General features: G+C 42.6%; 2 protein-coding genes across 7 annotated transcripts in view; both read left to right on the top strand.

Annotated features, from left to right (window-relative positions):
* Positions 1-27,562: 27,562 nt before the first annotated feature.
* FHOD1 (formin homology 2 domain containing 1) lies at positions 27,563-112,579 on the top strand. Of its 6 annotated transcripts, XM_072117137.1 has the most exons (26): positions 27,563-27,848; positions 56,908-57,014; positions 80,974-81,038; positions 81,342-81,409; positions 81,710-81,815; positions 81,903-81,997; positions 82,211-82,322; positions 82,695-82,789; positions 85,912-85,935; positions 86,082-86,225; positions 89,400-89,764; positions 90,297-90,407; positions 91,759-91,782; positions 93,071-93,124; positions 94,276-94,460; positions 95,260-95,403; positions 96,673-97,544; positions 98,566-98,721; positions 98,807-98,989; positions 103,554-103,673; positions 104,996-105,157; positions 108,228-108,418; positions 108,618-108,810; positions 108,894-109,062; positions 109,281-109,457; positions 110,556-112,579. In XM_072117137.1, the coding sequence occupies exons 1-26, from the start codon at positions 27,684-27,686 to the stop codon at positions 110,636-110,638; spliced, it is 4,170 nt and encodes a 1,389-aa protein (XP_071973238.1). In that variant the 5' UTR covers positions 27,563-27,683; the 3' UTR covers positions 110,639-112,579. The 6 variants fall into 6 exon arrangements, with proteins under 6 accessions (XP_071973238.1, XP_071973242.1, XP_071973239.1 ...); XM_072117141.1 differs by lacking the exon at positions 95,260-95,403; XM_072117138.1 differs by lacking the exon at positions 85,912-85,935 and having other exon boundaries at positions 27,564-27,848.
* A 29,793-nt stretch (positions 112,580-142,372) lies between these two features.
* PLLP (plasmolipin) overlaps positions 142,373-144,179 on the top strand; it is a 12,673-nt gene continuing 10,866 nt past the window's right edge. The window contains exon 1 of the mRNA XM_072117136.1: positions 142,373-142,676. Coding sequence (XP_071973237.1) covers positions 142,542-142,676 — 135 coding nt within the window. The 5' untranslated portion in view covers positions 142,373-142,541. The remainder of the gene's footprint in view (positions 142,677-144,179) is intronic.

Genomic DNA, 144,179 nt, shown 5'->3' with positions numbered 1-144,179 from the left:
ATGAGCCTGTGGCTTATTGTAATGCATGTGCAGAAACCATGTATCCTCGGGTCAAACAAAGACCCGAGGCTACCATGGCAACCGATCGCCGCCCCCGATGACGTTCGGGGGAGCGGCGATCGGAGGTAAGATGGCGGCGCCCATGCGCCGCCAAATTTAAAGTGCCGCCGGCGACTTTGCCGGCGGCAAAGAAAAGGTTAACACCCACGATCGGTGCAAGCACCGACCACGGGTGATAGCGATGGGTCTTTGCTGCGATATGCAGCAAAGCCCATCTCTGTATGAAGAAGGCTCAGCCCGTGAGCCTACAACCTTCACAGCTCCATGGCGGATATATCCGTCACGGAGCGTGAAGGGGTTAAATGTGTCCTAAGAATATGCAGGTAATATTTCCATGTAGCAGTAGGTGGACCCCCAGAATCAATTTCACTGGTGGGCCCTAAGCCCTCCAGTCTGACCCTGGATATATAGACATATGATCTTGAAAAATGAATAGGGATTTTCTATTGGCTATGGTCATCTTTACATCCAGGTTCATAGAGACAAGTACAGCTTAATTATGACTTCCTGACGTCTCTCCCACAGAGCGCAGGAAAACATTTCCTGTTAATTATCACTCAGAAGAATGCCTTTGGCTTTATTATTGCAAATTAAAGTATCTTTTCAGCTGTTCCTTCCTTTGTTTATCATCTTGACAGGAAACAGGGTTAGGGATGGAATGAGCACACATAAGAGATCATTAACCCTGTGCATCTTAGATGTTGAGAGCAGTGCAAAGGGCATTTTACCAGGATGCCCCACAGATCGCTGTCAGAAATACATCAGTGTTTACCCAACAAAATATTCAATTTACTATTTATGTTGTATATTAAATATTTTCTCTGTCCTTACAGTTCTAGTGCAGCAACCTGCTGATTTCTGTGTCAAATTCATATCTTCTACTTATGTATCAATTTACTCCAAATATATCAGCCTGAAGTCCTGCCTGTTTGAAAGGTTTACCTGGTCCCTTACATATTTTTGATTCTGGTTAATTATCTGCAGGCTGATTTATCTGTATAAGTTAGGTGGTTGTCTGAAACCCGTACTCTTCACCAATGCAGTTTAGTACCCCACTGCTGCATCTACACAGTGCACAGCTCTTTGCTCCCACCTGGGTCTCTTTTATAGCAAATCGTATCAAAACAGGAAACATATAGGGGCAGATTTATCAAGCAGTCTGAAAGTCAGAATATTTCCAGTTGCCCATGGCAACCAATCACAGCTCAGCTTTCATTTCACCAGTGCTCATGAATATTTTAAAGGGGAGCTGTGATTGGTTGCCATGGGCAATTGGAAATATTCTGACTTTCAGACTGCTTGATAAATCTGCCCCATAGACTCCTTACTTTGCCACCTGAGCAGAGTTGTGCATTGGGAGGGAGGACATTAATAATTGTGATTGAAGCTCCTTATATGATTGCTTACTCACATGTCTATGCGGGATAAATTATTGTGCTCACATAAGCCACCAGAACAGTGCCACTAGAAATTTTTATAATCTCTGAGCTGCGCCAACATAAATAGAGTGACATAGCTACATAAGGATAGCAGAATAGAGGCAGAGTACAGGAGGTTAGCAGAATAGAGGCCAAATACAGGGGGATAGCAAAACGTATGTTGTGGTATGTAGTACCACAAGATATAAAAATAAAACAGAGAGATAGCAGAATAAAGGCACATTTGAAGTGCAACATGGGGTGGTAGTCCCCATGTCAGGAGCTTTTAGTGAGATTGATCACCTCTCTAGCAAGTTTCTAGAATTGGGATATTGTGTAATTGAAGCTGTAGTAACACAATTGAGGTTTCAGTAACACAAGCTGGAGGATGATTGGAGAGCTAACACCTGACCAGGGGAGTATATAAGCCCCTGCTGGGCAGAAGCACATGGTTTGTTCAGTCAGAGTGAGAGACTCCGTCTTGGAGTCAGTCTCTTGCTAGAGGCTGCAGACAGAACTAGCGTCCTAACTTCAGGAACTTCTAGTGCCTCAGTGCCACCTGCACCAGCCCAGCCTGCATCTACTATCAAGCTGCGTGTAACCTTCATGTGGACCAGCTTTCCATGACTCCTCCAGCTTGAGGATCTGCTTTTTTTATCGCTTTGGCCATTGCCTGCCGTTCAATAAAGAACTGTAAGTTGATTTGCACAACGTTGCCTCCATCTGATCCCTGGATCCAGGCTGCTTACTACCACGGGCTTCCCCATCCATCACCCAGAGATTCATCCTACAGACACCTCAGGGGTTGCCCCAGGGAGAAACCATTGCATCAGCCTCTCCCTCCATATTTTTTCCAAACACCACCTGCTGGAGACCTGCCAGGCTGTAGATCAACCCTCTGGTCCCCATACCAAGCACCCTGACATCTGTGCGCCCTAGGCCGCACTAGCCAACCACTCTGGTATTCTGGGCACCGGCTGCCTCCAGGCCACCAAGAAAAAGGCTAGGCCCTGGTGGGGGATGTTGCAGAAGGCACCCAAGAACATTGCTATCCACATAAAAATGGTGTGCTTTACTTGGTCACCTCTCTTACTAATGCATATGCTGTTACTAATGCATATGCTCACAGGCTGAGCCCTCTTCATACAAAGATGGGCTTTGCTGCATATCGCAGCCTACCACTACTGCAGCCTCCCTAGGACTGATATAAAACATAATAAACAGTAAAAATCAGAGACACATTAGGTATCGCCGCGTCCCAAAATGCCCGATCTATCAAAATATAAAAACAGTTATGGCCGGCGGTGACCTCCGGAAAGGCAAATGGCGCCCAAATGTCCGAAACAGGACTTTTACACCTTTTTACATGACATAAAAAATGTAATAAAAAATTATCAAAATATCGCACAGTCCTCAAAATGATAGCAATGAAAATGTCGGCTCATTTCGCAAAACATGACACCTCCCCCAGCTCCGTACACCAAAGTATGAAACAATTATTAACGTCAGAAGATGGCAAAAAAAAATTCTTTTATGTATACATTCGTTTAATTTTTGAAAATGTATTTAACGCAATAAAACCTATATAAATTTGGAATCACCGCGATCATACCAAACCAAAGAATAAAGTAGAGGCGTTATTTGGAGTGTAGAGTGAAAGTCGTAAAAACTGAAAATTTTTCCACATTTGGAATCTTTTTCCGGCTTCCCACTACATGGCAGGGAGTAATAAATAACATCACGGAAAAGTAAAATTTATTACACACAAAATAAGTCCTCACACAGCTCTGTACACGGAAAAATGAAAAAGTTATGGATTTTAAAAGATGGAGAGCGATAAATGAGCGAAAATACCCTGTGTCCTTAAGGGGTTAAGTAATGGATAATATCATAGTTTATATACTAGATATCCCTCTCCAGTGCCCATATGGGCTCTGTTTTTATTACAGTCACATTATGGAGAAACATACACATACAAAGTCTGGTGGAGGTCCCCACTTAATGTGACATATACATCCTCCTGCTCACTATCGACTATCCCCAGTACCACATCCACATACACTTCAGTCCGCACAAAACACGCAGTCCCATGTAACATACACCTCATCCACCCCCAGACACACAGCCCCATGTAACATACACCTCATCCACTCCCAGACACACAGCCCCATGTAACATACACTTCATTCACCCCCAAGACACACAACCCCATGTAACATACACCTCATCCACTCCCAGACACACAGCCCCATGTAACATACACCTCATTCACCCACAAGACACACAGCCCCATGTAACATACACCTAATTCACCCCCAGACACACAGCCCCATGTAACATACACCTCATTCACCCCCAGACACACAGCCCCATGTAACATACACCTCATTCACCCCCATACACACAGTCCCATGCAACATACACCTTATTCACCCCCAGACACACAGCCCCATGTAACATACACCTCATTCACCCCCAGACACACAGCCCCATGTAACATACACCTCATTCACCCCCATACACACAGCCCCATGCAACATACACCTTATTCACCCCCAGACACACAGCCCCATGTAACATACACCTCATCCACCCCCAGACACACAGCCCCATGTAACATACACCTCAGCCACCCCCAGACACACTGCCCCATGTAACATACACCGCATGCACCCCCAGACACGCAGTCCCATATAACATACACCTCATCCACCCCCAGACACACAGCCCCATGTAATATACACCTCAGCCACCCCCAGACACGCAGCCCCATGTAATATACACCTCAGCCACCCCAGACATGCAGATCCATGTAATATACACCTCATTCACCCCCAGACACACAGCCCCCTCACTGCAAGCCCCTCCCTACTCCCTCAGAACGATGTGCTGTGGCACCGCCCCACTATCCCATATCACTAACAGCGCACGGCGCACTTCAAGTATACATATGTCTGATTGACAGTGTCAGTCATTGTCATCTGGTGGGGGCCCCTCTGGGAGCAAGATGGTGGGGGCCCCGGGGCTCGAGCCCCAGGAGCCCGCCTTTAATCCGGCCCTGGTTGTGACCCTGGTTCCATTCCTGACTACGGCCCTTGGCTGCCTGCCCTAACCTCCTGCTTTGCTTATTGATTCTGTGCTGCCTGTCTCGACCTCCTGCCTCGACTCTGTACTTCGCCTTGGCCACCACCGCAGACAAAGTCGTGGCTGTGGAGCGACCTGGTGGTACATGTGCTCCTTACATATCGAACTGATGCCTTCAAAGTTCGCCACAGAATGGGGTAAGGTGGCTTTCGTGATCACCCTTCTTTTTAGGAAAGCCATTGCGTGGGCTACCCCACTGGGACAGGAACGGTGTTGTCACAGCTACTCTCACCATGTTCCTCACTGATTTCCGGTCCGTCTTTGAGGAACCTGCCCAGGTGTCTTCTTCTGAGACCACACTGCTGAACTTGCGTCAAGGGGACTCATCTGTCGGTGACTATGTGGTTTAGTTCCATACCATGACTTCTGAGCGAGCTTGGAATGAGCTTGGAATGGTCGCAACCTTTAAAAAGGGACTTTCAAGACAGATTACAGACACACTGGGGCACATTTACTTACCCGCTCCTGCGCATTCCCTGATCTGGAATGTCTGCCGGAATGCACATCTGCCGCGATTCAAGAAGATCGTGCGCCCGATTTCCTGCTTGTGTCGCTTCCTCGATCAGGTCCACGGGAGTTTACCATCTTCCACCCGGTGTATGTAAGTGCATTGGATGTGACACAAATTTAAATGTTAAATGCTTAGTCCGAATCCGTCAGACTTCATCTGACTACTCAAGAGCTTTCCAGATGAAGACAAGAGAGCCTCTGCCTCTATTGTGCCAGCTCGGAGCACTTTCTTGAGACTTGTCCAGTCCGTCTACAGCTTCCGGGAAACGCACGCACCTTGGGAGAAGGGTCCCTAGGTGAGAGCAAAGCTTCTTCACGTTTAAATATTTCCGTTCTGCTCAGCTCTGGGACAGGTAGCCAGTTCCAGACTTCTGCCTTCTTGGATTCTAGCTCTGCAGGAAACTTTGTGGATGCTGCCCTGGTCTCCCAGCATCATCTGCCTGTGGGCCATCTCGAGAAGCCGCTGGTCATCTCCGTCAGTGGACAAATACTCTGCAGTCCGGTACCGCACCAAGCCTTTTTTCTGGCATGTTTCAGGGCATTGCACAAGTAGAGACTGTCTTTTTATGTGCTACCCCGATCCATGTTGTCTATCCTGTTGGGTCTTCCATGGTTGCAACGCCACGCACCCTTGCTCAACTGGCAGACAGGGGAGGTTCTTTGCTGAGAACTGGAGTGCCAGTGGTGGTGGTTCCTCAGCCACTGGTGGGTCTCTCTGCTTCATACAAAGACTTGATGATGTCTTTTCAGAAAAGCAAGCAAAGACTCACACTGACACTATGACTGCCCAATAGACTTGATGCCGGGCACATCTCCTCCACAGGGTCGAGTGTATCCCCTATCTGTTCCTGAAACCACGGTCATGTTGGCCAATCTAACGGAGAACCTGCAGAAGGGCTTTATACGCAAGTCTTCTTCTCCTGACGGTGCTGGATTTTTCTTTGTGGCCAAGAAGGATGGTTCCCTCCGTCCATGCATCGATTACCACAGTCTCAATAAAATTATGGTGAACCGGTACCCACTGCCTCTGTTCACAGAACTTTTTGATCGTCTTCAACTCTACATGCTAAGGTTTTAACCAAGCTGAATCTGTGGGGGGCATATAACCTCATCCAGATCTGTGAAGGGGATGAATTGAAGACTGCCTTCAATACTCGAGATGGGCACTTTGAGTACCTTGCTATGCTTTTTGGACTATGTAACACACTAGCGGTGTTCCAGAAGTTTGTCAATGATATTTTCAGAGACTTACTTTATACCTGTGTCGTATCTAGACAATATCCTGGTGTTCTCCACGGACATAGAGTCCCATCAGGCCCATGTACGGCAAGTTTTCAGGCGCCCAAGGGCCAATTGCCTATATGCCAAGCTCAAGAAGTGCCAATTTCATCAGAAGAGTCTCCCATTCCTAGGACATCTCTCTCTGACAAGAGACTACAGATGGATCCTGCAAAGTTGTCTGCAGTACTTCAGTGGCCGTGTCCACTTGGACTTCATGCTATCCAGAGATTCCTGGGCTTTGTCAATTAATACCGTCAGTTTATACCACATTTCTCCTCCCTGGCATCTCCCATTGTGGCTTTGACCAAGAAGAATGCCAATCCTAGGCTCTGGCCTCTGGCGGGTGAAGAAACTTTCACTGAGCTGAGTCTGCTTTTCCTTCTGTTTCCCATCCTGATACTGAGAAATAATTCCTGCTAGATGACGCCTCATCCCTTGGTGCTGGAGTTGTTGATCGGGAGCTTCTGGAATTTAACTTGCTTCAGGAAGAATGGCGTTATCTTCTGGAAGGTGCTCGTCATCCAGTCAGTATCTATACTTATCACAAAAACCTCCTGTACCTCTAGACTGCCCAGGGTCTCAATTCAAGACAGGCTCGTTGGTCTCTCTTCTTCATCGGCTTCAACTTCCTGATACAATTCCATCCTGCAGAGAAGAATGTTAAGACCGATGCTCTCTCTCATTCCTCAGATTTAATTGGGAAAGATGGTTATCCCCGACATATTCTTGCACCTGAATGCCTAGTTCTTGCTGTTCCTGGCAAGACCTACATCCGACCTGCTCTGCGAAGAAGGGGCTGTGGTTGGACACCATGAAATGCAATGCTTTGTTGCCCTCATTTCCCGTTTCTACTGGTGGCAAGATCTGGGCAAGGATGTTTGGGATTTTGTGGGCTCCTGCACTTCCTGTGCTTGAAACAAGCCTTCTCGACTCAAACCAGCTGGTCTTCTGCTGTTACCGATACCCAGCTGCCCTTGGACTCACGTGGCTATGGACTTTATCATGGATCTTCCACCTTCCTCTGGGAATACAGACATCTGGGTGGTAACTGACCAGTTCTCCAAGATGTCCCACTTTGTTCCTCTGCCAGGACTGCCATCAGCTCCACGCCTTGCCAGCCTGTTCTTCCTGCATATCTTCCTGCTTCATGGACTTTCTCAGCACATCGTCTCATACTGTGGTGTCCAGTTTGTTTACAATTCTGGCCTTCATTGTGTAGTCAACTAAAAGTACCTTTGGCACTTTGTCTCTGGTCCTCTCTGCTAACATGGGCAGAGTTTTCCTACAATTGCTTGGACTCTGCTCCTTTCTTTATCATCTATGGACAACACTCACATCCACCTCTTCCTTTTTCAGTCCCTTCTGATGTCCCTGCCATGGAAGAAGTTGGTCCAAGATCTCAAGTCTATCTGGGAGCAGACTCGACCCTTGCTACAGGGTTCTGCTTCAACCAAGACCCAGGCCGACAAAAGACGCAGGCCTCCTCCAATCTTCTATCCGGTTGACAAGGTGTGGCTGTCCTCCAAGTATGCGTTGCTGAAGATCTTCAGCTACAAACTTGGCCCTCATTTCATGGATCCTTTTGAGGTGCTGTGGCCAATCCTGTGGCCTATAAGCTCTACCAACCTCCCACCATGCGCACCCCAAACTACTTCCATGTCTCTCTCCTGAAGCCAGTCATCCTGAAATGCTTCTCCCAGCAAGTTCCTCCTCCTGCTCCCGTGGCTGATTCCACCAACGTCTTTGAGGTCAAAGTGGTCCTAGACATGAAGATGGTGAGAGGGAAGCGGTTCTTCCATGTTGACTGGAAGGGGTTCAGGCCTGAGGAGAGGTCTGGGGAGCCTGTGGACAATGTCTTGGACTGGGACCTCCTGCAAAGGTACCTTAACCCGTGTGCCTCCATGTACCCCCTCAGCATTGCCGCGGGCTCACTCACCTGTCCAGGGCTGGCTCCTGTAATCCGTTGTGCGCTTCCCCGCCTTCTAGGGCACCAGCTTCTTGCAATTTAAATGGCCAGCGCAATGCTATTTGGCGCTGGCAATCTAATTTATAGCAAGCCTCTTCCCTCATGCCTCGCGGGGTCCCTGGTTCCGGAGACCCTGGTTCCGTCCCTGTCAACGCCCCTTTGCTGCCTGCCCTGACTTCCTGCTTTGTCTTTGACATTGATCCTGTGCTGCCTGTCCCGACCTCCAGCTGTCCCTGACCAAGGTTCTGCCTGACGACTCTGCACCTCACCTTGGCCACCACCGTGGACCAGGTCGTGCCTGTGGAGCAACATGGTGGTACCACACCGCAGCAAGTCCAACCCGCTTTGCGGTGGGCTCTGGTGAGAACCAGGTGTCAGCTTACGTCATCGACGACTTGACATCACCAATAAGCTTCTGTTTATTGGTTTCTGCTATTACATAAGAATTGTAAGTCGGGAGTTGAATTTTGAGTGGTATACACAATGGAGGACTATAATCCAGAATATCTGGAAAAAAAACCATTGATAACATTAATAGTGTAAAGACAGGAATGTATAGCAAGAAGGAAGTGCTGTATGAAAGGAGACCATGCCAAGTAGGAGAGGGGTGTCCTACTTACATTTATGGTGGGGTTCTGTATAGCAGGGGGCAGTATATAAATTTATGGGGGCACTGTATAGTGGAGGGTTGCAGCATAGAGGGAGGTTGTTTATGAATAAATGAGGGGGGCACTCTAGAGGTGCTGTATATTAAATTAATAGTTATACAGTGTGTATATGGTATATACAGTATCTAGGGTACATTTACTGAAACAATAAGACACTGCAAAAGTCATGGAGAAGTGTCCAATGTATGATGGAGAAAAGTCATCACAAAACTCCAAAAATGTCCACAACACAGGGAGTTCTATAAGATATAGCTATAATATTGTGCAGCACAAAGAAACTCCACCAGAAAACCATTCCTGTGAATAAAATGTATATAGCCCCCTCCATTCACAATCAAACCCCCCCCCCCATGTATATAAAATGTGTTGCCACTTTTAAAATTATAAATCTAACTCTTACCTGCAGTGACGATATACTGGCCACTCATCAGTGCAATTGATCACTTCTTCTCTAGGGTCTCCTCCAGCAGTGTCTCATGTCATCTCTGTGATGACATGAGACACTGCTGGAGGAGACCCTAGAGAAGAAGCAAACAAGTTGCGTCTCTCTGTCCATCAATTGCGTATATTTCTTAAAGACACAGTTTCAATTAATTTTTTTGATGGGCGGTTCTGGCAACCTTGGGCACCCGAATCACCCATGTTTTAACATGTCAACATGCCGCCCCTCACAGGGCTCTAACATCTGCCGCCTGAGGCTTCTTATCTCTCCTCATGGCAGATGTGGAGCTGGGTACAATTATTCAGTCATCATGCAGTGGTAATTGTAATAGCAATAGTATGGGAGTATGCTTCTGTTTTTTATGAGGTAGAAAGTGTCGTCAAAGTGTTGCAGTAATATCTTGGGCTTGTAAAGCTGTTTCATTTATTATTTGTCAATATTTGTAAAGCTGTTTCATTTATTATTTGTCAATATTTGTCCTTGTATAGTAAACAGTCCGATTGTGGAGCAGCACAGCGAGCACAATAGATCTAGTCCAAAGGTGGGTGCACACCTCCAACAAACCCGATCCGCAGGTTTGTATGATCAGATACCCAAAAAATGCGATAAGGCAGCACTCCGATAGATATAAAGGTGGTCTTCTATTTACCCACATCAATATAAGGTGAAACGTTACAGCTCATCTATAGAGCCATTATCAAACATAAAATATATATCCACTCAGGTAGATATAAAGGTGGTCTTTATTTACCCATAGCAATATAAGGTGCAACGTTTCAGCTCATCTATATTGGGATATATATCTTATTCAGGATTTTTAGTTTAAAAATATATACTGGCAATGGCGGTACAATATTGAAATTAATATAGAGAGAAATAAGTCCTTAGTACCACACAGTGGTAGATCTGGGTTTATTGATAAAAACAGTTGCAATGGGGCACATTTAATTACCCGGCCGCTGGAGTTCATCCAAAGTACATTGTCTGACGATAATGCACTCTACAGCGACTAAGATTGTGCGCCCGCTATCCTGAATGTGTTGCTTCTCTGCTCAGGTCCGCCTGAGTTCACCTTCATCTTCCTGGTGCATGTAAGTGCATTGTCTTGCGATACAAATTGAAAGTTAAATCCCACGCTCAGTCCGAATCATTCGGATCATCCGAAGACACACTCCTCGATTTCTGTTGCATGAAAGCCAGTGCAGATGGGCCAAAATCTGATCGCTTGTGACACAATCCCCTACTAAATACCTGTCAAAGCTGCACAAATCCTGAAAACCATGAACAGTCCGATGATCCGCGCCCCTTAGTAAATAAGCCCCAATGTACTTTCATTTTTTTGGGGGGGGGGGGGGGGGCGGGGTGAGGGGCCTTAACCTGACCAATGGCACTGGTTTACTCTACACCTTATTGTTCCAGGCAGTAACCCAAAAAGGACATATTATACTCATATTATAGGTAGCTACTCTCATCAACTTAAACACAGATCGACTGCTGCTGTAATGACTGAGGCTAGCAGCATCATAGATCTGATTCTATGTGTGGCTTAAAGGGAACCTGCCATACAAGTTAACTTATCCAAAATAAAAACAAAAAATAAATGATTAGAATGCATTGACCTTATTCTTATTTCTTTCCATGGCTGCAATGTTAAAAAATCAGTTTGTAAACTTATATGTAACTCACCTTTTGTGAGTCAAATGATATTAACAGTGACCTACATATGCAGTGTTCACTACACTGCCCTGCCTCCCTAGTCCTGATTGACAATTCCCACCATGACCATTACCACCATAGCTCTGTTACATAATTTCATGTTGTGTGACCAGGGTTATGTCATCTAACCTCCTGACAGGGTTATGTCCTTAACCTCCTAACATTTGCTAAATTTACCCTATGTATATATCTGATCACATGAAATCACAGAATGCCTCCGTGGAGAGGGAGAACCAAAAGTCCATGGAGGCTTTCGGTGATTTCATGTGATCACATACATACATCAGGTTGATTTAGCAAATGTTAGGGGTAAAGAACATTAGATGACATCACCCTGGTCACCTGATAAGAAGTGCTGAATGATGAGATGAGGCATAAGGCATGAGGAGGAGCTGCTGTACTGGGTCGTGGATGCCATGCCCCCTATTACTCGCAGCTGTATGCTAGGTAAGAGTTGATTTTATGGGGATGTGAGAGAAACAATTTTTAGCTAAAATAAGGCTGGCATGTTAATAGGGGGAATATGGGAACCTGTCAATAGCAGTATTTGTTAAAAATGTGATGACAGGTTCCCTTTAACTACAATACATAATGCATAACTCATACAGTCATACATCATTTACACTGTCTGTTCCTTCCTACTAGTCTACTTGTATTTCAGTCTTTACTACAGTTCAGAAATTCTCTTCATAAATGAGGTGGTCAGCATGAAAGTACTGAACAGTTATTTTAGGATGAAATTCTACTGCAGCTTTATTACAGTCTTGGCCTTGAAGATTCTTATTGGTTGTATGGAGTTGCTGCTCTTTTTGGCTACAGGCAGATGACAGTTCTCTGAAATCACCCTACACGGGGACAGGTTTGTGTTTCCCCAGCAAATTACCGTAGTGGGAACGAAGGTTTTTTTTCCCAGTTTTTTTAGCTAAATAGCCGCGAGCACAACGTGTTACATGGGGCAGAGAACTCTGGGAAGGAGAACGGAACACCCTCGATGACCTGCAGACCTGTAAGCCAATCAGTGACCGGCAGGCTTATGTGATGTCACACAGCCCTATAAATACTGTCAGCCATTTGCAATCTCAGCATTTCACACTGCATGTGCTGTCTGTAGTGTCCAGCTGCTTCTACTGTACTGTGCTGTAGCAATTTCTGCTCCAATCTCAGGGTTTGCGTTTAGGGGGATCTTTATACCCCAAATAGCAGTTCTTTTATGTTACTGAAGCCACTACGAAGAAATCTGTTTCATATCCACACAGCTGCTATAGTGATTTCTGCCCCTCTCCCATGGTGTGCATTTAGGGGGATTTGTATACCCCAAATAGCAGTTCTTTTTTGTTACTGAAGCCACTAGGAGGATATCTGTGTCATATCTGCACAGCTGCTGTAGTGATTTTAAGCAGCGGAGCAGGCAGCAAGTCAATACTGTGGCCGTGAGTCAGCAGTGCGAGGACAGGATCCGAACTGACGTGGGGTACAAACCCCGCTTAAGCAGTGATACAGGGGGTCAGCGAGGCAGTGGAGTTAGTAGTCACTCAGTGCAGAGTATTGGCAGTAAAATCACACCCTCGGCGGGGTGCCAGTTTTTGTTAAAACACCTTTCCAAGTCGTGGACTCTGCACCCTTCAGAGAACCATAGTGGACAGTTCCAAGCCGCAATTTTTTTTCCAAAAAGGCAGTGCCAGCCCTTCACAAATATGTAGAACAGAAAGTAGGCCAGTCCTGGAGCTTATCGGTTTCTTCGAAGGTGCTCAGCAGCGCGGACGGAGCTGTAACAACGATCAGGGTCAGTACATGTCCTTTACGGCGCACTGTGTAAATGAGCTTCCCGCCCAGCCACACCAACAACTTGAATAAGAGACGCTTTCTCCTCCACGTTGTCAAACTGCTGCTCGTGCACCAGTGTCCGCCTCCTCCTTCTTCACCACCACCTCAGCCTCCATAAGTGTAAGTGCTGCTCTCTCATACCATATGTGCAGGGCACAGCGGTGTCACGCAGTTCTACACCTGGTTTGCCTGGGTGAACACAGGGGAGGAACTGCTCCACATCATGCAACAAGAAATCAATGTGTGGATTTCTCTGTGACAACTGGAAATTGGAAACCATGGTGACAGACAACGGGAGGAACATGGTGTTTGTGCTGCACCAAGGAGGGATAGCCCATGCATGGCGCACATGTTCAATCTGGTTGTCAACAGGTTCCTCAAGTCTTCTACCCATCTGCAAGACATTCTAAAAATGGCAAAGGCCATTCTTACAAAGCCAAGCACACCCTCCTCGAGTTGCAGCGTCACAACGGCCTCCCCCAACATAGTCTGATATGCGATGTTTCCACCCGTTGGAATTCCAGCCTCCATATGTTCTGTTAGACCACCTGTATGAACAGAGAAAAGCCATTAATGATTTTTTGATGATGCAAGAGGACCGGAGTACTCCCCTGTGTAACTTTGATGTCAGCCACGGGAAGCTCATGCATGACACCTGCCGTTTGCTCAGGCCCCTTGAAGAGGCCACGTTATTTGTCAGTCGCCAGGACTGTGGGATGAATAACGTCATTCCACTGCTTCATGTTCTGGAACTCATGCTACAAAATCTGTCTGGTCAGGGCACTGGAGAAGTGGAGACTACATCTCATGGCCACATGAGTCTGGTGGGGGCTGAACTGGAGGAGGAGGACATTGGAACACAAGCAGAGTCTGGTGAAATCAGTGGTTTTTCAACTCAGGTGACAAGAGAGGAGGAGCAGGAGCATCCGGAGGAGGTAGAAGACGAGGCAGATGACCCAGAAGCACAGTGGCAGTATACAGTGGAGATGGAGACTGGGAGTCCCTCAGAGTCACTTGCGCAGATGGCCTGCAGCATGCTGCTTTGCCAAACTAGTGACAGCCGAATAGTCATCATCCGGCATAGGGATGACTTTTGGCTCTCCACCCTCTTGAACCCTTGCTACCGGTCAAAAATGGGTGACTTTTTTCCAGCTGCCGAGAGGGAGAAACAACTGGCATACTATAGAGAAATACTAAAAAGACAGTTGGCTGCTGCCTTTGTGCACCATTGTCCATCCTCTGTTAGGTCTGACCCAGGGAATCCTGGTAGTGATCGCTCACATACTACTGCCATGGCTGCTGTGGGGAGATGGGGGGGGGGGGGGTAGAAGCAGTAGCATCTCCATCAGCAGCAGCTTAAGTCTGGAGTCCTTAATGAGCAACTTCCTTCACCCGCCTAGTGAGATGGGTAGCCGCCACCAGCAGCAGCAGGAGATGGAGCAGACCCTGTACCAGCAGGTGGTGGCCTTTTTGGACAGCACTTTACCACCCCAGGTAGAGGATCCCCTGGACTACTGGGCAGCCAAACTTGATGCGTGGCCGCAACTTGCGTGGCTTGCAGTAGAGAAGCTGACCTGCCCGGCCAGTAGTGTGGCATCACAGCGGGTGTGCAGGGAGTCTGGATTCTAACTGCCTCAGCCACTATTCTGATAATGCCACCCACCTGATGCCACACATCTGCTGTCAGTTGCTCCATCTGCCCCTACCATCTTTACCAGGGACTGGAATTGTCCGCCACCTACACAAACTGTAATTGTGCCACTCTGTGGCTTTCCATGTTGCTGCCACCTCTACACTCTATCATTGTGCCACTCTGTGGGCTCCTGCTGCTGCTGCCACCTTCACACTCTGTCATTGTGCCACTCTGTGGCTTACCAGGTTGCCGCCACCTCCACATTCTATCACTGTGCCACTCTGCGGGCTCCTGCTGCTGCCACCTCCACACTCTGTCATTGTGCCACTCTGTGGCTTACCAGATTGCTGCCACCTCCACATTCTATCACTGTGCCACTTTGTGGCTTTCCATGTTGCTGCGACCTGTGGGCTCCTGCTGCAGCTTCTGCTGCTGCCACCTGCACACTCTACCATTGTTCCACTCTGTGGGCTCCTTCTGCTGCTGACGCCACCTCCACACTCGATCATTGTGCCACTTTGTGGCTTACCAGGTTGCCGCCACCTCCACACTGTCATTGTGCCACTCTGAGGCCTACTGATGCTGCTGCCAACTGACTGCTGTCTCCACAGAACACCCTGTGATTTCCTTAACGCTGTTTTCACCCTCCACCGCTCTATGACATTGCCACTATGTTTAGTTTTCCCCTTCAATTCAACTCTCAGAAGGAATGAAGAGCCTCAGGTTTTTGATGTTTTTGATGTCTTTGATGTTATAGTGGGATCTTGGCCCTCAGCTCAGACCTTTCGAGCTGGCACAGACGTTACCTTTGTCAGGCTGTGTTCTCATTTTGCCTATTTGGTGAAGTTGGCCTCTGTAAGTGCACATGGAAGTGAAGAGTGAAGAGATTCTAAGTGCGGCGGCTGTCATTTGCATGTCATACTAAAACACAGCATTGTTTGAAGACCAAACCATCCTCCCTATGCATATTTAAGCATGGCACAACGTTCTACAACATCCTACAGGCTCTCTGCAGCCAGGAAATACCTGTTTTTTTTATATATATATAATTCATCAAGATTTGATTCGGGCCGAATCAAATTTTTTCAAAAAATTATGTGAATTTCAACAAATTCGTCCATCTCTAACAATAACCAACTAATTAAGAAACATGGCAATTATTCTAATGAATCAATAGGCAAATATTTCTTCTTGTTATCAGATATTGATAATAACAACAAGTTAGAACTTGTCTGCAGAATGTTCTGTTTTTACCATCCCTACAAGTTTTGCAATCTGTTATCCTGCAACCAACACGGGAAGCGACATTTAGTGAAGTCTCCTCATGGCACCTCACTAGGAGGCATTTGCCTACATATTCACCTTAACACATTATGATTGACCCTCTACCATTTTTTCTCAGAGTTAGAGTCTGTTTATTTTAAGCAGGTATACTTTTACTATTGTGCTAGTAACTTTGAAAGTTTGGCTGACGTGTAATTAGAAGCTGACATGTGTAATTAGAAATTTAGTTATGACAGTTACCAAGTCTATCGTTACATATGTATTGTTGAAACAATGTACTTCAATTGTTAGTAAAGCTGTCAAGCCTCAGGGCAATGCCTGATCTTATCTCTCTAAAAGATTTTTTTTGTTTGCAGTAGTAATAGAGAGAGAGTGAAAAATAAGGGTCCATTTACATGGGCAAATTTTCTGCCCGGTAACAATTGCCTATCGATTGTAAACACCACGGCAATCAGCAGTTGTTTATCCCATAGTGCAGTGATGGCAAACCTTTTAGAGACCAAGTGCCGCAAAGACCCGCTTATTTATCGCAAAGTGCCAACATAAATTTAATTTGTGATTTAAACTCCCTTCTCTGTCACAGTTTTCATTGATACCAGCACCCTGAGGACATCAATAAAGCAGAAAATAGTCCCAGGTACAGCTGTCACTTTAAAATACCTCTGTGCACAGCAAGTCCTGGGCTGTCTGGGACTGCAGGAAGATACATGGAGTCCTCTGTGGTGATGGCCTGGGTGCCCACAGAAAGGGCTCTGAGTGCCACCTCTGGCACCCGTGCCATAGGTTCGCCACCACTGCCATAGTGGATGCACCTAGTTTTGGCTTTCAGGATGAAGCCACTTTTACCTTTTTCATCCAATTGAATTCTAAAAGCCATAATTTTTTTAAAATTTTCCCATGTATGTTACTGGTTGGGGGCTTGGTTTTTATTCAAATAAGTTGCACTTTTTGACACTCTTTATTTTGATTGAATTTTATCACGGAAAAAGGATGAAAAAATCCCAAATGATTTTGGAGTTTAAAGCACTAAGTAGGTTAAATAATGGATTATTTTTCTGGGCGTTAAATATGCAGTGATATAAAATTTTTGTAAAGTTTTAATTCTGGTAAATGGTTACAATGGAATAAAGGGTTATTTGTTCTTTTATATCTTAGTTTTATATTTTTAACCAATTTTTAACTTTTTCGAAAAACGCAATTCTACTATTCCAACACAACACCTGAATGCTGTCTTAGTCATCAAACAAGTGGCTGTTTTCTTCTTTGTTAGATGATAGTGAACATATTAACATAGGAGAAGTGAGAGTATGTTGACACGTGCTAGTAACTAATGTGTTTTCAAATGCATCAGAACAATTGAGAATGAGGAGATTTTCCTGATTACATATCTTTTAACATTGTGTTTACAAAACGCATGTTTTAAAGCATGAGATTTGTAAACGCAAGTTTAACAGCCATGTAATCAGGAAAATCTCCTCTTCTCAGCCCTAGGGTACAGGGGCGGGCCTTGGCCTGAACCTGTATGCGTTTCTATGGAAACGCAAGTGATCAGTAACCAGAACCAGTTGTTTTGCATTGTTTTAATGCAAGGCACAGAGTTCTGGTTACTGATCGAAATGCGTACACAATGGAGTCAAGGCCCGTCCCTGTACACAAGCGCTGTGTTTGTAAACAAACAACTAGCGTTACATGTGACCGCACCCTTATAGACATGACCTGGGTAAATTCTCCTTATGGAGATCTTACGGTGTAGGCGTGTGGAGACTTATAGCCACGGACGTCCGATTAGGGAATTCTGAGAAAATGTGCAAATAAGTTTTCCAGGATGGGATAAGGAAAACCACACCTCTTTTAGCTACCTTGTAACCAGATGCCTTGACATCAAGCATGACCTACAAGAGCCCTATACCGCAGCCTTAATTGGCAGTCTCTGTAAGGAGAACTCTTACTTCCTGACCTTAGTCACAAGCCTCTCACTCAACCAAACCAGTTCTCTATGCTGTGCTGAGACCCAATCAGGTCAAAACAGTGCTGTCTATAGTGGGGAGTCTATTCCTTCTGTATTAGATATACCGGTTTGGTTTTAAATGGTTTGCCCGAGACTGTAAAAAAGAAACCTTGGTGGCTGGGTAGGAGCTGCTTAAAAAAACAAACATTTGCTTACCTTCCGGCGCCTTCCTGCAGTGCCATCTCTCCGGTCTGTGCCCCTGTTTGCAAATAATTCTTCCAGCTGGCCATGCCCACATGTCCCGCATATACAGCGCTGGAATAGGGATAGGTGGCACTAGTACATTTATAATTTATGATTGCAAAGTACAAAAAAGATAAAAAAAACTGACCCCATGAAATAATTTCTGTATTTTTATGGTCTATAGTCTTCCTTATCTATCACACTTTTGTTCTAACTTCTCCTAAAAGTATTCATAGTGTCATGGGTGCTCCTGCGACCCATGTTCCAGGTCACTGGCCCACCCGTGTGCCTCCCCGCTCCCTGGAGCCCACAGCAGCGCTTACCATCCCTCGTTCTGGCGGCGGTCTCCTCGCTCCGGCACACACATCCCCACAATCTAGGGCGCATGCGCATTCTGAGATTTAAAGGGCCAGCACACCGATGATTGGCGCTGGCCGCCCGCCTTGCCTGTTGAATTCCCAGCCTCTTCCTGTGTCCCCTGCCAAATCTTTGTGCTCTATTGAGAAAGAGTTCCTACTCTGCCTGTTGGATTCCCGTTGTGACCTTCCGCTACATCCCCTACTTTGATCCTGTGCTACCTGTCCTGACCTCCTGCCTGTCCACGACCATGTTTGTGCTCTACGATTCTGTACTTTGCCTTGGCCCTCACCGTAAGCATAGTCTCACCTGAGGAGCGACCTAGTGGGAACCCAGGTGTTGAGTCATCGCTCTCAGTGGTACACATCCTGACACATTACTGCCTGTCACAGTTTTCTTTGAATTTAAAGAATAAGTATTGTTGTAAAAGATATTTGTGGGGGACTAGAATGTTCAGTCCATAAGGTTGTATTACACACTGCCTTTTTGTTATTATAGTGGGTGGAGAATGACAGAACTCATGTAAACAATAATAAAAAGTGGCTGTGTCGATTAGGATAGTCCAATCTGTAACTAGTAGGGCCAACATTGGCACTGTATGCAGATTTACTATTCTTTGTAAATCTTCTAACAATAAAACTCAGGCGAAGGACAGCTTTTAGTTTTGCATCTTGGACAGTGGGCACATACATGGGGCTATGAAAACCACAGTCATGTATATGAGCCCATAAAACAACATAGGGACGTACGCAAGCAACAAAAAAAAAGACGCCAACATATGTCTTGCAAAAATATTTCTGTGCAAGGGGTCTATAATGAAAGTAAGACCAGAGATAAGTTGATGTTTTCTTCTGACCCCTTTCAGGGAGACCTGACTTTAGACAGCCTTCCTGCATGGACATGCTAATAATAGGCTTCACATGGCTATTTCTCAACATTGCTGGTCGTCAAGGTGAGGCTGTTGTGACAGGACCTGCATTCTTCAGTAGAACTTTGTTCTGTTTGTATGATTTCTTTAAGTATGTGAGAATCTGACAGGAATCTGACATTTTAAAATGATGATTTTGTGCCCTAAGGAATTGTCAAAAGCTCCTGCCCAAAAATTAGGAAATTTGTAGCTTTGAACTGTTCCTGATTACTTCACATCCCCCTCCTCACCCAGATGGGAGTCATTTAGTATTAGTAAAATTGGTAACATGGCAAGAGGTCGTAGTTAAAAGGTCCAAAAGAATGTAAAACCATTGAGAGGGATATCCAGACACTTGAAAAAAGATGAGCATTTTTTTTTATTGCAGTTTCTTTTTTCAGTTTTCCAGATGTATTTATAAGGAGATTCGGGTAAAGATGTGATATCTTGGAAGACAATGGGCAAAGGGGCGGGGGAGGGAGTGCAGTAAATTTTTCCATTCTTTATGTTATCTTATACCCTGCTGCAGGCAGTATATTATATGAGCGATTAGACCCACACAGATACAAACAATAAAAAAACTAAATTATAAGGTTAATAGAAATATAAAAATTGTACTCACTTCCCTTTCCCTAGAACCCACCTAAAACCAGTGAATACTATAATTGTTAAAAATATCATATATAAAAAAAAATCAATATCATTTTTGCAGTTTTTCCACCTATAAAAATTTGAATCAAAGATAATGAAAAGGTTATACATTTCTTATAGCATCAATGAAAACAACAGCTCGTCCAGCTAAAAAAAAATAAACCCTTACACAGACCTGTACACAGAAGTATATATAAAAAATATGAGGTGGCTGTGCATTGCCTAAGAATAAAGGAGATGTGTCGTTGACCGCATATTGAAAACCATAAAACATAGTCCTTATAAGGATGTGGTCACATCTTGGGCCTTCCTTAGTCTGTTCTTGATGCATTTTTTTAAATGCACTGAAAACGCATGCGTTTTTGCTTGTTTACTATGTGTTTGGCTGGTTTAAAATGTTAATACAGCTGCTTACACTTCCAGAAATGAAGACAAACTTATTCAAACCAGCCAAACGCATGGTTTTCAGAGCATTTAAAAACGCACCAAGAACGGCCCAAGAACGCACCACATGATTGCATCCTAAGGCTACATTCAGACACACATGTGCCCTCCGTACCGTAGTATGACGGGCACACGTCGGCGCCAGGTACAGGAGGAGGAGGTGAGTGCTGATCACCCTGCCCCTCTCCATAGGGATATATGGCCCACGATGCCGTATGCTGAGAAAAGATAGTCCAACTAACAAGTCCAACTGTTAATGGTTTACAGAAAAAAAAGATTCACACTTCACAGTTTCTTTACTTTTGTCAACCCAGTTTGCTGCAGGTAGACAGGTATACCAAAAGGAATTCCACTTTAAAAAAGGGGAGAATTTTTGCATATGACACATTACAATCACCTCCCTGCTACCATCTCTGTTGGATATTATGTTACGCTGAACTGCAGCAGAGAGGTCTGAGGTTAAGAAGTGGATTTGCTTGACATCAGCAGGCATGTGATAATTGAAACCAAAAATATGCAGTGACGTCTCCTAAAGAAAGAATGGACTGTAGGGGTGATAAAGGCAAAATAGGACAGTTAGAAGACAGGTGTGAATGCAAACATAAATATATGAAGATAGCAACGTTCATAATGAAGGTCATGTATTATTAAAGCGCTGTCATTCAACTTGCCTTAAAACCATAACATTACTTAAAGGAAATTTACCACTTTGAAAAATCAGTTTGAAGCTGAGCTCACATACCGATAATCTTTTCACGCTAATACCTGTAGAATAGAAGAGAAAAATGCTTTATAAAAATTCAAATGAGGCTCTGGCATGTAACTAATATCCTGCTCGGTTCTCCAGCTATAGATAATTATTTACAACTCTTTCTATAATTATGCCCATCTTCCTCCCCTGGCTGAGAGGCACTGATGTTAGCCACATTGGGGGTCATTTACTAAGGGCCCGATTCGCGTTTTCCCGACGTGTTACCCGAATATTTCCGATTTGCGCCGATTGTACCTGAATTGCCCTGGGTTTTTGGCGCACGCGATCGGATTGTGGTGCATCGGCGCCGGCATGCGCGCGACGGAAATCGGGGAGCGTGGCCGAACGAAAACCTGACGTATTCGGAAAAACCGCCGCATTTAAAAACCCGAAAAGTGTCGCTTGCGAAGCGCTTACCTTCACCTGGTCCGAGGTGGTGCATTCCGGCGCGTTCAGAAGATTTTCAGCGCAGCAGCGCCACCTGGTGGACGGCGGAGGAACTGCCTTCATAAATCCCGGCCGGACCCGAATCCACCGCAGAGAACGCGCCGCTGGATCGCGAATGGGCCGGGTAAGTAAATGTGCCCCAATGACTTGCACAGCCCCACAATGCAATGAGCCTCACTGTGCAGCTGCAAGAGTCTATGCCGAGAGCCAGTTGATGTCAGTGGCTATCAACCAGGGGAGGAGCACATAATCATAGCAAGAGGTGTGAATAATTATCTATAGTCACAGGGCTGAGCCAGATAGCATTTGTGCCCCAGAGCGTCAGACACTCATTTGAATATTTTAGAAAGTATTTTTCTCTTTTATTCTACAGGTTTCAAGCAAAATAAATGCGAGTATCAGCATGGAAAAGACAGTCAGTAAGCTCAGCTCCAAACTGATTTTACAAAGTATTAGATTTCTTTTAAAGGACATCTACCATCAGAATCACTTATGGTGGATGATTAGTACTCAACTCCCTGTCCGGTCCCCCTGTGCAGTTATCTCCTTTTCTTGTTAGCCAGAACAGATGCATTATTAAGAAAATCAATTTTGTATAATATGGTGTGAGGCTGAGGTGCTCTGCACAGCACCCCTCCACGCTGACATCATTGATGTCCTGCCTACAGTGGTTGCAGAGAACCGGTGACTTCACCAGCTCTCCTTCAAATCTTGCATGCATTGCTACTCAGCCTTATTAGCCAGCTGTAGCAACGCGCAAGTGTATAGTGGCGCTCCAGTTGGTTTTGAAGCCAAAGCTACGGCGCATGTGTAGAGCTCCAATAGAACCGGTGTGATTAGCTCGCCATGAACGCGCAGGTTGTTGGAATCATAGAAGTTACTGGGACGTGGAGTGGCTTTTGGTCCCACTTCCGGAGATGCTACTCCACATCCCTGTAGTCTCTCTGGGAAAATTTGCCTATTATGTAGATAAAGTTTAGCCTAGCTTAGAAAGCATTATAAGATTAGGTAAAGATAGATTAGGGTTTAGTAGATTAATAGGAAACTACCATCAGATCTTACATAAAGGGGTTCTCCCGTCGTAGAAAGTGATGACCGGAGCAGCTGATCGCACATGCACAGGCTGCCCGTTCATCTCTATGCAGCTGACGGAGATTGACGAGTTTGGAGCACGGCAACCTCAGTCAGCTCCAAAGAGGTGAATGGGGCTGACTGCACATACGTGACCAGCTTTTCTGGTCATGTTGCGTTGTAACACGGGTACATCAGACCCTTGTTCTCGTGCTCCGTGGGGGTGCCATCACGAAGACCCCACAGATCAGAAAGTTAGGCCTTATACTGTAGATAGGGCCTAACTTGCTACGACGGGAAAATTTGGTAACATTGGATAGCGTTTACAAAAATATTGTCAGATTATCGATCTGATGTGTATATATCGAAATATATCCCTGTTTTCACACATTTCAATTTTTGAATAAGACCTCAGACCTCAAATCAATGTAATTTTTCCAGGGGAATCCGAATATGCAATGAAAATTGTTTGAATAATGAAAAGTTATCCAATTTTCTAATATACTTTCTGTATCAATTCCTCAGAGATATCTAGATCTCTGCTTGCTTCATTCTATGTTTATTTCCAGTGGATAGAAATCTGTCCGTGGTCACACAGATGCACGGCTTGTTAGAACCCACAGCTCTGTTTGCTCTCTGTGCCTGTAACAATCTATGCACCTGTATGACCATGGTCAGATTTCTGTCCATTGGTAGTAAGCAGAAACTTTCTATAGAGTGCCAGCATATGGAGATCTAAAAAATTCATACAGAAAGTACTGTATATTGGAAAAATGTATAATTTTTCATCGTCCAAGCAATAACATTAACTTGCTTAAATGGGGGAATATCTCTTTAAAATTTCCCCCCATCCACACCCACAAACGCCAAGTTTGGTATCATTGGATAGATTTTTGAAAAATATTTGGCATGTTTTTTTTTCGTTTTTTTATCTAATGTGTATTTCGTGAGACATTTTTGTTACACTGTGCATATATATGCTGCCACAGCACTTGGTCTTAGGTGTCAGATTATACTAATCAGGCCACTAAAGGTGTTGTCTGACATAAAAAAAAAATGTTAGTAGTGGACTGTGGGGGGAGTTTTCCTTGGCACTTTCAGTGTCCTGCGCCACAGTGCCCTGTTTGTTTACAGGGGCATGGCAGCTCCACTCAACAACCTCTGGCAGCCTGCCAGGGGGGCAGCGTTGTCGGAGGGGAGGTGCAGTGCCCCTGTAAACAGAGACACAGCATCGACGGATAGTGGAGTGGGACATTGGAAGGTGAGTATAGGTTTATTTTTTCACAGCCCCCCCTCCAGTCCATCAGTAAAGTTTTTATTAATGTCAGACCACCCCTTTAACCTAAAACATGTAAAAATGCCATGACATTTGCTTTGTAATAGTAATTAATACTATAATTTATAAATATAAAAATTTTCTTAAAGAATTCATTATCATCAAGATAAGTTTCCCTTATTAATGAAAAAAGTAATTACATATTACATTCATCCCAACTGTCCTGGATTTCGCTGTACAGTCTCAGTTTTTAACCACTGTCCTGGGCAGTTGAGAGATTGTCCCGGGCTGCCACTCTCTCCCCCGTTTTGTCCCACCTCCTCCTAGTCCTGTACATTACAGATGCAGAGCAGCTGAGCCATTGGGGTCAGGAGAAGACCAGATCCTCCCCTCGGCTGGCCTTGCCCACTTATCACATTCAGAGCCTCTGCAGAAGTGCAACTGCTGTGGGGGAACAGGGAAGGTAAGTAACAGTTCTTTTTTTTTATAAAACCAGCAACAGGTGGAGAAGAGGGGCCATAGAAGAGGAGGTTGGAGGACAGGGGGCAACAGTAAGCGAAGGACAGGAGACGACAGTAAGGGGAGGATGGAGGACAGAAGACCACAGTAAGAGGAGGATGGAGGACAGGAGGCCACAGTAAGAGGAAAATGGAGGACAGGGGACCATAGTAAGAGGAGGATGGAGGACAGGAGGAGACAGTAAAAGGAGGATGGAGGACAGGGGGTGACAGTAAGAGGAGGATGGAGGACAGGGGGTGACAGTAAGAGGAGGATGGAGGACAAGAGGCCTCAGTAATGGGAGGATGGAGGAAAGGAGGCCACAGTGGGAGGATAATGGAGGATAGGGGACCACAGTAACAGGAGGATGCAGGACAGGAGGCCACAGTAAGAGGGAAATGGAGGACAGGGGACCACAGTAAGAGGAAGATGGAGGACAGGAGGCTACAGTATAAGGAGGATGGAAGACAGGAGGCTACAGTATGAGGAGGATGGCGAACAGGAGGCCACGATATGAGAGTGAAGGACAGGAAGCCAAAATATGAGGGGGGTGGGTGACAGGGGTCACAATAGAAAGATATGGGCCACATTGCTGGAGAGAGGGGCACACTGGAGTGTGCAGGAGTGCAGAAAGCATTATAAGGCAATAAATAAAAGTGGGGGAACAAAGGTAAAGGGAGGATAAAATTAAAGAGGTATCATGTGTTGCTGAGTTGCATTAGGGGGTATTATATGGGTCCATAGAGGGGTTGGCCACAGGAAAGGGCATTATACTATGTGAGGGTCCTTAAAGAGGACCTGTCACCCATAAATTCGGCACTAGGAGCTGCTCACTAAAATAAGCAGCTCCTAGTGCTAAAACAAACGCAGCAGTGTTACAATGATAGCGTTATCGGAAAACTCTGATAACACTGCTGCGGAGTACAATAGAAACGCCGGACTGCTCTCAAAGCGGTCCGGCATATTCATGAGGGCGGGATCCAGGGCGCATGAAGCATGGCAGTCACCGCTGAGCTATGGGGCGAGCAGGGAAGTCCGGGGAAGAGGCAGGACCGCCCCTTCATGAATACACCGGACGGCTTTGAGAGCAATCTGGCATTTCTATTGTACTGTTTAAGCAGCAGTGTAGAATTTCTGGGTGACAGGTCCTCTTTAAGGTCGATATTATACTATGCATGTGTGTGGGGCAATGATTAGACAATGGATGTGGTTTAGTAAAAAGGGAGAAGGACTTTTTGTATAATGTGCAGATGAGACAAAAGAATAAAAACACTGTTTCATCCCTGAGTAAGTATATGGTAGTATATGAAAAAAACTTTGGCATCCTGTGGCAGTCGCTCTCTTTTCCTATGTCTCCAATAGCACAGTGACAGTCTGCCTCTCTCTCTTTATCCACATTCCCAAGGCTGTACTGAAGAGACCCAACCAGGGAAGAACAGTGCTGTCTACAGTTGGGAATCGGTTACTTCTGGTATTGATATACTGGTTTGACAGTGACAGTCTAGCAAGTTTCATGCCTGTCTCTCTAGTAAAACAATGACAGTCTAGAGCAGTGATGGTGAACCTTTTAGCGGCAGAGTGCCCAAACTGCATCCCAAAACCCACCTTATTTATTGCGAGGTGCCAACCAAAAATTAAAGCAGTAACTTATTGCTCCCTGTTCCTCAACAACGTTCGATCATATTGGCCTCCGGAGGACAATATGGAAAATTTGCATAATTTTAGCTTCTTTCCTGTGACCCTCTGTACACTGAGATTCGTGGGGCCAGCAGGAGGTCCTCTAAAAATAATTCGGCCCTGTCTACTCATTCCCCCTCTTCATACATACCCAAGTAATGAAGTAAGTATCTCTTTAATATATGACTGAAAGCAGCATCTTTTAACTGCTTGGAACTGCAGGAAGATTCTTTCTTGTCTGGTGTGCTGTGGTGAAAGCCTGGGTGCCCACAAAAAGGGCTCTGAATGCCGCCTCTGGCACCCGTGCCATAGGTTCACCACCACTGGTCTAGAGTGTCATATGTCTCTCCCTCCAGTAACACAGTGACAGTCTAGCACATTTCATGTCTCCCTCTAGTAGCACAGTGACAGTCTAGCACAGTGGTGGCAAACCTATGGCACGGGTGCCAGAGGTGGCACTCGGAGCCATTTCTGTGGGCACTCAGACCATCGCCCCAGGACAAAGTTCACCAAATAGGACCAAATCTTCCTGCAGTCCTAGGCAACTTAAGCAATACTTCTTTGGAACTGCGGGAAAAGTGAGAAGATGTTGACAGAACTGCATTGTCTTTGAAGCTCATCCTGCTGGACCCTCCATTCTTTCTCTACAGAGAGACCCTGGGGAGAAGCTACAATGAGTCTGATTTGCCCTCCTTCTTTCAACTGTGTTGGTAGCCTCAAGGGGCAGATACGATTGAAAGATGTGGAAGAACAGGTAGCAATAAGTTACTGCTTAAAATGCCATGTTGGCACTTCACGGTAAGTAAATGGATTTTGGTTGTAGTTTGGGCACTCGGTCTCCAAAAGGTTTGCCATCACTGGTCTAGCATGTTTCATGTCTGTCTCTCTAGTAACACAGTGACAGTCTAGCATGTTTCATGTATGTCCCTCCTACACTGCACAGTGACAGTCTAGCATGTTTCATGTCTGTCTCTCCGGTAACACAGTGACAGTCTAGCATGTTTCATGTCTCTCTCTCTGGTAACACAGTGACAGTCTAGCATGTTTCATGTCGGTCTCTCTAGTAACACAGTGACAGTCTAGCATGTTTAAGTCTGTATCTCTAGTAACACAGTGACAGTCTAGCATATTTCATGTCTCTCTCTCTAGTAACACAGTGACAGTCTAGCATGTTTCATGCCTCTCTCTCTAGTAACACAGTGACAGTCTAGCATGTTTCATATCTGTCTCTAGTAACACAGTGACAGTCTAGCATGTTTGATGTGTGTCCATCTTGCACTGCACAGTGACACTCTCTCCTGTCAGTCTTCCTTCTCTCATGTATAACGTGCAGTTCCCGCCCACCATGACGTCACTGCCCCGCCCCGGCTCCCGGTGAGCGGCGGACGTAGCCCTGGCTGTATCATTCTGTAAGCAGTGACCGGAGAGCCCGGCCAGTGATCGGCTGCAGCCCCCGCCGCTGCCACCATGGCATTCATCCCGTGCCGGGTGCAGTACCTGGACGACATGGATCCTTTTGTCTGTACTAACTTCCCGGAGCCGCGAAGACCCCCGGTGTATAACTTCCCGGAGACCGCCCCGCTGATGGATCAGCTGCCGGCACTACACAAACTGCTGGAGGCCCCGCTCAAGGTACTGAGGGTGAATGTGAGATGTACTTACAGCATTGAGGGATGCTGACTGTAAGTTTTTGGGTGGTTTGCAGTATTAGGACCTGGAGTGAGTGTTAGCTCTGTGGGTCTCTGCGGCACTGGCGGATGAGATGAGTATAACTCTGTAGGACAGGGCACCACTGTATCTCTCTGCGTTTATCTCTCTGCGTTTATAGAAGCGAATGGGATGAATGGGTCACATGGAGATGGTGAGTGTTAGCTCCGTGGCTCACATTTCAGTATAATGGAGCTCTGGGGAGTGCAGTATCTGTCAGTATAGAAATATGAAGCCAGATGGAGTGTGGATCAGACTGCAGTACCGGTCATAGTGTATGCTAGAGGGTACAAATTGGGGTCATTGTAAGCTGAGGAATATACTGCAATATTGGAGGATGGGAGAAGCTTGTAATGTCATCCTACAGGTTATATCTATAGAGTCATAAGGATATCAGTCCACCAGGGCATCACTGGTACTATTCATTAGGAGCCACATGATGCCACTTTGACAGGTTTCTGCTGACACCTGCATAGAATAGTTGTTAGACTGATCACCTGGTTACAACATCTTCCCATGCTGTACAGCTGGGTTACATGTCTACCTTTGTCTTGTTGTAGTCTGATGTACTGCTTCACTGGAGGACCCCAATACTACAGATGTCTTGTATAGGTTTATTGTTAGAGATGCATCACTTCCAGTTACTGGGGTACCCTCATTCTATAGATGTCTTATTGTTATTTCCCGTACATTGCATACTTTTGTTCCTTAGCTCCACCTTGTTCTAGCAACCATATTTATGTCCCAACAAGTCACTTCTTGTAATGTTTTCAGACAGTGGTCCTTGGTGACCCTCCCACCTCAGAGCCCTTCAATCCCTATAATAATCCTCTGTTGGCTGTGAAAGCCTCTTGTAACAGTGATCTGTCCGTGTCGCCATGGCATGGGGATCAACTCCATGTCATGTGTGGGATGAAAAAGAGGGTTTGATATGAACTGCATGATGGGGTATTGTGCATCACTGAACCCAAGGCTAATAAACACATGCAATACTACAGATTGTTTGTGTTACTGTAGCCATTGCCTTCCTTTCATTGGAATATTCTCTCTAATCCGTTTCTCAGCTAATCCTGAGGCTGCAAGCAGCATGGCAGGGCAGGCATCTGCCAGGTGAAAGGGTTAATCCTTGTGTCTGGGAAGACTTGATCACGCCCTTCTTCCATATATGTGTCTATCCCAAATTTAGCAGAAGTAACTGTTGGCAGGCATGGCGCAGTCTGCTAGCTCTTTGGAACATGCCTCTCTCCATGATTCCTTTGATCGTTGTTTACTTCTTTTACTTAAATCTCTGTTGGCTCCTAAATTTCATTACAGCCTCCATGAAGACCAGACCCTGATAGAGACCCTCTGCCCAGCCTTTTACTTGTGCTATACGCATATCTTTTACCTGTGTGTATATAGGTGGGGGCACATTCACATTGTACTTTACTACCTTCCTTGGGCTGCAGAACTGCTTCTAGTTTGCAATAGAAGTGTTTGGTCTTCAGTCAGCAGACTTTTGTAGGTGTTTTGTGATCTCATGTCAATAAAATTCATTCTTCTTTGAATTTTATAATCTGTACTTTGTCAGAGACTGCATATGCACATGATGCGTATTACACTTGGATTTTCTGTATGGAAAAAACTTGGTGTAGTGAACATGACTGGTCAAAATCTAGTACACATACTGTGAAAACAGTCAGCAATGAAAACCGATATCTACTGTGGATTAATGATCCGCAGCAAGTAAATTTTGTTTTTTTTGCAATTGTGGAATTTTTTTGTAAAATCGGTGGCATAGAGCCCCATCAATTTAGTCTGGTTTCTGATGCCTGTGGAATAACCACTAGATACATTGAGCCATTCTGCAACATGTACAAATATCTTTGGGTTGGTAGAGGATTTCCACCTTTTTCTGAAAACAAGAAGAGTAATTGACAGTATTCAGAGATCTTTTAAATAGATAAACTGAAATTGCAAAATGTTTGTTACAGTGATCAATATTGTAAGAAACTGTATATAGATGGTCTCGGCATGTAGTCCATTTCTGTTGCATTTCTGTTGACACATTGTAACGAATTTGCAGAAACCATACAGCCTTTAGTCATGGAAACCAATCGATGCTCCCCGATGACATCACAGGGAGTGACAATCAAAAACAAGATGGCCCACATTTAAATGGTTTACACCCGCAATTGGTGCTAGCACCAGCCGTGGGTGTTTGCTGCAATATGCAGCAAACTCCATGTCTGCTGCAATATGCAGCAAACTCCATGTCTGCATGACAAAGGTGAGCCCTTCATACATCATTCCAGCTCTGTGCCTCACTAGCAATGCGCAGAGCGCGAAGAGGTTAAAATAGTTAGAAAAATTATGTGATTTATCGGATTTGGAACAAAAAGTTATGTTCTGTTTACACCTGCTTTAGGGATTGCTACTGTTCACATCACAGCCACCAGATCCCTTTGGCTATAATGGGGTTCGCTGCATCTAGTATTTTCCTGTACAGCGTTGGCAGTCATTTTTACTGAGTTGGTAATTGTAATGTGTTGTTCAGTTTTAGCAAAAAAAAAAAAAAAGTTATTGTTTATGTAATGAAAAGTTATACAGTTTTCCATTCTACTTTCTGTATCAATTCATTTTGGTTTGCTAGATCTCTGCTTGCTGCCATTTTCCTGGAAGCTGACCCTAGTCATGTGATGTCATACAGGTGCACAGGTCGTTAGCGCTACACTACAGTAATTTGAGTTGCGATATAACTAGCTGTGTGACATCACATGACCAGGGACAGATTTCTGTCTACAGGAAGTAACCATTGAAGCTTCCTGTAGAGTGACAACAATCAGAGTATATTGGAACGTTGTAGAAGTTTTCATTATACAAACAATAACATTTGTTGAAACCGGACAATCCCTTTAAACCGTTAGAGCAGGTTTCAGATTTTCATGTTTTCATTGGTAGCATTCTACCCCCTGATGTCTGGTAGACAGAGGCAGACAGGGGCAATACAGCTGCATGATCTTGTGTCCTGATCATAAGAAACACATTGTAGAGACTGTTCATGTTTGCTTCATGGCTGCTTTTATTGAATGATGATGGCTATGAGTGACATCACTGACTTAGAGTCTTTTAGGTGAGTGCACTGTATGATGTGTTGCTGGGTATGTCATGTGATCAGCTGCGAGTCCATGATCCGCCAGCGGCATCATCAGGGTTAGTACCATTAAACCTACCTTGGGGCTCTGCAGCAGGAAGTTGACTGTAGAACCTGTTTGGTCACACGTGTTGTGGACAGAACTGTTATGTTAATGTCTCAGGAGTAAAAGGAAAGTTTGGAATGTCTGAGTATGTGCAATGAGAGGTCGCCGTGACTCATGAAACTTACTGGGATTACTGAGTAACCATTCAGTCAGACGTTCCTTACTGTAAATGCATTATCCTCTTATTACTCCCTGGCTCCTTTTTGATGTTTCTTTTTTTTTTTCCACACCTGGTGCTTTGTGTATGAGGATGAAGACTTCTAGTATGTTTTTTTTAAGTTTTAATTTTTCATGATCTGTTTTCTGCATGTGAATGGGAGCAAAAAACCTGGACCGATGTCTCCACTGTAGATTTCATTATCTCCCGCCCCCCGCATAAAGACACCAGGTACGACCCCCCCCCCCCCCCCCGCCCCAAGCAACCTCCTTATTCAACAGAGCAGATTTGGTACCTCTATGAACCGGAACAATATATTTTTCGAAGGACATATTTACATGAGCTGCTGAGATGCCTATTGGTAATGTTGCAGAAATCTTAAAGGGGTTGAGGATTTGTAGCACAAGGTACATTTGATTTGGCATTTTACCAACCAGAAAGTCTGATAATTTATGGATTAAAGGGACAGTGGGAATTTCCCCGCTTTCTCTTTACATTCTCACCCCAGACATGCTGTTCAATTATTATTTCCCCCATAGTTTATTACCCTCCAACTTATCATACGGAAATATAAATTCCTGTGGAGGATGATTAATTGACTAGTTGCAATATGACAGAGGCCATGAAGATACCCAGGCCTTCGATCATTGGTGATTTCCAATGTAAACATGGCACGTGCTGTCAGGAAGTTGAATAGAGCTTTTTGGGAGTTGGTTGATGTCCCCATTCTCATTACTACATTAATGTGTAGTGTTGGGTGAACTCCATTTTGCAGTCCTTTGAACCATGTGTTTTGTAACTGCAGCTTTATCCTTGTGTGTCTTGGTGTGGAGTCCAAATCCTGTATATTGCTTAAAGGACATCTACCACCAGGATGAAGGATTGTAAACCAGTCACACTGATATACTGGTGTGTGCCCCTCTGGCAGGTTCTACTCTTCTTGAAAGAGGACCTGTCACCAAGAAATTTGGCACTAGTAACTGCTTACTAAAGTAAGCAGGTCCTTGTGCTAAAACCAACACTGTCTAGCACTGCGGCGGAGTACAATGTAAACGCCAGACCGGTATTCATGTGGGGGCGGTCCGAGGCGCTGCCTCTTACCCGGACCGGCCTGCTTGCTCCATAGGCCGGCAGTGACTGCTGCACATCATGTGGCAGTCACCACCCCAAAACCCGCCCACAATCCCGCCCCCTCATGAATACACCGGACAGCTTTTAGAGCGCAGGTAATAGTGATCTATGATCACACATCCACAGACCTGCTCTACTCCTGGTGCGTGGACCTTTATGTTCAATCAACCTGGTGCGTGGACCTTTAGAGCAGTCCAGAGTTTACATTGTACTCCGCCGCTTGTTAGATAGTGATATCGGAGGTTTCTTTAGTAAGCAGCTCTTAGTGCCAAATTTCTGGGTGACGGGTCCTCTTTAAGCTTCTTATGCACTTGTTTTTAATAAAAAAGGCTATTAAAATTATGCAAATGAGCATTATTGGCTCCAGACTCCCAGACCCCATCAGGCTCATTTGAATAATTTAAATGCCTTTTTTGTTAAAAAAAAAAAAAACAGATCCTAAGAAGAGCAGATCCGGCAGGAGGGGGCACACACAAGTATTACTGTGCTTGGTTTACAATTCTTGATCCTGGTGGTACATGTCCTTTAAAGCCATTATGCATCTTATCTACCTGTCAGTTGCTGCAGCTGGAGGCCCTGAATGACCTGCATCTTCTGTGTATTGTTTCCAAGCTTGTATTGTACTCTCATGTATGCGTAGCTTAGAAAAAGTGAGGGCGGCACTGACTGTTTTGCTCTGCTGTAGAAAATGTTTGTACATAGAAAATTTGCATTTAAATTGCATGTGTACTGAGCCTCTGGTGGACATTTGATGGTTATCATTTCTTCCCCACCCCCCTTCAGTAATATTAAGAGAACACCTTATTGTTCTACAGCACAATGTGACTTTGTAATAGTTTAATGCCAAGTAAATATATTTTTTAATCGACTCCTATTATGTGCTTTAGCCCTGATTTACTGCATAAAACGGTAAAGTCCGACAATTGTATTACAGAATTGGACACATCACCTTATTTTTATTTTCTGCGCTTTTTTAAAAATAAATTGTATGAATTATATGCTAAGCAGACCTATATTGGATTACCAGAATCTCTGGATGTGGGATTGCATCTTTTCTATGATTGTTATCTGGAGTTCACATCATTTTTACTTTGTCTCCTTATTGCTGGAGTTAGGCCTTCCTTGTCCTTGGGTGCCACAGCTCGCTTCCTATTGTGACTGTAGAACATCCTGCTCCTCGGCTGCCTGTAACTTTTCTTACTCATTTTGGACTTGTACATGGAAGATTTGTTTGTTCACTTTTAGTTATTGCGTAATTGAAATCCTCAGATCATGCTGTTTCATTGTTAGCAGACTGTGTTGGAAGATATGGTTTTAAAGAATCTGGAGAGCCACAGGGTCAATGATGCTGTGACTATACTATGGGGGTAGTTTATAGGAAGCTCATTTGTTACTGGTGATTATACATTGTCAGGGCATGCTGGCAGTTTTGGTTACCCCAACCAATCAGATTGTTATTCTCTATGAACAAATCCTGTTTGGGCTTTCAGGGCCAAGCATTTTTTTTGTTTTTGTTTTTCAATCTTTCCCTCGTACAAAAGATAACATATTTATTTTTCTAATGACATAAGCACATGAGGCATTTTAATAAGAGTTGTATTTTTCAACATGTAAACATAACATAATAATTTATCATTTTAAGCTCTCTTCGGGGAACTATAACTGTTTTTTATTTGTACATTAAAGTAATCCTAGTAAATGAAAGAGGTTTGCCACATTCACAGTAAAATTGTCCTCCTATGTTCCAGATGCAGGTGATAAAATATACACCCCTGTCCTCTTGTGTTGGCCATGGATCCCTTGTATGGATGCAGCAGCATCCCTAACTAGGTGGGATCATCAAAGATCATCCTCATTGTGCATAGGCACGCACCCTTCTTCCCATCTGTTGTGTGTGCTCCCACCTTACAGCCAGCTTTTCTGCTGCTGGTAATGCACACATGAAGGATGGGAGGCAGATCAGGTGTTCCTTAAGTGAGTGAGGCGGTACGGACAGCCAGGGGGACCACCGGTCGCAGGGTTGCATGGGAGGACAGGGGACAACGAGGTAGAATTCTTAAAAAAAAAAAAAAAAAGCCGACCCGAGTATATGCCGAGACCCCTAATTTTACCACCAAAAACTGGGAAAAACTACTGACTCGAGTATAAGCCGAGGGTGGGAAATGCATTGGTCAAACCCCCCCCCCCCCCCAGTAGTATACGGCCTGCCAGCCCCCATGTAGTATACGGCCTGCCAGCCCCCATGTAGTATACGGCCTGCCAGCCCCCACAGCCCTTAAAAAAATAAACTTATATACTCACCCTCCGATGTCAGCGCGGCTCCCCGATGTCAGCGCGGTTTACCGATGTCCTTGATGTCAGCGTGTTCCGCCTTCTTTTTTCTCCGCGGCTCCTCTTCTTTCTTCATTCTTCTGTCATGTTTTCTTCATGGCCGCGCATACTATGACGTCAGCAGCGGCCGCGTCATTGTATGCTCTTGCTAGAAGAAAACATGGCCGCGTCCATGACAGAAGAATAAAGAAAGAAGAGGAGCCGCGAAGAAGAAAGAAGGCGGAACACGCTGACATCAAGGACATCGGTAAACCGCGCTGACATCGGAGGGTGAGTATATAAGTTTTGTTTTTTTTTTAAGTGGGTAATTTTTTTTTAATAGACTCGTGTATAAGCCGAGGGGACGTTTTTCAGCACATTTTTTCTCGGCTTATACACGAGTATACATGGTAGATCAAAGAAAACATCTGTCTTGAAAAGCTACATAAGGAACACTGCAATAGACACACACCAGCAAACTTCTCAACAACCTGGTGAGGAGCAAAAAATGTGCAAATACTACAAAAAAAATGCCCCTCCCCCCAAAAAAAAAGTCAAAATAAATATCCCTGTCCCCCATTGAGTTTTTTTCTTCATTTATCTGACTGTATGTTCAGTAGTCTAGAAATCATCATCAATTTGTCACCCAATCTGTGTTTGGTTACATTTTTACTAGGCCGCACACAAATGTGTGAGCATGGGGTCCGCGTTGGGGCCACAAACAATGGGAATAGGGCCTGCTCTATATTTTGCTGTCGTCCGGCATCAGGGCCGATTCTAGCATATTTGCTGCCTGATGCGAATATTAAAATGCTGCCCCCCCCCCCACACTCCCTGTTAAGTAAATGCTGAAAACTTTACTAACAAGTAACATCCCCACAGACAGCTCCCTGACACTGTGTGACTGACTACAGGATCTGAGAGGCATTGGTGGCATCTAGTACCTTATAGATGACAATCTCTTCCATCAGGAGGACTTTATTCCGGGTTCTCCAATCCATGACGGGTAAATTCATGGCCAGATATCTTCAGCTCCGTGCAGCATCTCCACCCGGCGTCCCTAAAAATACCACAGTCACTTACAGTATGAAGTATATACCCCTCACAACACAACTGACCGCACTCTCCTCACATATAAAACATCCCTTCATCCCTTCATTATATATATATATATTCTACTGGAATTATAGCATACACAGCACCAATCAATATACAACCCCCTATTAATACAGACCCCTAACATTTAGTTTAAATGATGCAAAGTAATCTATTGTATCCTATAACTAATATATCCCACCCTGTTATTATGTTACATGATTTTACATACAGTGCAACCCTGACCAATGTGAATATATAGCACCCCCTAATATACAGCCCCCCAACTTAGTAATATACTGTATCCCATATACAGCCCCCCAGCTTAGTAATATACTGTATCCCATATACATCCCCCAGCTTAGTAATATATTGTATCCCATATACATCCCCCAGCTTAGTAATATACTGTATCCCATATACAGCCCTCCCAGCTTAGTAATGTACTGTATCCCATATACAGCCCCCCAGCTTAGTAATATACTGTATCCCATATACAGCCCCCAGCTTAGTAATATATTGTATCCCATATACATCCCCCAGCTTGGTAATATACTGTATCCCATATACATCCCCCCAGCTTAGTAATATACTGTATCCCATATACATCCCCCCAGCTTAGTATTATACTGTATCCCATATACAGCCCCCCAGCTTAGTAATTTACTGTACCCCATATACAGCCCCCCAGCTTATTAATATACTGTACCCCATATACAGTCCCCCAGCTTATTAATATACTGTACCCCATATACAGCCCCCCAGCTTATTAATATACTGTACCCCATATACAGCCCCCAGCTTATTAATATACTGTATTCCCTATACACCCCCCCAGCTTAGTAATATACCATATCCCATATACAGCTCCCCCAGCTTATTAATATACTGTACCCCATATACAGCCCCCAGCTTATTAATATACTGTATCCCATATACAGCCACCCAGCTTATTAATATACTGTATCCCATATACAGCCCCCAGCTTATTAATATACTGTATCCCATATACAGCCACCCAGCTTAGTAATATACTGTATCCCATATACAGCCCCCTAGCTTAGTAATATACTGTATCTCATATACATCCCCCCAGCTTAGTAATATACTGTATCGCATATACATCCCCCAACTTAGTAATATACTGTATCCCATATACATCCCCCCAGCTTAGTAATATACTGTATCCCATATACATCCCCCAGCTTAGTAATGTACTGTATCCCTTATACATCCCCCCCAGCTTAGTAATATACTGTATCCCATATACATCCCCCCCCAGCTTAGTAATATACTGTATCCCATATACATCCCCCCCAGCTTAGTAATATACTGTATCCCATATACATCCCCCAGCTTAGTAATATACTGTACCCCATATACAGCCCCCAGCTTAGTAATATACTGTATCCCATAAACAGCCCCCTCCCAGCTTAGTAATATACTGTATCCCATATACATCCCCCCAGCTTAGTAATATACTGTATCCCATAAACAGCCCCCTCCCAGCTTAGTAATATACTGTATCCCATATACAGCCCCCCCAGCTTAGTAATATACTGTATCCCATATACAGCTCCCCAGCTTAGTAATATACTGTACCCCATAAACAGCCCCCTCCCAGCTTAGTAATATACTGTACCCCATATACAGCCCCCCAGCTTAGTAATATACTGTATCCCATATACAGCCCCCCAGCTTAGTAATATACTGTATCCCATATACAGCCCCCCAGCTGAAATCTGGACCCATATAAATATATAACCCCCCAGGAAAAGAATAATCTGGCTTCATACAATATATACAGCCCCCCAGTATAAAATTATTCTGGCCCCATATAATATATAGAGCACCCCCCGCCCCAGTATAAATGTATCTGGCCCCATATAATATACACAATACCCACCCCCCCCCCCCCCCGCACCAGTTTAAATTAATCTGGCCCCATATAATATATACTGCATCCCCCCAGTATAAAACAATTCTGGCCCCACAAAATATATACAGTACCCCCCCCTCCCCCAGTATAAAACAATTCTGGCCCCATAATACAATATATACAGTAACCAACCCCTCCCCCCCCCCCCAGTATAAAATATTTCTGGACCCATACAATATATACAGTAACCAACCCCCGCCCCCAGTATAAAACAATTCTGGCCCCATGTAATGTATACCCCCCCCCCACAGTATACATCAATTATGGCCACATATAATGTATACACTACTCCCCACCCCCCCCTCCCACGATAACGACACCTCCCCACTCCCCCACATAAAATAAATGACAGTACATGAAAAATAATAAAATCACACTCACCTGCAGGCAGCTGCTCCCTCGGCGCGTGGCCCCAGTCTTCACGTGGCTCTCCTGTGAGCCGCGGCTCCGCACAGTGACACAGGCGGCGTGACGTCATGACGCCTGTGTCACTGATTAGAACGGAGCGACGCAGCTGCCGGAAATCGCGCCTGTGTCTTAAAGAGACAGGCGCGATTTATTTAGCTGGTGGGCGATTCGGGCGTAATGGACGCCCGAATCGCCCACTTTAGAGCGGCGAATTTCGCCGCCCTTTACATGGACCCGCATTCTGCCGCCTGAGGCGAGATTTTCATCTCGCCTCATGGCAGATGCGGCCCTGTCCGGCATGATCACGGTGTTGAGACATGGCGCTCCCGCCCCACTGTGTCTGTGCGCTTTAGACCTCAATGGGGGCGCCATTGTACGGTTGTGTACATGAAGCCTTTCTTGTAAGTGTGCAGGTGTTTTGAAATTTTATTACTTGTGCCACATCGCCGTTTCAGGATTTTGTAATATGTATTGCTCAGTTTTGCATGTGATTAAAGCGATTGCTTCATAGCTTAGTGTAAAGTGACAGAAAGGCTTATGATGCCATAACACTGCAGATCTTTTATATGTTGGACTATATGCACATGAACTTTGTTTAAATCTGTTTGCTATTGTTTGTTTTTTGTTTTTTTTATTTATTTAGAGATTGCACAATGACACGTTGTTTTAAATGGGCCCATGCTTGTGAATGCATTTATCATGGATATGTGTGGAAGAAGCAGAAAACTCAGCAGTTACTATTCCTGCCCATGTTTGCGGCCTGTACTTTTCCATAGAGGTTTATCAGAATGTGATCACGACACAGTATCAGGCACATATAATCTGTACTTTCGGAACACTTGCTATTTAAAGGGAACCTGTCAGCAGATATTGACCTAATATAATACTCTACCAGTATTTTGCCAAGCAGCTGAACACTTTTCAGATCATGTTTCTTTCGTGGTGCAGTGTGGTGGTCTCATCCAGAAAATCCACTTTGAAGTGAGATGTAAACTGGTTGTATAATGTCAGAAGGCAGAGATTTTAATACTTAACATAGTAGTGCACATTTAGTGAGGTCTGGCCTTGCTTCCGAGCCATATCACGCCCAGTGTCCCTGTGCAAGATTTTTTTTTTGTGACAACCCTTCTAGTAGACATCAAACTTTGAAAACAATTGGTCTTTATTATTTTGACTCTTTGTGCTAATCTGCCATTGTTGAAAATGTTTCCTTATCACATCCAACAGTCGCAGCTGCATTATTTGTAACAGTAGCCAGATAAATAGGCTCCTACATGAAAATCTCCAAATGGGATTTGGCCGGGACAAACATGTGAAATTGTGGTTAGCCTTTGCAAAATCGTTGGTTACAAACCTGTGATGACCTACAGTCTTGACATAGTAAGTAGGTTTTCTAAAAATCAAATCCACAAGCTGCATTAAAAAAACTTTGTTACAAAATTATTTGTTTTGCGGAGTTTGGAATCCACACCTGTCCGTTCCTTCCGTGGATTTGGATGTTAATCGCATTGGAAAAAGTTTTAAAACGTGGTCCAGAGAAATCACTACAAAACCAACTATTCTTTATGCTGTGGCTGTTCCGCTGCCGTCATTTTACAGCGATCCTGGACCATACCTTCTGCTGTAAGCCTTTCATTAATGTTGTGCTTGAACTTAGCTGGTCCCCCCGGGCCTCTCTGTCTTCACTATCTGTTCCTTCACACTAGCTCAGACTGTACACTTCTCACGCATGGTTTCTCCCATACAGAGTCCTTATCGCAGACCTCGGCTCAAGCATGTTCACTTTCTATTAATATAAACTGCTCATTGTTCTTCTCTTAATACTACAGTGCTTATAGCCAGAGAGGTCTGCCACTTTCTCAGGTCAGGGCTGCTGATTTGCACACAACCCCTAGGATGGTAGCTACACTGGACAGCCTGGACCCTTGAAGTGTTTAACCAGAATCATAATTCAGTGCATGCTGTAAACTCTGCCACAACACACTTACTTGTGTCTTTACCTCCTTTCCCCTTATACTTCTTACAACCGATTACTACCAGCATGGATCATTAAAAGTTGAGATTTTATCTCTTACTTCTTTTCAAAATTCTGCATTACGGGAATGCCAGAACTGAAGATTTTCAGACATAAACTAAATCACTTAAGTGCCTAGAGCATATTTATCATTAGATACTTTGATAAATCTGGTGGAGTATAAGACTGTCCATGTAACTTTGGCAGACTTTTAAGCTATCTGCACACCAGTTGTGTAACTAGGATCCGACTTCTGAATGGCCCCCCGCCCCCTCACAAAATATACATATTTGTATACACACACATTTAAATACGCTTATACTCACATATCTGCCACTGTAGCTGCTAACCACATGGGGAAATACACGGCAGGAATTAGAGATGAGAAATTCCTAGTCATATCATTCTTCTCCCAGTCTCCTCCTTCTTCACTCATTAATATCTGAGCTGCCGGTTTATGCTGTGTACAGTGGGAGATGTGCATTGTTATATACATATTATACTGTATAATCTGCAGCATAATATGTACATAATGGTGTACATCCTCCATTCTTTAGTGTGTCACATTGGATGCCAGGGCGTCCTGACACTGTGGGCCCATAGTAGCTGCTACGGCTCACTTTGCATACAGTCATGCGGAAAATCTGCCTCCAATACGCACTGTTTTTATCTGCCTTTTTCATGTGTATTACATGTGGATTTGTGTATTAGGTGGCAAATGTTTTATGTGTATTTTCCACGTGTCTTTTTTCCCTAGCCCTTTGACTATTTTCACTCTTCCATAGAAGAAAAGTAACAATGATCATTATTTTATTTTCTGCATGGAAAAAAAATACATTGTCTACATAACTTTTTCCAAATCACACTTACTTTGATGTTACTGTATTACTAAAATCCGTACTGAATCGACAACACTTGCAGGTAACCTAAAGCTGGGTTGACACGAGGCATTTACATTGAGTTTTAAGGTACAACAACTGAGAAGAGGTGATTTGCAAGAATCTAACACGTTCGTTAACTTTGTTAACAGTTGAGTTTTGTAAATTTCCTTTTCCCTTTTGTTGTATTGCGTTTCAAAAAACACATTGTAAACGCCACCTGTGAAGGCAGCCTGAGACATTTATACAATATGGGGCTGCAAATAAATGACCACAGGCTATCTGTATTTGAGGTCCGCTCAAGCACTGATGACAGTAGGAAAAAGTACAGTATGCTCGAGCAGTCTGGTGATTCACAGGGCAGTTGAAAGCCTTTGCATTTAGGAGCCTATTGAAATAGCTGGGACCAAACAACCTTTGTGTGCCTGAGGCTTGGGACACTTTTGTATTTCGCCCACTATTCTACGTTGTAGATGGTCGTGGGTAAGCTTCTGGTTGATAACGCCCCGTGTGAGTAGCAAAGGGTTGGACTAAAGTCAGGGAGGTGAAGAAGTGTTGAGCAAGGATTTTAGCTGACATCTGCAACAGTCTTGAATTGTAAGCATTTCTGCCTTCATACCAGTCTTAAAGGGCTTGTCTGGAGGCTGAAAAACTGCTCTCCTTACCACGGATCGTGCGTGGTATTGTAGCTTATGCTCCATTCATCTCTTTACAGCAGAGTTGCAATGGTAGGTTAATTACATTGTGAGCCCCATGGGGACAGGGACTGATTAGCAAGCTCTGTGCAGTGCTGTGTAATCCGTGTGTGCTATATAAATAAAGGAATTATTATTATTAATTTACTTGCACAAGCCATGGTCAGGTGTGCTGCTGTTTTTGGAAAAAACCTGTGAACAATTCTCCCAGTCAAGGGTTACAGGAATGTAACCCTCCCCCCACCCCCATCACTAATTTAGGGGATAAAAGTAATTTTCTTTATTTGTGTTATTTGAGTTTGACTAAATGTCTTGAAACAATACACACTGATGTAATGGATATGGGCTAAAGGCTGGATTCCACACCCCCGCAGTGAGAATCGCCTGGATTCCATGTAACTGTAGGAAACGGCTATAGGTATGTATAGGTTTTCAGCCTTTTGTTCACTGCTTATAAGCATATTAGATTTTGCATACTTCTCTTCAATATGTTTGTCAAGCATTTTCATTGTGCTCTTCAACTCCTCTCCCCTATTATTTACCTTCCCCTTTTCTTTAGATACTTCACCATACAGGTCTTCTTTTGTAACTTACTGGTTAATGGTGCACCTCATCTTCCAGGAATGCTAATGCCATATACATTTTAACTCCTTAGTATCAGAATCACCTGTTATAGTTGTCTTCCTGCTATCCAGTGAGGGTTATGTCACACATGGCGTTTTTAGCCCGTTTTTGAAAACTCATTTTTAATTGCGCAAATTCGACAAAAATGGATGCGTTTTCCAAAAACACATGCGTTTTTAAAACCAGATGCGTTTTTTAAAGCATGCAGTTTTTTACGATCTGAAAACGCACTAACTAAAAATGCCCCTAAAACGCCATGTGTGACATCACCCTGAGGCTGCTTTCACACATTTGGTCTGGATTGCAATACAGCAGCTGGATGTTAATATGTTTGTTTGCCTGTTAGCTTTTTTATGTTTTTAGTCATTGGTTATGTTGGATGGATATCGGTTTCACTTCTCTAGAAGTTGCATTAGCTAGGATTCTCTTATTTAAGGAAGCATTGATCTGTGTCCATGTTCAGAGTTCTTTCTTTTATTTCTGAAGATATGTTTGTTATTGTATATAATTATAGAAGAGTTATGCTTATAATGGTTCTGGGTTCTTATGATGATGGTTTTACATTGTTTACTGTTATGACTTTGTAAAACATCACTTCCTTCTAGCGATAGTCATGGCATTAGCCTCCAGTAAGGTATTGAATTGTTACTGGAAGAGGTCAGGGGTCATATTTGGTTCCCCTGTCAGTGCTGGCTACCTGCTGCTCCTTTGTCTCTTGTGGAGTTTTACTGTTTGTTGTCATTCTGAACCATTGACGTCATATTGTCTCTGTTTCACATTTGTTTTTAGAAACCCCATGTACAAAGTCATGAAGCAGGACGCTGGCTCTCAAGTCCAGTGTTTTAAATTGTAAATCACCTTCAAGAAATTCTGCATAAATCAGTAGTCCAGAGTATGTACATAAGGGGTAATATTGTTTCTGTACATTATGTAACTTGTAATCTTCATTTTCATCAGATTTCTTCTCTGTTGTGTCTGTAATATTGCTGTTCTCTCTATTCTGGTGGGAAGAGATTTAGCTGGTGCAAGTCACTGCTCCACCTCCCATGTACTCCTATTGTTCCATATGAATGTTTGTATTCTTAAATGTAATATTATAATTGTATATGTCCTGTATGATTTGTAAAGTGGTACAGAATTTGATGGCGCTATATAAATAAAGATGATGATGATTATTATTTTTATTATTATTATGAGCTTCAGCAAGATGACTACCAAGAATAAATTCTCTCAGACTGAAAAGCAGATTAGGAGGGATGATGAGAGCCAAAGGAAAAATACTGTGTATCCTCAAGTAAAAGCCTATCCAAGTGACAACTGTGTGTTGCCAGTTGGAGGTGAGCCTCTCCGCATTGTGACACTGTCCAGTGGTTGAGGACAGCATCGGACTAACTAGAGACATGGGGGCATATTTATCAGGACCTCTGGTGTGGCGCAGAGGCCCTGAAATAATCAAAATGCTAGCTTTTGCAATTATTTGCCCCGATCCGCCACCTTCACGGCAGTGGGGCGAGCGGAGGACGCGGCAGGCCGGGAGTGGGCCGGCGCGAGGCGTTACTGTCCCCGCACCTGTGCACTCGCTGCTGCCGGCACTTTTCTGCGAAGCCTGCGAACATGCAGCGGCGGAGCTATCATACGCACGAGCGCCAGCGTATGATAAATATGCCCAATGCTCTTTAAAGAGTGAATGATAAGTTTTCATCTTCATAAATCTCCAAAAGTAAGAGAACAACACATATTAAATATAGAAGTTGAGTCTGCTCCCGTGAAGTAAATTCTATTACCAAACGTGGATTCACTGCGCAAGGATAGCTTTAGCTTGAAGCAAGGCAATGAACAAAAAAGGCCAAGGGTGCTGCCACACGTCCCTTTCTGGGACTGTTTTTAAACGGATTGAAAACGCATGTGTTTTTGTAAGCTTACCCCGCGTTTGGCTGGTTTAAATCTGTTTCACAGCTGCCCACAGTTCTGAAGATAAACGGGTTCAAAGCAGCCAAATGCGTGGTAAAATTTAAACACATGCGGTTTTAAACGAATTGAAAACGCAGGCGTGTAATCTAATGCGTCCAGGAACCTAAGGGTTCAGCTTTAAATATGATCCTTGGTGATTCATTAAAACAATGGGGCTGATTTATCATACACCGGTACTGACAGGCACAATCAATCGCTGCACCATCCCCCAGTTGCAGTGCATGAGTGATCCAGCTAAGGTTGATTAGTCCTGTCTGGAACAGTGCAGACAGCTCCTGTAATGTGTTTATGTACTGTAAGAAGCATGCAATCCACCTTTCCCAAGGTCCTGAATGTCATAATTGTTTTTTAAACAAAATCACTCAACTCAGGGATTCAACAAGAAAAATACTGCTGCATCAGTGTAGCTACAGATATGTTTGGTTCATAATGCATGAAATCAAATGGTAGATTTCATGAAAAGTTTTCTGAAGTATCTGGCAGCGAAAACTCAATCAGCTGCTAGCTCAAACTCCTCTTGAACTACGTTCAAAGTGAACATTTGCAGGGCCTAGGAACTTTGCCAATGGCTATGCCCCCCCCTCTTGTGCACCTTCAGACCCCTTAGCATGTAGCTGGCATAAAGGGGATATTGATCACAATGCCTAGCGGTTTGCAACCATTTTTCTGGCATAGAAGCCCTAGTAGAAGACTATAAGTCTGAACATGTTCTAGTATTAACAAAAATAGTACTCGCTCAGCCTACATGCTTCATAATAGATCCTTATTCATGGCTTGAGAATCATGGATTTTAAAATCTATTCTGAAAGTCGTCAGCGTGTATGTTTTTTTTTTTTTTTGTCTATGTGAAGTTGGAGTGTACATTTTAACTTCTAATGAAGTCATGATTTAGAAAAATCACTGTGGATCAGCTTTTTAGCTAATGTTCCAGAATTGTTATTTCATGGTGAATTCCAGTATTTACCTAAAAGCTCATTTCCAATCTTTTACAAACTGCACTGATACATCTTGACAAATTGTCAGAAAGAATGAGAGATTTATGATGCTAAAAAACAAATAAGTTGGTCACAATGTAGACTTCATCTGGTGAGCTGAGGATACCGTAACAGAGTTTGGGCAGATTTTCCCCTCTAATGCTGACCCAGGGCAGGTGTATATGCAGTTGTCTGGTTGTTTAATTGGGGTCATGGGCAGATTATGACAAGGGATGAACACTAACCTGTGCTGGAGAGCATGTGGAATTTCACTGCCACTTCTGAGAACACACTGACAGCTGTTGTCTAGTAACAGCACGTGGCTATTTATAACACATGCTGTCATGATCAATGGGGTCGTCCCTAAAATATTTACAAATGTTAAGTCTTATAGTGAGCATTTATGATCAGGTCCTTGTGCTGATACTTTGTAACAAACTACCTGGACAAGTAACACATTGTTACAAAGGTATCCAAACTAGGCAATGCTCTGCAGGCAGCAAACTGCTGTATATGGGTTTTTAGCAACTTGACAAATAAAGTGACGGTCCTATTCACAGACAGAAAGCTATTATCAAAATGAAGCACAGTAAACCAGGGACGTATACTTCTAGATCCATGTGCAGTGACTGTGATAAATTATGCCAATGAGCTTTAAGGACTACTGGAGCAGTACCCATAGTCTCTCTGTGCTGCAGATTCACAGACTGTTACAGTGTACAAGGAGAACTCCCCTCACACACCATATTCTGAAACATCATGTGCTGCATTGAGATTACAAAGGGAAGGGGGGTTACCAAGCAGGAGCAAAGAGGGAGTGTGAGACAGTGTAACAGCTTGTGAATCTGCAGCACAAAGGGCCCCTGGGAACTGCCCCAGTAGTCCTTCAGTGTCATTAGCATAACATTTGATTTTAGAAGGAAGGAGGCCATGGATAACAAAGATTACCACAATTGCAGTGCCTGTATCTATAAGTAAGTGCCCCTGATTTTTCATGCTTGATTTTGATGGTAGATTTCCTTTAAACAGGAGTTATGATAGAAAGTTACCAAGCGTTCTATTATTCATTGAGGAAGATTTGAGTAAATCTTGATGACTCCTTTAAGATCAAGCTGTCCTCTATAGATATGATATCCACTTGTGTAAATGATCTCATCCTTTTTATTGAGGTTGTTGTGTCCCTTTAATAACATGTTTTTGTTTTGGTCAGGTCTCTCCCCTCTTTCCTTTACCACAGCATGTGAAGTAGGACCTGTGGCTCATCTTCCTTCCCCCCTCTCCAAGTATATTAGTCATAGTCGTGTTTGCAGCATTGCTAGCTCTGGGCAGCCACATCTGTTATGGGTTATGTTTTTTTTTCTTTCCTCTGGAAGTTCCCATTTTTAGATGCTCTCTGACACAGGGAACTTTTTTAACAGATTCTGACATCTGAATTTTGAAGATAGGGTCCCTGGCATGGTGACATGATTGGGAAATCACAGCAAGTAATTGTGGCATTAATTGCATTGTACTTGCATGTCCCCATCATTCTCCCTTTCAAGAATACAAACTCTCAGCAAGTTAAGTCCATGATCCGTCCTGGATAGAAATAGCTCTTTATAACTGCATAAAGAAACCAATATGACATTCAGGATTTTGGAAAGGCTGGTTGTTATGGCATATTGTCACCCAATGGATTCACTGGAATGAGTATAGATTGCCTCAAATTTTGGTACATCTGTATATTCTTTAACCTGGTAGATGCGCTATTTGGTTATTTGACAGCTGTGGCTTGTAAGCTTTCTCCTGTACTGTATAAAATAGTCATAAGATACATTTTTGTAGGTTATAGCTTTCTCAGGAATTGATATGTGGTAGCAAATAGTACAGTAAAGAACAAGTTATAGTTGCCTTTTAAATAAGCCCTTTCTTGAACTCTATCGGCTCCAATTAATTGTCCCTCCAGTTTGATGTAGATTCCTTATTTTGGATATCTCCTATGAGAAAGCACAAGACCACTGATCTGACAGCAGAGAACATAAATTGCTTCACTGAAACTATGCTTATCAGGTTGTCTGTCTGATCCTGGGCTGAAGTAGCTCTTCTTATCTGATAGTAGAGATTCATAATAATGACATGAATTACTTGGGCCGTGGGGGCGAGGGAAAACTTCCAACTATGTCAGATTCATTGGGGAGGTGCATATAAGGCAGACCTTATAACAGCTGTGTTGGTGGCCATACTGGTCATATTCAGTTTTTTTGATAGGTATATTTAACATTTTTTAATGAACTTTTACATCAAGAGATGAGACATGCCCATGAATCTGCCTATATGTACTTGTTCTTGTTGGGATGGATTGTGTGTCTTGGTCACTGGGTTTGTCATTAGTCGTGATAACATTGGTCAACGCAGACCAGTGATCTTGGACTGTTTTTGGTTTATGAAGGTGCCAAAAATTTTGTTTATTTCTCATAATAAAGAAATAGTGATACCCTTCGAATCAAAACTTGATATTGCTGCTGACTTGCACTGGAGGAGATGGCATTAGTTTGTAGATTCTGCTGCATGACTGCTGTTACTGTATTACATGTTCCCATGTCATATGCTCCACAGGTGGCAATGAGGAGTATATCACATGGGTGAAGATAAGAGTTATTCTACAAAGTCTACTGTCAGATAATACTGTGCCTTGAGACAACATTACTTAACTGCTATGGGGTATTAACAGTAGGGCAGTAATAATCCTCATGTACAGTTTGTAATTTGTATGTTTGGATTGCGTATTGGGCCATTTAAGTGTCAATAACACATCCTCTCCAGGTGAACTTACTACTACAGGTTCAGTCTGCTCTGCTCTGTAATTTCTTTTGTCTGGCTTTGTCAAGTGTAAACCGTAAACTGGGATATAAGGGGGCAGAAGGCTGAGTTTAACTCTGCTCTTGTGTCTTTGTGTCTGCTTGCAGATTAATTATTGATTTGCGCTATCATGAGAAGACCCGTCAACGTCCTTGTCCATTAAATGTGTCATAATGTCTGCCGTCGATCTGCTGTAATGGTGGAGGGGCAGAGCAATGAGCCATCTACGGCCTCCACACGTGTGACGTGCATTACATTCCAGTCATTCCTGGCCTAAGGTGTGGGGAAAATGATTTATTGTCACCAATAAGTGTGGTAACCGTTTTGTTGTGTTGTATCAATGAGCTCAAGTATAATAAGGAGGTTATGTCTCCTGGCGACCAATCAGAGACTACTAGCATTTTGTAACTTTTTTTTAATTCTGGAGATGAATAAAGCAGTTGAGAATAGTGTACTTTTCATATTTCCCTTGAGTATCAGCTCTCTAAGGACATCAGAATATCCAGGGACTGTCTGTAAAGGGTTAAGTCATTAGAAAACTTTATCAGGTTCTCATCTCTCTGCTGCCAGTGGAGAACAGGACAGAAAGCTGATTTACACAAACTCCAAAAAAAGGAAGAAATGTGGAGGAAAAGGGACACTTGAACATATTTATTTAATAAATTATTACTATTACTGTGTTATCGACTACTGTACACTGTACATTTTAGTTGTGTTTTAAAGAGTTGCTGTTACAATTGCTCCAAGGCTTTGTGTGCCCTTTAATTTATTGCTTAGTGAATGTTCCCAATATAAAAGCTGATGCCTGCTATGGGTTTGTCAGGTACTGTTCACACAATAGATTAGTCGTACAAATCATTGTGATTGGCAGAAACAATGGGGTTCTTGACAGATTTCCATCAGATCAATTGATCCTTTACAATCATAATGTTGGAGCATTATTGGTCTAAATATACTAAAAATGGTCAGTAAGCTTTGTGTGAATGCATTCAGTGCTGATAAATCTAGGATTATGCACATGGGAAGGAAAATGCATACCAAGATTAGCTGGTAATTGGAAAAACATTGGGTAAAACTGACATGGAATTTTAATTGACAGTAAACTTAACTATAGCAACTAGTTCTAGGCAGCTGCTGCCAAAGCAAATAAGATCATGCGCTGCATCAAAAGGAGCAGAGATGCACAATGTAAGAACTTAGAAATATATCCCTGTGCATGAATCAACAGAAGTTCTAACAAGGTGGAAAAACAAAACTAATGTAAGCGCTTCATGGTGTACTATGACACGCTAGAATTAAATTGATGTTAGATTTCCCACCTCATGAAATGCCCCCCCCCCTTTTTCTTTAAGATTTTAAGAAATCTTGACCATGTGGCAGAAGTATTGGAAGTACGAAGTTGGATGAATTATTAAATGTTTATAGTCCAATGTCTAACCTACCTTTTTTCGGCTTAGTTTTATGGCGGTACATCTTTTCAGACACACTTATTATTTGTATGACAAAGAGGAGTAGCTTTATAGGAAAGGGGTGTGGCCCGAGTTGTGCTTATTGCCCTTTTCCTGTCAATCCACTCCTCATTCCACAGGGCACAATCCCTTTATCATATCAAGTAGCAGAAGTGTCCAAAACCTGCTGAAACACTTTAAAATGGTTGTCTCGTCATATTTTTTTGCTGTAATGGGACCAAGGATTATCAATAAAGCTTCATTACAGACACCTTACAGCTGATCATTGCTGTCTGGGACTATAGTAAAGCATCCAGAGATCTTCACCAGAGGTCACAGTGGGCAGAGGGGTCCGTCTTTAACGATGGGTAGTCTGTAAGTTGGGTGTTCTTAAGTAGGGGACTTCCTGTACACCCTTTATTATAAGCAGGGTCGGCTCCAGGTTTCAGTAGGTTTCGGGGCGACAGAGCCTCAGTATGCCCCTTTTGCAATGAACTCACGTGGCAGCATTCAAAATTCAGAAACTAAAGCAGTGTCATGTTCCCTAAAATATTTCCTAGTTTATCATCCCAAACAGTCCCCTCATGCTTATTTTATATAAAGCTCTCCTCAACCCCATGGATTACTTATTTACAGGCCCAGCAGCTCTAGGCCCTGGCACTTGCCCAGGTATGCCCGGCGCTGGCCCTGATTATGAGTCATTTGCCCTAAATCCATCTCCTGAGACCACTGCAAAAGTAACTGATGGGGTTGTCCTGACTTTAATACAATGTAACTAAATACCCTGCACCTTGAAAATGATATTTGATGCAAGGGGTTCCTTTTTCTGCACTATATTTATGAATATAGTTTGGTGCTGCCGTTTTGCGGGTAAGCAGAGACTCGCCTGAAGTGGCTGTTACTTAACGTTTTGTTATGCTACTTCCCTAAATTCAGTTTTAGGAAAAATTACACATCATTATAACCACCATTATAGCCACCATTATAACTTTCATACACTTTATGAATGGTAAGCATCCTTATTGAAGAGGGCATTATGATGCTCCATAACGGAGTTCCCTTACAGATGTCTGGAGTCCTCACTTTCCTATCTTCAGAAAAGTGCAAGTTTCTACATGTATAAGAAAGCTGCCTAACTACCTATGTGTATGCAGTACTGAGCGCCATATTGGGTATCACTCTAATTTTCATGAAAGGATGTTGACTTTTTTCTTTTTGTTTTAATCAGGACAGTGTGTTTTCTCAAGTAGTTGAGACGCTCTATTGTTACTTTTCTTTTTTCTGCCCCGAAGCGCACTCATTATCTTCCCACTTAGACGGGATAAACCAGTTTACTGTTTGGGTAAAGCGGAGTCATTTTTATTAACACTGTTTTTTTTATCTCTCCCTAACAGACTCTTATTATAGTTTATTCTTTTAGTCAGAATAGATTTGTGATGTGGCGAAGTGCAGATCTGTACTGCTGAGGAGGGGTGAAGGAAGTGTATCATGGCGTGGCCCACTAATGTGATCTGTCTTATATAATGGAGTGTTGTTGGCCTATCTGTGCTACATATTTATATATACAGTTACAACTACTGTTCTGACATAGAATAGGGAAACAGTTATTATTGGTTTTTGCTGTATCGTGTGCGCACATCTTTTTCTGCTCAATTTGGGCGCAGCTCTTCAATCCCGACACCATTCTTTCACTACTAGTTTCCCTACACTTTTTTGGCACTTTTCTGCAAAATTAGACCTACAAAAAGCAAGTCTACCAACTTCTAAACCCCTTCTTACATGTGGTTATGACTCTATCATGGTGTGCCAAATACATTAAGGTCGTGCATCACAATATAACATCACAGTGCGAATCACCGCTAAAATCGGGCACCAAAAAACTACACCTAACACCAAAAATAATGTGTGTCCCCAATGTGCTTAAATTACGTTTTGGAATGCAGTTCAAGCTAATCTGGTAAATCGAGTAACTACTTCCAGAATGCATATGCTCTTAGACCTAAACACTTGTGTTCAGGAAGTATCTACAAGTTTTGCTTTCTAAAGGCCAAACACGGGCTATCTATCAGACTTCTGTGGGTTTACATGGGTACAGTCATCTCCAAAGAGGTTGAAATAAGTTTTAAAACCCAATTCAAAAGCATTGTGCAAACACAACCTTGGCATTGAAGTGTGCTCTGTCCCGGCTTCTCTTTATGTTCTTTCTTTTTTTATAATGTATTCTAATAAAGTAGTGGGATCAGTAATTGGGAAATGAATTATATCTAGCATTATCCAGGCGCCAATTGTTCCGTACATGTATATTACACTGCCCTTCATTTTCTGTGGCTTTATGTGCTATTTTTGTCTGGAGGATCTGAGAATAGCTGCGGTCCCCGCCCTCCTCTCTGCCGCTGTGTTTGATATTCTGCGTGTCACCATCTGAATGTTCGCTTGTTTAAACATTAATATTTTTTATGAAGACAAGCCTTGGGAAATGCACTGCACATTGGAGGAGAAGAGTTTTTGTGTCTGTCCTAAGATCTAGAATATCCCTTACAATAAAAAAATATAAAATTGCTAGGATCTTGACTCACAGCATCATAGGGATCCCCTGCACCCAAAATTTCATCAAAACGATTGAATGTTTGATACCCTAGCTGCACCTTCTAAACTCCTAGGGCAGAAGCACACTGCAGTGAGAAATGGACGTGTGCCATCCATTCCTTGAATGGACTGGGCCAAAAGCTATGGATCCAGGATACACAAGGCAGGTATTTTACCAGAGCATGGGGGGGATAATTTATTAGAATTGCATTATAGCCTGTGCCTGAACGCATGCCAGGCTCTCCCCAGGTTATGTACAAGGTAGATTATTTTATGTTTATTAAGTTGAATTTGCAGGTAAGTCTGAACTTATAGTTAGTTTTAATTGTAGCTCCAGAAATTTATTTATTTATTTATTTTGACCATGTGACAATAGGATTTTCAAAATGTTTTGCTGCCATGGGAACAACTTTATTACAGACACCTTTCAGCTGATTTTTGCAGCCTGGAACTAAAGTAAAGCATCCAGAGAGCTTCACCAGAGGTGGCCAGAGAGGTCTGTCTGTAACTAGGGGTCATCTGTTAGTCGGGTGTCCTTAAAGGACATCTATACCGGGTACATAGATTGTAATACAGCACACTTACATACTGGTGCATGCCTCCACTGATGGAATCCACTCGTCTTTAAACTTCCTATGCCCTTGTTTTTGAGAAAAAAAGGACTTTAAAATCTATAAGTGTGCTTGCTGGTTTAGAATCCTTGATCCTGGTTGCACTTTGATTCTGCTTCTAAACAGTCAAAGCGCTACGCGTGACAGCACCCTCAGTTCCCTTCTCCTATTTCTCCATGATGGTTTCAGACTTAAAGCGGTAAAATCTTCTAAACAGTGGCAACTAGAATCACAGCTCTGATGTCATTATACAAAGGAGAATCTCCCTATTAATTCCGAAACAGGATTGTGTTTCTAGAGCCTCTGACACTGTGATATCCACAGTTAAAGTTGCAATCAAAGGCAGTATATGAAAATCACAATTGCAATTCCATATGCCAACTATTGCCCACACTTTTTAGATACATGGATGCCTCCTATCCCCCAGAAAATTAACTTTGTAAAACTCCTGGCATCCAGCTAGAAAGAACAACAAACATTATGAACCCATGTCTCCAGCATCTCTCTCGTTCCCCTTCCCTTCGGGTTACCTCTTATTCTCTGCTAAAGGTAGGAGGAATGAGTGAGATGCTGGAGACATTTGTACAGAAGACTCCCATGAATAACATACGCTACTTGTGGCTCACTGCTGCTTTGGGCAGGGTGCCAGATAGGATTGCAAAGTTCATTCTGGGAGTAAGACGTATGCATTTTTTTTAAGCTAAAACAGTGTGGGCAATAGAACATTCTCACCTATAATCCTCTCCATCTTGATTGTGCTTGTCTATTTTTAAGCGTGATGCGCCGGTGTCGCCTGAAAAAAGACTTATAAAAAAACAGACCAGAACGTGAGGACGCGATGTCTGGTGCACCAGACTGCTAATTATTCACAACTCTCGCGTAATGCCACCTCCCTTTCTAGAGACAGTGAGAGGCAGGGCCGGATTAAGGGCCCTTCCAACAATGTTTTTGGAGGTATATAGCCTGCCAAGCCCCCTGTAGTATGTAGCCTGCCAGCCCCCTGTAGTATGTAGCCTGCCAGCCCCCTGTAGTATGTAGCCTGCCAGCCCCCTGTAGTATGTAGCCTGCCAGCCCCCTGTAGTATGTAGCCTGCCAGCCCCCTGTAGTATGTAGCCTGCCAGCCCCCTGTAGTATGTAGCCTGCCAGCCCCCTGTAGTATGTAGCCTGCCAGCCCCCTGTAGTATGTAGCCTGCCAGCCCCCTGTAGTATGTAGCCTGCCAGCCCCCTGTAGTATGTAGCCTGCCAGCCCCCTGTAGTATGTAGCCTGCCAGCCCCCTGTAGTATGTAGCCTGCCAGCCCCCTGTAGTATGTAGCCCGCCAGCCCCCTGTAGTATGTAGCCCGCCAGCCCCCTGTAGTATGTAGCCCGCCAGCCCCCTGTAGTATGTAGCCCGCCAGCCCCCTGTAGTATGTAGCCCGCCAGCCCCCCGTAGTATGTAGCCCGCCAGCCCCCCGTAGTATGTAGCCCGCCAGCCCCCCGTAGTATGTAGCCCGCCAGCCCCCCGTAGTATGTAGCCCGCCAGCCCCCCGTAGTATGTAGCCCGCCAGCCCCCCGTAGTATGTAGCCCGACAGCCCCCCGTAGTATGTAGCCCGACAGCCCCCCGTAGTATGTAGCCCGACAGCCCCCCGTATGTTGTCAAGCTTAAAGAAGACCAGCTTCGGGATCAAGATGAAGAGGACTATAGATGAGCATGTTCTGTTTAATTTTGCTTATAGTTGGTGATAGATTTCCTTTAAGACACTTTTGATAAATCTGCCACAATGTATATTATAAAGCAGCATTCATTTTGCTGTTCCGACTGGAAAATCTACTTTATTCAATAGGCCACAGCTTGTGGCTATCCTGCGCTTGAAACCTGTAATTGTCCTACTCCAACATGGCAGACCATGCATCCTGGGAGTTCTTCAAATTACCATCCCAGTGCATTGTTACACCAAAGTTTCTCTGCAAGTACTTTAATTCTTGAGGAAACAAACTGTTTAAAATAACCCACACTCCTCCTATTATCCTGTTCATCTTGGGATGAACCCGTGACGTTCTCCAGTATACACAGCCTTCCCCTAATCCGCTCCATCTCTAGATGTGAATCCATGCCCTGCAGCCCTCGAGCTCCATAAAACAATTATAGGTATTTGTTCAGCTTGAGCAGTTTTCTTCAATTTCTTGATGCTTGGCCAATACGCAGAGTGATGAAAAGGTACACAGCCCAATCTCTCCAACCCAGCAAAACGAATCTTGTTGTGAATGATCTTTCCTCCAGCAACTCTGTCCTCCAATAAAAACAACATATGTGTTCCTGGCGTCATTTATGCCAATAGCCGGATTGTAGATACATGGTTCTGTGTGGAAGTGACTTCTGTAGGATGCAACAACTGTGCTTATCATCATGCTTATCATCATGCTTATCATATGTCACCTGTAAGCCCCCCTGAAATAGTCTGTTTTGTCGATGTTTTACTTGTTTTATTCCATCAAGTTGGGTGATTACGTAATGGAACAAAGTTGCTCGCAAACATCATTTCACTGACATGTGGACTGTGCCAGCAATGCCTCAGGATCTGGCAGTACGGACCATGAAAGTGACTGGGAAAATTATGTTGTATGGCTTGTCATATCCTCCTTCCTGCCAAGAACCTTTTTTTAAAAAAAAATTACTTATTTTTAATTTTGTTACGTAGATATTGCCAATTTTGATATCTTACATCAATGTGGCTGTTCCTGTCATTGATTTACAGCACCAATGATTGTCTTAATGCTCTAGAAAAAAAGATTTTTTAAAAAGATTAAAAAAAGTTTGGTGTGCAATTTTAATGGAATTATTTAGGCTTTATTTTAGAATCTGTACTGAAATCCTTCTCAAATTCTTAAAGGAGTTTTGCGGGAATATGAACGTCTGATACAAAAACTTGTAATGCAATAAATAAATGAATATAACAAAACTCAAAGCCACAAAATGGAACCTAAATAGTTTGATTTTATGATTCACAAAATGTTCTAAGCTTTCTAAAGTATGCAGAGTTATAACAAAGATGGCCACCACTGGAAACTACAAGTCCCATGATCCTTAAGTTCTCAGTAACCCCCCCCCCCCCTCACTCTAATATACTTCTTCCAGTGATGATCTAACAGATATTCTTGCTCTGTTACCATAGTAATGATGTGTGTAACTGGCAGCCCTGCACATTAACTCACTGAGATGAGTCTCGCCACAACACTGCCCATACTAGGTGTACTGCAACTTACTACAACACAGTGGTGATCACATGACCTGCCCAAGCAGGTTCAGGACATGTAATGTGGAGAAAAATGTTAAATAACAATTACATATTAGCTTATATTTTAAGGACCAATTTGTATATGAATTAAGCTTCTTCCTGGAATGCCACTTTTAAGTTATAGACAGAACCTTACATGTTATGGATGATTCTTTAATCACTTTTGTATTTAGGGTAATCTACCTACCATTGGCTGCATTTATACAATGGGTTTGAAACATGATAGAAGAGCTTCTCGTGATAGAAGAGCTTCTCGTGATAGAAGAGCTTCTCGTGATAGAAGAGCTTCTCGTGATAGAAGAGCTTCTCGTGATAGAAGAGCTTCTCGTGATAGAAGAGCTTCTCGTGTTGGACCTAAACATTTGTGATCCGGAATGAACCTGTGTTTTGCATTGTTTTCCGTCAATACACTTGTCGCTCATTCGCGATCGCAATTGACCTTGTTCGCTTTTCACATTGTTGCATTTTTAAAAGTAGCCTTTGTGAACCAGCAGGTTTCAAAGATGACCAATAACACTCTGTGCACTGTGCTGAGAATTGATCCTAAGCTTCTGTGGTGGCTGTCTGGTCAGAACTACAATTCTCTTGTATATACCGTAATGTTGATAACTCGTGACCATGCACACAGTGCTTAAGTAGAGCCAATTAAGAAGTTAATGAAGAGTGGATATGACCTGTGGCTAATGTATGCGTAGCAGTTATGGATATTCTTCAGCAAGGTGACTTTTCCTGGACAGGAAGGCGGTGCTTGTTTTTCTATGAAAATTTTAACCTTTCCATTTTTCTCCTAGCTAGAAGATTGTATCCTGCAGTTATCTACTAATGGGAACTACTTGGACATAGAGCTATCCTTGGCCGAACAGCGCGACTATCTGGAAGCCTTCTATGAAGACATAAGGTACAGGCAGTATTTCCTTGCCTTCAGTATTGAACTTGCTTTGATGTTAAGTTTTGCTTAAGCTCTGATATCCGTGCTAGCTATCATGTCATCTTCCTACTGCTTCTAAGGGACTCTCTATCCAAACACATCTTCAACCTTTTGTATCTTATATATACTGTATATGTATGTATGTGTGTGTATATATGTGTATATATAATATATATATACAGTATATTATCTATTGTTGATGTATTCTATTAACAATGAAAAAAAGTATATCTGCAGTTCTGAAGTATAATACAGACTGTAAATGCCTGGGTAGCAATTCCATAACATAGTTGAGTTTGGAGGACATTGCTTTCTTTGGAAGCTCAGTTCATTAGATCACTCCTCTATCCAACATGAGGCTAATCCAATATTATATATAATAAATGTCATTTTCCCAAGAAAACCGGTAAACTAGATTTCTCTCTTTAAATGGAATCCTCAGATTTTTTTGAATATCCCTGGGATTTCTACCTCTTGGCTGACTTTTACATCAGCAATACCCTGGAATGTATCATTGTAACCTGTTTTGTTGGCATGGGAATGAACGCCGAGTAGTTACTGGGCATGTATTAGCGCAGTTCTTTTAAGCACCATCCTTAAAGCGTGCCATTTGTTGTGTTGTTGCTGTAGCTAGTGATCATCTGTGCTTATGATAATTATTCCCATTGCTATTGTTGTAAACATTGACATACAGTGTGGGTTCCCCTGAGATTCAAGGCTTTTGTAGCTGACATGCAAACAATGGCAAAAGATTCCACTTCTCTCCTCCTCCAGATGTCAGAATCCTTCCTATTCTAGTATACACTGGAGATCAAAATTAGAGAATAATGTATGATGCTTGATTTTTAGAAATTTTAAAAATTATCAACTTTTGATGGATTTCACCATGGTGTAATGAGTGCACCATGCCACTTATACTTTTTTTTTTTTTTTTTTTGTAAAACACTGTTTATCAACATAACTTTTATTTTGCAGAAAATTTGTTGATAATTTTCTGAAGGTTACAACAATCACCTATCAGTAGGAAGTGCACAGGCCTATGTTTTGAATGATTTCAGTATATCTGCGGCCATCGACTGCACATAACTAGTCTCTCGCACTGCTCTGTGTTTCACTCTTACAGTCTTTGCCACAGTTTTGTGACTGTTCTGGGTTTCAGTGTTGAAATTATTACTTATGGAGATTATCTGCGTTATCCTGTCCTGTCTTGAATTTGTCTTTTGAGGTTGACTAGCCTTCTTGGGAGACTTAAATAAGTGTGTGAAATTGAAAAGATGCAATATTCAAGAAATCATAGACCTGGAACTTCTCCTGCTATGAGTGATAGGATCACCACTTTGGACTCCATCTGGAGAACCTGTCACTTTGGGTTGGTGCACCAGTTTTGCAGAGTCTGTGCATACTGGAAAGTTAGGTTGCCAGGGTTTGTAAGATAATTAAGGAAATTAGCAACCGGCACCAGATTAACATGAATAACTTGCAGGTATCTGAGGCTGCGTTCACATATTACGTCTGGATTGCATTTCAAAGCGTAATCCAGATGGAATGGGGAGGGGCTCGGCCCGATCACATATGTGTTTCAATAGAAACTCATATGGTCTGTAATGAGTTGCTGTTGTTCCTTACTGATCTGGTCTCTTGAAACGCATATGCGATTGTGTGCCAGCCTCTCTCCATTCCATCTGGTTTGTGTTTTTAAACTCAGATGAGATATAATGTGTAAATGCAGCCTGAAAGTGTTCACTAATTTTGATCAGTGTCCTTTGACAATGATGTAATTTACACATTTTTTTTCTGTGCTTTTAGAATATATACAGTTTATGAAATAAGCCTTAAATACCACTATTTTATACATTTTAGGATTTATTTACATAGGACTATACAATGGCTATGACATTTAGGAAATGTTGTGGTGTTCTCTAATTTTGACCTCCCAGTGTATGTTTTATCTTGTCATTTAAACAACATCTGTACACTGCACATTTTTCCTGCCACTCCCTATTAAACTCTATGGGAGCAGGAAAAATATCTGAGACTATACACTCAGCGCTCTCATAGAGTTGAATGGAGAGTGCCTGTGCATGCAGCTTGGCTTTAGGAATGGGGTCGGTGGCCACACTGGTCAAATTTTTTTTATTAAGATCTTATTAATACAAAATGTCAGATCTAAAAGCACACTTGTCATCAGGTCTCTGTAACTATTTCTGTCACCACTACCTGTTGGAGCAGCTCACAAGGATCCATCCCAGCCTTTATCTAGTCAATTCATACATTAATCATTGTAAAATCATATTTTCTTTATTATGTAAATCAATCTGGGCACATGGTGAGATGCAGTGATGTCACCCCTGTTATCTCCCCTCTCCTCCCCCTGCTTTACCTGCTGACATGCTGTGTTCTGCTATACATGCGTATGAGACACAGACATCAGCTACACAAGTACCTGACATGTTCTGCTATACACATGTGAGAGACACAGACATCAGCTACACAAGTACCTGACATGTTCTGCTATACACATGTATGAGACACAGACTTCAGCTACACAAGTACCTGACATGTATGAGACACCGACATGAGCTACACAAATACCTGACATCTTCTGCTATACACATGGCTGCCTCCAGGAGCAGTTAAATACTCACACATAGACTCCAGGGGACATAACCGCCAGCAACAGGAAGTATAGAGAGGAGCCAGCACCAGGAGTGTCACTTCATTATACAGGCTGTCAGTCAAGCACTGTGGGTGTGGTTGTGCCTTCCACTTATGAATAAGCTGGACAGCTGAATATGATAATGACTCATTGGACCTCTCTCAGGTGATTTGCATACAGTTTAGGACCTGATTGCTTAACTTTACAGGCATATAGAGGGACAATGTAGGGATAGGGGTAGTGCTTTCTAATAGCAGTTTATGTAAATATATTTAGTTTTGGGGGTTAATTTGTCTGACAGGTTCTCTTTAAGTGAAGCCCCTCTGGAATATGCGCATGGAGGGTAGAGATCCAATATGTTTTTGGTAATCTCTTCCAGTCCTCAACCCCAATTGGGATGCTATACCTATTACATGATCATAAACTTACATTGTGGACAGGGTTTCCTGAAGCAAATCCGTGCTGAATACAAAGAAGTGACTTGTCCATAATTGGTGTGAGATTCATTCCCAGCTATGCCTGAAGGTGAGCCACATCAAAAAAAGAAAAGCTTTAGATAAACATGCAGAATTTTTGCACACAGCACGTGTCGTTCGGTCGGTCCTATTGTTTCCAGTCCAGGGAGTGTGTGAGCTTTTTCTTTACATAAAATTTCAGAGTAGTTTTGCTGGATGCGGCCCTGGTCTAAAAGTGTTTTCGCCACTGTACACACTCAAGCCCTATCCTAGGCATAGGTAATAAATGTTCCCATAATTAGGGGTCTAACTGCAGGACCTTAGCAATTGGGAGACTTAAAGGGGTTTTCGCATGAAAGAAAATTCGCACATCTCAATCCCCTAGTGATGATTACGCAATAAAGATCATTTTAACCCTTTACTTTACAATTTTATTCAGTGTTATTACTGTTTTAGTTCCTCACTCAGATGGTCAGTGTACAATTCAAGGGTGTGGGTGGGGACTCTCTAAGCAGACACATTATGATCCATCTAGTTCTGTGGGGTGACAATGTGGTTACATTATCAGGGTACAGGTTTATATACACGTTTATCTGGCTTCTAACATTGCACTAACACACTGGCACATAGAAGGAAAGATGAGACAGATTAGAGATGCCTATTACACAAAGGGTGATGTATACTTTACACTATTACACTTTTAGTCTGCTACATCTCAGATATGTGCCTGCCTCCCCCTTCCCCTGGATCACTTATTGTTTGTAGTTTCTCTCTGCTCACAATGTGCTGGCAGTAAGTGAATCAGTGAGTGTCCATTAGCTCCGTGCAGGGGGCGTGGCTACAGGCACAGAGCAGAGAGAGAAGAACTCAGCAAGCACAGCTGTGACACAGAAATCAAAGATGGCAGCCCGACCCTAAATTCAGAAGTCACAGGGTCGTGTCTATGGGCAACTGAAATTGTGTACCAGGACTGATAGAATTCCAACCTGTCTCTATCTGTGAAATGCTGTATTTTTGTTAAAAACAGTGAATCAGAGAATGTGTTATTTTGTTATCCTGGGTTCATATAAGAAACTTGTCCTCGTGGAAATACCCCTTTTAACATCTGCAAAAGCAAGAATTAGAATGGGGATAATGGTCACTAGTGGTAAACTCCCTTCAGTTGGGGTTTTTCTTGGGCCAGTGTTGTTGGACCAGACTGTCTTGTACACAGCCGGCCTTATCCCCACCTCTACATATGAGTGCACCATTCTTCTCTGATCTTACTACGGATGTGCTCCTCTGACTGTCTTACATGTAAAATACACCCCGGACATGATACATATCTATTTTATAGTTTTAGCATCCATTGTATTGAGGGTTCCTACTCGATACCAATGAGCGAGTTTGTACTTTATTGTATAATTTCAGATATGCTGTGGACACCTCCTTCCTGCTGTCTGTTATTACAGGACGAATACAGTGTATGAATACTGCAGTGAATGAAAGCAGGAGCAAAGCGCTGGCACAGTTTTGCAGTCTCGGATGAATGGGGAGGGGGTAACTGTACAGCACAGAGCAAGCGGGGGCTGTAATTTAATCTCTTTAAGGTGCAGAGACTTGGTTCAGAACTGGTGCCCACCTTGAAGTTAGTACATGTGTATTTCATCCCCTCTACCGCAGATGTTGGTTAACTTCCATGTGGGACACAGTTGCTGGGTTGTGGATTTGTTCAAGCATGGCATCGGGGATCTCCAGCTGTCTTGGCATGCTGACACCGTCTTTCCATAATTCTATTTGTAGTAATATGGACTAATCTGCTCTCTTCTCTAGTAAGGCATATAGATCTTTTCATACAGAGCCACCAGTTTTATGAATGTCTGTCTGAATTACAACAGTGAGTAAACATACCTTAAAGGGGTATTTTTGTCTGGGCATTAACATTCAGTTTGATTAATCTGACATGTATATACATTTCTTCAATTAGATGTTATTTTAAAAAATTACCGTAGCCGTCCTCTGGTAATGATCACTGAAAGCCAGGAGGTCAGGCAGGACTCAATAGCGCATGTCTGGCCACCGCTGCCAAAATGTGAGGTGGTCGTATCCGAGGAAGCTATCTCGTTTCTAAGGGACAACATGGCAATATTTATGAGAAATTATCTCAACATAGGAACATTTTTTTTAAATAACATCCAATTGAAGAAATGTTTACATGTGGCAAATGAATTAAATTAAAAATGAATGCCCAGATGGGATTACCCCTTTAACAAATTTTAATCCAGGTCCCCCTGGTTCATTAATTAAGTGTAATAACCCTTTATGCTGGCTGTTAGAGCAAGGAAGAGACGTAAACAAAAGATTTAAAGGGGTTGGCCACTTGTCAATAAATCTGTTCCATTAGCCATGTCTCTGCATTTATATGTACCTGTACTTTTGCCTCCTGAGAGCTTCAGCCTTTCCCTGCTCTCACCATGCTGCCCTCTGCATACCTGTTTCTCACTCTTCTGGCCTGTCCTCTCTGCGTCTCCCACTGTGCCTCTTTCTCGCTGACATACACAGGGTCTGTTCTGCTATAGAGTGTCTTCCTACTATTATTGATGGCCAGCTAGCCAATATCTGCTTCCATTGCTCCTCATCTCTAGACAACTCACCCACTGGGTATGTAGCAATGTGTTTTACATTGACAATGACAGCTGATTACAGAGAATACAGAGACACTCAGCTGTGGGATCCTTCTTTTCACCTCCCACTAACAAAAAAAAGCACTTTTCTAAAATAGAGGAACACTCCCCTTCATCTTTCTGAGGACTTGTCATGAATTGTGTCCTGCAAAGAGCTTATCCCTGAGGAAGCACAAGCTTCCTCAATGGTTAGTGACTTGTGGGGATAGCAGTCTGTTGTGATAAGAGCTTGGTCTGTATTTCTGGAAGGGACTTGGAGTAGTAGCGACTGATTATCACTGGCAGTATGACCCAAGGAAGATGGTGAGTTCTGCTCTTCTGAAAAGTGGGTAGTGGCCGTGTATGGTTGGATATTATCTGATAATTGGCAATGGGGCGGGGCCTTTTATTGGGAGGGGAGGTCCCATACAGTTTCTTATGCATATAATTCTTCAGCAGTATCTCTGAAAGAGGTGGAGCAGACGCTATCACTTCATTTACAAGTAACCTGTATCATTTGTAAAGAAAGAAAATGGGTATATAGGTAAATTGACTTTAACATATTATCGGCACAAATCTTTCTCCTTCCTGAAAATTTGCTATGTTATATCATTGTAAGAAAAATGCAACTGTTTAGACTCCAGATCATTTAGGTTACAGTGTTTCCTATCTGTATATCTTGTCAGTATATGTATGTTTTTTTGGGTTTTTTTGCCTCTAGGTCTAAATAAAACTGTCAACAAGCAGAGTTTTTATTACATGTACAGAACACATTATACAAAGAGTAAGCTTAAATAATTATTCATTGATTGCAGAGGGGTGTCCAGTGTAGTCTAGTTCTAAGGAGAGGGTGACTGATTTAGAACTGAGTCCTCTTCCTTTATGACTGCTAGAGCTCTGTTCTTGTCCATCACTGAGACATACAATGACACATTGCTTTACATTGCCAAACATCTGCTCCAAGTCTCACCTATTTTGAGTGCTGTCAGTGCTTCACTAATGTATATTTAGCAAGTGTATGAATGATGTCTAGTAATGGGGGTGGGGGGTATGAGGCGCTTCAGGATAGTATGTACAGACAGTCTCCAGCTGAAGAACACCTGACTTACAGAGGACCCCTAAGGTAGTTACAGACAGACCACTCTATCCACTGTACCCTCTGGTGAAGCTCCCTGTATGCCGGTATTTTACTAAACTCTAGTCCAGTGGTGGCGAACCTATGGCACTGGTGCCAGAGATGGCACTCGGAGACCTCTCTGCGGGCACACGGGCTGTCTCCCAGGCACAGAGTTTGCCTGATATGGCACCTGCCTGCAGTCTGAGGCAGTCCAAGTAGTGCCCTGCTATTTTAAAGTGACCCATCCTGCGCTGCTTGGTCCTGTCCGAAGAGTGAGAAGGTGTGGATAGGGTTGGATTGGAGCTCAAAGATTCTGGTAGCAATAAGTTTGTTGCTGCCTAAATTGCTGTGTTGACACTTTGGGAAAAGTTAGTGTGTTTTGGGTCTCATTTTGGGCACTCGATCTCTAAAAGGTTCGCCATCACTGCTCTAGTCCCAGGCGGCAATGATCAGCTGTAAGGTGTCTGCAATGAAGCTTTATTGTTCATTCTTGTTCCCTTGTCAACCCAAAATTTTAGTCACTGGGAACAAAAATTATTTGTCTGGATCTACTCTTGCAAAATTTCCCAGATCTAACTTGCATGAAAATTCAACCTACAGAACCTCTAATCTTGGTGGGACTGGCTGTGCTTTTTTTCTGCATTTGCTGGTTGCTCATCTGTTGTGTGTGAGCCCAGTGTTGTCCGAGCCACCAGATTAGGTGGCTAGCTAGGCCATAAGAACATGAAGGAATAACGGATACAGATTTGGGGGGCACACCCCATTGAGTAATTGTGCTTGGTGTAAAATACTTCCCCTATGTAGTAGATTTCCTTTAATCTCTGGAGTTGCTCTGGAGTATATTGAAGCTATTATATTTCATAAATAATGTATGTAGCTCATGTAATGTTTTATGGAGTGCAGCATAATTTAGGATGTAATGGAGGATCGGCATAGTAACGTATGCACAGAAAATCAAGCAGCAGTTGAGTGAATACATCTCTGCGGTATTAAATACCCCCTTATCAGTTCACATAATTTAGGTGACTACTTTCTGAATGTTACACCTGTTGGTAGACGGGCAGCGACTATCTCTTCCATCTAAGATGGTCTTTGTCTTGGCAGGAGAACTTGTGAATCATTTATAGATCTTAGACTTTACTTAAGAAGTGTTGTCCTTGATGACTGTTCCTATCCACGAAAGCATGTAATGTAAATAGTTTACACTTGGTTCCTACCAACTGCAGAAGGTTTATACGCTCCGGGGTTATAATATTCCACAACTGGTCATTATCCAGCGCTCCGGAGGAGGATGTCAGCCAAGTGCTCCTTTCTCTTCTTCTTTAATGGATATTAAAGAAACATCGGCAAACTCTTTATCTCAATATTTGTTTAGCCTTGAGCCCCGGAAAAAAATACTTCCCGTGAGAGTGACAGAACTCTGGACTACAGGAATGCATCATTTCAGTAATTGACCCGGAGTGGACATTTTCCTATTAATCCCTAGTTTAATGTATGTCTGGTCTTCAGGGATTGTGTGTGTGTATACATACTGTCCCCGGGTTATGAACAACTGTAGGTTTGTTCAGAAGTTGAATTTGTGTAAAATGTTGAAGTCAGAACAGGTACGTTTGTTACAGTCCCTGTAACTATTGTATTCTCAGAATTTTGGGTTGTTATGTTAACAAGAATTTACACTAAAGCTTCATTACAGACCCCTCTAAAAACTCATTAACTCATAGGGCCGTTGCATACAAGGAAAGATAGGACATGTCCTATATTTTCCTTGTGAACGGAGTGTGGCACCATATCTCTCCATGCACCCATTGCCTCCCCCCCCATATGGTCATTACAACCTGGGGCTTAAAGGGGTTGTCCGGGTTAAAAAAATATATATACCATATATACTCGAGTATAAGCCGACCCAAGTATAAGCCGAGGCCCCTAATTTTACCACAAAATACTGGGAAAACCTATTGACTCGAGTATAAGCCGAGGGTGGGAAATGCATTGGTCACAGCCACCCCAGTGTATATAGCCAGCCTGCCAGACCCTGCCCCAGTGTATATAGCCTGCCAGCCCCTGCCCCAGTGTATATAGCCTGCCGCCACTGCTGGACAGATCGCACAGAAGATATACAGGGGTCGCCGGAAAGGTGAGTTTAGATATATTTATTTTTTTGACTCGAGTATAAGCCGAGTTTGGGTTTTTCAGCACATTTTTTGTGCTGAAAAACTAAGCTTATACTCGAGTATATAAGGTATGTGGCCGGGAGCGGGCTGCCTAAAATAATAAAGCTGTACTTACCTCCTGGTGCCCTCCCGTATCCAGCGCTGCTGTCGCTCCGGTCCGGGCGCCATGTAAACAAACATGGCCGCCGGAGCAGCGCTGCATTCAGCTTCCGGCCGGCAGTGGCCGGGTACGCCTATCCGTCCCTATAAACGGCATTGTGTATGGGGGCCGGAAAGTTGTCGTGTCCGGCCGGAAGCTGAATGCAGCGCTGCTCCGGCGGCCATGTTTGTTTACATGGCGCCCGGACCGGAACAACAGCAGCTCTGGATACGGGAGGGCACCGGGAGGTAAGTACAGCTTTATTGTTTTAGTCAGCCTGCTCCCGGCCACATATATTTTTTTTATCAAAACAACCCCTTTAAGTTCAGTAAATTACAGCATCCAGTTAGCACAGAGTTTGTTCGTCTGTAATATCAGGGTGTACTGTACATAATTATTATACATATGATGATCAGGGCCAAACAAGATACAAACCTTTTGTTGTGTGTGTACATCATGTGCTCTACACAGCCGTAATAAGTGTCAATAGTTTTAATAGTGTCAATAGATCCTCCAGTTTCCTCTCATACTCCCAAACCTACAGGTAGGTTGATTAGATTGTGAGCCCCATTGGGAGCAGGGAGTGATTTGGCAAGCTGTGCAGCGCTGTGTAATCTGCGTGCGCTATATAAATAAAGAATCATTATTATTATCACAGGCACACATGCATACTTGTCTGTCTGTGAACTTCTTAAATAGTGTAGACTTGGCTGGGTTGTTACATTTTTTTTGCATTATCGGTGGAATAAAAGATCAGAATGTGAGCTGGTAACGGATCCATTATATATAACTATATGGGTTCTGCCGGGTTTGCACAAGACTGACTTTTTTTTATCACAGAGGCTGATGCTAGATAATAAATCGAGCACATCTTTAGACTGTCTAGTCTAAAATCATACCACCTGACTTAGTTAATGCCAAAAATACACCAACATGTTGGCTTGTTTAATAATGCCAAATCCTAACGGACAAACCTTTTCTGCTTTTAGGTACCGTATATTCCGGCGTATAAGACAACCTGGTGTATAAGACGACCCCCCCTACTCTCCTGTTAAAATATAGAGTTTAAGATATATTCGCCGTATAAGACTACCCCTTTTCCAACGCATACAAAACACCGGTAAAAATTTGAAAAAAAAAACAGATTTGATTTTAACATGGTCCTTTTTTTAATTTAAATTCTTATGACATGCAGGTATATAGCAGGAAAACTGTCGCTCATAAACATAAGGCATACAACAACAACATTACCATCGTCCATTTTACTGTAAATGTTACCATACTGTACCTTAAATTTTTATTTTATTAAATATTCCATGCCATGTAGTCAGAAGCGGGAAAAAAATTCCAAATGCAATGAAAATGGTGAAAAAACGCATTTGCGCCATTTTCTTGTGGGCTTGGATATTACGTCTTTCACTGAGCGCCCCAAATGACATGTCTACTTTATTCTTTGGGTCGGTACGATTAAGGGGATACCAAATTTGTATAGGTTTTATAATGTTTTCGTACATTTACAAAAATGAAAACCTCCTGTACAAAAATTATTTTTTTGATTTTGCCAACTTCTGGCGCTAATAACTTTGTTGTACGGAGCTGTGGGTGGTGTCATTTTTTGCGAAATTTGATAATATTTTCAATGATATCATTTTTAGGACTGTACGACCTTTTTGATCACTTTTTATAGATTTTTTTATATTTTTCAAAATGGCAAAAAAGTGCCATTTTCAACTTTGGGCGCTATTTTCCGTTACGGGGTTAAACGCATTGAAAAACCATTATCATATTTTGATCGGGCATTTTCGGACGTGTCGATACCTGATGTGTTTATGATTTTTACTGTTTATTTAATATTTATGTCAGTTCTAGGGAAAGGGGGGTGATTTGAAATTTTAGGGTTTTTTTATTATAATTTTTTTTTTTAAACTTTTTTTATTTTTATTTATACTATTTTTCAGACTCCCTAGGGTACTTTAACCCTAGGTTGTCTGATCGATCCTACCATATACTGCCATACTACAGTATGGCAGTATATGGGGATTTTCCTCATTCATTACAATGTGCTATCAGCACATTGTAATGAAGGGGTTAAAACGAAATAGCCTCGGGTCTTCGGAAGACCCGAGGCTACCATGGAGACGGATCGCCGCCCCCGATGACGTCACGGGGAGTGGCGATCCCAGGTAAGATGGCGGCGCCCATGCACCGCTATCTTTTTGAGGCTTCCAGCAGCTTTGCCGGCAGCCAACGCTGTGAAAACACCCGCGATCGGTGCTAGCACCGATCGCGGGTGTTACCGGTAAGCTTTTGCTGCAATATGCAGCAAAGACTTACCGGCTATGGAGAGGCTCAGCCCGTGAGCCCTCTCCATGCAGCGCGACCCGACCGCCGCCGTGAATACACGGCGGGCGGTCGCGATTACCGGCGTATAAGACGACCCCAGACAAGACAGAAGATTTTTCTGTCTTCAAAAGTCGTCTTATACGCCGGAATATATGGTAATTGTAATCATTTTGGTACATTCTCATTAGTCAATCTTCTCCATTATGTTTTACAATACTATTGGTTGTGATAGCCCAGTACAGATATATATATAAACTCATACATGCAATGTATAGGTATATATAAACAAAAAAGAAAAAATGTATTTTCAGCTCACCAAACAATATAGATGCTGCCGTGTTGAACCGGTCGCAGGGAGAAGAGGAGTCGGGCCGCTCCGAGTAGAACTGGAAAGAATTTTGTGGACACTCCAGCGAGGGTAAAAATTCAGGATATCAAAAAATATTGGGGAAAAACATATTAAAACCTAACGTTTATTCGTATGGTTAAAAAACATGTGCACATGGGAGAAAAGTGGGCCATTGACACGTTTCGGAAGTTACTCCTTAGTCATAGTGGCATAAACACGTGTGGAAACAGTCGGCATTAAACAGGTAAGGAAACACCCAAGTAGGAAGGATGAAGGAAATGACGTAAGGTATACCCTCCTTTAGAAAAAATAACATAGAAAATGAAAATAACATGAAAAAATAGTCAATAACAGTGTCAGTAAAAATGCATTAGATCCGATCTTAGGTTTAAACCATGGGGGTGACTGGTATTAAGAGTTAATATCCAAAAAGCCTCTCTAGTGAGTAAAATTTTTCGCCAGTCTCCTCCCCTCTTAGGTGCAAAAACTTTTTCTATGATCGTAGCTGACATATAAGTAAAGGAACCATTATGGATGGTTTTGAAATGTTTAGCTACATTAGAGACATTGCGGAAAGATGTTTTGTTAGCATCATTCATGTGCTCATATAAACGTGTTTTGAATCTTCTGATTGTACAACCCACGTATTGCAAATGACAATGATTGCAACGAATGAGATATACAACATGATGACTGTTGCAGTTAACATATTTATTGATGTTATAGGACTAGGGATCAGGATGGCTGTAGCTATAGAAGGTAGTGGTTTTGGACATAAATTTGCAGGTACTGTATCTTGTTTGACCGCACTTATAATTGCCTTTTAGGTCAAGCCAGGTGGATACATTAGTACCTTGTGTACTGGAAAACCTATTTGGTAATACAATGTTGCCAATGGTAGTGGCTCGTTTAGCAACAAATTGAGCTCCATTGGATAATAATTGTTTGACTATAGGATCCTGGTACAACAATGGCAAATTATTTGAAATGATGTTTCGGATCCCAGAGAAATCTTCACTGTATGTAGTACTGAACACCAGTTTATTTTTAGTAGAATCTTGTGCTCGGTTTTTACAAGAAAATAGGTGTTCTGTGCGGGGTTTGCTGGCCACTATATGTTTCGCTCGTTCTAGGGCAGTGATGGCGAACCTTTTAGCGACCGAGTGCCCAAACTGCAACCCAAACCCCCCTTATTTATCGCGAGGTGCCAACTAAAAATGAAAGCAGTGACTTATTGCTCCCTGTTCTTCAACTTTCAATCAGATTGGCCTCCTGAGGACACCAACAGTAGAAAGATGGAAAATTTGCATCATTTTAGCTTCTTTCCAGTGTCCCTCTGTACACTTATTATGAGTGTACAGAGGGACAATGGGGCCAACAGGAGGTCCTCCAAAGATAATTTGGCCCTGTCTACTCATTCTCCCTCTTCCTACAGTTTAAGTAGAGAAGAAAGTTTCAAAATATGACTGGAAGCAGTATCTTTTAAGTGGCTTGCAACTGCAATAATATTCTTTGAGTCCTGTCTGGTGTGCTGAGGCAATGGCCCAAGTGCCCACAGAAAGGGCTCTGAGTGCCGCCTCTGGCACCCGTGCCATAGGTTCGCCACCACTGTTCTAGGGTATGAATTTTGTAACCCCTATTTTTAAACCGCTCATCCATAGTTAAGGTTTCTGCTAGATACTTATTCTGTGTAGAACAAGACCTACGTGCCCTAATATATTCACCCACCGGTATAGGTATATATACTATATAGTGTAACCTCTTTGCAAAGACCACTTTTGCTTTCCCAAATTACAGGTACTCTGCCCTCTCCTGAGCCTCTTTTGGGATTTAATTGCACAGTGCTGGCTGCTGAGCTCTCCCCATTTTGTATTTTGCTTGACTCCATGCCAGTTTATCCAATGACACAAAGTAATTTCTGCAGATTACCTGTCCTAGTATGTACTCTACAAGACTGCGTTCTGATGAATTTCAGCAATAACAGTGCAATCCCACCATCTCTGTGAACATTGTGTTCTCAAAGTGCAATATCTGAATTTTTCTCTTCCAACACAATGTACATTACTTCCATATGAAGAAAACTGCGGAAATCCCTTGTGGCCTGCAAAAAGGATGGACGGTTCATGTTACTAAATATTTTGGCATGCTGCAGCTCTTAATTTTAGCTTTATGAGTAATGGCTTGGATGCCTGTGTACATCTGAAATTGAGGGATTTTTCATTTGTATACATTGTCAGTGCAGTCTCTATTCTGTCATCATACAGCAGTAGATGGCATGTGCTGGAAGCTCGTTGTGTTGTGGGACAGGCGCTGGCCCCTTTTAAAAGGGGAGAATACGTATTGGGAGTTATACTGATTTATATATAATTAATAAGCTCCTTTAGTGTTGAAAGGTGGTCTGTCATTTGCATATTTAATTGGTTTCTAGATGCACTTGGATTAGACATGTTGCATTAACAACTGTTGTAGAAAGAACCTATTTGGGAATGCTCAAGCCCCAGAAGGAGCGACACTTGTCATCTGTAGCAGTATGGCTTATTTCAAGAGAAATTCAGAAGAAGGGTCAATACAAGTTCAAGGTAGAATTTGTATTGAAACGCCACATGGAATCCGTTATCTTGTACATGTGTTAAGCGTGTCCTGTGTAATTGGATGTCTCTGTACTGATGACAGGAAAAGTCATTGAAAAGAGTTATTTTATCTTCTATGAAATCTATTCTGCATGGCCCGCAGCCAGTGTGTGCTGTGATCAGTTACAGAGCTGAATTTATCAGAATCATCTCGAATGGTTGGAGACGAGGTGCTGAATGGAAGCCTCTCTTGTCATGGAAGGGCCTGATAAGTGACCAGATGATCCTGATGTCTGTTGCTGGTGGTAGGTTGTAATAGGAGCAGTGTGCGCTACTTATGGCCGTCACACAAGGGAAAACGGTAGCGGCTATTCTACTTTTAGACATTTTACAGATTAAATCTATGTACATTTTTACACTTTGATTCTCATCTGCACTCTGTTTAACTGTGCAAACCTGTGGCTACATGATAATGACTGCTATGGCCACATGTTGTATATGATGAGCCATGGTAGTGGACACATTACAGACCTCAGGACTGGAGGATAGGGAGTATTTATTAGCCATATGTGGGGACCTCAGGATTAGCCAGGACTGGAGGATAGGGAGCATTTATTAGCCATATGTGGGGTTTTCCAAAGGTTTAGGGAACTCTATGTTAAAACATTTTCACAAGGGAGAAACAACCTCAAATCTCTGCCACGGCTCATATTTTACCTGGGAAAAGCTTTGAAGGTTTATAAAAATCAAATGTGCTGGCTCTATAACCCACAGTAATTCTGCAGAGTGTTTATTACCTAATGGGAATTGACTAAGGAGAACAACCTCTTGTTTCTCACATAAGTGTCTCACAATAGTCGCATCTGCCGATTTCCACCTTATTTGTACCTTTATTGCAACCTTTCCCAACCCACTCCACTTTTCACTGTAGACGGCTTGCTCTAGATTTCTCTCGTCACTCCAGATGTGCTAGACTGTTGAATTAAGTTAGACGCAAATCAAATTTGAGACTTTTATATTACTCTTTAACACCTCATGTGCCACACTTATCATTCTGTCTAAGCCACTATAATATATCTGATGTCAAAAAGACTTATAAGGAGCATCTAAGATCTATAAAAACTGAAGTAAGATCCTGCCTAATGATACATCTGCCCTACTATGAGAAGACTATCACAAAGCTCCAGATATAACTGTTTGGAGAAGTCAATGATATTTTATCAGAGGAATGACGGATCTGCCCGTAGCATAAAAAGAAATATATTACCTTTCCAGTCCCATGCCTGAAGAATGTCTTCGTATAAATTGTTTACCTATTGGAGAACACAGTAGACCCTTTACATTGACATGTGGGAGTCCTACTTTGCCTTTGTTGGATATTGTCTAAAGCAGTGATGTGCCGCGACACATGGTCGGGTGTGCCGCGGGGAAAGTTCCCCAAACTATGGTGCCCCCTGTGTTTTGTTTCCCAGAGAAATGTAAAACGAGCCAGTTATGGTTGTGTGTGAGGAGTACAATAGGTGCAGTGTATAAAGAGATAATTACAGGTATCATTGTGTCATTCCATCACTCCCAGCACTGTGGGAAATATTGAGGAGCTTGTGGGAGTCACTAGTGAAAGATCTGTTCACACAGACCTGAAGTCTTGTACTTGAATAGTACACTTTTCCATGGCATATTACAGTGGTGGTAAGTGCACATGTTTTTGGACACTAGCAGCAAACATTTGATGCCAGCTGCAAAATTCAAGGTGCGTCGTATATATCTCTGTTAAGAAACTAAAGCCCATGGAATAAGCTTTGACCTCCGATTTATGAGCAAAGGGTCTCCCAACCACCATGTTCCTAAATTAAGGGTTTCAAAAATTCATTTTTGTTGAAAGACAAAGGCTATTGGTATACAACATCCATATAAATGGCTTGTTTAACATACAACATCCATCCTGTGATATTGTTTGTACCCTGGGGCAGTGTCCTGCCTGGCCTAGACTCTGACTTGAGATGTGGCATTTAGCCCGGAACATTCAGGGTTCCTCTCATTGTGATAATTCCCAGCAGGCTTGGGTCGACTTTGTGTCTTCCCTAAACAATCCTGCTTTAGTAATCCTGCTGTATGTATAGGACATTCCTTGGAGAGTCCACCTTCCCCACATTGAACTTGTACTTTTCCTGTGTTGTGAGTCATCTTTCTATCTTGACATCAGCAGTATTCTTAGAAGACTTGAGTCACTGTGGGAAGCCACGATCCCCCGGAGACAATGCCAAGATCTGACATGTGAAGGATAAGGGTACAGGGACAGCTGCTTAAAGCCATGGCTGCACATTCTCTCTATGTAGCCCTGGACTTATCCGTGGTACTTGCAATTCCCAATCGTTGACGTCAAAATTTAAACTTAAAAGTTTTTAAGTATTTTAAGTAAGTAACTTTAAAGTTCTCTAAAACCCTGATCATGATGGGGCTGCCTAGGAGATCAGAGTGCAGTCACCCAACATCAAAGTTCATGGAATATATGGAAGATTCTTCCCCAAATGTTAGGAAGATGCTATAAAATATTATGGTGCAGAACCCCGAGCATCTCTGTACTTGGGGTTCTTCTATATATGAGCGTATCTGGATAATAAGAGGCTTGGTGCTACAATACTTTGTTTATATCATATTTTGTTTTTATTTTCCTGAGGCTTCAGACAGAAAATAATAATATATTTTCCTTGTGATTGCTAAGTTGAAGTAGAAAACTAGAAGCTTTTCAGTATTAGATCATCAGCCCAATTTTGATTCCAAGCCAGAATATCAACAAAGTTTGAGCATAAGGTGGAACCTCTGACTTTTTTGCATTTTTCTTTTTCATCATGTCTTTATTTATACATAAACACAATATATTAATATTTGTAAACATTTCTACTTACAAGCAATAATATGATAATCTGTGTGGGCATATATATTTTACTTCTTTTATGTAACAACATAAGTTCAGGTTGCATACTGTATAAATGATGTATGTCCCCTGGGTTCACATGTTGCTGTATTTATCCTGTTGAAAGTTACAAGCTGAATTATACTCCAGGAAAAAGGGATGTCCTCTTTTATACAAGTGACTTTTTATTGAAGACTTTTGTAGCCATAGTTATAAATTGTGCATTTTTATAGCTTTCTATATTGCAATTTATATGCTCGGATGTCTGTAAACGGTCTTGGGGAAAAAAGTAAGCTCTTACTTTTAAGCTCTCCTTATGATACAGTTGACCCCCACATTTATTCTGGTTTGCTCTAGTTGGCCCCATTGCCATACTTGACCCATTGTTTGGGTATAGCTAAGAATAGCTGAAATTTTATCATTTGGCTCGTGACATTGTATTAAAACTTGGCTGAGAGATAATGATCTTTGAGCAAATAAACAAGATACACCCTAGTGTTCTAGAGCCATTGCTCGCACCAGGCCAAAGTAAACAGAGCTTTAGAAGTGTTTGCTTTCCTGTATGGCACAAGTGGATAGACTTTCTACACTCCACTCAAGTTCATACAATATCACAGTCAGACTATTCACTATGCATTGTAATGACGATTTTACATTTAGTTTTATTGCCATTTGTCATACAGGTTTATTAGAGTAGCATTACATGTAAGGCAATCTGCCATGAATACATAAAAACTATCACCATTCTTTATCCTTGTATATCTCTGCAGATTCAACATTGCACAGAAAATAACTTTCCTTGTTATCAGATTGGTGGCTTTTGTTGGTTCCAATTTTTCTTGACAGGTTCCTGTTAAAGGGACCCTATCACCAGGGACTTCATTTTCACTAAAGATATGTTACAAAATCCTATTACAGCTGCATTGGAAATATGCCTTTCTGCCTTCTATAAGCATTTGCATAACAATATAATTGTGTGTCATAACTTACCTTGCACCCTGACCTTGCAATCCTCTGTGTAGTCCCAGGTGTTGAGCTTTGGTTTAGATGCATTTTAAAAAACAACACGTGACTTGTGACGTGACGCAGACTGCTCAGCTCCTGGCTCCCATCTTTGTGCTCCAGTACAGCTCCTCTCTCCTGCTCCACAGAGCTCATAGCCTGGTGAGCTGACGACAGTGGCAGAGGGAGGAGCTTTGCAGGAGCACAAAGGTGGGGACGGAGAGCTGAGTAGTCTGCAGCACAGACAATCAGACAAATCAAAGCCTAACCCCTAGGACTCACACATGATTCTGTCAGAGTGCAAGGAAAGGTATAACACACAATTATATTGTAATGCAAATGCTTAGAGAAGGCAGAAAGGCAGATTTGCAATGCAACCGTTGACAGGTTCCCTTTAAAGCTCAGGGTTTTTAAATACTGTGTGTTGTATTAATAGGCATGGTGATGGCTTCAAGACCATTGAGTTGTGTTCAGGTTGAAAGGAATCCTGTCAGCAGAAATTAACTTAATACATTGCTCCCAGTGTGGTGGCATCATTCTGAAAATCAACTGTGAAGTGAGGTGTAATTTGGTTATGTAAAGTCAAGATGGTGGAGAGCTCAGTGCTGAAGTCAAGCTGCACAGGCATCCGATTCCTCCTCTTGCACTAATTGACGGTCTATATCCCGCGGCATCCTATCCAACTCTCTAAATGTTTGAATGATGTCAATCACAGCAGAGGGAGTTTTCTGAGGCAGGGAGAGCTTGACTTCAGTACTAAACTCTCCACCTCTAGGACTTTATACAACCAATTTACGTCTCACTTCAAAGTAGATTTTTTTGCGTAATGCTGTTATGCTGCTTGACAACATGCTGGTAGTGGTTTATTTGGACAACTTCTATTGACATGTGTTTATTGCTTAACACCTATCCTGATGATAAGAAAAAAACAATCTTATTTATAGAGTTTAACTGCGGCCACCTATTTTTCACTAGAACAAAATGTATTGGATATAGCTGAGAGATGTGATTGGCTGCTTTCTGTGGATAGGAAACCCCTTACATGAGGTTGGATTATTTTTTCTTAAAATGGGAACTTCTGTTCTTGTAGAGGAAGCATATTTACTAAAAATTTAGAAATTAAGAATTTACTTTTTCTTTTTTTGAGGGGGTGTATTTAAGAATGAATAGCTTTAGGCATGTCTTCTCTCGAATCTAAATGTGAACTGCATTTTTGTGGATCCAAGATAAGTATTGAGTATCCTTCTGACAAAGTTGAGTCATCCATTTTGTTTCCTTTTGGGTTGAGTTTGTGAGTGCAGTAGCTGCTTGAGATAACACAACACCATGAGTCAACATTCTTATCAATATCTAGAGTAGTAAAAAAATGCCTCACTTTTATGTGACTTACTTGGTACATAATAGTGCTGCAGTGTTATGAAGGGAACAGCTGATGTCAGCCACACATATGTATGAAAAGTGTATGAAAGATGTGATATTAAATGGAAATTTAAGTTTCTACATTTGCTGTCACACACTGTACAATCAGCCTCTCCCCAGTTTGAATTGGATGATAAAGGGAAAAATAGATTGCATTTACCCATCTTTCTACCAACCTTTTTCTCTATTTTAGATTACCGTATATACTTGAGTATAAGCCGACCCAAGTATAAGCCGAGGCCCCTAATTTTACCACCAAAAACTGGGAAAACCTATTGACTCGAGTATAAGCTGAGGGTGGGAAAAGCATTGGTCACACCCCCCCCTCCCCAGTATACAGCCAGCTCCCAGTAGTATACAGCCAGCCAGCTCCCAGTAGTATACAGCCAGCCAGCTCCCAGTAGTATACAGCCAGCCAGCTCCCAGTAGTATACAGCCAGCCAGCTCCCAGTAGTATACAGCCAGCCAGCTCCCAGTAGTATACAGCCAGCCAGCTCCCAGTAGTATACAGCCAGCCAGCTCCCAGTAGTATACAGCCAGCCAGCTCCCAGTAGTATACACCCAGCACTTAAAAAAAAAAAAGGGGCCTCCAGTGGCCCCAATGCTCCGCGCGGCTACCTGATGGCCCCGATGCGCTCCTCTTCTGTCTTCCCTGCAGCTACTCTTCTTTCTTTGGTCTTCTATAGCAGCCGCTGGTAATTTAGCAGCTGAGGGTGGGAAATGCATTGGTCACCCCCCCCAGTATACAGCCAGCTCCCATTTGTATACAGCCAGCCAGCTCCCATTTGTATACAGCCAGCCAGCTCCCATTTGTATACAGCCAGCCAGCTCCCATTTTTATAAAGCCAGCCAGCTCCCAGTAGTATACACCCAGCACTTAAAAAAAAGTGGCCTCCAGCAGCCCCAATGCTCCGCGCGGCTCCCTGATGGCCCCGGTGCGCTCTTCTTCTGTCTTCCCTGCAGCTACTCTTCTTTCTTTGGTCTTCTATAGCAGCCGCTGGTAATTTTTGGCATGCTATGGTCACTCTACCATATTATTATATTGGGTAATGCTGGTCCGCCTATTCAGTTTTGCGGGCGCTGCTGACGTCCTAGTATGCGCCCGCCGACAGATAACATGGCCGCGTCTGTGCCTGCTGTTACAGAAGAATGAAGAGGAGCCGCGGGGAAGACAGAAGAGGAGCCGTGCTGAGCATTGGGCCGCCAGAGGGTGAGTATATAGTTTTTTTTTAATTGACTTGTGTATAAGCCGAGGTGAGGTTTTTCAGCATATTTATATGTATGTGTGTGTGTGTGTGTGTGTGTATATATATATATATATATATATATATATATATATATATATATATATATATATATATAATATTATATGAGTATATATGGTATGTATTATGAACCGAAAGCAGGGACTATTGTTGGTTTAGTCTAGAAAACTCACTTCTCACTATCTCACCTTACTTTTGTTACTCTAAATCTTTGACTTTGTATTTGTTTCTGTTCCTGGGCATCCCCTGTCCACAATTCTGCAGACTGGATTACTGTACTTTATTTTGTAATAAACATGTTGTTTAAGAGCAGTAATATCTCTGATGTGCAGTATACGTTGCGGGTGTCCAGTTTCCTGCCAGATGGTATAGTAAGGAGTTGGCCCATGTGCCACCTTATCACTGCTCAGATTTTGAATTACAAGAGGACCCAGCTGTCTGCCACCAGGAGATGACTTGTAGCAGCAGCTTTCACTTGTCATCTTTGTTATGTAGATGTATATATAGAAAGTGCAGTCAGCAATAATACTTGAGAGAAGACTTACTGACTGTAGCAGAGACCTGAGAAAGATGAACCAGGGTATAAGGAGAGAGGGGCGTCCTAATCCTTATGGCATATATAGGCAGCCGTAGGCATTTGTGTGATAATTCAGCCGATGATGTAGGGAAAGTAGGTGTAAGCAAGACTCAGACTCGCACATATGTATACGCCCACCTCGACTCGCTAGACTCTCTCTGGATACCAGGCAGAGAATCAATGTTAATTTTTGCCATTTTGGAGCAGAGATTTTATTAGATGAAGAAAGGTTGCCCTTCTGCTGTAAGGGCTCTATGGGAACCTGCCCGCAACTTAATTTTTCAAACAGCGGTGTCAGGTTCCCTTTAAGGGTCCCAAATCAACCTTTTTGAAGTCTTTACCTGCCAAAAAAATAAAATTTTTAGACTCTCCTTGATTAGGCACACACTGGATTCACATCAGAAGATCCTGTGCCAGAGCCTCCTTTCGTGTGGGATAATGCCTCACTGTGCATGCGCTGAACCTACCCACTTGCCGCATTGCGCAGCCACTAAAGGGAGTGAGGGATGAGTATAAAGGTTTTTTTGTGTTCTTCTAAATATGATAGCTTAAAAATAGTACATGGCAATTTGGTCTGTAAGGACCTGTGGGTGGTTTAGTGTCCCAAATTGCCATGACAGGTTCCCTCTAAAGGTGGTGGCACACATGGCGTTTTTAGGCCGCTTTTGGGCCGTTTTTAGTAGTGCGTTTTTCAGATCGTAAAAAACCCATGCGTTTTTTGAAAACTCATGCATTTTTGACCACTTTGAACCTGTCAAAAACGCATGCGTTAAACGCGATGTGTGACTGCACCCTCAGTGTCTGTCCCTTCCCCCAGGTGTCAGTATTTTATTACTCTCTACCTTTCCATTGTCCTGTCCTCTGAAGTGTTCTGTTCCACCAAGCAAAACCATTTTAAAATATTGGTGGGCCCATTGATACAGGATTGAAGAAGTGGTTGCGTGCTGTGCTAATACTGTATATGCAGATAGGAATAGAAGAACTTTGCTTTGGCCATATATGCAGTATAGGCGAAATAGCACTGTGTCCTTTCTGTATATGCAGGATAGAAGTAGATGCACAGTTATTCCAGGGGTGGTAAGGTCTATCAGTGCTGCAGACACTGTCATGGCCTCTTGGAATGTGCAAATCCTCGTTTCACTTGTTTACAGTGGTGAAATTCGCCTTTTCTCATTGGGATAAACTTTAATAAACAGTCTCTGGATGGAAAAACTGAGTGGCAACTGCTCTCCTAAGTCTTAATCCAGTTTCTTGTTGCCCAGGGTTATATCATCGCTGTCTGCACCTCCATTTGTTGGTTAGTCACAGAGCAACAAATTTGCCCTTCCTTACTTGGGTTCTTAAAATTATAGGAATGATCAAGGAATCTAGAGTAGACATGAGGTGACCTATGGGGGAGTTGAGGCCAGTGACTTGCTAGATTTAGATTTAATTGAAGACATATGGTACCCAGCAAGCTTTATGCAGCATCCATTATAATTAAATCTCAAACTGCAGAATCAGCAGAAATCTTACAGAGCTGGTCTGCAAGCGTTGGCTCTCCTACCAGGGTAAACTATAGCTCTCAGCATGCCTTAGACTCTGCAATATTTGCTTGTTGGAGAATTTGCACCCTATCAGATCTGCCAACTGCAGCCGTCACTTATAACCCTTGCTTCAAAGTTGCCCACTTCCTGTTATTAAAGGCATTGTTTTCATATTGTCCTGCTCGTTTCCTGTAATGAAAACACATGCACTGCTTTAGAAGCCTTACAAGTAATTTCACCACAAATGACACATATCTGTAATGATTTCAATGAGACATAAGTTGCAGTGAAGAGCAAGCAAGTAGCAGCCTGTATATGTGACAGTGCTGCACAAGACTGCCCCTACAGGATATTACTGTACATTTTCTATGATTCACTAAATGTTTCTGTCTGTGTCTTTCCTGTGAAGTCAGGAATCTTTTTCACAACTTTGATTCACTATATTTTCCTAAGGCCACCATAAGGGAGAACTCTGTGTAAATATATATATTTTTTTTAGATTCTTTTGATTTTAATGGTATCTGTATTAATGGGGCAGAGATTCTGATGACCCATTTGCCAACTTATTGGTGGGGGTTCATTGGGGACTTTCTCTGGGATGAGCCTATGAAAATTATGTCTGACATTATTATTCAAATGATCATTCAGGGACTTGTAGTTCTGTAGTATCAGTAGCAAATCATCGGTGCTGTGTCATATTGCATTACAATAACTATTGTCCTTATGTTACACACTGCTATAGTGTATTTGCCTCAGTGTATAATATACACATATTTCTTTGCAGCAAAGGCAGACGACCAACGCTGATCCTCCGGACACAGCTGTCGGTGAGAGTCCACGCCATTCTAGGTAAGTCGCCCTTTAAATAATACTGGGAAAACGCTTGGCCGCCTCTCTGCTCACAGATGGATTAGTATATACAGATGTTCCGCTGTGCAGCAGCCCAGGTCTCCCAATAAGGCTCAGAGAGCAGCTCTGTCATTGCAGATTCTGGAAGGGAGATGAGGAGCAGTCGTGTGTAATACAGATACCCCCTTAATAGTGCCGCTGCTCCTAGGCTTTAGTGGGAGGAGTTAAGATGTGAAATTTTTTTGGCGCAGCAAAGAATCTGTGACGCGGCTCTTATTCGTCTTTTTCCATCTCACTTCACAGAGAAGTTATACAATTCCAATGGCCCGGAGTTACGGAGGTCGCTCTTCTCTCTAAAGCAGCTTTTCCAGGTTAGACTTCTCCAGTGAATGTTGTGGATTTGTCTGCAGGCTTTGTGGAAATGTATACTGCAATCCAAATGCCTGAGAGATGGTACTGGTATTATGTGCCAGTGCCATGGGTGGCATAGCTCTCTTAAGTGCCATTGTCTGATAACCCCTTGTGTTATTTTGCTGCGTGTATTATTTAGCTACCCATAAAATGTTGATGTGCCTGTAACACTGAGTGTGTGTCAATATGTTGTTGTCCTTTACACCCATTTCCTGAAAGTAATGCATTTTGTTTACTACTGTAATGTTATACTTTCATAGGAAGACAAGGATCTAGTGCCAGAGTTTGTGAATTCTGAGGGGCTGACATGTCTCATCAAGGTTGGGGCTGAGGCAGACCAGAACTACCAGAACTACATCCTTAGAGGTAGATTTCAATTCCAGTTTGGGGAAATAGCAGCTAATTTGAAGGAGTTGTTACATTTGTTAAGCTGACGCTTTTGTTTGCTTGCAGCTTTGAGTCAGATCATGCTCTTTGTGGATGGTATGAATGGTGTGATAAATCACAATGAGACGGTCCAGTGGTTATACACTCTCTGCGGCAGTCCGGTGAGTTCCCGTCACTATCACCAATCGCCAGACAATGTATTTTAATTTTCAGATTGTACACAAACAATTTGTTTTCCTATAGTCCCTGCACAGGTGTCCTCACAGTTCGTGCCAGCAAACCTTTATACTTTACCTTGTTTCTGTTTCTCATAAAATGTAATAATAAAATATATGAGAACTGTGGGTCCAAACTCTCCTCCTCTATCCCTACAGTACCGCCTTGTGGTAAAGACTGCTCTAAAGCTGTTGATAGTCTTTGTGGAGTACACAGAATCCAATGCACCTCTTCTTATCAAAGCCGTGAATATTGTGGATCATAAGCGGGGTAAGTCCAGAATCTTCAATTTTATAGCTTGGCAGCTCTGATTCTTTCGCAGTTGGTGGCTTTAACATCTGCAGGACTCATGTCTGGCTTGTACTGTGTCAGGTGCCGGCAGAACGTTCCAGATCTTCACATCTGCTGTTTACATCGTCCTCTCTTAACCCCACTATTCTAGTACTACTAGTACCGTAAATGTCAGTCAGCCCTGTTATATAGTTTGTACAAATCCTTGTGCGCCCCTATGTTCTTTTTGTAGTCACTTAAAGGACCATTAAGTCTCTTGCATAAAATGCTCATCATGTTTAGACGACCATTTTTGGTGAATAAGTGTCGCATTTACCAACTTCGGTCTATCTTTTTAACCCTTGGATCCAGGTACTAACCCATGGTCGAACCTCATAGATATTCTGGAAGAGAAGAATGGGGCAGACTCAGAACTTCTTGTGTTCGCCATGACCCTCATTAACAAGGTAAGCCTTAGAGAGACTGACACTGCATAGAGCATGTATGGATATACGAGCAGATCACTGGCAGAAGCACTGAAATGGTCGCTAAGAATGTGCTTTCTCACAGTTAATAGCGGACCCTTTGAAGTATGCAAATAAGTTTTTCAGGACCGGAAACGGAAAGGAAAACCACACCACTTTTGCTATCTTGTAAGGCAGTGCCATTACCATAAACTATGACTTCCAATAAACCCAATGACATGATGTGGGATTAGGGCCACACCAGAAAACTTATTTGCATATTTCCTAGAAAATGGCTTTAAAAGCGGAAATGGCTTGAAGTCTCAACACACCTGAAAATTAAGGGTCTGTAATTGGTAAAGTCTCCGTAAGGAGAACTCTTACTCCCTGACCCTAACTGACCCTCGGCATGGGAAACTGCTTTTGAAATTATCCTATGTGTGTTCTGATTTTGGGCTGAATATCCCAGTCTTTGCCCCTTTCCTAACAAACCCTCACTTTCCTCTGCATGGCCAAAAATATTTGCAAACATGCACATCAACCCCTTGCCCACTCATTTATTAACATCATCCAACCACGCTAATAAACTGGCAATGTACTGTACCAGAGACTGAGCCGTACTGCAGGCATCACAGTCAACACCACAGTTATAATCCAGTCATGGTTGTTGGGTATAGTGTATGATATTTTACTATAAAGGTGTTCCTACGCAATCATATTTCAAACCCGGTTTGCAATATACTCCTATTGTGACTCTTGGGATGTAGAAAGCCTCTCTTGGATTAACTTTGTAACATAATGTCAATTGAAGCTCCATTGCTGTATTGTGCAGAGACCACACTGCAGCCCACAACTAATGTGTAATGTGCTCCAAACCCCCGTGGAGGGAGTCCTTTATATCTGGCAGCCTATGAAAGCCTTTGCTATTTGTAGAGCAATAAAAACCTAGACAAAAGTCTCCCACTTTGTTGTCCATCCAAAGGACCAGGCACGTGGTGAATAATGCTGTCAATATGACATTTATTATTATTGTAAGGGAGCTCCTTGTAAACCAGGGAACATCTTGTTCTTGTAAAAATTCTTGATTTTTGTTGCTGTCAGTGAATTGCAATGGTGTTCCTTAACTCTCTAGACTGAAAACCCCTCTTCACCTTATACTCACAGCAGAGATATATTTTACAGATACATTGTAACAAACTGCTGGAAAAGAATCGCACACTATGGATCAACTAGATTGGATACAGGGATCACAATGACTTAGCTGAGAAATATTACATCAGGGTTTCAGTCCCCAAACTTTTTACATAGGGGGCCGTTCACTGTCCCTCTCAGACCATCGGAGGGCCGGACTAAAGTTTAAAAATAAATAGCGGTACATGTGACCGCATCCGTAATACACTGGGCCCCCCTCAATTAATTATTTAATATACTGCACCCCTCGTGAACTATTTTATATATTGGCCCAATCAATTAATTAATTGGGTCAATTCATTTTGAAATATACGGCGACCCCTCTCCATTAATTATTCAATAATGCCGCCTCCCCCCCCCCCCCATTAATTACTAGACTGCCCCTCATAACTATTTCCTATGCTGCCCCTCCATCATTAATTATTTTCTGATGCCCCCTCCATCATTAATTATTTTCTGATGCCCCCTCCATCATTAATTATTTTCTATGTTGCCCCCTCCATCATTAATTATTTTCTATGTTGCCCCCTCCATCATTAATTATTTTCTATGATGCCCCCTCCATCATTAATTATTTTCTATGATCCCCCCTCCATCATTAATTATTTTCTATGATGCCCCCTCCATCATTATTTATTTTCTATGATGCCCCCTCCATCATTAATTATTTTCTATGATGCCCACGGGCGCCACAATGTATTTGCTGCTGGTAAAAAAAAAAAAACCTATAATCACCTCTGGCAGCGGCTCCCGCGTCTTCATTCTTCTGGCTGCTGCCGGACAGGAAGGGGTGTGCGGGCGCGTGATGATGTAATCACGCGGCCGCGCATCCAGGTTCAAGGAGCGATGTGCGCCGGGGCTGTCTTCCGGGCACATCGCTCCACCTGCAATAATAGTGCTCGAGCGGCCACATCGACCGCATCGAGCACTATTCAGTGACGGGCAGGAGCTTCCTGTCCGGACGGACGGAGGCTCCTGCCGCGACCCGCCGGGGGCGCTCCGAGAGCTGGATGTGGCGGGGGCCGGATGAGTTTGGGGACCACTGAGTTAATAGAAAAGAAGAATATCCCTTTTCCTTGCCACAGACTACATTGGCAAAATGTTTCCCAGTACAGCATTTTTTTCTTTAATGGTAGAAAACCCAATGAAACATTAATTAACATAAAAGTATAAAAAAAACACAAAATTCCAGAGTGCGCTCCTTTCTTTTAACCATATTTTTCAGCTCCTGTCTGGGGAATTAATACAGGCAGAGTAAATGACTAAATCTGATTTTGTCATTATGTCATGTGACAGGTACACAGCACTCACACCATATGTTTTATAGCAGAACAGTCACCTCATCAGAGGCTGCTTTCTCACCCTATTGTATTTTACATCTTCAGTCTGCAGAGCTGGGATGATGTCCATCAGCTCCAGCCAACACGATAAAATCACATCCAAGATGCAGAATACCAAACACAGGAGACCAGCAGAATTTAAAGTGGAATGTGTTCTAATATTTTAGCAAATCTAAAGATCACTGCTTCAAAAAATTTTACATGAAAAACTTTGAATGAACAGTGATTGTCTCTGCCATTCATTCTGCCTTGATAAGATAGAGGGAATGAATATCTTCCGAGCTCAGTCTTGCAAAGATTATATCATATATTGTTTGTATATTGAAGGTAGTGTAGGTAGACCAATTTTTATTGGCCATAGAGTCCAATAGAGTATAGGGCCTGACGGTGTGTAAATTATCATGACATGTAGAACACTTTACTCTCTTCGGTTTGTACAGGTGGCTGCCTAGAACATACCAAATACATGTGTATAGCTGGAGCAGTACATGTTTGCAGCTGTGTGTGTGTTCTATGGCGCTGTGCATGAACTTGTAATGTGCTGGTTAATTCTCTGTTCCCAAGAGCGTCTAATCCAGCTGTTGTCTTTTTTAGCAAATCCAATTTTCAGGAAAGCAGGTGAGTGTGACCCATAGTGGAGCCCTTACTGAATGAACCTCTGTTGATGTGACGCAGGAACTGTTAATATCCCTATAGAGTAGACTGGTGGCTCACAGATTTCATAGGGGGACAGTAACTCATGGATAATGCTTTTGTTTGCACAGACACTGGCAGCTCTCCCAGATCAGGACTCCTTCTACGACGTTACGGACTGTCTGGAGCAGCAGGGGATGGAGAAGCTCATCCAGCGACACATGAACTACAAGGGGACAGACCCAGACCTCAAGCAGCGACTAGCCCTGTATGAGGTTAGTCACGAGATCTCTTTGATATGTGTTACTGGTCTTGGGAGATATTACATCTAGTGCTTAGTCATCACCAGCCCTGGAGATGTCTCCTACTAAATCAGCTATCTGGGCTGTCAGTGATGAACTGTTACCGAGAAGGAAATCCCGCTGTACCTCTCAATAATGTGAGCTATAACTATCTCCTTACTGACTCTACATTCCAGGCGTGCTTTCCTAAAATGCATTCCCCAGTCATCTTCAGGATGGAAGAGTAAAGACTGACTCCACTCGGACCAATGTTTTGCAGATTCTAATGAAGACTATAGATGTGATTTTCCCTGAAAGTATACATTCATATATTCCCCTCTAGTTTTTATTTAGAAACCTCAGATTTTCTTGCTGTAGCTTCCAGAAGGGGAGTTTATACATTGAACTCAATAAAAGAATAGTATACAGTAAGCTTCGAAGTTCCCACTACTAGTGCCTACAGGTAGATAAATCAACAGACACGGCCTCCACTTGCTCAGTTCCTTATCCATCCCAGACTGCTATGATGACTTCTTCCAAACATAACAGAATTCCACTCCCGCTTTGATACAGTATTAATTTACACTCCCATACCAGGGTTTGTCATTTTTGCAAGTAAAGATAAAATCCTATTTTCTCCTAATTGTTTTCCTTTCATTACCCTGCTTTTAAATGGCGTGTTCCCTGTGTGGTTTACGAGAGGCCACAGAGCCGAAGTTTCTTCTTTCTATTGTTTGAATAAAAATAAGACTACTCTACTCTAATTCCCGTACAGTATATTAGAAAGTTGTAAATCTATCCCCTAAACTGGATTAATCGTCACTATAAAAGTGAAAGGTATGTTGATCTCCACATAGGAAAAGAAGCGATATATATAATTTTTGGTTTGGGATGTTTCTTGTGTGTTAAGAGCTGATACCTGGAGGCAGAGTATAGGCTAAGCTGACAGGTTACAAGTAGCATTGATGGATTACATGGCTGTAAGTCATGTAGACACCTGCCTGGAGTCTCCTCACACTGACAGAAGCTCATTTCCTGGGTGACACTGTATCTTAATATTAGAATAGGAAATGATGTTACCTGACAGCAGGTAAAAGAGGTTGCAGGTAATTCTTGCTTGTCAATTTATTACAGTAGTGTTTAGATTATAGGTCAGAGGGAGATTCAAGTTCATAATGATCATGTCAAGGATACAGTGCGCCTTCAAGCAAGTCCAGGAAACTCTGCAACTTGGTGCCAACTTCTGACTTGTGGACCTGTGAGATCTCTTCACAGGTGTTCTATGGGATTCAGGTCTGGACTCCTTGCTGGCCACTTTAGAAGTCTCTGTGCTTTCCCTCAAAACATTTTCTAGAGCTTTTTGAAGTATGTTTTGGGTCATTGGGAAGACCCATGACCTCTGAGGGAGACCCAGCTTTCTGACACTGGGCCCTACATTATGCTGCAAAATGTGTTGCTATAGTCTTCAGACTTGATAATACCATGGACACGGTCCCTGAATAAATATATATTTTACCCACTAGATTATTACACATTCCCCCATTATTTCATTATTATTTTCCCATATGAAATGCATACAGCCTCTGAATTAAAGTCCTCTTTTCCCTCAGAATTAAACACATTAACCCCCTCTTTCTATACAGCACTGAATAATTTTTAACATCCCTTTAACATACCTTTTTAAAAACTACATATGCAGCAATTTTTTTTTTAACTTTTCCTTACCAGTCTTCCATAAAGGCCAGATTTGTGGAGTACACAACCAATAGTTGTGGTGTGGACTGACTTTCCTACCTGAGCCCTCTCTCTCCAGCATGCACAATGAGAAGTGAGGTAGCTCGGCCCGCCTTGATTCTCGTTGCGCATGCTTCACATCCTCCACACCGCCTAGCTACTGGGCTGAGGGGCTGCCTCACTTCTCTGTGCGCATGCCAAATGGAGAGAGCTCCCAGCACAAGAATAGATTGCTGCGGTGAGCCAACGTCATCTAGGGGGATCAGTATCGGTCTATGTGTCATATATAGTACTTATTGATTTTACTGTACATTTTGTGCATATTGGTGTAATTTTTATGCATTGTAATATGTTATTGTGTGGAGAGCAACCCTTGTGTGGCATATGACTCTTATTATGGACCGTAGTCATGATTTTTTTTATAATATAGTATTATTTGTAATATATATTAAGCTATTTTGCCTGTTTGGTGGTTCTGAGTACATTTATTAAATGTTGTAGTCACAGACTGTAATGGACTTTGCTTTCTTAATATATTTACTCTCATAATAATCATACCTGGGTGGTGCTTACTCACTGCAAATATTTTCTGCCAGTACCTGAATTGCAGCAATGTCACTGGTGTCAGCTGATTATAGACCATTATGATAAGTTGGATTCTCCTTATATTTGCTGTCTATTTGCTTAGAATGTTGTAATAAAATAGGTGATTAGTTATTTGCTTTGAATGAGTCACCTAAAAGTAAATCCTTTACCCAGTAAGCTTCAGACCTTGCCTTGTAAATATGAGTGTGCTATAGAATATTATAGGGATTAGCCTTCAGTGATATTTATAGGGTTGTTTCCCCTTGTCACATGTCTATACCGCTTTATGTATGTTTCACGCTGTTTACCTTGGGTGTAAATTCTTGGCAAAATATGTGGGAGGTGGGGGGGATAGAATATCAGTGGGACTACAGTGTGACAGGGGGAAATGGAGCCACTAAGGGGGGGATTATAAAATGTGGGGGTAGAGTAAGTGCTGGGAGGTATGCAACATTATGACTTTGATATTAATGTCAGATATAATCATGCGGTGACTTTTTGTTAGTTTGAAATGTAGCAACACCTAGTGCTAGTGAAAGGAACATTCCTTTTCTCCAAATTTGGACCTGCCTAAACAGTTGCAAAAAATGGTGAAATTACATTTGGCTTTTTTTTTTTTTTTGTCTTTTTTGGTACTCCTTTTTAAACTAAATACAGGAGTGAATACTTCACACTTTTGTGTACACCTTGCATGTTTAGTGAATACTAACATTGCAAAAAAAAAAAAGCTACAAAAACTAGGCTGTGATTTCAGCCTAATATATATCTGTCCTCCTTCTATGTACTTTTGAAGATATTGTCCACAGTTCTGACATAAAATTCATGGACGATCTCCTATGTTTGTTGCAGAGTGCTTTAAAAATGGAGGATGGTGACAATGAAGAGTCATCTGGAGGTCCTCGCAAGGATCGTAGGAAAAATTCTCTTGGGGTAGAAGAGGGGCGACGCTCAAGACGTTCACTGGGCAATAGCGCAGAAGTCTGGGCAAAGATAAACAACAATTCCACTGCACCAGTAATGCCCCCTATTGAAAACAGCATTAACCTGCAGAATGCTGCTAAACCATTCTCCATGCCCAAGCCAACTGTTTGCATTGTGCCCCCTTCTCCACCAAAGCAACCACCAGCAGATAAGCTGCCATCTCCCAGTCCTGAAAGCTCTAAGATGGAACAGAATGTACAGCTGCCGACCCCTGAAGTGACACCCGACAAGCAGTAAGTTCAAATCTACTAACAATCAGCAGCAATAATGAACCCAATTCTCTTTAGGACAACTGCAGTGGGTGGCTGATATATCTGATCCAATAGCCACATAACAGTAAAATAAATTAGAGTGGCCCCATATTGTTTGGAATTCCTGATCCAAATTTTTCTGTAGGGTCTGCTTGATTTTTAAAAGGCAATGTTAAAGTTTCATAATGGGAGTATTTTCTGTGCTGTTTGTTCTACTATGCTGCCATCTAGTGCCCAGTTTGGGTCAAGGCTACATACAGTCTTTTTGCATACAACAGTCATTATAAATATATTGAAGCGTACAACATTCATGCAAATGTATAACAAAAATTGTTTTTATTAAGAAGAAAGAATATAGTACAATTACAGGCAGATCTGAGTTTACATGCAGATACTGTATTATATTTCTGTACTAATATATATATATATCTCATATACAATGTTACCGCTCATGTCACTGTTACTAATTGGGTAGGTCATTGCTAAAATTCTCCACTTTCTCATTGTTGTACAGGTCAAGCTCTGAAAGCCATAACATGCACAGCAGCTCTGCCAATATCTCCTTGTCTAGATCCTCGCCAGAAGTAGACAAAGCCCCTATAGTCAATGATCGAAGTATATTTAAGTAAGTATCCTATGAATATGACCTAAGTTTTGTGCCGTTCCTCTGTATTATAATCCATTCCTGATCTTCTACTGTATGACTGCAAGTGTGGTGGAATGTCAAGTGTTCTTGGAAGTTGTTCTAAAGCTAAGGCATGATGGAGGCTCAAAGAGCAAATTTTCCCATGAAAAAATTCCTAGTGTCAGTTTTTTAAAATTTTTTATAGTGAGATAAAACAGGGATAGGTGTCTGCCAGTGACTTTATTCCCATAGATGCTTGGCAGGCAACTATTCCTGGTTAACCCTCAGTCTTCAAATGAGATTCTTAGTCATTGCTACTCCCATTATGTAGGTCATGGGATGTTGCATGACCTCACCAGTTAAAGAAGTTAACATAAATATTTTTTGGAGTCACTGCAGCATTGATATCTAATAGTTTCTGAAATATCATGGATAATAATCTGTTGGCCATTGTACTGGATGTGTATTTATTGAGGCTGCGTCGATATGGGCATATGACTTAATGTATTATGTCACTCTTGTCGGCAGCAGCACAGAGTATTACAGCTCTATAGTCTACTGTGCTGCTGTGTGATGTGCCTCCTGCCTTTGACAGCTGATGTGAACCGTGGGTCCTGGATGCTTGTAAGATTGTAAACTGCTGAGCGGCTTGCAGTCGGCTCTTGAAAAGTTCCCAGAAAGGGGGCTGGGAGTGAAGAGGGGAACCTTTTGTCTTGCACTTGTTACCATAGTAGTGGCTGGAGCTTTTTCTGCAGGCCGCTCTCTTCACAACCTCGATGTGTTCCTGCAGACATTATGTGAAGGTGAGTCCTTCTATGTTTAGGGTAAGAAGTGTTCCTGCCGGTGCAAGGCTTGGGAGTCCTTTGGGAGCCACAGAGGAGCACCTTCTATGTAGAAGGGTGCAGTTCTAGTCCGCGCTGTGGGATTACAAGTGCAGATCAATGGCAATTGTGCCGAAATCCCCAGCTGAATACATGAGTAGTGTAAGGAGGTGGGGGAACACATGCAGCTCTCCCTGGGTGGGCAAGCTTACAGAAGAGATGCAGTCCACCATTACCATTAAAGAAGTAACTGTGTATTCTATCCATTTCTCTGTATATTGCAAAATACTGCTGCACAGAGCCGACCCTCTGATGGAAGTGGTGGGCCGGGTTCCCTCAGTCACAAAATTGATTGGGATCTTTGTGACTGGATATTCAGAAATCACACATTTTTTTTCAACAACAGAAACACATTTTTTTCTGTAAAAAGTTGTAGAAATGGAAAATGTATTTACACAAAACCCTTGTACACTTGGGGCTAGTTTCATTCTTTTTAGCATCTCTTAATTAATAAACCTTTCTCTTTCCAGAGTGAACCAAACAGAACCTGTTTGGTAAGTGTCTGGTACCACCCGGACATTGAGTGCCCTTCCCCTCATAACGTTATATGTTTCCACACTAGCAGCCTGTTAAGAGATGGACAGAACTTAAAATCCAGTTTTGTTGTGCACTTATTGTGGAATCCTAGTGATGTGTGTGTGATAATGAAATAACCCCATATCGGTTATAACATGAGCCACCATCCCATGTGTGTTTTGACCATTTGTATGACTTGTTTGACTTGTATGTCATCCCCATGTTAACCATTTTCTGATGAAATGGGTTTATTCTAACAGCAAAAAGTAACCCTTCCCCCCCCCCCTCCACTATGAATTGTTTGATAAGACAACAGTAGCTAAGAGTGAGCTGCATAATCTGATTCTAGAAGTCACTAACCTAGATACCTATGTCCAGCTTTCTTCTGAATGACACATTCGTTTCAGAAACCATGTGACAGTCCCTAAAGGGCATATTGCTTGCCAACCATCTTCAGTATCCGAAATGGTTGGCTAGATACATTGTAAAAGCTTGACATAACATTTTTAAATTGCGGGGAGTTTAGGGGTATAACAAGCCAATGCCCCATAAAGAGGATGAGGATATGTAGACAATAATTTTACATTAGCTATGGTCTGTCATTGACTCACACCCATCACCTATAGTAGGGGTCTTGTTGCGAAAAACCTTGCTATGGTACAAAATGTTGATGAAGAAATTTACCAATGCTGAAGTATATAGTTTATTGTTTGTGAAGTCCCATGCACAGTACAGCCAGTCCCCGGGTTACATACAAGATAGGGTCTGTAGGTTTGTTATTACGTTGAATCTGTATGCAAGTCAGAACTGTATATTTTTTAATTGTAACCCCAGCCAAAATTTCTTTGGTCCATGGGACGATTTGATTTTAAAAATGTTGGGTTGTCATAAGAACCAGGATTAACAATAAAGCTTGATTGCAGACACCTCTTATAAGTGGTATAGCTGTTTATTATATCCTAAGGCTAAAGTACAGTAAATTACCAACATCCAGAGATTCGTTTGTAACTAGGGGTCGTCTGTAAGTCGGATGTTCTTAAGTAGGGGACTTCCTGTATACATTGTCTACATTTTTCAATGTGGTCATCTATTGGTGCAATTTGTAATTGAAATTATATCAAAGATTTCTCTTCACTCACCCCTGTTAAAAATGTCTCCTTTACTGGTGTTATCAATGCATGCTTTGGTTATCAATCCCATAACACTGCGTGTGGCATGCAGAGAGTCAACTGTTTGTCGCTCCCGGATAACCAATTATTCCTGCAGGGAGGAAAAGAATAATCATGTGTATGGGGACAAACCCATCCTGAAAAAGTTTCAGTAAGTATTCTTATGGGTGAAAGCTTATATAAAAAAATCTATTTAACCAGCTCCTGCATAGAAAGCAAGAGCCTTTTTAATCATATGTAGTCATAAGATCATTCATGATGGAGCACTTACTAAATGGATCTGGACACATAAAACTGCAGTTTATGCCGCAAAACCATCATAGCTCAGCTCTAATGGTGGAAAATGTAAAAAGAATCTATAGATCAATGAAGAGACTAAACTAATTATTCCTTATTTTCCTTTGCAGGCCACCTTTACAGGTGTTAAAGGCAATGCATACGCTGCTGGGCATTGTAGGCCTTTAAGACTCTGTATGCCTATAAAGGGGACCTGCAAAGGCAAATTTCCATAAGATGTTTAGTTTCTTCTGTGACCTACGTCGGTTTATTCTCTCCTAGCTTAACCAGTTCCTTTCACTGCAATGAATTTGAAACAGCATTGTCCTCAGTTGGGTGCCAGTTCCTTTTGGAAAATACTTGCTGGTTTGGCTATTATCCCACATCATGTCATTAGGCTTCTTGTAAGGCTACATTCACATGAACTTAGCAGAACATCGAGCAGTTGTAACGCAGTCGGCACACTGGAGAGGAGGAGGGATGAGCACTGCTCACCCCTCCCCTCTGCATAGGAAATAGCGCTGCACGGCCATAGACACGGAGAAAGGTAGATCCTTTCCCCCGTGTACGGTACGGTGCCACACGCCATAGGCGTTTAAGGGACGTACATTCGGCGGCTGGAAATATGTGCCCACAACTGCCATCTGAATGAGACCCAAGTCTAATAAAGATGTAGAGAAAGCTGTCTTTTAAAGGTAGCAGTGATGCACAGTCTTCCTTTTCCCACTCTGGAAAACATATTTGCATTTTCCACTCCCAAAACAAAGCTATGTCAATCTGATATTATAACGTGTACAGTTGTTGTTTACCTCTGAGACTAAATGCAATTGTAAGAAACCCTCAGCTATTAGAAAACTCAAAGACGCTCTGTCTCTGGATGTATTGTAGCACATCTCATTTGCTGATAGCATTGAAGGAATGGTAATTACAAATTGTATATTGGATGTAAGTTGGATTATTTATATACTAATAATGGATGCAAAACATGTCAGCTCAGTTACCAAAGTTCCACTTGTGTCATTTCAGAAACCGATTTCTTGAGAACCTGGCTGCCACAGAGTTAGAAAAGATGTCTGCCTTGTCCAAAGGTAGACAGGAGATGCTGGCAGAAGCCGTGCGGAACGGGAGTGGAAACGATGAAGATGAAGAATCTTCCCCGGAGCAGGAGGCAGACAAAGCCAGCATGGAGGACTTTGGCATCCAGGAACAAAGTATGTTATCACATGCATGATCAGAGACTACATGCTCATTACTTGGGAACTATCTGGTATAATGCCAGAACCAGCTAAGGTTAAAATTAGTTGGCCAAAACCAGTGAAATTCCAAATTTGATGGGCAAGGATGTGAATTTTTAGTAAATGGTACAAAAATCTCTGCTTGTCTAAGAAAACTGTTCATTGCCAGGAAAGCTGCAGGAGAAATGTTTTTTTACCATTCTCCCATTGAAATGTGTATGTGGCCGTATAGTCCTTTGTGAGAGTCACTGATGAGACATTTGCTTGTACAGTATATGCAGATGAAACATTTGGGTCTGTCACATTTTGTGATCTGGCTAGTTTATGGGATGTTACAGTAAGGCTTTATATGAAATGGTCAGAGAGAGAAAAAAAATCCCCTGCAACACACAGCCCCCAGTTACATTTCTCTTGGCATCTATTATAGCAGATAGTTTCCAGAATGAGCATGGATTTATGATTAACCAGGAGGTGGCTTTTATGTATAATTTTTTTTATTGCATGGTCAGAAACCGTAAAGCTTGGTAAAAGTGTCTTTATTTCCCTACCCTCTAAGTGACTAACTCCTCCCACCTGCTTGTTAAGACCACCCATTAATCCCACCCCTGCTTATTACTGACACGCCATACTAATGCATGTGACTACCATAGAAATTTATCAACAGCCTTTTCTGCATCCATGCATATGCATGGATGGTATGATCTATTTGTAAGCATGGGGCTTTTCTGCACCTGGGCAGATGTATAACCACTGGCCACCCCTCTGTTGGACACAGGAAAAGGGGATCTGAGTGAGAAGGAGGAGAAAAATGACAGTGTGAATGAGAAAGAAGTGTGCTCGGGGTCCAGCGATTCCTCTGCTAGCAGCACCTTGGAGAGAGAGGAAAGAGGAGACCGAGAGGAGCCTGAATCAGAACCAGGCAAGACATCCCACTGCATGCACAAAACTGAGTCCTCAGGCAATGACTGGAGAACATCTGTGTCCTGCTTTTTAAAAAACCATTAAGACTATTCAGTGTATATGTACAGTTTTACTACTTTCCTATTACTGTTTGTGTTTCATCTCTGCGGGTTACATGCAGGTATATAACTTTGCAGTTCCTTACAGAAAAGGGGATAGGTTCCAGATTTCTGGTGATCTAGTATTTAGGAGTCAGAGGAGTGCAGCTGTGCAGGCATTACCTATGCTCCATTAACTTCTTTGGGTCAGCGGAGCGATGATCCTGTGCAGCACTATAGAAGTTGTGTGTGCACTAGTACCTAGTTTGCAGGAGGACTTTCACTCCTAATTCTGCCAGTTGTCAGACCTGGAGTGATCTCTTAACTTGGCACAAAATAAAGTGGATAGCAGATAAATGACATTTATGGGATATCCTCTTTCATAAGCTCTTTCAACATGACTAGGTTAGAATTTTTTGTTTGTTTGTTTGTTTTTTTTAATAATAAAAACAATAAGCATGTTTTCACTGAATAATGGTGAGGAAAGAGAAATTGTTCTAGGCGCAGTACTCTTTGTATTTTGGCTATACTGTAGGACAGTGTTCCTATACAGTATAAAAACGAAAAGAAAAATATAAACAGAAAAAAAAACTGTGATGGATGCACAGCATAAAAATGTTTTTCATTATTCTTTATATAAGCTTTTTATGTTGTATTGTTTTATATAATTTAGGAAATGTGTGATTTTTGAATGTATATATTTATATATGATCACTGAACTTGTTACACTGTATTGGTAAGAAAAAGACTAGGATACATTAGATTATGGTGAATTCACACTACTGTTTGAAGCCCCTGTCACAGGAACCTTTTACTATTACATATCCAATGCATGCTGGACCTTTTTGTCAGAAAAATAATGGACATTGTAATTGAAGTCAAGAAAGTCCCATTGTAGTTGATGGATTGTTTTGGTTTTTGTTGATGTCATGTAAAACATCCGCCCCTTCTGTTACTTCTGTTGTTCTGCTTCCACAACAGAGCACAACATGTTTCCTGAAGCCTACCTGTAGATCTAAATTTGTCCAGCAAGTTAAACAATACAATTATTTTGACATATATGGAGGAATCACAGTCAGATCCCATAGATTTAACCACCATGTCTGGTGGTAACCGTATCCATCATCGATGTTTCTATAGACTGAAGGATTTTCTTTGTTACTCATTGTAATTTCTTCTTTTCCCTCCAGCAAACCCCGGTAATGCCCCTCCACTCACCACTGACCGTAGCAGCTCTAAGAAATTCATGCTGGACATGCTATATACTAAAAACCAGAATAACGCTGACCCAGAAATTCACAGTGCAAACAGTACAGTTTCTACTGACCCAGGGAAGCCACCAAGAGACATGAAGTCTCCAGTAGCCAGGACAGAAATCTATGAGCCGGAGACTTCTCCCACCAAAGTTCCTGTGGAAAATGGTTCAGACTCTCGTAAAGGCGTTAGGGCCCAGTACAGCATTGATGCTGAAACCAATGCCAAAAACCTAGAGAAGACACTCATGACCCCCTTCAAAAAACCTGCTGAAACCCTGTGGGAGCAAACCCCACAACCCCCACAGATGGATCTGAAAATTAAGGACTTGGACTTCACAGACTTGTGTGAGGAGGAGGATTTTGATGTACTTGATTTTGAGGCCACAGAAACTGTTGCACCTTCTCGATCATCCAATGTAAATCATTCTCCACCATCCATTTCAGGGTTGCCACTTCCACCCCCTCCTCCACCACCACCACTTGGCAGTTGTCCTGGATTTCCTTCACCAATCCCTCCACCTCCAGTGTGTCCTCCACCTCCTCTAGGAAGGGCACCCCACTTACCACCACCACCTCCTGCACCTCCCAGCTTCAGCCCTGTGTTACAGGACTCATTTAACACAACTGTAAATAAGAAGAGGAAGACAGTAAAGCTGTTCTGGAAGGAGATGAAAGAGGCAGACTGCAACAGTCGGGGAAAGTTTGGCAAAGGCACTTTGTGGGAGTCACTGGACAAGATCAATGTGGACACTGAGAAACTTGAACATCTTTTTGAGTCTAAAGCCAAAGAACTAATTTCTTCCAAGGTGATTACATTTAAGGTCTCATACATAAGAGGTCCATCTACAACTATCCCCTCAGCCCTATATTTCCAGTAATTTTATGCATGTCATTAATGTTACGTGGAGCATGGCATGAATGTAACAATCCAGTCTTCATCTTTTCAACTGAAACTGCAGCAGCACAGAGAAAAATGTATATTTATTTATCGTCAAGTCTTTAATAGTTGAACCAAATTGAGGACCTGAGAAACTAATGGAGATTACTTGCTTGAGATTGGCATATTGCTTACTGTATCAAAATTTTTGTAGATTGAGGAGGAGAAAGGATTTATTTTGGTAAAATAATTTCAAACTCGCTTAATGGGCTTGTATGGTTCAATGTGAACTAAACTACTTACTGTATATATAGATTTGTCTGAAGTTCAGACTGTTTACCAGAGCACTGTGTTCATCTTGTTCTTAGCAGAATGCAAGACTAGCCTATGCCCTAGCTATGTCTTCAGAGGGAAGAAAGATTGTTACCATATATTGACCGCAAGTAACAATAAAGTTTATTAGAAAGTCGTAGGACTTTACATTTACAGTTCTAGGCTGTTTCCTTAGTTACAGTGGGAAATCGGCTGTAGAAACTACCATAGCAGCCACTCACCGGCTGCAGAGACTGGTTGGAGTAGTCATTTAGTATATGGCTGCATGGCTAGAATGTTAGGGGAATATATTGATATTGATGCTCTGCAAAGTATCAACAGTGCTTTGTAGAGGTTATGTAGTCAGTACTGCTGCCATACTTTTAATATATAGATAAGCCGGTTTGGTTGTTTTAACATTTTTATTTTCATATTTATGTAAATGTTTCAGAAGTGCCCTGGAAGGGGCATTGGCAGAGCCCCTCGAGCTTCACAAAGCACTTCTGCTACATTTACATAAATGGTGGTGCTTTGTAGGTCAATTTTAAGTTGTCTATATGGCTATTAAGACACTATCATTCTTCTAACTAAATGATACCCAATGATGTAGATATTTATTTTTCTTTTTTTAATTACAGAAAGGAGCAGAAGTAAAGAAACAGGCTCTGGTGGTGTTGGACCCGAAGAGAAGCAACGCTATTAACATTGGCCTCACAGTTCTTCCCACAGTCCACATCATCAAGACAGCTATTCTAAACTTTGATGAGTATGCAATCAGCAAAGAAGGGATTGAGGTAAACCAATATCCAGCTATCAATCCTGTGTCATGCGACTCCACAGTATTTACTGTATACTGCATATTTTTACCTTACTCTACAGAAAATTCTGACAATGGTCCCAACAGAAGAGGAAAAGCAGAAGATCCAGGAGGCTCAGATTGCTAACCCTGATGTCCCCTTAGGATCAGCAGAACAGTTCCTTCTTACACTATCCTCTATCAGCGGACTGACATCTCGCCTTCAGCTCTGGGCCTTTAAATTGGACTATGAAACTATGGAGAAGGTAGACATTTTTAAGATTTTTTAAGAGGTTTGCAGAAGTCCTATTTTCCAGTCAATAAATCACAGAGCTTGACCAATTGCCTGTCAGCAAGGCAATATAACCATGTTTCCTAGTTAAACTCATTAATCACTGAAAAAGTAGAAACAACTAAAAGATAACTTTTATTCTATTCTTTAAAATAGAATAAACATACAGTTTATAAACATATAAAAATATAAAGGGTCCTACTACACATATAAGGCCTCTCTGAAGGACCAGTACTCACTCCAGATGAAAGGCATAGTACTCATATAGGCAATATGACCCTCTGCTTATTGGATATTTATGACCCACTTGGCCTACGCGTTTTGCCGTTCAATTAGGACGGCTCCTCAGGGATCTGTCTGTGGGAGAAATAAAAAAATAGTCTCCATAGAGTGTATAACATATACAAATTGAGCTGTGTCATAGCTATGGATATAAGATGCAGATCATCAATAGCAACTGCCGAATATCGGCACTCACATTATCATCACACTCAACCTCCTTCTAATGACATATGTGAATAACTGATAGCCAATACATTCCTTGTGTGCTAATCCTACTGCCATGGTCCATAAATATTCAATCTGTTGTATTTATTACCTCTGAGCTAAAGTATTGTCAAATAAATTGGTCATTGTGTAATACTTTTAGCCATATGTGTGTGTTAAACTCAACACAGACACCACTACTGTTCACATACTGTATCAATTCTATCCACGCTGACTAGCAGCGCGACAAAAAAACTGGTTTCCCTACTAAATTTTAGTTTACCAATATCACATAAGAAAGACTAAATGAATGCAGTATAGGTTAGTTGTTCATTTAGGCCATTAGGGGAAATGTGTGTTTAAACAGTAAATCCATTCTGTCTCTTTTTGTAATAATTTTCTGTCACAGTCACCCCTCTGTATTAAAATAGGGACTAATTCCAACAACAATCAATGCTTTTACTGTTTCCAACGTGTAGGTCAGAACATGCATTGTAAGTGGCTTATTCCGTGTATTGATAATATCACCCAGATGTTCTAATATACTGGTCTTAAATTCACGTCTTGCCTATATATCCCATTCCAAAAACGCAAGTGTATAAATGCACAACTTGAGGCGTACAACAATTTGCTAAGTCCCTGGCTTGATACACCTTTCCTGTATTGGCATCTTGGAAAGAGGAACATCTTCTTGCCCATCTACAAGCTTTACACTTGCCGCATCTAAAGGTCATAGGAATTTCCGGGTGGCAAATAGCACAATGTGCATGACGGAGAGTGTGGCACCAGCATGAGGCCGACCCCGCAACACATAAGGCAGCGAGTAGAGTAAGGACGAGTGATTTCCACATAATCCCAACCTGACATTTGTCAGTATGTTGGAGGCTTCCGTTTACTCGACATCCCGGGTTGGCGTTACTTCTAAGCTAAGTACAGGCAGTCCCCGGGTTACGTACAAGATGGGGTCCGGAGGTTTGTTCTTAAGTTGAATTTGTATGTAAGTTGAAATTGTATATTTTATAATTGTAGATCCAGACAAACATTTTTTTTGGCCCCAGTGACAATTGGAGTTTCAATTTTTTTTGCTGTAATTGGACCAAGGATGATCATTGCAGCCTGGGACTAAGGTAAAGCTTCCAGAGAGCTTCACCAAAGGTCACAGTTGGCAGAGGGGTCGGTCTCTAACTAGGGGTCGTCTGTAAGTCGAGCGTTCTCAAGTAGGGGACTGCCTGTATAGGCATTTCAAATAGGATTCTATTGCTTATCTTACTCAGAACGTGTAGTCCACACTTCTCAGTGGTTACATGTTCCACATCTCGTGATGCCTGAGGGCACTTTATCTCGTAGCTCAGTGGGTATGTGTACCACATGTGTGATTTTTAAGGGCTATGCGCAATATATTTGTTACGTCTGAGGATATCCCGTGACAAGATCCTAGGGGGCGTTACCTTTATTCCCCTGCCGTATACCTTTGCGAAAATAGACACATATGTATGACTACATCTGGGGTCTGCATGTAATTTTGTTTGTGTGGCCTGATGGAAATGTGTAATATGGCTTGGAATATACCAACAGTATATCAACTTGGATGGTAGACGTAAAGTGGGTCACAAATATCTATTGACCAGAGGGTTATATTGTCTACATGAGTACTATAACTTTGGTCTGAAGTGAGAAGTGGTAGTACAACCCTACATATTTAAAAATAAACATACAGTTTAGAAATGTATAAAAATATAAAGAATAAAAGTTCTACTTTTTCAGCAGTGACAAACAAGTCCTATTTTCCCAAGAAAAGCAGAACAATAATGCAACACACTGTTGAATGGAGACACCTCTGTATTAAAGTGAAAGGAAAGTGTTTTCACCTAAAGATTACACTTTTTTTTTTTCTTTTTTTTTTTTTTAGATATTTTCTCTTAAGTTTTTTTTAAGAGGTAACCAAAACCTAGAGAATTTGCCCTAACTGAATGTGAGCTATTTAAATGCTGGGGGTTGGTGAAGCTTATTAATAACCGGTTATTTCATCCTTCCTCCCTCCTTCCTTCCTAATATGCTTTCACACTGAAATCTCTGCGTTCCAACTTGCTAGCAAGATGTATAGAAGCTCACTGACATTTCAGATTATACCAAAGCTTTATGGGAGTAGAGAGGGAGAGCAGTAAGTAATATTGGCAATGTCTTCATCCAGGACAGAGTGCTCCTCATCCTTTAAAGGGAACCTGTCATCAGAAATAAGTCTAATAAACCACTACCAGTATGTTCTTAAATACCTGTGTGAGCAGTTTTAGCCCCGAAAAAGGTGTACAGTCCGCCGAAAGTGCAGCACACAACCCTTAGTAAATCAGCCCCATTATGTCAATGATCGGAAAAGAGGCAGGAAAGGTGGGGAAGACTTGACTTTAATGTTAAAGTCTCTGCCTCCTTGACTGTATGCAACCAACTCATCAAAGTTTACACTTGGCCATGAAAGCAACATGACCTAGAAGCTGTTCAGATGCTTGAAAACATAATAGTTTTAGTCCATTTTTTGATCACAGGTTCCCTTTTAACTGTCAGTTTTCCCTTTATTGCTCTGCTTTCTTCTAAAAGTTAGTATAGTCTTTGAGATTTCTACTAGATGAAGACTTCTATTATTAATAACCTTCCTCATTTTTTCCTGCATTTATTATTATTATTATTATTAATTCTTTATTTATATAGCGCCTACAGAGCTTGCCAAATTTTTTTCATTAAATCTATGGCCCCCGATCGGGATCTGGTCTAGGTGAGCACACAGCCATGTGAATGTAGCATGTGTCACGGTGCAGTAAAACATGGTGGCCTCGCCAGACCATAACCATGTATAATAGGGCATAATAAAATGGACAATTTTACATTATATCCCGCACCGTGTCTCTCTAGAGAAATGCATCCTGCTAACAATATCCAGTGATTTCACATTTTTATTTATTTATTTCCATCTCCTTATTAAAGGGATTTCAAATCTCAACCCCTAGTGATGTTAACACAATAAAGATAATTTTTAACCCTTTCTTTCACAATTTTACTCTGTTTTATTGTTGTTGCTCCTGTCACTTGGTGATGGTCAGTGTAAGATTCCAGGATGTGGGCAGGAACTCTATAAGCAGACACATTATGATCCCTGTGTGCTGTGAGCTGACAATGCGGTTAAATTATCAGGGTTCAGGTTTATATACACTATAATTTACCTTCTGAACATTGTACTAATATCTGACACAGAGAGAGATAAGATGATGAGATGGCTATTACACACAATCACAGTCAGCTCTCCTACATCTCTGTTATTCCACAACACACTAGATCTGCTGTGCCTTCCTCCCCCGATAAAGAACTTATTTGTCTGTAGCTTGTAGTTCTCACACTGCTGCCGGCAGGATATCAGTGTCTGTGTATCAGTGAGTGACCTCTGTCGTGGACTGCAGGGTGGCAGGGCTAGAATGCAGGGGGAGAAAAACTAGGCTCCATGGCTGTCACACAGTAATCCAAGATGGCTTCCCCGACCCTAGGGGCCTAGAGGCAACAGAAATGATGTACAGCAGGACTGATAGAGACAAGTTGGAATTATATCTGTGAAATGGGTGTGTATTTTTTGTTAATAATAACAGTTAAATATAGAATGTGTTATTTGTTATCCTGAGTACATTTTATGCACACGGACGTGTGGGGGAGCAATATCCAGCTGCACAGTTTTCAGACAGATATTGGTCCCCATTGGCACCCTGTCACAGTGAGGTGAGCACCATGACCGTGCAAGTAAAAAATATAGGACATGTGCTACATATTTTGTTGTACTACAGCCCCAGCTGCTCGCTTCTCCGCTCTACTGCGCATGGCTGTGTGCTGGCGAGCATACATTCTTGTGCAAGGGGCCTATGTAGAAGAAAAATATGTAGGGTAGATAAATCTGCAATCCTTACAGCAAATTCAGAATTCTGTTTTATCAGATGCTGGATAACCATGATATAAAATATTGAAGCAGACCTTACAATCTCCAGTGAGTACTAACCATCCAAGTGGCCTTCTCTTAGGAAATCGCTGAACCACTGTTTGACCTGAAGTTGGGAATGGAGCAACTATCGAAGAATAAGACATTTAAGGTGATCCTGGCCTCACTCTTGGCAGTTGGAAACTTTCTGAATGGGTCAAATGTAAGTCCAACTTACTCCATCTTACCTTATGGTTCACCTTTTCTGCGTTATTGTACTCCAGGAACATTAGGAAAGATCATTATTAATTTTCATAGGTGCCATTTGACATGGTAACACATCCTAGTAACACATTCAGTTATGACTTGTGATTTCGAAATATTCAGGTGATTGCATTTTTACAATGAGAAACAAATTGTAACCTATGATAGAATACAAAATATCACAGTGATTGAGGCATAACCGATAACCCCTGTAGCCCCTATTGTACAATCTTTAGCCATTGTGGTCACCTTCTGGACAAAGTAACATTTTGGATCTTTTAGCTGTTTATGTTAGAAAGATGTTTAGTCCATGGATTTAAAAATTCCTATTCATTATGGGGGAGATGTCTTCTCCTCCAGTTTCCCAGTTGGCTTGTAACAAGCCCCATTTCCACCAGTTTGGTGGTTTTCTGGCCCGCATGCCCCTTGGGGCACAGCCCAACCGTATGTACTAGTCTCTGTTAGAAATCCAGCGAAACTATAGCTGAAATCTCCATAGGGTCACCTGGTCTAAACTGGTCTGACCTGGCAGATTTCCCTTCCCAATCTACCAAGCGGCAGGGTCCCTTAGTATATCTTGGCTGCAGAGCGCAGAAGGGGGGGGGTATTAACGCCAGTCTTAATAGATTCCCCTCCGAAGCACAAGTAAACTAAACCTTTTTTTTTTTCTATTTCAAAAGTTAAATAAATATATATTTCTAAGTTTACACTTCTCATGTGCTCTATTTGTTTGTACAGTCTGGCTTAAATCTTTAATTATCTTCTAATAATTCTCACAGCTTCAATATGGTTATAAAATTCCTCTAAAGCAAGGTTTGCATTTGAAGGGGAAGTCATTTTCTTTTCCATCATAGAAACCAAAGAATTGTACTGTATGAATCCTGTATGTAGGGTGTAATTGAAGCTTGACAGATTCAGTTGACTATGGAGTAGTCCATCAGGTTATGTTTACTTTCTGGAATGAAAAAATGATGTATGTTCCACTTCTACATCTTGAAGGTATCTGTGCCATGATCAGCTAACAGAACTTCAAACACTGGTGTGGACATAGTTGAAAAGCCTTGACTGTAGACTGATACATTTAAGACAGAAAAGAGATTTGTGCTAGAGACTTTGAGTTTATCTGGATTTCACCTGAGGTTGCCATTAATTGGCAGTTAGTGGAAATCATCAAAATCATCATTTTTTTTTTTAGATTTTGTATGGAAGATTTGCAGTCACAGATTGTCTCCATTCATTATTGCATTCAGTAACGAATGTCTATTTTTCATTTTTTCTCAGGCCAAAGGCTTTGACCTTGGTTACCTGGAAAAGGTCTCAGAGGTGAAGGACACCGTTCACAGACAAACTCTTCTCCATCATATGTGTAACATAGTGATTGAGAAGTGCCCTGACACCTCCGACCTGTACTCTGAAATCGCAGCCATTACTCGATCATCTAAGGTAAGTAGCAGAGAAGGCCTTTACTTGTCAGGTAGTTCTTTGGAATAGGTTACCAGAGGACACCTTTTTCATAATTTTTGTTTTAGACATAGTTTTTTTGTCAATTTCCTTATTTAAAGGAATCTGTCAGTGCCTGTCTTACATTAAAGGAAACCTACCACTTGAAGTGGCAGGTTTCAGATGGAAATACCGAGCACCAGCTCAGGGTGAGCTGGTGCCGGAGCTTATTTTTGTTAGTGTTTTAAACCACTGTATTGCGGTTTAAAACACTTTTTAAACTTTATAGCCGGCGCAGGGAGGTACGCGCTCGGCGCTTACCACGCGTGCGACCGTGCGCGCGGCTACATAGGAAGTGAAGGAGAGCCGCATGCATTGTAGCGCCTGCGCCGGCTATAAAGTTTAAAAAGTGTTTTAAACCGCAATACAGCGGTTTAAAACACTAACAAAAATAAGCTCCGGCTCGGTATTTCCATCTGAAACCTGCTACTTCAAGTGGTAGGTTTCCTTTAAATAAATGTATGACTAATAATATGGCCTTGTGTGTAGATATTTGTAGAACATGTGGCCTACACATTGGATCGAAAAACAAATATTATATGTGATCTGATACTAAAATCAACCTCCTGGATGGGAATAAGAGTAGGAGGCGGAGTTTGGTATAATTAGATTTTTGAAAAGTATTTGACAAATTTTTTAAGTTTTTTTGAACCAAAGTGTATTTTGCCAGTTTTTCCATTGTCCCAACCCTTTTTGTTACACTGTGTATATATGTATATATATAGATATAGAGAGAGAGGGCGGTTCAATAAGTACCCGTGTTTGACGACAGAGGGCGTTTCTGAGGGAAGTTGGTGTTATCATCGTGTGCTGCCATCTATCAAACGACGGCATTACAAATAGCAGACTGATTGGTTAGTTTGGATTTGGCAGCAATTTGAGTAAGACGTGTTTCGTTATTTTCGCTAAGATGGAAAAAGAGCAGTATCGTTCAGCAATGCTCTTTTTGTTTTTGGATGGGAAAAGCGAGGAGATAAAGGCAAAGTTGGATGCTGTTTATGGGGACACTTCGACATCTATGAGAACAGTTAGATATTCGTTCAACAAATTTAAACGTGGGCGAACATCCGTTTTTGATGAGGAGCGACCAGGACAACCAGCAGACGTGGTTACCGTGGAAATCATTCAAAAAGTGCTGATACTGGCTGATCGACAAACGAAAGTTCACGAAGTAGCAGAGGCCGTAGGTGTGTCGACTGGAAAGGCAATTAATATTTTACATGTTAAGTTGGCAATGAAAAAATTGTCGGACGATGGGTGCCACGATTGCTCACGGTGGACAACAAGTGAATGCGGCTGTTAACTTTGAAGCAGTGTTTGGCGCAATTTAAGCAAGGTCTTTTTTTTTTTTTTTTTGCGTCGAGTTGTCACCGTTGATAAAACCTGGATTCATAATTACACACCAGAAACTAAGAAACAATCAAAACAATGGATTTCTCTGCTCTAAAGAAGGCGAAGACGGTCCCACCAGAAAGGTAATGGCGACGATTTTTTGGGATGCGAACGGCGTCATCTTCATGGATTTTTTAGATCGATCACTGGACAATACTACAGTGAATTATTGGACTGCTTCCACAAAAAATTGAAGGGGACACGGCCGCATTTGGCGAAAAAGAAAGTGCTGTTTTATCACTATAACGCACCAGCACATTCATCTGGAGTTGCCGCTGCCAAAATGCATGAATTGCGTTATGAATTGCTGCCGCACCCCCTGTATTCACCCGATCTGGCTCCCTGTGACTTTTTCTTGTTCCCTAACATGAAGAAATGACTCGCGGGAAAAAAATTAAATCAAATGAGGAAGTCATCGCTGAGACAGAGGCGTATTTTGGAGACTTCGACAAATCCTATTTTTGCAGGGGTTAAAAAAATTACAAGAAGGTTGGGAGAAGCGTATCTTTCTAAAAGGGGACTATGTTGAAAAATAATTTTTTTTTTTTTTTTAGAAAAAATTGTGTCTTCATTTCTAACACAGGTACTTATTAAACCACCCTTGTACACACAGATATGCATACAGTGGGTTATTATACAGTGGGTATAGAAAGTATTCAGACCTTTTTAAATGTTTCATTCTTTGTTTCATTGCAGCCTATTGGTAAGATCAAAAAAGTTTTTTTTTTAATCCTTAATGTACACTCTGCTCCCCATCTTGAAACAGTAATGTAAATATTTTGCTAATTTATTATTCAAGAAAAACGGAAATATCACATGGGCATAGGTACTCAGACCCTTTGCTGTGACCGTATTTAACTCAAATGCTGTCCATTTCCTGCTGATCCTGTCCTGTACACCACCAATATCACTGTGGTTGAGCTCCAGAGATGCAGTAGGAAGATGGGGAAAAAGTACCACAAAGTCAAATATCACTGCAGCCTCCACCAGTCGGGGCTTTATGGCAGACATTGCTGATGGAAGCCTCTCCGTCCCGCATACAGTTTGCAAAAAACAAATAAAGGGCTCCCAGACAATGAGAAATTAGATTCTCTGCTCCGATGAGACTTTCTGGTCCGAAGATTGAACTTTTTAGTGTCAATTCTAAGCGGTATGTGTGGAGAAAACCAGGCACTGCTCATCACCTGCCAAATACAGTCCCAACAGTGACACATGTTGCACTGTTTTTCAGCTGCAGGGACAGGACTAGGACAACCGGTTGCACTTGAAGGAAAGATGAATGTGGCCAAGTACAGAGATATCCTGGATAAAAACCTAATTTACAACAATAATTTCCATTTTCAAAACAGAAGGTTTATGTTACTGATATACTTAAAGAGTAATGATGGGCTATGTTGTAAAAAACCTTAGCTTTGAGAAATACGGTAAATCAGGATAAGTTTTCATAAGTGTTCATAAAAATGTTTTCAGCAGAGATTTCAGGGGGAAAGATTAGTGATTTAAACCATATACAATAAAGCAAGAAGAACCCTTTAGGGGAAACATTTGATGTACATACGCTACAGTAGTGTATGTTTAGTATTTACCATAGTTTTAATCTACTTGCTTCTCTTCCAAACAGGTAGATTTTGATGAATTGGCTGATAGTTTGGTACAACTGGAGAAGAGATGCCGGGAATCATGGGACAGCCTTAAAGTCATTGCCAAACACGAGACCAAACCAGGCTTGAAGAACAAAATGACCGACTTCCTGAAGAGCAGCACTGACAAAATCGTCATCTTAAAGATCGTGCATCGGAGGATACTTAACCGGTAACCCTTCCTTTTGGTTTTATTAGGAGTAAAGGGGCCCCTACTTGTAGTCTAGCTAAGTTGGAAATGAAATGTCCCCCAAAAATAATAGCTTTTTTATGATTGCTTGCCCAGTACATAAGTTGTGAGTGGGTTTCATAAATGGTATGTATGGCTGTGATATACATCAGATCAAGCCTGCCTTCTTTTCTACTGGCAGGTTCCGGTCTTTCTTGCTGTACCTGGGCTATACCTACTCCTCTGCCAGAGACATGAAGATAACGCGATTCTGCCGAGTAATCAGTGAGTTTGCACTCGAGTACAGGACAGCGCGTGAGAGGGTGCTGCAGCAGAAACAGAAGAGAGCTGCATACAGAGAACGGAACAAGACCAGAGGGAGGATGATCACGGAGGTAGTTCACATTTTTATGTATTAATCTATTCTGGGGAATTGGGCAGAGTGATCGGTCAATGACTATGATGTGTTTTCTCATAGACCGCCAAGTTCTCTAGTGCTGCTACAACAACGATGACAACGGAAAGTAACATTACATTAACCAGCAACAGATTACATACTCAGTCGTCTGAGGAGGGACATGAAAATATGACCAATATTCTGATCTCATCTGGGGAGCCCAACACCCGCAGGAGCCGCGGAGTCCGAAGTAAGAACCTTGCGTTAAATGTGATGCAGTACCTTTATATAAGGAGATTTTCATCATCAAGCTAAAACTGGACAAGGATTGAGACTATATAACCGTACTTAAACTGTACTGATCCTGAGTTACATCTTGTATTTTACACCATAGCTGCACTCACTATTCTGCTATTCAATCATAATTTATACAATTTCTTAGCATAACATAAGACTTCTCTGTTTAAGGCTTAGGTCGGGCCAGTCCTCCAGATTTGTCAGGAAACAAAGAAGAACAAGGCGGATCACCTGTAGATGCCTCTGATGAGATCATGGATAGACTAGTGCAGTCTGTGACTCAGAACCCAAACCCAAGGGTAGTAGCCCAAAAAGAACGAAAGCGATCAAGAGCAAATAGGAAGTCCTGTAAGTATTCCCTACCATTTCTAGTATGTTTCACAAATGGATATGTAGATGATTGCCTAAAGCATCAGAGTCTACCTGCTGGGATTCCTTCAGTACAGACACTCTTTCTCTATTTCTTTTTATTGTACTTACGAGCACACACCCAGATAAAAGTAATGGATTACCAAAAAACTTGGCAAACAGTTACGTCTTAAGTATATATAATATAATTACAGTTGTAATCACAAGGAATGTAATTGTGTGATCACTAGGAATGTCTTGGGCGTTTTGTAATACTTCCTTGGTGCATAGGGTCACCGAATTTATCGCCAGCTGACTATTTATGGGTCCAGCTGACACAACAATGTCGGCAGACGACCAGTGTGGAGGATCCTACTGGAGCCTCTCCTGTGCCCGGGCTACTGGAGCCTCTCCTGTGCCCGGGCTACTGGAGCCTCTCCTGTGCCCGGGCTACTGGAGCCTCTCCTGTGCCCGGGCTACTGGAGCCTCTCCTGTGCCCGGGCTACTGGAGCCTCTCCTGTGCCCGGGCTACTGGAGCCTCTCCTGTGCCCGGGCTACTGGAGCCTCTCCTGTGCCCGGGCTACTGGAGCCTCTCCTGTGCCCGGGCTACTGGAGCCTCTCCTGTGCCCGGGCTACTGGAGCCTCTCCTGTGCCCGGGCTACTGGAGCCTCTCCTGTGCCCGGGCTACTGGAGCCTCTCCTGTGCCCGGGCTACTGGAGCCTCTCCTGTGCCCGGGCTACTGGAGCCTCTCCTGTGCCCGGGCTACTGGAGCCTCTCCTGTGCCCGGGCTACTGGAGCCTCTCCTGTGCCCGGGCTACTGGAGCCTCTCCTGTGCCCGGGCTACTGGAGCCTCTCCTGTGCCCGGGCTACTGGAGCCTCTCCTGTGCCCGGGCTACTGGAGCTACAATAATTTGTTAAAGATTTTTGATAAATTCCAAACTTATGGATGCTCAGGTGAACATTCGTGGCATGGCTGTGAACCAGAGGTATTTGCCTCAATATCCATTCCGTAATGCACACAATAATAATAGAAGCAGAGAAATGGTGGGATATTTTATATCTATGAACTTGTACCTCATCTCAGATACTTTCTTTCAGTGAGAAGAACCCTGAAGAGTGGTATAAGCGATGATCTGGTTCAAGCGCTGGGACTATCCAAATCCTCGGAGGTTGTAGTGTGATTGACTCCTGCAAAGGCTGCTTATATACTAGTCCGCTGCCCCCTGTGGTGGGATATGGAATGGCCGCCCACAGAGAGGGTCCTAATTGCATGGTACAACAGGACAATGCAATGAATGGAGCAGAAAATACCACTAAATGGGACTGCATCACTTTACCGTCCTCTAACCCAAGATTTGTCCTTGTGGAATAGTCAATGTTACATTACAGGCAGCGCCCGTCCATTCCCTACGAGATCTGATTTCATGACTGGTGGTCTACGTTGCTCATAGCAATATTGTACATATGGCAATAAAGGTGGATAACCAAGCCTGCAGATTTTTGGGATCTCTGGCTACAGGCACACTACGGAGGTGCTGCACACATTACCGCTCTGCGTTTACTGATGTGGATCTGAACAGCACAGTGTCATTGATTTCTTTTATCCTGGACACTATCAGTGACAGATACCAGAAAATAAAATTCACAAATGGCCGACAACAAACTATAACCCAGGATCAGCTGCTTCCCTGCGTGTGTGTACAGATAACCAACAGCATTTGCATGGTGGGCAGAAAGTGCTCTATGGCATATATGTACATTCATGTAAAGCCTTGCCCACAGACAGTATTATGCTGGAGCAGCAGGTATTTTATAATCTACCCCTTCACATATAGCACTCCAAAGGTTAACTCTATGTATATGATGTATGTAAAATATGGCATACCCTAGAGGTGGATAGTTTTGCACATCACAATGTTTTTGATTGTAATTTTCTAAGCTGCAATTAAAGTTTTCTGGTAAGTGGCCCCCAGTAAAATATCACTTAGGGCTATGAGTATAGAAAGTCATAATTCAGGTGAACCTTCTGCCGCTGCAGTCAACACAACATTTCTATATTGTAAATTGTTTGCTGTCCTGTGTGATTTGATACGCTATAAGAAACTTACATAGTTCTCTATAATGAGACAAATTTACTAAATCTTTCCAATATTAAACAGCCCCCTACACCCCCTTTCCCATGCTGCATTGTGCATGCAATTATGGCTTCTGTTGCCCCCTGACTATAATAACCATGTGCTGGGCAGAGGAGGTCAGGTCACATCCTATTTTTACCATGTAATAACTGGTAGCACTGTCATTACATGGGCAGCAGAGGCCGTCGGTCTCCTCCCTCACACAACACTGCTCATTTTCCCTGCTGTGACTGGCTGAATCAGCTCACACTTAGGGCCTGCTATATTTATCTGGGCCAGCAAGAACCAAACGAGTGAAGAGATCCAGAACTATTGCAGCACAATGCATTCCACTACCCACAAGTTCAGATTTAGCATTTTGTTCCTAATCAATTTGAAAGCTTTTAATAAGCTACCGTAATTCTTCTGGAATATGTCCCTTTAAGTTACGTATGTGTTCTGTCACATGACCACATCCGGATGATACACAGTCCCACTCCTGAAAACCAGAGCAGAACACTACAGTAAGTGTCAATGCTAAGTCGTCCCTTATAACTCGGCTGTATCTTCTGTTATCCCCTCCTAGCTGCAGAACATCTCCTGTACCCTGCCTTTTACCACTCATGATGCCACGTGCTGCACATAAAGGTTTAACGCACTAGAAATCCTGGATAAAGTTTCTATTTAATGTATTTTAATGGTCACCTTTATATTTATTTTTTTAAAGGGCTTTAGTCAGGAGAAAGTTTAGTGCCTTCATCTGTGTAAAATGGACTCTCACTGTGGTCTTTTAGTGTAGATTTTGTGGATTTTTGTAATGAAGAAATTGGCTTCTGATATGTGCAGAGATCACTCATCACACTGACATCCCTGCAGTCATTTCTTGCTGAAGATCTGAACAGTATTATGAAGTCATTGTACCACTGTCTGTAAAGTCACTGCATAGAGAATGTCATTTTGTGTAAACATGTGTTTGTTTCTTCAATAAAATTGATTTTAAAAATTGTAGGTTTATTATGTTTTTTTACATAAACATTCTGACAAATCTGCCCCATAGTACAGGCCAGTAGTACAGGACGCCCCCAAGTTATGTACGAGTATTGTATCCTGGGACTAGAGTCTAGTAAATTACCAGCATCCAGGGAGCTTCACCAGTGGGAATGGTGAGCAAAGGGGTAACTAGGAGGAGTCTGTAAGTTTGGCGTTCTTAAGTCGGAGACTATGGGACACATTTACTAAGAATGTGGAAAACTGCAATGAAAGTACTCTGCCTGTGTATAATGCTGGGTGCAACAGATTATAATAATAATAATTCCTTTATTTATATAGCGCACACAGATTACACGGCGCTGCACACCGCTTGCCAAATCAGTCTCTGTCCCTAATGGGGCTCACAATCTAATCAACCTTGCAGTATGGGTTTTAGAGTGTGGTAGGAAACCGGAGGACCCGGAATAAACTTGCGCAAACACGGAGAGAACAAACTCTTTGTAGATGTTGTCCAGATTCATGATGGATGCGCCAGAAATCATGAATCTGTCGCTTCCCTGCACTGGCCCGATGGAGTTCGCCAAACTTTTTTGTGGTGCTCCTTTAACTATGGGGCGCGCGAAAGACTTTGCATGTTAAATCAGACGCAGGGTCTGACTGAGCACTGGAACGCCTCCTAATTTGTGTCACATGGTGCCAAGTGCACCTGTGCCACATAAGGATCACGTGCAACAAAATAGTGGCATGGACGCTTATTAAATACCTATGCAAGCAGTTTTCACTAGATAGAACATGCAAAGTCTGACAGAAAACTGTTGCAAAGCCCTTAGTAATTGTGCCCCTATATGTATAGTAGCAAATTTGGATGGTGATTTAGATCAACACAAGGAGGGGAGATCTATCATTGTGTTGTACATTAGACCACTGCAGAGTATGACTAGATCAGTCTTCTGCTCTGTCAAATATATCAATGAGTCGTAGTTTAAAACTGTTCATACTTTACCCCATCTACTTATTTTTGGCGCACCGACTTTTTGCTATGAAGCAATGCCCCATTTGCTTATTTGATTGAAAAGTACCTAAAAACTGTATAAAATCCAAAACGAATGTGTTTTGCAAATTCTGAACGATTTTGTATATCAACTCAACAAATTTGTGTTGCACACCTTATGTTAAAAGGGCACCAAAAAGTTGGTGCACACTTCCCACAGTGCAGGGTGTGGCAGATTATTGAAGAGCGTGTGCTAGTATTTATTAATACGTTACTGTTGCTTCTCTTCTTTTTAAACTCGATTCCTAGTTTGGACATCTGAAAAACTGAATGTGTAAAGGCACCCTATCTATGGATATGCATTCAAAAAAAAGGATTTTTGCATTCACCAATTTGTAAAGTGTGCGGAAAAAGAGGGGAGCCTTCATGGCCTGAATAGCTTACTGGTAGAAGAAACATCTGAAATCCATGCACTTTCAGAGCTCTTTTTTGAGGGTGCGTTCACATGTGGTGTTATAACATGCGTTTTAAACGCATTACAACAGCTGAGAAGAGGAGATTTGCCGGATTACAATGCTGTCAACATCACGTTGCAAACTGCATATGTTAATGTAAACAAGTGCTAACATACAAGTGTTAACATGTATTAACAATGCATTTACACATGCACTTTGTAAACAATGTTGACAGCAAATCTAATCATGTAAACACAAACTCACCCTTTGTTGCACAGACATCTCCAACATTATCAACATTTTGATAAATTTTCACTCTGTTACAGTATTTACATGCTAGTTTAAATACATCTGCACCCTTCTATTAACAGTCATGACAAATGAGACCTGATGGGATCAGTGCCTTAGTTCTGCCGCCATAGTTTTGGGCCAATTCAAGCAAGGAAATACAGGGACAAACTTGTACATTTTTAAAGCTTATTCAGTACTACTTTGTTACCACTTTAAGTGGCGCTTTAGGCAGTAATGCAACAAACCCTCTACCCCATATTTATAACTTCTAAAATCCCGTTTTATTAAGGTCATTATTTAATCGGCAAATATTTTCCAAAAAAGTTACACCCCACCCCCAGGCAGTATGACACATGGTGATAATCTGCAGATGGTGACTATTACTTGCATAGTGTAAGAGCTATAAACAAAGACCACAACTTAACTGCAGTCACTTGACTCCATTATCACAAGTATCCCCGGACTCTGCCCCATATGTCACAGGTGTCGCCCAATCCTTTCTGCCAGAACAGATCATATCTACAATCTGCATAATATAGGAAAACTGCAGTAATGTAAGCAAATGGGGTTGGTAAAAAAGCCTCAGAGCAGCACTGTGCATTACTAGCTATTATTGAGAGTATGAAATACTATTGTGCGTGATGGGCAACGAGGAGATAAAACAAAAAAAATACATGAAAGTTACAGAACCATGTAAATATCTGGCTTTATTCAGGGATTGGTGTCAACTTTTTCCACAGGCTTCGTAGTTTGCAAATGTGAAGCATGGCACATTAAGAAATGATAGCTACTCTAATGAACCATTACAATTTTTGAAATATATATTAATATAAAATTTATACGTAAATTTGTCAAGTAATCCACCAAGTCCACTTGTGGGAATCCAGCCGTAGTGGTCTGAATGGTGGGCTATTCTAGTAGGAGGGTTCTTTTTTTATGCTGCTAAGAGAGAGAAGAGCAACACTAAAGGAAGAGAATTGGTGAAAACCCATTGAAGGAGAGGGAATAATAGTGGAATCCGGTCAGATAACAAAACTAATTTTTATCTTGTATGCATTTTGTAAACAGCTATTTTGTTACCGGTTTTCAATTATTTATGCCATCAGTTGTGTTGATCACTATTATGTCCCTAACAGTGGCTACAAACTGTATATAGAGTATAGAGTAACTGTGTCCCCACAATACCCAATGTAGTAATAGTTCTGTTCAGAAGAAAGAGATTATCAGTAGTCTGAGCCTTCCAGGAACCAGTCCGAGGAAGACATCCAGGCTACAACCATAACCGGATATAAAGCCAATACTACGACAGCTTAACCTGCTATGGACCTACACCATTGTTTAATGCTGTTTGAATTTGTTTCGACATTAAAGAAACTGTAAGTTGGATCTGACTGACTTCATGTGTATCCCTGAGCTTGCCACATACTGTAACATCACAAGCCTCCCCTTTAACACCAGCTGGGGGAACTGTAAGTATTGGGCTTCATTCTGGTGCTGTATTTATGTAATGATCTTGGTTCTGATGCTGTATTTTACTTGGTTCTGGTGTTAGATTAATTTAAGTTAATTTAGGTTTCATTTAAATAGTATATTAGTATAAAATGCATGTCAAATATTGGTAATTTCAATATCGCACTGCAATACGCAATGCCCTACTCCCACAGTAGGGAGCCTGTTGTTCCGCCCCTGTCTGAGAGTATAGCCAAAGTTGTGGCTGATCAGTGGACCCTGTGTAACCTCATTTGTTCAGATTTGCTGCAGCAGGACTCCAACACTGCCAGCCCCACTGGTAGCGCTGTGGAACAAACGGCCACTGCAATGTTGGGACTGAGAGCCAGAGAGTGTTTAGAGAAATTAGATGAATCCAAACAAAACTGAAAGCTGAGGGACCCCACAGTAACAGGAGAATGCTATGGTCCGAGCCTCCCCTAGTTATGACACTGCAGCTACTGCATGTGACTGGAGTATGACAATGTCACATCAAAATAATAGCAGAAGGAATATAATGGGCATTGGGTTTTCCCGACTTTCGCTGGATAGCAGACATCATAGGAGGTTTTAGGGGGTTATTTATCCTTAGTCAGCACATTTGTGTGTGTCTTTTCTTGGTTTTTCGGGTTTTGGACTTTTTTAATTACCGGTATCTTAAAGGTAAAAAATATCAGGCAGATGAGTTAGTGGGGTTTTTGCGACTTAATTAAAAAGTCACACAAAAGTTGCACACTCTTCTGCAACACCTTCTACACTTGATCCAGACTTTATATGTGACTTTTTAACCACAATTTGGGGTAAAATTGCAATGTGTGCAATGATTTTTCATATGTCCATCTGCATTTTAAAGATATATCAGGCACAACACTGGAAAATTGTTGCGTGCCTAACTTTGCTAGGTGAGTGAAAAAGTTGCAAATTTAGGCACAAATATATCAAATTTGACAAAAAAAAGTAACAATAAGAGACAAAAAGATAAAATTCCTAGCTAAATGTCTGATAGAGGTTAACCCTTTTTTCCATTCAGAGCATATCAGCCCTATGCATTTTACAAGGTAGAGGACTGGTGAGGTTTGCTGACAATCTTTTTTATCTAAGGAATGAGCCAATAAACCTTATAATCTATGTATGTGATGACAAAGGGATGGGCTGTAGCTATATTACAAGAGAGCAACTCACTTCTTACACCATGAAACATATCTGGGGCTCAGGCTCAAACTTCTAGTGGCTTAAAGGGAACCTGTCAGAAGAAAATAACCTACTAAAGCCCTACCAAGATGTTGTCAAGCAGCTGAACACCATCCAGTTTCTTTCATGACCCAGTGTGGCAGTGTCATCCACAAAATCAACTTTGAAGTGAGACATAAATTGATTGTATAAACTCATTGAGGCGGAGACAATGCTCTCTCTTCCTCAGAACACCCCCTTCACTGTAATTGATGGTCTTACATCTAGAGCCATCACTAAACAGTTCTCCAGAAGTCTGGTGCAAGATGCCAATCACATGGGAGTAGGTGTTCAGAGGCAGGGAGAGCTTGACTTCAGTGATAAACTCTCTGCCTCCTTGACTTTATGGAACCAATTTACATTTCACTTCAAAGTTGATTTTTTTGGATAGTGGAACCACATGGGGACATGAAAGAAACATGATCTGGAAGAGGTAAAGCTTCTACACAATATACTGGTAGTGGTTTATTAGGTCAATTTCTGTTGACGGGTTCCCTTTAACCCCTTAATGACCGCCCTATGGGGAATCTACGTCGGTCATTAAGGGTACTTCTTCTGACGCTACGCCTTTCTACAGCGCCGCGTCAGAAGAAGATTTCGGGACATCGAGTCAGTATAGTGCCGGTGTCGGGCTGTGATATCACAGCCCAGACCCGGCACTAACACCCGGGATCGGAAAAACTGCAAGTGCAAGTGTGTCCCACGTGGATCGGACCCCCCCCGGTGTGCTTACCGGGGGATCCGATCCCTCCTGCCACTGCCCCTTGTCCGGCGAGAGACCCGAGGCTTCCGGCTCCTCTTCTCGCCGGGTTCTGCATTCCTGGCAGGACCCGGCTGTAAGTAACTGAGCATGCGCAACACTATACACTGCAATACAAGTGTATTGCAGTGTAGAGGCTTGATCAAGCGATCGGATGATCGCTTGTTCAAGCCAAAAGGTGGAAAATGTATGAAAGTTAAAAAAAAAAAAAAAAAAAAGGAAATCATTTTATAATAATAATTAAATAAATAAATAAAATAAAGTCCCATAATCTCCCCAGTTACACATATAATGCAAATACAGTATATAAAACACAAAAACACACGGAAAATGTACATATTTGGTATCACCTTGTCTGTATTTATCTGTACAATAAATCTAAATCAATATTGAACACGCTTGGTGAACGACGAAAAAAAAAACTACGAAAAACTTCCCGTAATATACAATTTTTCACAAAAAATGTTCTAAAAAGTGCTAAAAAAAAGCTACGTTCCCTAATATGATACGACTGAATAGAACAACTCTTTTCGCAAAAAATAAGCCCTCAACCAGAACTGACAACAGAAAAGTACAAAAGTTATGGCCCTGAAAAGTTGTCAATAGTAAAAACAATGCGATTTTCTCCAATATTGGTTTTGCTCAGTAAAATTGAGCAAAGATAAGAAAAACTATATAAATGAGGTGTAACTGTAATCGTAGTGAACCAGAGAATAAACATAAAATATTATTTTTATGTTACGGTGAGCGGGGAAAAAAAGTGCTAAAAATCCAAAATGAAAATTGATGATTTTGTTTGTGTCCCCCTTGAAATAGTTAATAAAATCTCATGAATAAGCTATAGACCCCCAAAATGAATTATCTATACATTGTAACTCACCACACAAATAATAAGCCCTCATATGTTCGCATTACCAAAAAAAATTAAAATTTATAGCTTGTACAATGTGACAATACAAATCTGCTGTGAATAGCGCTGCTTTGATCCTATGCTCGGCCGTGCGCCCATGCAGCAGTTTACCACCACATATGGGGTATCAGTACACTCGGGAGGAATTGGGCATTAGACGTAGCATAGAGTTTCATCATTTTATTTATTATGAAACTGTCAATTTTGGCCTAAATTAATGTACTTTCCAAAAAAATTCTGTAGTTTCTAAATCGCAGGTCCATATTGTTTTAACCCATGTGAAACACTTAAAGTGTTAATAGACTCAATAGAAGTTGTTTTAAATACATTGATGGGTGAAGTTTCTATAGTGGGGTAATTTATGGGGTTTTATTATCATATAGGCCTTACAAAGTCACTTGAAAGCTGAGTTGTCCGTCAAAATGTGATTTTTAGCAATTTTCAAGAAAATGAGAAAAATCGCACCTAAAGTTCTGCACCTCATAACATCATAGAAAAATGACTGGAAGCATAAAATATCATCCCAACATAAAGAAGACATTCCGTAAATGTTAATTATCAAGCTTTTTGGGTAGTTTTATTTCCTGTCTGGAAAGCAGAACATTTCAAACTTGGAAAATGAAGAATTTTTAAAAACTTTTGCCAAATTTTCACTTTTTTTCAGAACAAAATGCAAAACTTATCACTTAAATTAAGAACTAACATGAAATATAATGTGTCACGAGAAAACATTCTCAAAATCACCGGGATATGTTAAAGCGTTCCGAAGTTATAACCAATTATCGTGAGACATGTCAGATTTGAAAAATCTAGTCTGGTCATTGAGCTGAAAACTAGTGTCGGTGTTAAGGGGTTAATGCCTATGTCTAAAGCATACAGTGTATGTACAGGAGATTATGCACCAGAAACTTTGGAATGTTGTGACCATTTTATATTACATTACTACAGGAACAAAAGGGGAGATGTTCTAATGTGGGACCAGATGTCTATAAATTTTATTTTTATATTTGGACTTTACACAAGTAACTGTGTAACTCACCTGTGGTGACACAATTTTTTCCAGGAAGTTTTTTTAGACAAAGGGCAGGATTATACATCACATGACGACATGATAACACTTCTCATGAAGAAGTAAGAATAACATAAATTCTGTGAACTGCAAATATCAGACTGACAACAATATGTAACTGCATCAACCCAAAAAATTATGACATTTTCTAACTAAATGCAGTTTGCCTGTGTATAGTCCATGCTGCACCAGATTCAGGCTTTCTGGCCCCCGTCTCACTGAATCTGGCACTCCCTGCAATGCTTCGACAGAGTTTACCATTTTTTTTAATGGTGGACCTTTAACATGGGGGGGGGGGGTGACACAAATCTGTCAGACTTAGCATGATCAATCTGGCACATGGTCCGAATGAGTACCAGAACGGCCCCTAGTTTGTGTGGCATGGTGCCTAGTGCAGTTGCACCACAAAAGGGTTGTGTGCAACACAAATGTGGCGCAGACACTTCTTAAATACCTGTGCAAGCAGTTTGCACCTAAAAGAACGTGCAAAGTCTGACAGAAAACTTTAAATGTTAAAAGTGCACCAAAAAAAGTATTCAGGACGCAATGTGCACCAGTATTTAATAATCTGGTGCACTCTGCACGATAATGAGGCAAACTGCACTACTTGTGATAGATGTGGGCCACTGTGTCAGCCCATGCGATTGTATACACTGACAGTTCTAATACCCTGCAATACATTAGTACTGCAGAGTATTATAATAAACAAGCATTCTGACGATTGTATGTTCATGCACCATAGTGAGAAAAATAAAAAAGTAAAACAAAAGTTAAAAAAAAACCTGTTTTTAAATACAAAATAAATTAATGAATCAATAAAAATGCCCCCAAAAACCCTTTACATATAAAAGTGAGTAAACATTAAAAAATCACCATACAAACCCCTCATATAAAGTACCGCTGCTACCTTAATGACCCTTACAATAAAACAAAATCATTATTCAACCCACATAATGAACAGCGTAAAAATTCTTAATCCATGTAAAAAAAACTATTAAAAATTATTTAAGGTATCTATACCAAAATAGTAATGTTGTAAAGTGCAACATGTCCCGCAAAAAAACTAGTTCTTACCCAGCTCTGTAGACAAAAAAAAAAAAATAGTTATGTCACTTGGAGTATGGTGATGCAAAAATATGACATTTGGTTTTATTCTACCAAATTAGTAAAGTGTAAGAAAAAACATATAAAATTGGTATTGCCGTAATTGTACTGACCCATATAACTTGTCTTAGGGTATACGGTGAACAAAAAATTTTAAAAATCTATTACAGAAATTTATTTTCTACTCCTCCCCCACCCCCCACACAAAAAAAGGTAATACACTTCTATCTATAGGGCATAGCCATCCCAAAATAGCATCATTGAAAAATGCATCTCATGCTGCAAAAAATATGGATCAGCCAAAACGTAGCTGCATGGGTGAATGAAGCCACTTTGTTTCACTGTATCTACTGGCCGCCCCTCACTGCCACGCCTTTGTTTTACAGAGGCTGACCTTCTTCTCCTGACCACTACCATGCAGTAGCAGCAGCACAGAGGCCTGGGAGTGAAGGGCGCTGCCATGGGAGAATGCATGTTCCAGAGGAGATGCATAAAAGCTCTTTGTTATTTTTAAAACCTTTCCCAGCCGTGTATATAAAAAAAATTATATACATTTCTGGACAACCCCTTTAAATCGTGATAAAACCGCATTTTTGTGTCATCAAAAGGGACTCATGTTTAAATTCCCTAAATAGGCAAATGTTCTGTTTGTGATTCCCAAAATGCTGGGTAACAATGCAATTATATCAGATCTGGGTCAATTATATAAATTGAGTGATGATGCATGATGCGTTCCTAAAACACGTCATTATGTCAGCTGGGCGGCAAGATGGCATAGCTGCCCTGTAGTAAATCCTGCCTATATACTACATTACTAGCCAGTCTTAGCTTTTACGAGCCTGTAAAGCCCATAGTCACTCATCCAGTTTTCCTAGACCTACATAGCAGAACTGCGCTCAGTAGATTGTGATATTTCCCTTTCTCGTTTATAGCTTTGTTTTTTTCATGTAGGTTCCCCTTCAGATTAAAGTAAAGGAATGTGACAAGTACAACCCATATTTCCCTACAACCAGTTTTCCCAGAAACAGATAGAATCAAGACATTTTGGAACATTTATAATATATAATGTGCAGACCAGAAACAGTAATGATTTTTGATCTCTAAAATCTAAATGTGTATAAGTAATAACAACAGATCTGGAGAGCAGGACAGAAAGGTCTGTGTACTTCACCTTAGTGGTTCTTCTAGACCTACAACAAAACATAATAAGGAATCGTGATTGTTGGTAGTGATCTTATCATTTGGTTCTAATCCACCCGTTCAGCCCATCTCTCTGCAGAAGTAGATTCACATTACAGTACAAACAAAATTCAATTGTACCCACAAATTGACCTTGTTTCCATGTAGCTGGAATGTTAAAGAGTAACTTTTTATTAATCAATATTACAAGCACAGATAAGTTGTGTAAGATACCTTATCAGATATGAATACCTCTTTCCATTTATCATACTCCTCTGCACCTTCTTCCTTCCTCCGGCAATGGTCACACACACTCAATCTCTCTCAAATCCATTAAATAGTTATCAGCTCCCAGAAGGATCAGCTCACATACGCAGTCCATAGAAGTCTATGGAGAGGGGGAATAGAGTAAGAAGCTGAGCTGTAGGAGAGAGACAAAAACACATACTGATGGCTAGTAACTGTGATATTGTCCCATCCCAGTGCTGTGCACTGCAGGATAATATCATTCATGCAGTCATTGCTGCAGTTGAGGGTGCGCCGCAGAGAAAAAGAGCAGCAAGATATCTACTGAGATTGTGCAGTGTATGCAGATAGTCTCCATCCAGTAGATAGGTCACAACCATCACAGTTTTGATCAAGGATGGCCTTAGGACAAAGATCTCATAAGACCCTCTTACAACACTTTTTTATGCAGCCTAGCAGACTAAGGCCTTTTTCACACTAAGGTATGCTCACATGGGCTGGAGAGAGGAGGGGTGAGTGCTTACCTCTCCCTTCTCCATAGGGAGGCAAAGCTGCCGGCGGCATTAAAGAGCCGGCGGCGCATGGGCGCCGCCATCTTGGCTCCGATCGTCACTCCCCGTGACGTCACCGGGGAGCGGCGATCCGTTGCCATGACAGCCTGGGATCACACAAAGATCTCAGGCTGTCATGATCGAGGCTATCTATTACAATGTGCGATCTGCACATTATAATAGATGGTATGCAAAATCCCCATATACTGCCATACTGTAGTATGGCAGTATATGGTAGGATCAATCAGACAACCTAGGGTTAAAGTACCCTAGGGAGTCTGTAAAATAGTAAAAAAAAAAAATAAAAAAAAGTAAAAAAAAAAAAATTATATTAAAAAAACATAAAAATTCAAATCACCCCCCTTTCCCTAGAACTGATATAAATATAAATAAACAGTAAAAATCATAAACACAATAGGTATCGCCGTGTCCGAAAATGCCCGATCTATCAAAATATAATAACCGTTTTTCACTGCGTTAAACCGCGTAGCGGAAAATAGCGCCCGAAGTCGCAAATGGCATTTTTTTGCCATTTTGAAAAATAGAAAAAATTCTATAAAAAGTGATCAAAATGTCGAACAGTCCTAAAAATAGAAGCATTGAAAACGTCATCAGAAGTCGCAAAAAATGACACCACCCACAGCTCCATACACTAAAGTATGAAAAAGTTATTAGTGCAAGAACACGGCAAAATGAAGAATTTTTTTTCTGTACAGGAGGTTTTAATTTTTGTAAATGTATGAAAACATTATAAAACCTATACAAATTTGGTATCCCCGTGATCGTATTGACCCAATGAATGAAATAGATATGTCATTTGGGGTGCACAGTGAAAGCTGTAAAAACCAAGCCCACAAGAAATGGCGCAAATGTGTTTTTTCATCATTTTCACTGCATTTAGAATTTTTTTCCCGCTTCCCAGTACACGGCATGGAATATTTAATACCATCACTACGTAGTGCAATTTGTTACGCAGAAAATAAGCCATCACACAGCTCTGTACATGGAAAAATAAAAAAGTTATAGATTTTTGAAGGTGGGGAGTGAAAAATAAAAACGCAAAAACGAAAAAGGGCCTGGTCCTTAAGGGGTTAATGAGATAAAGGCAGTCCCCAGTTTACATACAAGATAGGTTCTTTAGGTTTGTTCTTAAGTTGAATTTGTATGTAAGTCAAAACTGTATATGTTATAATTGTATATCCAGACCAAAAAAAATTTTTTGGCCCAAGTGACAATTGTAGTTTCAAAATGTTTTGCTGTAATGGGACCAAGGATTATCAATAAATCTTCATTACAGACATCTTATAGGTGAGCATTGCAGCCTTGGACTATAGTAACATCCAGAGAGGTCACCAGAGGTCACAGGGGGCAGAGGAGTCCGTCTGTAACTAGGGGTTACAATATACTCATAATCTGTACAGTGCAAGTACCCATCAGTCCCAAGACCAGGGGCTTTGCTAGCTTTGTAAAAGATTCGGGGCATGGGCCCCAATGTATAACTACCAAATTCTCAGTATTGTACTCTAACCTACAAGCTCTACCCCCATTTTACCCATTTTAGTGCCCCAACAATTAATAGAGTATCCTCATGCACATGTAATCTTTCCACAGGCCCAGTACCTATCAGGAAAAAGAGAGCCCCCACTTTTCCCCTACTCTATGTTGTGGAGAATGGAGAGTCTATGGATGTGCCATAAATACAAGAGTATAGACTGTGATTTTTAGCACTCCCATAGACCCAAATAGGGAACAAATCCCACACCTTAAAGGGGTTTTCTCATGAACAAAAGTTAGGCCCTATCCACAGGTCTTTCATGCAAATTTCATGCATAAATCTGTGAGAACATACAGGAAAGAACGCATCATCTACATTACATTTTCAAAATTACATTCACTTTACTCCTACTCTATTATGCTGCAGATTTTGCACACCGAAATCTGTTTGTAAAATCTGCAGGGAATCTGCAATTTGTGCAGATAGCCTTACTACTGACCTATCTGATCACACCTCTAACACCTGCCGGCCCCACTGCTCACCCCTTCGCTCACACCTGACCCCTCCCCTAACAACTCCTGAACCATTCCCTCACACCTGACCCCTCTCCTAACACCTCCTGAACTATCTCCTCACACCTGACCCCTTCCCTAACAACTCCTGAACCATCTCCTCACACCTGACCCCTCTCCTAACAACTCCTGAACCATCTCCTCACACCTGACCCCTCTCCTAACAACTCCTGAACCATCTCCTCACACCTGACCCCTCTCCTAACAACTCCTGAGGGCGCGTTCACACGTTGCGTTTTGACCTGCGTTTTCATCGCGTTTGAAACGCATATACAACAGCTGAGGAGGGGTGATTTGCCTAATTATATCACTCTTAACATTTCCGTTTACAAAACGCATCGTAAACGTGATGTTAACGCATGCGTTAACACATGTGTTTTGTTAACACATGTGTTAACATTGCGTTAACAAACGTAAACGGTAATGTAATTAGGCAAATGACCTCTTATCAGCTGTTGTATATGCGTTTTAAACGCAATGAAAACGCAACCGAAACGCAACGTGTGAACGCGTCCTGAACCATCCCCTCACACCTGACCCCTCTCTTAACACCACCTGAAGCTTCTCCTCACACCTGACCCCTCTCCTAAAACCACCTGAAGCTTCTCCTCACACCTGACCCCTCTCCTAACACCTCCTGAACCATCCCCTCACACCTGACCCCTCTCCTAACACCTCCTGAACCATCCCCTCACAACTGACCCCTCTCCTAACACCACCTGAAGCTTCTCCTCACACCTGACCCCTCTCCTAACACCTCCTGAACCATCCCCTCACACCTGACCCCTCTCCTAACACCTCCTGAAGCTTCTCCTCACACCTGACCCCTCTCCTAACACCTCCTGAAGCTTCTCCTCACACCTGACCCCTCTCCTAACACCTCCTGAACCATCCCCTCACAACTGACCCCTCTCCTAACACCTCCTGAACCATCCCCTCACACCTGACCCCTCTCCTAACACCTCCTGAACCATCCCCTCACAACTGACCCCTCTCCTAACACCTCCTGAAGCTTCTCCTCACACCTGACCCCTCTCCTAACACCTCCTGAACCATCTCCTCACACCTGACCCCTCTCCTAACACCTCCTGAAGCTTCTCCTCACACCTGACCCCTCTCCTAACACCTCCTGAAGCTTCTCCTCACACCTGACCCCTCTCCTAACACCTCCTGAAGCTTCTCCTCACACCTGACCCCTCTCCTAACACCTCCTGAAGCTTCTCCTCACACCTGACCCCTCTCCTAACACCTCCTGAACCACCCCCTCACACCTGACCCCTCTCCTAACACCTCCTGAACCATCTCCTCACACCTGACCCCTCTCCTAACACCTCCTGAACCATTCCCTCACACCTGACCCCTCTCCTAACACCTCCTGAACCATCCCCTCACACCTGACCCCTCTCCTAACACCTCCTGAACCATCCCCTCACACCTGACCCCTCTCCTAACACCTCCTGAAGCTTCTCCTCACACCTGACCCCTCTCCTAACACCTCCTGAACCATCTCCTCACACCTGACCCCTCTCCTAACACCTCCTGAACCATCCCCTCACACCTGACCCCTCTCCTAACACCTCCTGAACCATCCCCTCACACCTGACCCCTCTCCTAACACCTCCTGAAGCTTCTCCTCACACCTGACCCCTCTCCTAACACCTCCTGAACCATCCCCTCACACCTGACCCCTCTCCTAACACCTCCTGAACCACCCCCTCACACCTGAACCCTCTCCTAACACCTCCTGAACCATCTCCTCACACCTGACCCCTCTCCTAACACCTCCTGAACCATCTCCTCACACCTGACCCCTCTCCTAACACCTCCTGAACCATTCCCTCACACCTGACCCCTCTCCTAACACCTCCTGAACCATCCCCTCACAACTGACCCCTCTCCTAACACCACCTGAAGCTTCTCCTCACACCTGACCCCTCTCCTAACACCTCCTGAACCATCTCCTCACACCTGACCCCTCTCCTAACACCTCCTGAAGCTTCTCCTCACACCTGACCCCTCTCCTAACACCTCCTGAAGCTTCTCCTCACACCTGACCCCTCTCCTAACACCTCCTGAACCATCTCCTCACACCTGACCCCTCTCCTAACACCTCCTGAAGCTTCTCCTCACACTTGACCCCTCTCCTAACACCTCCTGAAGCTTCTCCTCACACCTGACCCCTCTCCTAACACCTCCTGAACCATCTCCTCACACCTGACCCCTCTCCTAACACCTCCTGAAGCTTCTCCTCACACCTGACCCCTCTCCTAACACCTCCTGAAGCTTCTCCTCACACCTGACTCCTCTGAACCCTCTTTGGTTTTACCTTTCCAGGTGTCCCTCATGTGCTGGCTCTTATTCTTAGCTCCGCCCACTACTTCCGGTCCGGACATCTTCTTATTCCCCCGTTCTGCTCCTCCAGGGCTGTAGTTCCCTATTCTCAGTTGACCCAGACTCCGGGGGCGGGGCCAGCTGTAAGCACACCCCTCTCTCCTCACCACCAATCACACCAGGAGCAGCACGATCCTGCTGAGCTCACAGCCTCTGCATGGCCCTTGTAGCGGTGCAGGGAGTCCTCAGCTAGCTGGCACTGGCACAAGCTCCCACTCGTGCGCAGCACAGGGGTAGGATGAGGTCTGTGCGTGCCAGTGGGGACTGCTTCATGTTCCGCACGCTGCTCACCAGCCTGCGCTGTACAGCAGTAGCGTATGAAGAAGCGGCCTTAGAGCAATGACATCACAGTGTCAGTGTACTGTGGACACTTGTCGGCCCGGCACCGATCAGCAGCCGCGTAGCACCAGCGCTGCGCTGCCTGCTAGTGCAGCGCCTCACCTGCGGTCGGCCCGACCAGCCTCAGACCGGCCCCAGATCAGCCCGGACCTGTCGGCCCACCGGGAACGGCCCCGGTGGGTTCAATGGCCAGTCCGCCCCTGATGGTGCCTAACCATATATACGGGAAACAATAGAGCATGATGGGCAGTATAGTGACCAGGCGCCATAGGCTTCTATTGGGACCCATATCTGGGCCGCACATCAGTAGCAGACACATTTGTGTGAAAAGGGGGCAATAAACTGTGTTTAATAGATTCAATATTTCCAACATATATTTTATGGGGAAAGATGGGACAAACTTATATATTAAATTAGACTTTTATCCCCAATTTTTAAGAAACTCAAAACAAACCTGGCTACTACTTTTCCATAAATGGATCATGTCATGAAGAAAAGAACAGAGGGGCTTCAACAGTTTATGAGAAATTGCATTGGTGGGTATAGCTAAATATTTGCACTATGGCCCGTAAGTTCATGAAGACTAAATGAAACTATTAAGGATAGAGCCTGCAGAGGTGAAAACTGTTTGCCTTTGATAGCAAGCACAGATTTTATAAATGGTAAGGAACTGAAACAGAATATGCAGAAGATGCAGAGTTTCTAAGAGACCATTGTTATTATTATATTATAAATTCATAAAAGGAATTTTCAAATCATTTAGCGCATATAGGGTCTTCCTGACTTGATAATAGATGTCAGAGGGCAAAAGTTTTAGGTACCGTACTTGGATTTTGTGTATGTCTGATCATTTTATTCTGAAGGTATATACACTACGTCCATAAGTGTCTGGCAGAGGCTTATTCTATTTTTTTCTCATGCATAGTATGCTGAGCCCTGTGACGTATTAGGACTGGAGAGGTTTGCTAGCTGTCTCCATGAAGGAATGAGCCAATAAATCTATGTATGTGATGACAAAGGGAGGGGCTGTAGCTATATTACCACATCCAAACAATGCAACATTTCTGGGGCTCCCAGAAAGTATTGGGTTTTGTAGAGATGATCCAATGATGTCAGGTGCCGTAACACCACAATCCACCACTAATGTGACTAATGCTTTGGAGTAGTAAAGGAACCCGGAAAATTGTTTTTAAACCATGGGCCCAGATTCCCTGTAATAGATGAGGTGGGGAGTTAGTTGCTCGAAGTACATTTGGAATGACTCAATATCACTTAAGTGTCAGGGATAAGTACACACTTGACATCACTAACGTTCTATACATTCCATGATATAGACATAAATAGGGCAGATGTATCAGAAATGTCTAAAAGCAGAACCGTTCTACAGTAGTTTCTCATGGCAACCAATCAGAACATAAATTTTATAAACAGCTGTGGGAAAATGAAAGCTGAGCTCTGATTGGTTGCCATGGGCAACAGTCAAAGGGAAGCCATGTGAGGAGCACTAAACCCAAATCGCTTCATAAGACGTATATATAAATTCTGTTCACCCAAATGAGGTGGAGGGTGTATAAAAAAACATGAAGGTGCTCTAGCTCAAACAGTCCATAGGGTCTATTTGGCAATCCATAAGAAGAGAAAGAAAAAGAGCTGGCACTCACCAATAAAATATAGTATTTATTACAGCAGTAGTTAAAACATAAAAACATAGCTACGTTTTAACTACTTCTGGAATAAAGATGATATTTTATTGGTGAGTGGCAGCTCTTTTTCTTTCTCTTCTTATGGATTGCCAAATAGAACAGTTCTGCTCTCAGACACTTCTGGTAAATCACCCCCTTGATAGTGGAAGGAAGTGTCCACATTTTGTATCCAATACTGCACAGTCACTTTCCAATAGTCACCTTACAGTGACCAAAAGAACCAATTGGTCAAAAATTAAAATGTAACTTTTATTAGCAATTTTTAATACATAATTATTACAAGTGGGTTGATATACAAGGGTTAATTAAAACAAGACAGCAGGAGTATTGGTGAAATATATAACATATTTTCCTGTGGATGTAACAGTATTTCTTGTAGGATTACACAGAGGTGAAGGAAGGGGGGGGGAGGGGATTCTCGTTGTGTAGGAAAGACAGGGATGTTCAAAAGTAGAACAGTCCATGGTCCCTAACAGGTTGTTTATGATGCATTTGTCCATGGAGTCACAGGGTTTTAGGGATTGTGGACAAGATACATTTGCCGTGTATGGTGGGAATGCCTGGTGGCGGCGAGATTCTGGAGATCTGATTCACTATTTGACGAACTGTCAACCGCAATTTGACCCAGTAACTGCTCTTCTGTTTGGTCGAATGACAGAAATCCGTAAAACCAGACATCAACTGATACAATAGGGCACATTTACTTACCCGGCTGCTGGAGTTCACCGAAAGTGGATTGTCCGACTATAATTCACTAAGATTATGCGCCCGATATCCTGCATGTGTCGCTTCCCCCCTCAGGCCCAACGGAGTTCACCTTCGTTTTTGTGGTGCATGTATGTGCTTGGACTTGCAACACAATTTGAAAGTTAAATCCTGCGTTTAGCACGCTTCCAAAATTGAGTCGCAGGGAAGCCAGCGCAGCAGGGTCACAAATCGATTGCGTGTGCCAAAATCCGGTGCAGACACTTGTGAAATACCCGTGCAAACCGTGTAATCCCCAAAAAAGCTGCAATGAGCCCCAATATATTCTTTTAGCAGCTAAAATCACTATTGCTAGATCCTGGAAATCTAACACCATGCCTTTCTCCTATGTGTCGACCAAACTATCATGGAAATTAATGACCAGTTACGCAGCCTGTAAGCAGATACCCAAGACAGATTTGAGAAAGTGTGGAACCCATGGAAGTTAAAAGACACCTGTCATCAGGTCTGTGTCTCTTGTCCTGTCACCTCTACCTGTTGGAGCAGCTCACAAGGATCCCATCCCAGCCTTTATCTAGTCATTTCATACATTAATCATTATAAAATCATGTGTTCTTTATTATGTAAATGAGGCTGGTAACATGGTCAGAGGCAGTGATGTCACCCCTGTTACCCCTCCCCCTGCTCATGTCTGTGTGTAATGTATAGTAAAGCATAGTTAGTGTATCTGCTGACATGCTGCATCCTCCTAATACACAGAGACACAGAGCTACACATGTACCTGACATGTTCTGCTATAACATGGCTGCATCCTGGAGCTGTTGTATCTTTCACATACACACACACATGCACACACAGGCTGCAGGGGGCGCCAGCACCAGAAAGCACCTGGAGCAGCCATAACATCATTATACAGGCTGTCAGTCAAGCACTGGGGGTGTGGCTGTGCCTCCCACTCATGAATAAGCTGGACAGCTGAATATGCTAATGACTCATTGGACATTTCGCCGGCCATTTGCATACAGCTTTAGGAACTCATTGCTTAGGTTTACAGGCGTGTAGAGGGACAATGAAGGGCAGTTTATGAAAATATATTTAGTTTAGGGGGTTATTTTGCCTGACGGGTTCTCTTTAAAGATGTCAGTCTATCCCCTTGTACTTTAGGGTTTACTGGCTTGAAAACACCAAGGACCAGGAACATGTAGGACACTCGGTGCGGGCAGGTTGTTTGGATATCAACCACCACCCCACCCCCTCTCACCCTGTATGTCTCCTCTGGTTGCATGTTACCCCTTGTCTTAACATTGTGTGTGTGTGTGTTCTGGTATTTTGACTTTAGAAATTTGACTTAGCTCCTCTAGCAACCATACAGAAGTGGGACCTCAAGATGCAGCAAATACCCGCATTGTCTTCTAGGACACAAATTACATATTTACTAGGATATGGAATGACACTCAAAATATCTATACTGTGTAATATGTCATTTTGGACCACGATAGGACCCTGTATGTACTGTTTGTTTCTAAAGGTTCAATAAAATCTTTGTGGAAACAAAAGTAGAACAGTCCAATCTGGACTATCTAAGTATAGTGAGTGTCAACCTGATGAAAATTTGTACACCCTTGAATCAAATCTCCCTGCCTACAAAGGTAACACAATAACAATCTCTCATACACACTTCTATTATCACTGCTCAACACAATTCTTGTGAAGTGTAAAAGATGCAAGTCCATCAAGTCCAACCTCTAAGAATTAAAAATGTTTTATCCCCATAACCACTGATATTTTCCTGCGTCAGAGAGTTCCATAGTCTCACTAATCTTACAGTAAAGAACCTTTGTCTATGTTGATGGTAAAATCGCCTCTCCTCTAGGCGCAGAGGATGCCCCCTTGTCCTGGTTACAGGCCTAGGTATAAAAAGATCTTTGGAGAGATCCTTGTACTGTCCGTTCAGGTATTTGTACATTGTAATGAGGTCTCCTCTTAGTTGCCTTTTTTCTAAACTGAATAATCCCAAATTTTGTAATCTGTCATTGTATTCTAGTCCCCTCATTCCTCTAATAATCTTAGTTGGCCTCCTCTGCACCCATTCCAACTCTACTATGTCCTTTTTATATACCAGTGCCCAAAACTGTACACAATATTCCATGTGTGGTCTGACCAGGGATTTGTATAAGGGCAAAACTATGTCTTTATCATGAGAATCTATTCCTCTCTTGATACATTGCATGATTTTATTTGCTTTAGCAGCAGCCGCCTGGCTCTGGTCACTAAAAGCGAGAATTAGACTCACCGGTAATTCGTTTTCCATCTATTCCACCATGACAGCCCACCTGGAGGATTACCCCTTGACCTCTGCAGGGACAGGAAGAAGAGAGGTTAAATGTCCCTCCCCCTGCATCCCTCTCCAGTGTTCTACCAAATAATTACACCAAGGAAGGATGCAAGAGGTTTATTAGCATGTTACTCCACATACAACAAAAACCATATAGTAACATTTGTAAGGGTTGGGAAAAAAATTCCAGGCCGTCATGGTGGACTAGATGGAAAACGAATTACCGGTGAGTCTAATCCTCGCTTTCCATGACGTCCCCCATGACGGCCCACCTGGAGATGTACCAGATAACTTAGGGAATTTTTAGGGAGGGACTACTGTTTGTAGAACTTTTCTACCAAATGATAAGTGCTTGACAGAATGTAAGTCCAATCTGTAGTGCCTTGCAAAGGTTATGGAACTGGACCAGGTTGCGGCTTTACAGATTTGGTCCAGGGATGCTCCTGCTCGCTCTGCCCAGGAAGTGGCCACTGCCCTGGTAGAGTGGGCTTTAAGATTTGTAGGAACTTCTAAGTTTTGGATAGTATAACAGTCCCGGATAGTCTGTCTAGTCCAGCGGGCAATGGTGATCTTCAATGCTTTTCTCCCCCTGTTCTTGCCCTGGAACTGAAGAAACAAGTTTGAGTCTTTCCACCAGCTATTAGTTATTTCGAGATAGTGTAGCACTATTCTTCTCACGTCTAAAGTATGCCATTTAGCTTCTCCTGAAGATTTGGGGTTTTGGAGGGGAGAATAATTTCCTGGTTACGATGAAAGTCTGTTGTTACTTTGGGCAGGAAATTTGGATCAAGCATTAAGGATATTCTATCATCCGTAATTTTCAGGTAGGGTTCGTTTACGGAGAGTGCTTGAATTTCCCCCAGCCTTCTAGCTGTTGTTATAGCAACGAGAAGGGCGGTTTTTAAGGTGATATTTTTTATACTTGCGTCCTCTAGAGGCTCGAAAGGACCTCGTACAAGGCCATTCAGGACTATTGATAAGTCCCAGGGAGGAGTCCTGATGGGACAGTTAGGACTAAGTCTAGTGGATGCTCTAAGAAAACGTCTTACCCACCTATGGTCAGCCAGAGAGACATCAAAGAAGACGCTGAGGGCTGAGACTTGAACCTTTAGCGTGCTGGTCTTAAGGCCTTTAGATAACCCTGCTTGAAGAAACTCCAATATCTGCTGTATGTTAGGAGAAGACAGATTAGGCAAAAGGATACAAATCTTTTCCAGATTTTGTGGTAGATCGCTGAAGTAACTGGCTTTCTACTTGCCTGTAATGTTGCAATGACTTCTTCTGAGAGACCTTTAGCTTTCAGCATTTGTTTCTCAGGATCCAGGCTGATAGATGGAATGATTCGGGATTGGGATGATGAACCGACCCCTGATATAGGAGATCCTTCCTTTGAGGGAGAATGACTGGTTTTTCTAATGCCATATTCTTTAGTGCTGGGAACCAGCTTCTTTTTGGCCAGAAGGGTACTATCAAGATAATTTTGAGGTCTTCTTGTCTTATTTTTTGCGCCGTCCTTGAAATCAGTGGAAGTGGAGGGAAAGCATAGGCTAGCTTTGCATGCCAACTGTGGCAGAAGGCATCTAGAAGGTAGTCTGGGGTGTTCTTCTGCAAGGAGAAGTAGTGGTCTGCTTTCTTGTTCTCCCTGGTGGCAAATAGGTCTATTTGCGGTATTCCCCATTTTCGAGTCAAGTGGGAGAATACTTCCTTGTTTAGGCACCACTCGTGGGGATCTAGAGTGTACCTGATCAGGAAATCTGCCTCTTTGTTTTCTGATCCCTTCAGATGGATTGCCGTCAGAGAGAGGACATTTTCTTCTGCCCAAAGAAAGATCTTTTTTGATATTTTTAGTAGAGATGTGGACTGTGTGCCCCCTTGGCGTTTGAGGTAGGCAACTGTGGTCGTGTTGTCTAATATTTTGAGGTTTTGGCCCTGTAATTGTTCTGAGCAGACCTTCAGGGTTTCCCAGACTGCTTTCAGTTCTTTGTAGTTTGAGGATCTGTTTATCTCTGACTGGGACCATTGGCCCTGAACCAGTTTTCCTGGAAGTTTTGCTCCCCAACCTGTCTTGCTTGCGTCCGTCAAGATGGATGTTATTGGCCAATTGCTCCATTTTAAGCCCCTGGTAAGATTTTTTACTGTCTTCCACCAGTTTAGAGAATTTTTTACCCATAGGGGAATGTTGATTTTCTTCTCCAGATGGTTTAAATTCTTGTCCCAAGATGAAAGAATCCAATTCTGGAGGTCTCTTGTATGGTTTTGAGCCCAGGGGACACCGGCTATACAGGACGTGAGAAGGCCCAGGAGTTTCATGGCCTCTCTGATTGAACAATTCTGCCTGCTTTGGAACATCGACACCTGCAAAACAAGATTTTTGACCTTCTCTTCTGGGAAAAGAGAGCATTGGTGCACTGAGTCCAGCAAAATTCCTAGAAATTTTAACTTGGTGCTTGGTTGAAGATTTGATTTTTCGAAATTTATTATCCAACCTAAGTGTTCTAGGACTGCTATTGTCGTGTCTCTCTGGAATAAAAGGGTTTCCTCTGAGCTGGAGATTAGAAGGAGATCGTCTAAATAAGGGATCAGTAGTATGTTCTTTTGTCTTAAAGGGAACCTACCACCACAAATCTACCTATAAAGGTAGATTGGGTGGTAGGTGGATCAATGGGACGTGAGGATAGCCCTTTTAAGGGCTAATCCTCACGTCCCCACACTTTTTTGTTAACTTTTATTAGACATATATTCAAATTTACTTATGCGGCTACTGGGCGTGGAGTAGCCGCATCTGAGGTTACACGAGGCGGCTACACCACGCCCCGGTAGCCTCTTTTCCCCTCCTACTCACCCATCTTCGGCGCGCAGCTCCGCGTAGCTGCGCGCCCTCGTCCGGTGATCCTGCCGTCTGCGCATGCGCAGAAAAGCAGGCCCGCTCCTGTTTCGGAGCAGTGACCGCGCAGGCGGAAGATGGGTGAGTAGGAGGGGAAAAGAGGCTACCGGGGGGTGGAGTAGCCGCCTCGTGTAACCTCAGATGCGGCTACTCCACGCCCCAGTAGCCGCATAAGTAAATTTGAATATATGTCTAATAAAAGTTAACAAAAAAGTGTGGGGACGTGAGGATTAGCCCTTAAAAGGGCTATCCTCACGTCCCATTGATCCACCTACCACCCAATCTACCTTTATAGGTAGATTTGTGGTGGTAGGTTCCCTTTAAGACTGCTACCACCTCTGCCATAATTTTTGTAAACAGTCTAGGAGCCGAGGAGATCCCGAATGGTAGAGCTCTGAATTGAAAGTGCTTTACCTGGTTTTCTGGGGACAAGATCGCGAATCTCAGGTATCTTTGAGAGAAGGGATGGATTGGGACGTGGTAATACGCGTCTTTCAAGTCTATGGTGCATAGAGCTGCTCTTTTTGGGATTAGTGGTGTTGTGGACTTAAGGAACTCCATCTTGAATCTCCTGTATTTGATATGGGTATTTAGATTTTTTAGGTTTATAATCATTCTGTAGGCTCCATTCGGTTTCTGAACTAAGAAGAGGGGAGAGTAGAATCCTTTCTTCTGTTGATGAGGAGGTACAGGAGATATTACGTCTTTGAGTAACAGAGACTGGACTTCTTCCCACATAAGAAGAAGCATCTGCTGAGATGATGTTCTTGTTGTCACAAACGTTTGAGGAGGTGGGGTGTTCAACTCGATCTTGTAGCCCTTCCGTATGACTTGTCGAATCCATGTATTTCTTATACTTTGTTCCCACTGAGCAGGGAAAAGAGCTAGTCTTCCCCCCACCCTGGCGTCATTGTTTTCGGGCAGGGTTGGGTTGGGTATTCTGGAAGGAACTGTAACCTCTACCTCTACCTCCTTTTGTGTAGCTCCATCTGCCTTGTTTACCTTTCCCGCGATAGGATGGAATTTTGTCACGGGAATCACGAAAGGAATGTCTCTTCTGTCTGGGTTCTGGAAAGCCTTTTTTCCTATCTGCAGCTTTCTCCAGGATCGTGTCCAATTCTGGACCAAATAGGAACTCGCGTGTAAAAGGTATGCCACATAAATTTGATTTCGATCTAAAGTCTCCCGACCAATGCTTGAGCCAGAGGGCTCTACGGGCGACATTACAGAGTGCTCCTTCTTTGGCGGAGAATCTGACGCATTCCCCTGACACATCTGCAATAAAAGTGGTTGCTAGTTTTAGAAGAGGGAGAGACTCTATGAGTTTTTGTCTCGAGGTTCCGCTGATAATCTGGTTCTCTAACCCGTTTAGCCAGCAGGTCATTGTTCTGGCGACAGATGTAGTGGCGATATTAGCCTTTAGGTTCAGCATTGCCGATTCCCAGGTTTTCTTTAAGACACTGTCAGATTTGCAATCCATGGGGTCCTTAAGTTGAGTCGCATCCTCGAAAGGGGGGTCAGTCTTCTTTACCACTTTCGTAACCTGGATGTCCACTTTCGGAATTGAATTCCAATTTTTTGATTTTTCCTCGTCAAACACAAGTCTATTCCTGAAGTCTTTGGTACTGATAGCCGTTTCTCTGGGTCTTTCCACTCTTCCCGGATAAGGTCTTCCAGTACATTATTGACTGGAAACACCCTTTTCTTTTTTGCTCTTAAATAACCGAAAAGCTCGTCCTGTACAGACTTTGTTTCCACAGGTTCTTCAACATTCAGTGTTTCTCGGACCGCCCTTAGTAAGGTGTCCAGGTTATCCATAGGGAAGAGGAATCTAGTGTTGTTTTTTTGCTTTTGGCTGTCTAGCTGCTCCTCTTCACCACCTTGGTAGGAACAGGAAGCCCTTTCAGGATCTGAATCCTCCGGATTGGGTTCAGAGGGTTTGAACCTTTTTGGAGTAATTCCTTCGGAAAGGAGGGATGCAACTGTGCTTTTTACTTCAGATTTAAACATAGATCTCATATCATCCATGAAGGACGCTTTTTCCTCGCGCATTATGTTATCCACACAATCTTTGCACAGCGGTTTTTTGTAGGATTCTGGAAGTTTGTTAAAACACATGTTGCATCTTTGGGATGGAAGAGTCTTATTTTTTGACTTATCTTCCTTCCTTTCCTCTTTTTTATCCTCTTTCTTCTCTTTTTCCTTTTTCTCCTCGTGTGAGTAGAAAACATGAGGATGTATAGGGGATGTATGTATATACAGGGCCCCCCCTCCACAATTCCACCCTTCAGACCCCCTTAACTTACAGATATCTGAGGAAGGGGGACTGGGTCCATATTGCCTGTGGACAAGGGAGGAGGTAGAGGTGTGAGTGGAGCGGTGACAAAGTACAAAAAACGCCAGCCATGGGATACATCTTACTAAGCTGCGCCTTGTGACACACTTAGAAAGAAAAACCTGCGGACGTCCTGGTAGCAAGAGAGGTCTCTAGTAGACTCTCCGCTTTTTAAACTCACCATCATCATGGGCCCTGTGCAAACTCGTCGTCATCGGGCCCTGTGCAACGCATACCGGAAGTTGTCATCGGCCTTGTGAAACGCAGACCGGAAGTTGTCATCGGGCCTTGTGGAACGCAGCTGCGTTTCACCATCGGGAGCCGGAACATACGGTGCTGCCGTAGATCACCGAGGGACCGCAGGGATCGCACCTAACACCCCTCCACGATGTCAGCCAGGAAAGAAACCAATCGAGGCCCGGAGAGGAGAGGATCTTAGCACCAGGTTCCGCGCCTCCAAGGCGTCCCCCTCCACTCCCACCCCCCTAAGGAGATGAGAAGGAGAGAGACCCTCTCTTCCTCCTGACCTGTGTAGGGACAGGAAGAACACTGGAGAGGGATGTAGGGGGAGGGACATTTAACCTCTCTTCTTCCTGTCCCTGCAGAGGTCAAGGGGTAATCCTCCAGGTGGGACGTCATGGGGGACGTCATGGAAATTAAGTTTACCATCCACCAATACCCCCAAGTCCTTTTCAGCTCCAGTTTTACCAAGTAATTGTTTAGAACATAATAATACTTTTTGTTTCCATGGCCCAAGTACATACCTTTACATTTATCTACATTAAACTGTCTCCTTATTTCTTAAACAGTCCTCTACTGTCAATGCTCAACATTATACTTAATCCAGCATTTGCTTTTATGCATTATGAACCAAAAATTCCTTGAGAATGCTGTAGCTATACTGATGCAGAATCATATCTTGTTTAATCCCTGAGCTGAGGAGTTTTGCTGAAAAAAACTATTATAAAATTATGATACTGAGCCTCTGTCGCTCCTGTGGCTGCCCCAGCGCTCTCCTCACCCTAATTTTGCACTGCTGCAGCCTTGTTCTGCCCAGCGCCCAGCATAAGATGAGAATACGTCATAACTGTGTAGTGCCTGACAGGCAGAAGTAATCAATCGGTGCAACATCCCCCAGCTGCTGTGTATGAGTCATCCAGCACAGGTTTCCCAGGGTCCTGAGTTTTATAATTGTTTTTTGAGCAAAAACACTTGATTCAGGGATTAAACAAGATATGTTTCTGCGTCAATGTAGCTACAGCATTCTCAAGGTATGTTTTGTTCACAATGCATAAAAACAAATGGTAGATTTACTTTAACTAATCTGTACAGAGCGGGTGCTGTAGATAGGCCACGCTGTCACTTGAACTAACTACTCCATTAACAGCTATAATTAAAATTAAACCCACAGAGATCCCCGGATGTGTTTTGTCAACAAGTGGCGTCCTCAGGGGGTGTCAGGGCGGTACTGCAGCACCTCTGCCATAACCTGATTCTGAATATATCATACTACCTAGCATGGAGAATAAGTATGTAAAACATTGCCTGTGTTACCAGCATAAGGGCTGCCCAATGTATTTTATGCAAGAACATAACATCTAGGAAGGAGATCTGGTAGGATCCTCGGTCCAGTATGTCCCTATCCAGGGGCGTAACAAGGATAGACAGGGCCTCATAGCAGACTTCTGAACGGGGCCCACTTTGCATATCACACTCACATATAAACACAGACATTTATATACCTATATACATAAACATACACTCTTACACACATACATATCACATATACACACATACAGTGCCATATACAAACGTACAGCATATGTATAATGGTGCATATCCTTTATTCTTTATTGTCAAGTTGGATGAAGGGGCCCCCTGACACTGTGGGCCCCATAGCGGCTGCTATGGCTGCTACCACTGTAGTTACGACCCTGTCCCTATCCTTTTTGTTGAATACTTTAGTATGGCCCACCTCTGAGTGTGGGGGTATTCTCAAAGCTTTTAACAGTGGCTACATCTATCACATTTCATACTCTGACTCCCATTCTTTACCATTATTTGGAGGTTCCTCATTGCATTGTTTACATTCAGTAGTACTTATACTTATACTTCTTCATTTCTGTACATAAAGACACCACTTTTTCACATGCTTTGTGTCAGCAGGGCTCTGAAATTATTTTGTTACTCGGTAATGTCTGGACATTTAGGGTAACATGTGGCATTTTTGGTGCATTTTTAAGCATGCATTTTTGACAATTTACCATGCGTTTGGCTGCTTAGAACCTGTTTATCTTAATAGAGAAACAGGTTCAAAGCAGCCAAATGCATGGTAAACAGTAAAAAATGGATGCTTAAAAACGGATCAAAAACGGCATGCCAAATGGTATCACCCTTAGGGTGATGCCACACATGGCGTTTTGAAACCGTTTTTGGTCCGTTTTTAAGCAATCCGTTAAAAAACGCATTCGTTAAAAAATGCATACGTTTTGTTTAAAATGCATGCGTTTTTTGAAAACGCATCAGTTTTTGACAGGTTTTGACGTTGCGTTTTGACCTGCGTTTTCATTGCGTTTGAAACGCATATACAACAGTTGATGAGAGGTGATTAGCCTAATTACATCACTGTTAACATTATGGTTTACAAAACGCATCATAAATGCGATGTTAACGCACATGTTAACAGCACCTTAACGCATGCGTTGACATTGCGTTAACAAATGAAAACGGTAATGTAATTAGGTAAATCAGCTGTTGTAATGCGTTTCACATGCAATGAAAACGCAACCAAAACGCAACGTGTGAACATGCCCTTAGGGTGATGTCAGACGTGCCACTTTGTCTGCGTTTGCAAACACGGACAAAGCGGCACATCTGACATCACCCTAAGGCCGGTGCCACACGCACCGCTTTGTCTGCGCTTGAAAATGCAAACGCAGACAAAGCCGCGCATACCGGGACGCGCCGTGGGCCGATCGCATTGGCGTTTCTATGGAAACGCCTGCGATCGGGAACAAGCCACCGGTGTTTTGCATTAAATTAACGCAAAACACCGGGGGCTCGTTCCCTATCGCAGGCGTTTCCATAGAAACGCCGATGCGATCAGGCCGTGGCCGGCCCGGTAGGCGCGGCTTTGTCTGCGTTTGCGTTTTCAAATGCAGACAAAGTGGTACGTGTGGCACCGGCCTAAGGGTGAAGAAACACGTGGCGTTTTTAGGCCGTTTTTGGGCCGTTTTTACTAAGTGCATTTTCAGATCTTAAAAAACGCATGCGTTTTTGTCTGGTTTTACGAATTTGCGCAATTAAAAACCGACAAAAACGCATGCGTTTTTAAAAAACGCATGTGTTTTTTAGCGCATGCAGTTTTTACGATCTGAAAATGCACTTAGTAAAAACAGACCAAAAACGGCTTTAAAACGCCTCGTGTCTTCACCCTCTAAGGCCGTCGCCACACGTAGCGCTTTGTCCGCACTTGCAAACGCAGACAAAGTCGCGCCCACCGGTGCGGGCCTCGGCCCGATCGAATCCGCGTTTCTATGGAAACGCCTGCGATCGGGAACGAGCCGCCGGTGTTTTGCGTTAATTTAGTCTGCAAGCACTACAAGCAGACAAAGCGCTACGTGTGGCGCCGGCCTAAGGCTATATTCACACGAATGTATGGAGGGCGTATATACGGCCACCGTATATACGGCCGATATACTTCCCCTATACACTTCTATGGGCGCACGGCACCCTACGGGAGCGGTACGGTGCAGCACACGTGCGGCACCGTACCGTTCCGTACCCGAGAAAAAGATAGGACATGTCCTATCTTTTCCCGTAATACGGCGCCGTGCGCCATAGGTTGCTATGGAGAGGGGCGGGGGTGAGCTGCGCTCACCTCCTCCTCCTCTCCCCGTACACTGCCGTTGCCCGCTACGGTACGGTACGGGCGGGCAACGGCAGTGTGAATATAGCCTAAGGGTGATGCCACACATGGTGTTTTGGGTCGGTTTTTAAGCATGCATTTTCAGTCCGGTTAAAAAACGCATACGTTTTTAAAAATTCATCCAGTTTTACCGTTTACCATGCGCTTGGCTGCTTACAACCTGTTTATCTATTAACATAATTAGGAAAAAGGGACAAAAACTGTCAAAAACTGATGCGTTTTCAAAAACACGCTTAAAAACAGACTAAAAACGCCACGCGTGGCACCACTGTTACCCTCTGGAAGTGCTGAGGCATCTGCTGTTTTGTTTAGAATATGATTTATAAACAAAATTTTCTATAACTGATGAGTAAATACAATAAAAACAATAAAAGTGATGCTGGATGTGGGTGTGGATGTGAACCTGTCCTAAAAGTGTGTAACACAACAACGCTGCAGAGAAGCTGTAATATGTTAAGAAAACCACAATCATTCAATGTACCGCCAGCACCCATCACCCATAACAATGTACACAGCAGTGACAAGATGTATCACCCTGTAACTATAATTGTGGAAACTTCCCAAGAATAGTGTACCTAAGCTGATCATGTGATGTCATGTGTGAGCTGGTGTATCTAATCCCATCAGGTGTGACACTGTCTGCTGAGGCATTGTATCATGTGTGATACTATTCTTCTCAGCTGCAGTAGGCTGGCAGGCAATAGGTTAAGCATCACATAGTGCTTTCGCAGTGCACTGAGCACAGGTGAGACTATTGTCCCAGACTTTGCCCCTGTGTTCAGTATGAGGATCCTATTACTGTTTAACCTGCCTGTGCCCGCCCCCCTGCATCTTGGTGTCTGGGGCGTAGGTAGGAAACCCTTTCCTTGGCAGTGAGAGAGAACAGGAGGCGAATCCCATTGTGTTTAATCGCCCTTCCACAGACCTGCCCCATCCTGCTCACCGCAGGAACACACCTAGTGCGGTGCAATCATATGTGACAGTCAGCTCTTGTACACCAGGAATACTACACCAGCACCATGGCCGAATTCCCTGCCAAAGTCAGCACCCAGACCAGCACCCCAGAGGCCTCCGGTGGGGTAGGAAGATTCCTCCCAAAACCAGACATGATCTTCTTAAGGTCCATCCCAGGAATCCTCATGATGGTGGAGATTGTAAGTAGCAAATTCCTGCCAGTAGAAAGGTGGCAAGTTCCAGTTCTGGGCAATGGTCAATGATTATAAAGGTCAGTGGGTGTATGACACATGGGCTATTCACTGTTAGGGGCCATGTCGTACCAGGTGCTACTGGCTAAAATTTACAAAAAAAATCAACGACTCATGTTTGACAAGAACTGGGTAACGGTCCGAACTATGGAAATTGTATAAGTGCAAACAGCTAAATCACAGTCTTTGTTCCTTTTATCTTCCCCCTCCCCCGTGGACCTTTGGGAGAAAAGCGCAAGCCTCATCTACCTGGATACCTGTAGCCAGGGCACAGAGCTGAGGGAGAGATATATAGTGTATGTATAGGGAAAGCATTATAGACAGTTGCTAAAAACAGTCATTTTTGTGATCTCTATTTGCTGTACAAAATCATTCTTGTTTACAACCTGTGTCCAAAAGCCTGGACAACAACCTTAACACACATCTTTCTACACTACTGGTAGTCTGCTACAATGTATCAGTCTGCTGTCAAGGTTGTTCCGAAAACATAGGCAAGACTGGATTCAATAGTAACAAACCCTCAGCTATGAAACATATGTAATGGTTATGTACAAAGCTTCCGTCACTGGACATGAATGAGGATCCCAGTCACCGTCAGCAAACAGAGATCTTGAAAAGAGAGTGGATCTTAGTCACAGAAAATGTTGTAGTACAAGAATTGTTGTAGGTCAAATATAATCTCGAGAGATGTTAGATTAAAAAATACTACACAATGAAGGAGACAGAGAGCTTTACATAAATTTCCTTTGTGATACATTTTATCAATGTTGCTGAGGTTTTTGTTGTACAATGATTGATGTGTGTAACATTTTTTCAGCATATAAATTACTAGATTAGAAGTTCTGTCGGTCAGGAGTTTGGTTAATATTGACTCTGACGTCCAAGGGTCAGACAAGACTTTGCCTATAGACGGCTCTGCTTTTAGTAACCTGCTGTCAGCCAGCTCTAAAGGTGCCCATATGCCGGAGAGCAGTCAGGCAAGCCCACCAGTTTCTGCATGAACAGCCTACTAGCTCCTGTGTATGAGGGCGACTCACCCATGACAGCCTGTGGAAAGAAAGTATCAGGTGTGTTACATTCTCCCTTTCCCCACTGAAAACACAGGCACCCTCAGCCATGACAATATTGCTCTAGAGCAGTGATGGCGAACCTTTTGGAGACAGAGTGCTTCCCTCCAGGGTCCCCTGAAGAGAGAGAATCAGGGGACCCAGAGCAGGAGCTCCATTGACAATCCATCTCTATCCAACCCTTCCTGCTCCTCCTGTAGTCCTGGCAGTCAAGGATGTTGCTTTAAAATAGTGGTGAGCATGGTGCATCCTGGGCTGTATTGGATCACAGGAGAAAGCCTTGAGTCCTAGCTGGCAAACTCTGTGTTGGGGTGAAAGCCTCGGTGCCCACAGAAAGGGCTCCGAGTGCCACCACTGCTCTAGAGGAATAGCTGTTGGCTGCAGG

The sequence above is a fragment of the Engystomops pustulosus genome, chromosome 7 (assembly GCF_040894005.1).
Source record: "Engystomops pustulosus chromosome 7, aEngPut4.maternal, whole genome shotgun sequence".
NCBI lineage: Eukaryota > Metazoa > Chordata > Amphibia > Anura > Leptodactylidae > Engystomops > Engystomops pustulosus.
The sequence above is the reverse complement of the archived record's forward strand: the minus strand, read 5'-3'. Positions and strand labels throughout refer to the sequence as shown.

Excerpts from the sequence above, each read along its gene's own strand:
- FHOD1 (XM_072117137.1), top strand. The coding sequence starts at position 27,684 with ATGGCATTCATCCCGTGCCGGGTGCAGTACCTGGACGACATGGATCCT. Across the intron at positions 81,998-82,210 it reads ACACTCTCTGCGGCAGTCCG|TACCGCCTTGTGGTAAAGAC; the intron begins GTGAGTTCCCGT and ends CTATCCCTACAG. Across the intron at positions 85,936-86,081 it reads TCCAATTTTCAGGAAAGCAG|ACACTGGCAGCTCTCCCAGA; the intron begins GTGAGTGTGACC and ends TTGTTTGCACAG.